General features: G+C 40.3%; 8 protein-coding genes, 1 long non-coding RNA gene, 1 pseudogene and 5 gene segments (V, D, J or C); 8 read left to right on the forward strand and 7 right to left on the reverse strand.

Moving 5' to 3' along the window:
- Positions 1-15659: 15659 nt before the first annotated feature.
- On the forward strand, positions 15660-45549 carry dnah3 (dynein axonemal heavy chain 3). 5 transcript variants are annotated; one of them, XM_056737920.1, is made up of 61 exons: positions 15660-15799; positions 16392-16481; positions 16617-16800; positions 17006-17069; positions 17170-17299; positions 17380-17569; positions 18514-18709; positions 18788-18913; positions 20462-20657; positions 20969-21148; positions 21419-21552; positions 21647-21743; positions 21879-22057; positions 22873-23057; positions 23121-23244; positions 23328-23484; positions 23560-23704; positions 23909-24120; positions 24215-24306; positions 24392-24506; positions 26183-26299; positions 26450-26629; positions 26754-26890; positions 26962-27163; positions 27251-27343; positions 27427-27537; positions 29109-29223; positions 29385-29583; positions 29684-29792; positions 29924-30037; positions 30116-30292; positions 30416-30507; positions 30593-30812; positions 31049-31183; positions 31276-31387; positions 31465-31706; positions 31799-31899; positions 32004-32109; positions 32277-32406; positions 33325-33561; positions 34164-34267; positions 34386-34680; positions 34871-35050; positions 35129-35252; positions 35519-35675; positions 36112-36255; positions 36468-37134; positions 37229-37394; positions 38690-38906; positions 39076-39258; positions 39334-39532; positions 39616-41757; positions 41886-42111; positions 42653-42897; positions 42980-43096; positions 43504-43661; positions 43790-43957; positions 44323-44465; positions 44537-44741; positions 44852-44989; positions 45069-45549. In XM_056737920.1, exons 2-61 carry the CDS (start codon positions 16392-16394, stop codon positions 45420-45422), a joined length of 12057 nt encoding a protein of 4018 aa, XP_056593898.1. In that variant the 5' UTR covers positions 15660-15799; the 3' UTR covers positions 45423-45549. The 5 variants fall into 5 exon arrangements, with proteins under 5 accessions (XP_056593898.1, XP_056593900.1, XP_056593901.1 ...); XM_056737922.1 differs by having other exon boundaries at positions 17188-17299; XM_056737923.1 differs by having other exon boundaries at positions 17209-17299.
- A 100-nt stretch (positions 45550-45649) lies between these two features.
- On the reverse strand, positions 45650-48225 carry lyrm1 (LYR motif containing 1). Of its 2 annotated transcripts, none has more exons than XM_056737997.1 (5): positions 48014-48225; positions 46480-46637; positions 46347-46407; positions 46241-46272; positions 45650-46123 (listed from the first exon to the last, which is right to left on the reverse strand). In XM_056737997.1, the coding sequence occupies exons 2-5, from the start codon at positions 46627-46629 to the stop codon at positions 46010-46012; spliced, it is 357 nt and encodes a 118-aa protein (XP_056593975.1). In that variant the 5' UTR covers positions 46630-46637; positions 48014-48225; the 3' UTR covers positions 45650-46009. The 2 variants fall into 2 exon arrangements, with proteins under 2 accessions (XP_056593975.1, XP_056593974.1); XM_056737996.1 differs by lacking the exon at positions 48014-48225 and adding an exon at positions 47173-47295.
- On the forward strand, positions 47323-54132 carry dcun1d3 (defective in cullin neddylation 1 domain containing 3). Its single transcript, XM_056737989.1, has 4 exons — positions 47323-47791; positions 49688-49759; positions 52201-52737; positions 52818-54132. Exons 3-4 carry the CDS (start codon positions 52319-52321, stop codon positions 53335-53337), a joined length of 939 nt encoding a protein of 312 aa, XP_056593967.1. The 5' UTR covers positions 47323-47791; positions 49688-49759; positions 52201-52318; the 3' UTR covers positions 53338-54132.
- Positions 54133-54818: 686 nt separating this feature from the next.
- LOC130413034 (katanin-interacting protein) lies at positions 54819-69457 on the forward strand. 8 transcript variants are annotated; one of them, XR_008905440.1, is made up of 28 exons: positions 54819-54918; positions 55883-55968; positions 56402-56571; positions 56644-56741; positions 56906-57007; positions 57605-57694; positions 57785-58004; positions 58091-58207; positions 58352-58506; positions 58608-58681; positions 58823-58925; positions 59576-59785; positions 59876-60013; positions 61072-61948; positions 62062-62778; positions 62856-63064; positions 63158-63236; positions 63336-63513; positions 63616-63781; positions 64210-64388; positions 64507-64571; positions 64740-64850; positions 65090-65220; positions 65363-65464; positions 65812-65972; positions 66331-66416; positions 66521-68310; positions 69326-69457. XR_008905440.1 is itself a non-coding variant. In XM_056737936.1 (28 exons), exons 3-28 carry the CDS (start codon positions 55993-55995, stop codon positions 66577-66579), a joined length of 4611 nt encoding a protein of 1536 aa, XP_056593914.1. In that variant the 5' UTR covers positions 54845-54918; positions 55530-55566; positions 55883-55992; the 3' UTR covers positions 66580-68596. The 8 variants fall into 8 exon arrangements, 5 of the variants coding, with proteins under 5 accessions (XP_056593910.1, XP_056593911.1, XP_056593912.1 ...); XR_008905441.1 differs by having other exon boundaries at positions 66521-66694; positions 69326-69387; XM_056737936.1 differs by lacking the exon at positions 69326-69457 and adding an exon at positions 55530-55566 and having other exon boundaries at positions 54845-54918; positions 55883-56006; positions 66521-68596.
- Positions 69242-72914, reverse strand: LOC130413067 (cytochrome c oxidase subunit 6B1). The gene is made up of 4 exons (XM_056737999.1): positions 72641-72914; positions 72031-72142; positions 69577-69677; positions 69242-69488 (listed from the first exon to the last, which is right to left on the reverse strand). The coding sequence occupies exons 2-4, from the start codon at positions 72134-72136 to the stop codon at positions 69435-69437; spliced, it is 261 nt and encodes an 86-aa protein (XP_056593977.1). The 5' UTR covers positions 72137-72142; positions 72641-72914; the 3' UTR covers positions 69242-69434.
- Positions 72915-75907: 2993 nt separating this feature from the next.
- fam234a (family with sequence similarity 234 member A) lies at positions 75908-86106 on the reverse strand. The gene is made up of 12 exons (XM_056737970.1): positions 86051-86106; positions 85033-85307; positions 84836-84943; positions 84104-84286; positions 83832-83977; positions 83309-83441; positions 82926-83058; positions 82675-82815; positions 82510-82591; positions 82264-82410; positions 77803-77890; positions 75908-77657 (listed from the first exon to the last, which is right to left on the reverse strand). The coding sequence occupies exons 2-12, from the start codon at positions 85280-85282 to the stop codon at positions 77422-77424; spliced, it is 1647 nt and encodes a 548-aa protein (XP_056593948.1). The 5' UTR covers positions 85283-85307; positions 86051-86106; the 3' UTR covers positions 75908-77421.
- Positions 86107-86467: 361 nt separating this feature from the next.
- Positions 86468-94013, forward strand: luc7l (LUC7-like (S. cerevisiae)). 4 transcript variants are annotated; one of them, XM_056737988.1, is made up of 12 exons: positions 86631-86673; positions 87696-87762; positions 88030-88110; positions 89029-89123; positions 89212-89310; positions 89452-89562; positions 89757-89900; positions 90045-90221; positions 90291-90379; positions 90497-90526; positions 93026-93190; positions 93306-94013. In XM_056737988.1, the coding sequence occupies exons 5-12, from the start codon at positions 89215-89217 to the stop codon at positions 93427-93429; spliced, it is 936 nt and encodes a 311-aa protein (XP_056593966.1). In that variant the 5' UTR covers positions 86631-86673; positions 87696-87762; positions 88030-88110; positions 89029-89123; positions 89212-89214; the 3' UTR covers positions 93430-94013. The 4 variants fall into 4 exon arrangements, with proteins under 4 accessions (XP_056593964.1, XP_056593962.1, XP_056593965.1 ...); XM_056737984.1 differs by lacking the exon at positions 88030-88110 and having other exon boundaries at positions 86536-86673; XM_056737987.1 differs by having other exon boundaries at positions 86592-86673; positions 87696-88110.
- A 711-nt stretch (positions 94014-94724) lies between these two features.
- On the forward strand, positions 94725-98590 carry stub1 (STIP1 homology and U-Box containing protein 1). The gene is made up of 8 exons (XM_056737990.1): positions 94725-94988; positions 95446-95680; positions 95766-95964; positions 96063-96228; positions 96318-96396; positions 96481-96537; positions 96784-96900; positions 97135-98590. Exons 2-8 carry the CDS (start codon positions 95567-95569, stop codon positions 97258-97260), a joined length of 858 nt encoding a protein of 285 aa, XP_056593968.1. The 5' UTR covers positions 94725-94988; positions 95446-95566; the 3' UTR covers positions 97261-98590.
- A 13861-nt stretch (positions 98591-112451) lies between these two features.
- LOC130412891 (immunoglobulin kappa variable 1-12-like) lies at positions 112452-113096 on the reverse strand (annotated as a pseudogene).
- A 2401-nt stretch (positions 113097-115497) lies between these two features.
- On the forward strand, positions 115498-116891 carry LOC130412892 (Ig lambda chain C region-like). The segment is given in 3 exon segments: positions 115498-115503; positions 115585-115636; positions 116450-116891. Coding segments are annotated over 3 exon segments (372 nt in total).
- Positions 116892-117912: 1021 nt separating this feature from the next.
- Positions 117913-118469, reverse strand: LOC130413063 (Ig kappa chain V region 4135-like). The segment is given in 2 exon segments: positions 117913-118250; positions 118343-118469. Coding segments are annotated over 2 exon segments (375 nt in total).
- Positions 118470-126937: 8468 nt separating this feature from the next.
- Positions 126938-131803, forward strand: LOC130413069 (uncharacterized). The gene is made up of 4 exons (XR_008905443.1): positions 126938-127264; positions 127632-127744; positions 131032-131283; positions 131439-131803. It is a non-coding gene; the product is annotated as an uncharacterized LOC130413069 (long non-coding RNA).
- A 332-nt stretch (positions 131804-132135) lies between these two features.
- On the reverse strand, positions 132136-132811 carry LOC130413062 (immunoglobulin kappa variable 1-12-like). The segment is given in 2 exon segments: positions 132136-132579; positions 132693-132811. Coding segments are annotated over 2 exon segments (385 nt in total).
- A 2091-nt stretch (positions 132812-134902) lies between these two features.
- LOC130412893 (Ig lambda chain C region-like) lies at positions 134903-136272 on the forward strand. The segment is given in 2 exon segments: positions 134903-134936; positions 135831-136272. Coding segments are annotated over 2 exon segments (348 nt in total).
- A 1035-nt stretch (positions 136273-137307) lies between these two features.
- LOC130413609 (Ig kappa chain V-III region VH-like) lies at positions 137308-137884 on the reverse strand. The segment is given in 2 exon segments: positions 137308-137665; positions 137758-137884. Coding segments are annotated over 2 exon segments (375 nt in total).
- Between the last annotated feature and the right edge of the window lie 4923 nt (positions 137885-142807).

Raw genomic sequence — 142807 nt, forward strand, 5'->3', positions numbered from 1 at the left:
GATGGCCGATAGATTTTCACACCCGCGGAGTCGTAATGACAGGCAGATAACAGCACTAAACACCCTCTGATTGACACAGACCCACACGAACACACGCACACACACACACACACGCACTTCTCTTGCTCTAAAGGTGAATCTCATTTCACCCTGAAATCAATAGAAAAACAGCTTTGTGCAAAAGAGATATTAAGCCTGTTTTAGGATCATGATATTGTACATTGTGAGATTTTTATGACAGTTAAGAAGTTTTTTTGTTTTTTTCTTGTTACGTACAATGCTTTGTATTGCAAAAAAAATATTTAATTGTTCTATATTTTTGTTTTGTGATGTCAAAACATTCTTACATTTGCAGTAGCCTACTTGAGAAGCAAAATTACTTTAGAGGTAAACTTTATTTATAAAACTTGGGTTTAGGCTGAATAGAGCCCGGACAATATCTTTAAAAAAATAAAGAATAATTATAAAGAATAATTTTTTAAAAACAAAGAAAAAACGTTGTTTATTTTTCTTATGGCCAATAAACTTGACTAATAAAACAAAACTTATTTGTTTAAGTCATTTTGCTTCTCAACTAAATAAATTCTGATTTAAGAATGATATTTGTAGTGAAACTATTTGTAAGAAATAGCGTAAAAAAACACTTTTTTATTATTATTGGTCAGCACAACAAACAGACTTTGTGCTTTCATCTTTTTATAACGGTAGCATTTCAGATCTCATTCTTTAAATGTATATATCCAATAAAGCCAATTCACACACACATGCACACACACACATGCTCGCACGCACGCTCACACACATGTCTGGTTTATTATCTCCGTAGGGACAAGTCCATAGGCGTAATGATTTTTATACTGTACAAACTGTGTATTTTATTCCCTACCCTTAAACCTAAGATCATAGAAAATGTTATACATTTTTTTTTAAATATTGTTTTGTACGATTCATAAGCTTTTTAGGTCAAATTTGGTCCCCACAGTGACACAAGTCCCCAAGTGTTGGTATGCATTCAGGTTTTGGTCCCCACTGGGATATCAAAACAAGGTCACGCACACACACACAGGTCAGTGTCTGGTATGCTAGTGTCGTGCCACTTTCACTGCCTCTGAGATGTGATGTGCCCCGACGGCTCCTGAGGGGTGGATCTTTCCTCTGATTGGACGTTTCTCAGCAGGGATCTCAGTGAGTGTGTGAGGCCTGTGACAGCCCCAGATCATCATGGGGAAATGTAAGCAAGAGAATGTCCTCTTTTACACTTTTACACCTGTTTGTCCTGTGTGTGTGCTGTAGTGCGCTCATGTGCCTCAGAAGGCTTTGCAAGCTAATTTTAGCCTCCTTAAAAATTGTTCACACTTATAAAGTGAGTGGTGTGTCAAAGTGATGGAGTGATTTGTGTATGTGAGTATATGTGTGCGACCGGTGCTATTTGTAGCTGGTTAGAGGCTCTCAGGGAGTTACTTCCATCTGCCAGCAGATCTTGAGATCCAAGTTTAGTCCTGAACTTTACCACACACTGCATTTCTTCATTTGTTTAGGTTAAAATTTTTCTTATAGAAAATCACTTCTTAAAAAAACTACATAAAAGGACTGTGTGTTTTAAAAGATCATACTCTTAAAAAGGGTATGTTAAATAACACATTTTTGTGTAATACAACTTCAACACATTGTTTGTATTTCTTAACACATAATAAGTCGTTTTTTGTTGATTTTGTGTTAAATAAATAAGACGGACAACACAAGGATGAGTTCAAAGTTACAAAATGTGTTGTACTTTATGTGAGACATCATCGCGCATATAAAGCTCACAAATTATGCAACATGGGCACAGATCTCTTCAAACGTAGATGCTGATTCATTCACGGAGTAATTACTTTTAAGGGAACACATTTTTAATAAAGTATGAAAGAGTTATCGGAGGCTTGGTGGTGGTGACGTTGATATCCAGCGACCTTAAGTGTAGTCTGTTAATAGTTATGTGTTAGCTTTGACCTTAAGTGTAGTCTGTTAATAGTTTTGTGTTAGCTTTTTACTTCTGACCATTGTAATTCGGCTTCAAATGTAACAAATGTTGTGTTCATTTGTAAAGATTATCTTGATAGACAAAACGTGTAAACATCCTAAACCTTTGTTAATCACAGAGCTTATTCTTTGAGATCTTCTAAAAGTCTATGGGGAAAATGCATTGGCTTTTGGTCCAGGGAACCAACGCTTACTGCCGGGTTAGCCTTCAAAAATACATCATCTTTGAGGCACTGGATTCTGTTGCATTCAGAAATGCTTCAGGATACAGAAGAAAAAACGATCGCAACTTCCTGTTCACGGGGACTTTAACAGACCAGGTATCAGTGGCCGTGAGTATGTGTGTGTGTGTGTGCATGTGTGTGTGTGTGTTTGTGTGTGTGTGTGGTAAATGGGTTGCTCAGGCATATGCCAAATGGTTGAAGCATATGGTAGAATGATAAGGCAGTTCTTCTTAACTTCAAGCTGTTCTGAACTTAGAGTTAGAAAGAGAATGATGTTACCAACTTCAATTGAATGTGTTCAAAACAACAAATACACGACAAACGTTAAACACATTCCCATCATAATTCGATAAACTGATGTTTAATTCTGTTCTTACATGAATGTATACAAAACACAAAACATATGCTAGCTGTTTTTTTTCTTGAGAGCCCAAAGATTTGCATTATTCTGAATTGCAGGTGATGTCAGGAGTGTTTGGGTATGTTTGTAGATGAGCAGAGCTACACTTGTGCATTGTTTCAGGGCTCTGTCTTAAATCATTTACATCATCGCTAAAGTTTGATTAACGGTATATTGATAAATGATCTGTTGGACTGTGTGTATGTGTATCTGGGATGTTGCATCAGTTTCATTCTTAAAGGCTTTGCTGTAATGCAGGGCTTCCGCTCCGTGTCCGGATCCCTCGTTCCCTCTTTGTTTCCATTAGCGCATGTGGATTTAGGGGAATAATTCAGTTCTGATCCGTCCTAGCACAGCATGGCTGGCAACAGCCACTGAACTTCAGAACACGGTGGGAAATCTCTCGCTTACGTAAATCATACAAAATAAAAATAATGCGTTGTTGTGATGAAAAGTTTATTGGCTGTAAGGATTGTGCACATTTCTACAGGTGTAAAGATGCTCATGTTTGTTAAAGACCAATTTAAACATAGAGGACCAACAGTTACCTCTGTCTCTCACTCTTTTTATCTTGGTTTCAGTCACATGGACATACTAAATCTATCACACCAACACACAGCTGATCTCCTTAGTAATTCTAGATTCTGTTGTCATGGATACTGTCTCATACGCCACCAGAAATAAAGTCTTTAATTTTTTTTATTCAAAAAGCTTCATTATATGAAGAAGCTGCTCAATCCATATTTCACTCTTACACGTTATACTTCATGTTATATTATTCATCATTTAATCCTGTTTTATAAGCGCATCCATGACCGGCCTAAGGTTGTTTGCTGGTCTTCGCTGGCACCCAAGATGGTTAGATCTGTTTTGATGTTTAATAATACCAGATGTGATGAGTAAACTGGCTGTTAACTCAGCCGTGAAGTATATACTAGTTTGCTTACTGGGTTGAGTTTTTAAATGTGATCAATGTGTCTGACATTTCCACCCTTTCTATTCATGTTGTTGCTTGTATTGTTTGTGTGTGTATGTGTCTTTAATACTGAAAAGTATCCTGTTTTATCCATTATTTGTCTACACTTTATTGTAACCTTCTCTGTTTAAAACACAAAATTGCAGGTTCCATTCCATTCCATTTTCTACCGCTTATCCGAACTACCTCGGGTCACGGGGAGCCTGCGCCTATCTCAGGAGTCAAAATTGCAGGTTACTCTACATATTTTACTCTTTATATTTTTCTCAATTAGTTATCATACATTTTTTTTAATGCATTTGGCAGAAGCTTTTATCCAAAGCGACTTGCATTGCATTATCCTATACATTCTATTTCTAAGTATGTGCAATCCCCTGGGATCGAATCCACAACCTTGCGTTGTTAATGCAATGCTCTTACCACAGAGCTACAGGACTGCTTTGCTTCCCTGGAAGCAAAATTCAAATCAGTCCAAGTTTATGGATTTATGTAGAGTCTACAGTTTGCTGAGGTTTGTTTGTTTGTTCTCTTCATCTGATTGAATAGTCTGATACTGTAAAGTTGATCTGGGGTCACATCAGGTCACGTCAAAGCTGTTGACATAAAACCCTTAGAAGGTGGACGGTGTATCTGTTTGGCCCCATGCGGGGTGTGATCGTGGGGTGCCAGGTGTTCGGACGATCCCTCGCGGGGGTGATATTCCCATCAGCGCCCCTGCGTGTGTGTATGTCAGAAGACATATCAAACTGCGGCCAAAAACACACAATAGCATCAAGATAGCGAGTAACAGATATCCAAGCATTAGTGAATTAATCCCCATCCCATCCATGACTTTAATAGAGGAAATATAAATTAGAAAGCTAATGTAATTAGAAAGGTCTTTATAGGGTTACACGTGTGTGTGATTGTGTAAGATCATCTTTCTGAAATAGACAGTACATTTTGTGTTATGTCAGCCCGCTCCATCATTACTGTAATGTGGAAAAAGATGTTGTGTTGGTTTTTTGGCCAAACACCAGATTTTAGATTTGTTGCCCCACGTTGTTCTACCCGCTACACAAAGGCTCTCCTGTTTTTGCCAAGTGGTTGATGACCTTAGGGCAACATCATGTTGACCCTGGAACAACATTTAAATCAACCAATCAGATTTTAGAAATAAGTTTACAGTTTATTCTTAGTTTAAACTTCCAACCAGGATTAGGTGCTTCTAGACCATTGTTTTTCACTTATCATTTCCCTCTGATTTTAGAGGTAAGTTAAGGTTAGGGTTGGGGTTTGGTGTGTGTTTAGGTTTTATTTATAAAAATGTTGTCCTTAGGTCAATAAAATATGGACATCAACTACTTGGCAAAATCAGGTGGAACCTACATAAACAGCTAGATTCACTCGTGAATAAGTCATCCATAATTTTGGTCTTTATTTCTGAAAAAGTCATTTTTTTGTGAGATTTCCAGTAATTTTTGATGAGAAAACAGGAACATCTATTTAATAAAAAAAATCTATTTTATTTATATAGCGTTTTTCACAATTTTCATTGTTGCAAAGCAGCTTTACATGCATCAAATAAAAAAGGAATATAATTAATACTAGGGTAAAAATTAAAGAGAATTAAAATACATGGTATTATTGCAAGTTCACTATGCAATGTACACTACATTTACATTTACATTATTTTTAGGCATTTGGCATACAAGCGACTTACATTGCTTTATCCTATACATTTTACATAGGTATTTGCAATCCCCTGGGATCGAACCCACAACCTTGCGTTGTTAATGCAATGCTCTTACCACTGAGCTACAGGAAAGTAATGTCAGTGGATTGTCAGAAACTTTAAAATATTCAATGGAACTATATTTAATTTAGTTATATTATTATTTAAAAAAAAAAAAAATTTTAAAAGCCTTAAATTACAATTTACCAGAATAATTTGCCATAATACCACAACGTGCGGAAAAAATATATTTGTTCAAATATGTTAAAATGCAAGTGTGTGAGAAAAAAAACCTTGGGAGAGACCAGACTCAACCGGGAGAGCCAGTTCTCCTCTGGCATATTATAATAGAACTGCTGCAACTACAGAGAGAAGTATTAATGAAAGTGAAAGTGACCTTTTTGTCAGATATGGTGACCCATTCCCGAAATGTGACCTTTGCATTTAACCCATCCAGTATTGTGAACACACGCACAGCAATCTTGAACAAATGTACACCCTGAGCAGTGGGCAGCTATCATGCGGCGCTGTAAACTGTGATCTCAGCGCTGACAGCACCACAAATCCAAATAAATACATAAGAAAAGTTTATTCACCTGCTCAGCAGTTACATCATTCTCTACATGTTTTAGCACATTTTTGCTGTTTCACTTAAATGTTGGGCTGGTTGTGGTGCAGGATGTTTTTAGGATGTCCAGAAATAAAACCCGGACACACACACACAAACAAACACACACCTGCTTCTCTCAGTACATGTCCCAGGTTAATGCCCAGGTGTCACACACACAGAAAACACAGAAAAACACATGCAGGAGGCTATGTTTGCTCATCCTTGTGTTGCTGGTTTTGAGTTATTTTAATCTGAAAAGTAGGCCTGTCCCATGGTGCTTCTCTCTCTCTGTGTTTTATCAAACCTGTAAATCTTCTGTTATATCAGCATGCACTCATCCTGCACCATTTGTCCTACAGACATGAACGAAACAAAACATCACTCCTATAGTGAACCTTCTTGAAAAATTCTAAATAAATTCCTACAACATAATATTTTAAACATTTTTATGATTCCTAAAACAAATATTGTAAACATAGGATTAGGGTTAGCATATAATCATTATTCGAGATATTAGTAGATAACAACAGAGGTCTATGAAGCGTGTTCGAAATCTTTGCTCTGCAATGAAAGTTTGTTCAAGTTGTTCTGAACTTCTAGTAATGTGCTGACAGATTTAAAGAAAGATGTCAGAAACGGTGTGTGTGAGGACATTTGAAGTGGTCCTCACTATTTGAAAGACTCCAAATACGTCATGTTTTGCTGCAAATCCAGTAAAATCCACAGGTTCAATGTCATATGCTATTGGGTACATATAGTTGGTATCAGGAAGAAAACTAAATTTTTCCCATAAATCATTACTTGTGGTCACCCTGTGTGGGCTTTGCAAATATTTGAGCTTTATAGTATGAGGTATGTATATGAGATATGAAGTTTTCACTCAACAGCAACAATATTTCACATAACATATGTAACATGGAGTACAGTATATCATTATCTTAGTATACAAACAATTATATACACTGTAAAAAATGTTCGGTAATTTTTACGGAAAAATACCGGCAGCTGTGGTTGCCAGTAAAATTCCGTAAAAAATACAGGAAAAGAACGTAAACAGTTTAAAACTTCAGGGCACAAACTTCAAGCTGTGAATGAACTTAATACATTTTAGTCTTTTATATCAACAGCATTTCTTTATATACAATGAAAACTTGGTCCAAATGCATAAAAGTGAAAACATAACATTTACTTAATTTATTTCTATGTAATTCTTTATTAAAACATCAAAGTCACATTTAAACAAAGCAACATGCAGCATGACATCTGCATCTCATTGCCTGACCTTGACTTAAACACAGACTCCACTCTTCAGCATAGTGGTGACTCACAAAACATTTAATATCCGAAAAGAAAAGAGAAAATACAAATTCCGTAGTTTTTACGAAAAAATACCGGCAGCTGTGGTTGCCAGTAAACTACCGTAACATTACGGGAACATCCTGTTTTTATTCATCCAATCAATTCACAGTAGAAAACATGAGCCACACCCACTATTCATCTTGTAAATACGTCAGAATACTGAAGACGATCATCACTTCTGCTTCACAGGGACTGCAGCATAACAGCCATGACTTGATGCTTTATTGGTGTATTTAAAGTCACCGTTTTTGTGATCAGGGTTTGCTTTAGTTGGCCTCTTTCAGCCGTCATACATAAGTTTACAGTTATCTTTGTGCTGCTATGACATTGTTTTATATAAAACATAGTTTTGTAGCAAATCACATCAAAGTGTGATTAGGTATTTACTAAATCTTTATCTGGGATGTTGTTTAATTACTTGTTGTATTTTTTGTTACAAACGCCTCAATGAATTTGCTTTTAAAATTCACATTTCATGCAACAATCAATCTAATTTTTGAACTGTTAAAAAGCTTGCATTTTTTATTTGACTCAGACATCAAGAATCAGTGTATGAATCTCAACAGGGGTGACTAACAAATGAAAAGCTTACAGCCGCAATGCATGCTGGGAGTCATTGATGAGTTTTGTGCTTTGATGATACCCAGAATGCATTGCGTTTATCTTTAGAGCGTTTATCTTTTTTCTGTTGTCACCATTGTTGAGACAAACTGTTATAGTCTAGATATCTGCTAGAACATTTATCATGTGTTTGATGTGCTGTTAAAGACATTCAGTATATTAATTAATTTCATTCAATATCATAAATGAGGACAATAAGTAACTTTAAAGCACTACCTAAACTCTTGAACATGTACTTACTATCCAACCCAAATAATTTAATGCGTTGGCTTTATATGAGCTTTCCACCCACATGAGTCAGTGTGTTTCAACTCATAGATGTCAAAACTGGGCAAAGACTTCTTCACATGGAAAGCAAATGGTCAAGACCACAACTAAAGGAAACACTCTTCACCATAATGGTGACTCAACAAAACCATCGACATGTAAACTTGTGTTAATTTTCAATTAGAACTTTTGTAGACGTGCAACAGAAATAAAGTGACAGTGGTGTCTGTAAGTGAAGGTGATAAAAGTGTTTGTGGCGTTGAAAAAAACTCCTTGTGAAAACTTTGGAATTTCACTGTTCATTTCCCAGAGAATTTGACAATGTTATCCGTATTTTTATGGACGTTTTTTGACAACAGTTTTCTCTATGAAAACTACAGAATTTCACTGTTAATTTCACAGCATTTTTTACAGGGTTTTTCCGTAAAAACTATGGAATTTTTGCTGTTAATTTTACAGACAATTTTACAGTGTTTTTCTGTATTTTTTACAGACACTTTCTGATAACAGGTTTTTTGTGTGAAAACAACAGAATTTTACTGTTAATTTCACAGGCATTTTTTACAGTGTATGTTTACAAATATTTATGAGTGTTGTGTGTTTCTGTTATCAGCTCATGGTTTGCACATGCTGGAGATGTTCAGCGCTGTGTGTGGAGGACAGAAGCAGTCATGTGACAGAGGAAGAGGACATATGTAGGCTACCAGAGGTTTTCAGGTGCAGGGGATATTTTGGGTGAGTCTGCGGTGCTGTAAGACAGTGGGTTGTGTGTAAGTGATTGCAGAAATAGAGTGTGATCGCGCAGCTGAGGTCAAGAAAACCAAACAAAAAAAGAAACAGAGATAATAACTGGAAAGCCAGAGCAGAGTACAGTACAAAATAACTATATATTGAACGATATATATCAATCCACCGCCATCCAATAATTACACTCAACCTCACAATAGTACTGTTCTGTGAGAATCTCTGCATATGTGTGTTAGGACCACATCACAAGACACAAGAAAGCTGTTCTGTGTCTTGCACAACATTGTCTTCTCAAAACACAAATATCAAAACAGGCTGTGACAGTCCTTACACACACACACACTGACCCTTCTCTTCGACTTTTACCCTGTCATAATGTATAAATCTGAAAGTTTGCAGATGATGAGACCATCAGGAATCACCTTTACTGTCAGAGCATCTCAATCTCTCCTGTCACTCAGAAACACATTCACACAACACCAGACCACACAAGTGCCTTTACCAGTTCAGTCATTTAATATATACCATTTTATTCAAGTAATGTATTTATTTTAAGTCAGTCTGAAAGTCACTCTGTCCAGTAAGTGAAGAAAACAAGCATTTATTTTAACTTCGGTGGCCAGAAAACTAAAACTGTGATATTAAAAACGATAACTGTTTCATCTGAAAGGCAAATTACGATGAGTGCTTTAGGATCAGACATACAAACACTGAGATCATATCATATCACAGTCTTTCATCTTCAGGTGTGTTAGTGGCAGACTTGTGCGAAATTCTCATTGTGAAGAATTTCCGAACATCTGTTGAACACCTGTAATATATTCATTAAATAGTTAAGTCCAGTCAAGTTTATTTTTGTAACGCCTTTTACAGTGTTGCATGTTTCAAAGCATCTTTACATATAAAAAATGTGTGTATAGAGTACAAACAGAGGACCATCCTAATAAAAGCAATGTAAAGGGCATGTGCAGAAATTTATCTTATATCAGCAGTCTCCTGGTGAGCAAGTCAACACAGCAACGGTGGCAAGGAACCAAAACTCCAATGATGAATAAATGGAGAAAAAACTTAAGTCCCAGCCAGGAGGACCAGTTCTCCTCTGACACATCACATCTGCAGTCACTCATATTTTGAGTAATAGTTTCTGAGTAAATTAGTGGATAGCTAAATTTTTATGATTTACAGGGAAAGCCTAATAGTTGTGAATCTGTTTAGGGAGTATTTTGTCGAGTCTCATTTTGTGATATCAGACAACAAAGGAAGATTCAGGCAGCTTTTACTTAATAAAAATAAATATATACTAGTGTAATACTGTTTAGCCTTCAAATAGTGAATAGAGTCCAAATTAATAATGACATAATGACGTCGACTGAATGTAATGTTTGCAATTTCTAGTTTTGTTCCTTTTTACCAGTCTGAATTGTATTTTATTTTATGTTTCATAGTTTTGTACAGTCTTGTTGGCTCCTAACTTCTACAGTAACAAATGCATTTTCGTAAAAATACCATTAGGTTTAATTGGATTTTCTACATGAACAACACTAAATATGAGAAGTGTTTCCTCCACTTCATAAAGTTTATTTTTGTGACAGTATAAATGTGTATTTGTTGCATTTTAACACTGCATAGCTCCCAAATAAAAACAAAATCGGATGTGTTACAGACTGTTCTCTCATTACAATCTCTTGGTTACACGTCTGATCCACGTTCACCAGGGGAACTAATGACAGCTGCTACATCCCACAGTTCACACACCTGATGCTCACAAACACACTTTCACATCACAATATATACATGTACTACACAACTGCTGTACCAATAAGTATTTCAAGTATATTAAATTAAGGAATTGATCCACTTTTACTAAAAGCATGTAACACTTCCGTTCAACCATATTACCCTCTTCAGTTTATTACGTAACTTATTTCACTTATTTTTCAGTCCTTTTCAGGAGTCTGTGTAAGTCAGCGTCAAGCGACTGGATGTCTCATTCAGCGCTCGTGTCATTTCTTCACAGAGAGAGAGTGCATGTCATTCTGCATTAGGACTGTCGTTCCCGAGAGGAAACCGGGAGCGCTGCGAGCTTTTAAAGACCTTTATCTCTCTCTTTTCATCTCTCTCTTACTTTCTTTTATTATCAATGTAGAGTTTTACGGGCTTGACAGCTCTTAAAGTGTTTGTGTTGTTTGAGGTGAAGGGCTGAGAGATTCTTGGATTTCGGGCTGTATGGGGACAGGTCTGCCTGCAGAGGTCACGGTACGTGTAAGGAGACCCTTCAGTTTTCTTTTAGTGTTAATGACTGTGATGACCTTTGACCTTGAATGAGTTTGTGTTTCAGGAGGGAACGTCAGCAGACGGAGGAGAGCCGATGTGATGTTTCTTTTGGGATGGAAAAACCTTAATTAACAAATCGAATGTGGATGGTACAGTACTAAGTTGTTTTTAGAAACTAGGCTGAACGACTTAATGAAGGTGAAGTTATGTACTAGTAATCAATAGTGGTTCAAAGACAGAATTGAATTGCTATGTCATATTATAAAAACATGTAGGATGATGATGTCATGCCAACAAAATCTCACAGTTATTTGTAACTATTTCATGAAGTGAGTAATCTATACGAAATTATACGAGTTATTGGAGTTACGGGAGGGAACGAGGGGAGTGGCTTCAATATGGCTTTTTTGCTAATAATTGTGTTTTTGTTGGATTCACTAATTTGTACAAATTTATACAAATAAGCCACCTTGTAAAATAGTTTTTAGGAATTTCTGTGAGATCAGGCTGGTCATCCTGCTACTTTAAATGGGTTGTAGTCAAGCAGTTTGCAAGTGACAACAGTGAGAAAAAAAGTTATTAATCTTATGGAGGCAATAATACAAGAAGTGCTATACAAAGTTAGAACATTTCAGCAGTTTTCAGAAACAACACCTGTATATTTTAAAACATAACCAATTTTAATTGTGTAATGTGACATATTGACTGAAACAGGAGTTTTTGGGATAGAAAATGTATTTTAGGACTTGATGCGTAAAAATCATAAAAAAACTTTGACACTTGTTTTATTATTCCTTCCACATTTTTGAAAACGTTTTTATCAAGGTAATCCTGTTTTTTCTGGCGAGGGAAAGAATACTAAAGATCTTTTTTATTATTATATTTTTATTATTAAACATGACTTTCGTCATAAACATAGCCATAGGAGATATTGTGTCAACAAAGAAAAATCTTTGGGCTGGAATAAGACTATGTTTCTGATGACCCATATTGCAACACGCTCCACATACTGTACAGATACAAACACGCACACACACACACAAACTATAAGACTATATCAGGCATCATTGGACTTTATTCTCTTCCTTAGCATTCCTTTATCATCAACATTTTGTATAAAAAAATGTTTTCAATTCATGTACACAACACACACATGTTTGAGGTTTCTGGCTTTGGCAAACTTTTTCCATTTCTTTTTTAATGAAAGCGCTGGTCTCCTTTAGGTCACCTCTCTCACTTTCACTGGGCGACCACGGCGACGGCTTCCTATTCCTCACTCTCCTCATCACCACAACGACCCACTCAACTCGTAAACTAAACCAGCAGAACAGGCATCAAATATTAACTGACCCATTAATGAGTTTTCCATCGCTCGTACACACACACACACAACCGTAATTAACAAAAAAGCACTTACGATCTGTCGCTACTTTAATTTACACCACTACTGCAGGTGATATTACAGACAGGCGAGTTTTAAACCTCTAAGAGAAGAGCAGCCCATCTCTGCAGTGATGATCATGTGTCATACACCACACACGCATGTTTACATCCAATCCACAAGAAAAGCATGATGCATTAATATTCAATGCGCATGTGTGTGTGTGTGTGTGTTGGGGGAGACGAGGAATGTGAGCATGTTCATATTTCATGTCATTATCAGGTTACATGAATGTTCACGTTGTGTGTAAAACTACAGACGGAGCGCTTGTCACACACCCCTGCGCCCACTGATCTCAGGTGTAGTGTAATTGGGGGCTTGTCTGCGGTTTGAACCCTGTGGCTCTTATAGATGACGTGAGATTCACAGCAACTAAATCAACATTTCAAGAAGCATTTAAAATAGAATTTTGGCATGATAGGTTCCCTTAAAGTGAAGTTAAAATGAAGCCACCTTAAGGTTTGCTAGGTCTTGGAATATAATAAAACTCAGAAGGATTCATTAATTTTTTTGAAGAATGCTCAGAAATAATCTGGATTTTGGTACATTTGATAAGAAATGTTTGCGCTCATATTGAGATCTTCAATATATTGTCTTTTGATTGCAGATTTAACAAATCTGAGCTCAGTTTGACACATTGTTGACATCTCTTCTGAAACTCTAATGACAGACACATTTGAAAGATTTCTGACCCTTTTTTTCTCAGGAGTAACATCTGAGACACTTGCTTTCCATATAATCTCATTGATATCTAGGAGAAAAAATTAGATTTTTACTTTCTAATATCATACATACAATTATTAATATTAATACGTAAAAAGTAAATGCTGACACGGAATTGCTTTCTGTGTGAACTTTCTGTTCTGGATCTCTAGAGATGAAGGTGTACTTCTTAAATAAAGAGATTAAATACAATCCTTGCGGAACTCAAACACACAGAAACATTTGGTTTGAAAGCCCCTTTAGTTTAATAGCCCTGGAGGGATCTGTTTAAGAAATCAGTTAAAGTTATTAGTGTATCACAGTAACAAAGAGTGTCTGACTCTCTCACTGTATAAAGAGAGCGAGAGAGGGAGGGAGCGAGCGGAGGAATGTGTCTTTTTGTATTTGCATGCTGAAACAGCAGTGTGTTCTAAATGTCTTCAGAGATGAAAGACAATTAAGTCTTTAGTCATCTAATTACATACTGCTCTCTCTCTCTCTCTCTCTCTCTCTCTCCCACTCATACAATTTCTATTTCAAGAACTGATGTGTTATCATGCTATATAACACAGTTTAACATTTTATTGTGTTATGTGATCTGGCAAGCATCTTTGGGGATCAAACCCATAACCTTTGCAATGCTCTTTACTAGTTGAACATCTGAGACATGTTCCAGGTCTCGCTGCATGATTTGACGGTGCGTGGCGGCGGTCAGTGTCGTCTTGACAGGCGTGTGTGATCCAGTGTAATCTATGGTGTAATCTAGTCCTATCTCTAGTTGTGAAGCTCGACTGAGAGAAATCCAAAGTCTTTGTTTAGACATGTGGAAGGAGTAAACACAGAAGCCATCCTTATTTGATGTTGACAGCGCTGAAGTTAGTTGATCTGGGTCTCCTGGATTACTTACAAGTGTCTGATCACTTCTACTGATAACCTTTTGTGTTAGTGAAAGTAGGTGAATAAGAAATCTGTGAATAATCAATAGTGTCTTTAAGTTCTCTTCAGCGGCATGCAGGTGGTTACAGTGAGAAATCAATGCTGAGCGGACAAAACCTGGAACATCGGAGAGGAAAGTTAGGATTTACCAGAAACAAATAGTCTCTCTCTCTCTCTTCTGTTTAAATAATGCAATCGTTACTATAGGTGATTGATCTGTAGAGGAATGGTGATAAATTACACTAGTCTCTTCTTGTTTCTTCCACCAGTTCTGAGGTGTTTATTTCGAGAGTTTAGCAGCGTGACCTCAAAACACACACACATGTTCAGTTACAGTTTGTTATATATATATATAAATAATACACATTGCTAAAAACAGTGCATTGTATCTGCTTGTCACTAGTGTCTATAATTAGATCTAAATCAGGGCAGGGAGAGAGGGCACTCGGAGAGACTTTTATTATGTAAGGAATTGCAGGCGCCCAGTGACCATTATGTGGGACAAGGATTCTGCATTACTTTACGAACAAAGATGAACTTGTTCTGTTAAGTTGATATATGAGGCAAAGTTGATTTCTGATAAAAGTAAATGTTATCACAAACATTGCTTTTAGGAGGATGGTCCTCTCTGTTTGTACTCTTTTCGCTAAATTTTCCTCTTTTGTGTTTTCTTTTTATATGTTAAGTTGCTTTGAAACAATGTGATGCAATGTAATACGTGTATTGAACATAGAAATACACAAGCATATAGATGGCATCCAAACACTCACTTTTTTTCATACTCTATTCACTGGGCTTTTTGTTCAGGGCTTTATAGTTGGGTTTTTGTAGATAATATTTAGACATATAAATTGTTATGTAAGTGATGAGAACATAATGCTGGGAAAGCAAAGCTATTGGTAGTTAGCTGGACCTTCAGCCTGGCCCACTTATCATGGGATCAACATTTGAATGAATATTCAGTATACAGCTTAGCACTATGAACCATGTGTATCCAAAATAAAAATGAATAATATTTGAGCAATTTGAACATAGACATAAGTAGACACGTCTCTCTGAATTATTCAGAAACTGTCAAGACAATCTCATCTAATGTTACTTAAAGATTTCAGTGAAACAGCGACGCTGTGTGCCCACTGTATGGCATTACAACAGAAATTACAACTATTTTTACTATTTAATTATTGTAATACTTATGATTGTTTTCGATCATTGAACGTTTGGTTTAATATACATATTCTTGTGTTTATAAGTAAACTATTTATGTATGTATGTATGTATGTATGTCAGGCAGCTCAACAAAGAGCTGATGTGTAGGTAACCATGTAAAGTAAAGCGCGTGAAGAAACTGTTTATATTGACGACGCGGGACGTTACGATGGTGCGCGATTTGAAACGTCAAAACCAACGGCTGTCGCGGTAATACTGCGCCTAATGTGTGGTAAATAAATCCGTTTATGATTTATTTGTTCAGGAAAATTGATCGGATATGAAGAGTAATTAAAGGTAAGACTGTTTAAGCAGTTTCTGTATATTATATAGTTTTTTTTTAAATACCAAAGCCATTTCGCCTGTACGATACTGTAAACACGAATATAATATAACAGGTGTTTATTGAATGAGCTGCTTGTCCAGACAGCATTATTTTCAACTTTCAATATGTGTATAAAAGTGAGGTTGATTTTTAGATAGAATAGTGAGATGATCTACATAGTGAGCTTACCTGTTTGAGATTCAAAGTCAACTGACTGGGAGGAAGAATCTTTGGGCATCACGAGCCTCACAGTTACCTAGACTTTATTTTGGACATAGGGATCTGTCAGAGGAAGCTTGTCTACTTAGGGAAGACACTGGGCTGCCTGAATAGACAGTACATCTTAACAATCAAAAATTGTGTGTATTCATCTGTAATAACTTAAAATGTGAATCAAATGTATTTTTACAGTTTAAAGTGTCATTTTAACAGTAACTATTTTTATTTCCCCCTAATTTTTAAAATAAATGATTATCAATCACTGCAAATATTCTAGATATAGATAGTGTGGAATTAGCACAGAAAATAAAATGTTCAATTGCTTAACAATGTGTTTTTTCATAGATGAATAAAGATGCAGATACACCTGTTTTTGGGGTGTTCCCTAGACTCCGCCCCCAACCTTCATCCCAGGAGCCCTCTAAACTCTATCAGGTGTGTGTCTGGGGGGGGGGGTCTCAGTATTTACATGAGCAAAAGTGCAGCTTGTCAAGATTTCTCATTTAGAGCATGTAAGTTCATCTTGTTCACCTTGGATGTTTTCTGATCTTGCTTTCCGTGGTGTTTCAGATGTCTGTACGTAACAGTGAATATCCGCCCATCCTGCAGAGTCACTCACGGACTCTAGCGGTGCCGTATAAAGAGCTGCGCTTCCACAGAAATCCCTGCGATTCTATCGGGAACAACTACAGACTCAAAGCCCAACACTTAAAAATAGAACATCTTCATCGCAAGAGTCACTGGCAGACGCCTCGTATCCTAAAACTCAAAGATTATCTCAAATGTGTCAAAAGTACATTCACTTTAGTTTCAAAATGTACGAAAAGTCAAAACATACGCTCTAAACTTAAGATTGTTGGTTTTACTACAGTTTGTGTAGAATCTTACTGACACAGTAATACCGACTGTGACCACAAACACAAACTCTTTCAATGTGTCCCACTTTAACTTTCTGTCAGTGCACTGTGATGTCTCTGGTGTGGGGAGGGCCGTCAGGAGACTAACTACAGCCCGAACGCAAAGGTAAATGTGATGTCTCATGCACGCACTCACGTGCACGCACACAAACACACACAAATAAATATTTGTCAATGTATGCATATTTGTTTATTAAATCCTACAGCAGAGACATTGTCCATAGATTTTCTGACATTTCTAAAAGGCCACCTCTGTCACCATGTCAGCAACTTGACATTATGCGGCATCAAGAGGGACTACAAAATAAGGGAGAGCCCACAGAGAGAGAGTTAGAGGTCAGTGTCAGTTACACCCACCCGTCTCCCATCCGTCCATCCAAACTAATTTAGTCTCTTGTCCTTTTGATTTCTCTTAGAGGTACATGTACTATATTCATGAGGGTATTTATGGTCACATGTTGGCCCCCCAACCACAAGAGCAAATCAGCAACATCCTGCAGTTGGTGCCCAGCCATTTCCACGGCGACGAGAGGAAGATGCAGAGGATGCGGAAACATCTGGAGGAGGTCCAGAGCGATTATGATTTCAGCCTCCGCAAGAGCATCGGTATGACACAGAACACTATCTAGAATGGATAGTGCAGCTTTCAAACCGTGATTTGTGAATAAATGCTTTAAAGTGATACTTCACCCAAAAATGAAAATTCTGTCACTGTTTACTCACCCACTGATTGTTCCAAACCTGTATCGTTGTACTTTTAATCACAAAGGAAGATATGTGGAAGAATGTCAGCAACAGAGCAGATCTCGTCCCCCATTGACTCCCTTAGTATTTGCCGCAAACATGTGTTTTTCTGTGTCTTTGGTGTGTTGCCCATGCATGTATCAGACTTGTAAAACTGCAAAATTAAAGTCAGGATACAAAAGATGCGTTCTATCTAAAAGCGAATGCTGCGAATGCTGCCTGAAACACCTTGTGCAACCACACCCCCACAAATCTACGTCAGTTGATGGTCTGATTTGACTAAGACCGCCCAAATGTAAATGCAAGTAAGGTGTGTGTACCTGTCAGTACTATTGAAGAGGAACCTGATGTTCCAAAAATGGTAAGAAGCGCTACATTTCCATCACACGCTTGCAGTATTCACTACGCACCGGTTAACTGGCCAATCATAGCACACCTCGCTTTTCAGAGCCATGAGCTTTGTAAAAAATCTGTGTGTTTCAGAGAGGCGGGGCAAAGAGGAAATACAAACATGCACGGTGTGTGGAAAATACAGCGTTTTTGAACCTTAAATCGTGTATACACATTACATTACATCTAAAACAAAACAATAATATTCGTTTTATCCGAGACATATGACCCCTTTAATAGTTTATTCAGTAGAAATGACCTGGCGTTACAAGTAATGCTCATAAAATGGCATCATCTCCTATAAATGGTTGGTTCCAAACATTCAGTGTTTGAAACTGTCATCTAATTCATGATACTGTATTATGTAGGACTGCTGTGATCAGTGAGTGAATTCATTCTGCTTGCTTGTATTACAGTCGATTATATCCTGCTAGATCCGGAGGAGAAAGTGCGTCTGTCAATATCCGCCGTTCCCAAACTCTTTCCAACGTTTGTCATCCATGCGCCTGTTCCCTGGTCTGAGAGCTATCAGCAGACTCACAGCTGGCTGAAGGAGAACCTCCACACCCTGAACCCAATGCTGCGTCATCTACAGAAGCTCTGGATGAGCAGGTCAGGATCACTCATCCCATCATGTTATACATCACACTCGATTTCATAATCATCTTCTGTCTGTCTGCTTCTCTGCAGCTTCTCCTCTTTGAGGTTTGTGCGCCTGGAGGATCTTCTCTCCACTGATCTTCCTCTCCTGCCGGCTGAATTTGAGACGTTGGTGTGCAATAAGTGCCAATGCACCCGAGATGCACTGCTTAACAAGTAAGAGCCGTTCTGTTCATGTATGTTGTATAAAGGGACAAAAAGTCAGTGTGTGTTGTTTTATTTGTTGATTTGTGTGGTGTAAATAACATGAGTGTGGTGCGGTGAGAGAATCAGGAAAGATTGAATGGTGGTACAGTGAGACACATGACATATGAGCTGTGACTGTACTGTATGTTCCATTCTCATGTTCTGTGTGAACTCTCTAAACCTTCCACTGTAGTCACCTGAATCTTGCTCTGTAATTACAACTTTCCACACATTCAATAGAAGAGCAGCGCTGTCACAAAACTATAAATATAGATCTGCAGAAAACAGCAGCGGTGTTATGAAAAGACTGCAGGTCACAAAAACAAATTCACTCGTTAATGATGTATCCGCTTGTATTTTTTGTGCATTTTTTATTGCAGTCAATAGTGCTAATGCTGTCACACACAGTGTAGCGTGTCTCTTCTGGAGTGTTGATGTGTTTGAATACGTGTGTGCGTGTGAGTGTGGTTTTGTTTGAATCGTTCTCTTCACCCTGGAGACCTTTGTTCCTCGTTCTGTATCCATGGTCTTCTCAAGCTACCCAGACACATGCACACAATAGAAGCCTTTAAACTCTTGAATGAAGAAGGAAGTTAAGCGAAACTTTAACAAGCTCGGCGTCAATGGAACTGCCACAACAAACAATGTGCTTGTATTTAGAAAATATTTACATTAGAAAGAAATCGAAACAAATTCAAATTCAAATGTTCAAATGTTATATCCCAGTTTTATTAAGAGACAACAGTCTGACATATTTTGCCTCATTTGTAAGTCGCTTTGGCTGAAAGTTTCTGCTTAATGACTTAATTTAAATGAAATGGTAAGTTTAGGGTGAGATCGGATGGGATCTGTTTGTTTGTGCAATAAATAATAAAAGGGAGAATTTGGGAAAGAATTTTCTTGCAGTTCTGTTGGGTGAAGGTAATGACACAGAAGTTGCTCCTTTTTTGCTGAAGGGACCACATAAAGTATTTGAAAGAGAAGTGTTTAAGATGGTTTTTAAAAAGAAAATGTTGTTAAAAAATCTTAAATGGTGTTTTAAGAACTAATTACTTTTAAAGGTACAGTGCGGGTTTTTTTAATGATCTATTGACAAAAATGCAATATCATATGCAAAACTATGTGGTCAGAGATGTATAAAGAAATACATAAAGATGCCGTATGTTTTTATTATCTTAGAATCAGCTACTCCTAACTACACCGTGGATCCCTTTACAATCACCATGTTGTTTCTACAGTAGCCTTAAACGGACAAACTGTTTTTAACAACACGCTTTATAAATACGTTATCTCCTTCAGCAAAGGGGCGAAAACATTATGACATCATAGTCCTGTGTCAGCCACCACATCAGAAGGAAGGGGGGGATGGAGTGAGCTGTTGGTTGCAATTCACAACATCACCACTAGATGCCACTAAAATCTCCACATTGCTCCTGTAAATTTCTACCAATCAGTAAAAGAAAAAAGCAGAATGTGATATTATAATAAAGGGACATTGTTACTGTTGTGTTTGTGCAGTTGGTTGCCGCACTGTGTTTCTCTCTTCGAGAAGTTTGCAGACGCATGGCTGCCACTGGTGCCAAAGAAAGCAAGTCTTGCTCCTGTAAAGATCTGTGAGCTCTTGAACTGTGTGGCTGCGCTGATGTCACTGCAGCTGCGAAGTCTGGTTATTGCATCACTGCATGACCTGCTGCAGTTTCTCCAGCTGCATCAGGTATGAGGTCCAGTAACATCTGATACTCTCTGCGTTCCAGACTGTAAATACTGTAAACAACATTGTGTGTTTGAGAACTGCATACAGATATATACAGGCTTAAAATGACTGTACCCTAATAGTCAATGAATAATGTTCTTTCACCATTTGTTCATCTACAGTAATTATGAACAAAGTATTATTGTCAGATCCAAATTAATCTGATATTCAAATCTGTTTGTCTTTATAAATCATCCAATCCGATGTAAAAGCAAGATCTTCTTTGATATTTAAATGTTTGTGTTTTTATTCTGTGTTTGTGTTTCTGGCAGAATGGAAATGATTTTGGCGAGTGTTTTGATGAACTCCAGTACACACAGCGTCCGGTGTTACTGGTGAAGTTAAGATTCGAGGAGCCTAGAATCATATTTGAACCTTCACTGCAGAGCTGCTGGGAGCTCATAGAGCAAGCGTTTACAAAGATCATCACCAGCGCACATGACATACCACGGGTATATAAACATAAAAAATATACAAAGCTTTCCAATGATTTCTCTTGTTTTTGAAGCCCACACTTTCATGCTTTTTGCTTGTCCTGTAGTTTAAGTTTGTGGGCACATGATCCAAAATAAATAAAAACCACTAGAAACATAGTGTTCGAAAAAAGATTCATTCACAACCAAAACACCACTAGCTGCCATAATAATCAGTGAATCTGTGCATTTAGACTGGGTCAGAAAAAGTGTGTGTGAATACACATGTGTGTTTGTGTTTCTCTACAGGTGGAGTGTAAGCTGTTCCCAGATATTGGAGACTCTATCATGTTGTGGTCAGTGAGACCCGACGAGACATTTGTACTGGACATCATGAACAGAGCAAGAGAGATCTTTGAGAGGAACACCATCGGACCTCAGAGGTTCAGTATTTTTTGGAGAATCACAACTCATGAGTCATGTGCCAAATGACACTGTAGTGTCTGTAGTGAATGTGTGATGTGTTGTGCACTGTAGGTATGTGGATGTATACAAGACCTACAGTGAAGCACTGGATGTACAAGACATAATGGAGTTCCTCAATGCTAAACACTCACTGCAGGCATTTACTAAGGTACCGTACACACACACACACACACGTTTCAAACCAAAGATTTGAACAGTTTGTATATACCTGTATAAACCTTTTAGGCAACACAGGGGTGAAAGCAAAGACTTTGACAATAGTTTTTTCTTCTGTGTCTTGTAGAAAATATCAGTTGTGCAGAACCTAAGGAAGGACATCGCGTCTCTGCATGTGACCGTTCCGCTGTCACTGTTCTGCCTGGACGCGGTGAACCTCAACCAAGACCTGTGTGACAAAGCAGGGCATCTCATAGATGTCCTCATCACATTCATTATGGAGGAGAACCGAGGACTTAACAAGAGGTGAGACTAAACTTTCTTCACAACCTTAAAGGAAAATTATTATGATATGATATCATGATATGATTTTCATATTACAGTCAATTCCTAATTCATCGAATCAAGTTTAACTCTAAATTTTGTTTTCACTAAACATTGTAGTTTTAGACATGTATCCCATTGCAACTGTAACATGGGTGTGAATGTTGACTTATGTTGCCTTTAAAGCAACAGCAGAGAACTTTTGCGTATGGTTCCACCATGTTGTTGATAAGCGGAATTGTCTGTTACCAATGTCGTAAAAATACTGCCGCTGTATAAGCATCCACGTGGGCAGCGCAATAAAGTGAATTTGTTGACTGAGCAGAAACCGTCATGTCACCTCCTAAACTGTGCATGTACCAACTCATGGTTGTTAGCCGCTACGCATAGTGTGCTAGTTACACAGCAGCTAACGTTAACTACATAACACATTTGCAGTCACCCAAAACACAACACATGGACCTGAATGTGTTAAGTAACCAACGGCAATCATTTTCTGTAGTTATATTTTTGGAAAGGCGTTGTGCTATGTGTAACAGGTGCAATCACTTACTTACACTCAACTTGCTATGGGAATAATAGTGCCATAATAGTGCCTAGCATAGTAACTATAGATAACGATAACATTAGTCCATGTGCATGAACTAAGGAATCAGCAACTTTTGACCATAAAACATTTATTGTTTTTAGAGAGATTATTTTAAGGTCGAAGAACTTTCTGTTGTTGCTTTAAGTAAGAAAAAGAGAGATCAGAATCAATCAATGATCAATGTGATTTCTCTGTCATCGTGAACTAGAATCTGCCATCGATACGATGAGATAGTGGACAGAATCCTGAGCAGGCCGAGCTGCACAGAGGAGCTGGTGGCATTAATTCAGTACATGAAACACACCAGTGATGTGATGGTGTACAAACTGGGTCATGAGACCGAGGAGGCCGCCAGACGACTATTCTTCCTCCTGGACTATGTAACTCTGACAGGTACAAACTTCTTTTTCATCAGATAATAATAAATGCACACATGACATAAATGCATCTTGACAGCGGAGGATATAAAGCTGTTCAGCACTGTGATCAACTGGCCCAGAGAGATTCTGTCTTCACTTCAGCTCAATAAAACACAACTGGAAGATCAGAGACACAAAGCTGGATTGAATCTGACCAACAGGTGCTCGCACTCTGACACGCACGCCAAACACAACATAAACATGTGACACTAACCTGACAACAAGCGCACGTTTCTATTGTCAGATTGACCCAGTTGACGGACAGGACACTGAAGGATATAGAAAAGGAGGTTGACATCTTTAAGGTGAAAGAGAAGATGACTTTAGAGGAGATGAAGAACAACGTTGAGAAGCTCAATGAGATCAGCATTAATTTGGCGACTGTCGCTAAGGAGCTCGAGGTTTGTGAATGAAATTACATTGATGTTGTGAAGTGTTGGTGAAGTGTAACACATGTGTTTATGTGTGTTTGTCAGGATGTAAATAGAGAGCAGGGGCTGCTGGACATGCAACAGAGCGACTTTCCTGTTATACAGACACTGATGGAGAGGAAACAGCCATATGAGCAGCTCTGGACCACAGTACTTGAGTTTCACACCAAATCTGATGTGTGGATGAATGGTACAACATGTACTTGCACAAACACTCATGTTATTATGGACTCAGAAGAGATTCAGAAGAGACAAAAGTCAATATTATTGAAGATCTCAATACAAACTCAAAAGTTTCTCATTAAATGTACTCAAATCCATGGCTTCCAAATGGTGATCTACAAATGTCTTACAAAAAATTCCTGTGTTTTTGTGTCCCGTGGGTTTTGTTCAGGTCCATTGCTGGGTCTGAATGCGGAGACTATATCAGAGGAGTTAGGAAACATGTGGCGCAGCATGTACAAACTCACAAAGCTCTTCTCAGATCGGACGGGACCCGGACGCGTGGCTGAGAACTTCAAGAAAAAGATTGATAAATTTAAACAGCATCTGCACGTTCTGACGGCCGTCTGCAATCCTGGATTAAAGGACAGACACTGGGAGATGGTACATCAGTAATACACGTGTCTGTGTTATATCTCATGTGTGAATCAGCTGGGTTTTTTCGTTGTGTTCTGAATGTATGATTTGTTTGTCACAGATCAGTGCTGTTGTGGGTGTTGATGTTAAACCGGACAGGGAATCATCTCTGCATCAGATGGTGGAGCTCGGACTGGCCAAGTACAACGATAAGTAAGTCTGACCCTTGACCTGGTGATGTTACTGTTGGTTATGTTTCTGTGAGAGGTCGTGTTATCGCTCTCTCTCTCTTCTGCAGGATGGAAGAAATCGGCGCTACAGCCAGTAAAGAATATTCTCTAGAAAACTCCCTGGACAAAATGAAACGAGAGTGGGCGGAGCTACGCTTAATGCTTTCTCCCTATAAAGACACGGTAAAGCAGAGTACACGCCATAGACATTTATTTTCATGTTGGGTTTGATTCTCACGGGTCAGCTGAAGTGTGTCCAATGTACCAATGAATAGCTTTTATTTTTTTAGCACTTTTGAGACCTTTTTAGTAATGCTGAGAAGACAAAATAAGTACAAATATTTTTTTTATTTTTTAATAAATGTGCATAATAATGTAGAGTTACAGATGTTATATTTTATATTATTGTTTTTGAATACATTATTTTACATTTGAAGAAGTAATAGTTTACCAAAAACAAAGTCAGGGTTTTTACTGGCTCAAAATGAGACGGAGGTGGTGCCATCCTTATGTTGTACACACACACACGTGTAAGTCTACCGTACCTTTAAGTGTCCTAACCAAACACATTACATATTAAAACATAAAAATTTATCTTGAAAATGACAATTATTAAGTTAAATAAAACATTACTTTTATTTAACCAAACAGAAAGCTTTTTATCTTTTTTATCTAACTTTTCTGCCCACAGTAGCTAACTAAAATAACCGCTCTTACTAAATGAGCGAAGCTCATTCACACCCTGCGTTCTCTTGAGGTTCATTGAGCTTTGAATGATTCACAACAGTCCAATCGAATCGGTTCAAAGGAGTCATTTGTGGCGAGTCGTTCTGAACGCAATGTGTGTTCATACTTACTTACTCACTGTGTTCAGTACTGTGAATAACGCTGATTCAAGGAGCCAACTGCACAGTTATTAAAACTACACAATGATGTCCGCCATGTTAATTTAAGAAACCTTTTAAGAAATTGTACGTACTTCGAGTTCGATGCAAAGCAAACTACATTCATGTGAAAAGCCTTGAAACAGCTAATACAGCTCCTCTTAGCTCTTGCACTACAAGTCTTCAACGCCTCACTGGGCTGATAACGAAACAGCGCCTCATTGGAGTGCAACTGCAGTTACAAATGACAGTCTGTTGAATAGACACAGTGTTTTTTGTGAAGAAACACAACATAATTTTGCTGAGAGACTGGGGTAGCACAAAATTTGTCTGAGGCGGTCACCTCAAATTTTTCTATGCTTGAAAATCGCTCCAAGTAGGGATGCACGATAAATTATAAGCCATATCATAAAATGTATATTTTAAATACATTACTATTTTTGTGTTGTGATCATTCATTTTCTATTATTAGCAAAACATTGTTGATGTAGGTACAGTTTGTAGAGACAATATTTATGAATGTGTAAATTATAGCAACAAATGCATATTGTTTGAAGCCGACTGCTGTCTGAAAGCTTTCTGTCTTGAAAGCAGTTAGACTATTAATAATTTTTTTCTGGGTTGATATGGAAGAACATCATTTGTTTATTAGAAAAAAAATATATCAGAAGAGTTTGAAGGTTATAGAATCGCTAACTAGTGTAAAATAGGCTTGGTTACCTTGTTTTCTGCAGTCAATGTTTTCAAATCAAAGAAGTTGTCCACTTTTATAGCTTGGGTGAACTATTCCTTTAATAATAGAAAAATATTAACATAAATATATTAAATAAACCTTATAGAATGATGCCTTATATTGTTTTTTTTTATTTATTAAAATATTTTTCAATATTTTTCATGCCCTCACTAGCCTGACCTGAAGATAAAACAATGTAATATACTAAAATGTTGATTTATGTTATGTGCTTGTGTGTGAAGGGTACAAGTGTTTTATCTGCTGTGGATGATATTCAGCTTCTGTTGGACGATCACATCATTAAGACTCAGACTATGAGAGGATCTCCGTTCATCAAACCCATCGAGTCTGACACAAAGGTGTCATCACACAGCACACACAAGCAAAAACACATCACTGATTCATGTTGAGACAACTTCTAGTTTATTTCCATGAAATGTTCTCTGTCTGTTGTATGATGATTATGGTCATTTGTGAATGTTTCTCTGTCTCGTTCTGTCTGTCTGTAGCTGTGGGAGGAGAAGCTGCAGAACATGCAAGAGATCATAGATGCCATGCTGCAGTGTCAGGCCATGTGGATGTATCTCGAATCCATTTTCAGCTCTGAAGACATCATCGCTCAGATGCCAGAGAACGGACGCAAGTTCTCCATTGTGGACAGTTACTGGAGGACCATCATCACCGAGACGGTCTGTTGGGATTATTACTGATCGCAGAAAGTTGTGTCGGAAGTTTTTTTTATGGAGATTTCTTTAACCAGAATGTGTGTGAGAATCTGACATTACTAGGCACGTTGTGTCACATGTGTTACAGTTAAAAGACACGCATGTGCTGGTGGCGACAGAGCAGCCCAACATGCTGCGTCGCCTTCAGGAGTCCAACACCTTCCTTGAGGAGATCCAGCATGGCTTGAACTCTTACCTAGAGAAAAAGAGACTCTTCTTCCCACGGTGAGAGAACAATCAGTCTGATGATTGAAATGATTTCAACACAATGTCTCTAAACTTTCTCCCCTGTCTAGGTTTTTCTTCCTGTCTAACGATGAGATGTTGGAGATCTTGTCAGAGACGAAGGATCCTCTGCGCGTTCAGCCTCATCTTAAGAAGTGTTTTGAGGGTATCGCTAAACTAGAGTTCACAGCAGACATGGAGATCACAGGAATGATCAGCTCAGAGAAAGAGACCGTTCCCTTAATACAGACCATCTACCCAGTCAAAGCCAATGTACAGAGAGAGAAAGACATATGAAATGTGTGATATGATTACCTAGATGTCAGATTATGTTTTAGACACGTGTGTTTTGTGTTTAAGGGAATGGTTGAAAAGTGGCTTCTGGAGGTTGAAAACATGATGATGAGCAGCATTAGAGACGTCATCAAACAGGGAATGGAGCAGTACCCGGAGGTACACAAACACACACACACACACGTTCAGTAAAACATGATGAGTGTGTCATATGTGTATATGTGTGCTAACACGTGTTTCAGGTGCCCAGGATAAAGTGGGTGCTGCAGTGGCCGGGTCAGGTCGTGATCTGTGCATCCTGTATTTTCTGGACCAGTGAAGTGTCTGAAGCTATAAAGACCAACACTCTTCATGTGAGCAACACACACATGCATGCACACACACGCGCACACACACAGACAACCCCCCCCCCCCCACACACACACACACATACAGATGATTTTAAATGTGATACTGCACCTTATATTATAAATAGGACTGTCAAATGATTAATCGCATTCAGAATGGTAGTTTGTGTTTACATATTGTCTGTGTACTGTGCATATTAATTTTGTATTTATAAACACATACACATACATTTTTACATATTTAGGATTTGTATTTATTTATATTAACCAATAATCAAATTATGTATATTTGTTTATAAATATGAAATTAATATGCACAGTAAACACAAATTTATTCTAGATGCGATTAATGGTGATCATTTGACAGCTCTTATTATAAACAAAGGGTGGGTTGCAGCAACAAGGATTAGGTCTAAATCTAGATTAAATCAAGGATTATTTATAATTGTGTTGCACCAAACTGTAAACTTTGTTTAAAAAATGATCAGGTTTATATTTAAGATATCATTTGATCCAGGTTTTAATTTGACTATTATTTTAAACTCTGATTTGGGGATTAACTTTAAAGTTTATACTGAGGAGGTTTAAATAATTAAAAACATATCTATAATACAATGTGCGGAAAACTGATCGGAAACAGACACATAATTAAGAATGTGCTTAAGTGTAATGTTTTTTAGTAGATAAAATGGAAATAAATATAACAACTCAGCACAGAGTGAGGGCACGGCGGTTTTATAAACTGGGTAGTCGGCTGTGAAGCGTCAAGTTTAAGATGCCCTGCTTATTAATCCAAAACACACAAGCACAACGTCTGTGATTAAACAGGATATGACTGACATCCTGAGAGAAAATTGAGAGGTTTTAAATAGCAAAATTACATTTCTATTAAATGCACAAGCTGTTTATTACCTTTTACACTGGCAAACCCATCATGGCGGATAAAATGAATCGCAGATGACATTTTAAATATCCATGATTGTTTATCTTTGTTTAAATTTCAGTGGTTCAACACAACTCGAATTTAAATAAAACTACGATCAACAAACCCTGGATGAGCTCCAACCTCTGTTTACTTTAAATGATGTTTAATTTACAAAGTTCGGGGGGAGCCGGAGCATATAATCAGCCGTCTGGTCTATAATCAGCAATCACAGCGTATACACAATCAGCTCTATAGCGAGCTCGCTAATAAATAGGGAAACCATCTTACCTGCTCTATCTCCTAAGATTAAACATCCCTCCTCCACCCCGGCTCTCTCCCAAGCTCACTGTCCCACAGGAACCCCGGGGGGTTTGCTCTGGGCTCAGACCGGTTCCAAGCTCGGCGCACTCGCCCGTACCAAGGTAGAGTGTTTCGGGTTCGGATAGATCTGGTGAGCTCGGAGCCCGCAGCACGCCAAATACGCATAACCTTCATAACCAAGCTCAATCATTATCCCTATCAACATCACTGTTATCTGCGCAGGTGAACTCGTGAATCCTTGTTGGTACAACGCACCCTATGAGCAACAAAAATACTATTGGCAATGCTGTAACAGTGTATTCTACAAATTCAGTGTGTGCTTGTGTTATAGGCATATGTCGAGAAAAGTAACACTCAGATCACTGACATAGTCGAGCTGGTTCGGGGAAAGTTGTCCAGTGGTTCGAGGATGACACTCGGAGCTCTGATTGTGATTGATGTCCATGGTATGTTTCATTTTCATCACTGATATACAGTAGGCACGCACAGGTTTAAATTATTCGATACCTTTTGGATTGAATATGATCAGTTTGGAAAAACTTTGGAAAAATCTTTCAGTGATGTAAACTCTCCAGAGGTCACGACTCTTGCTCTTTCCCCCATGCAGCACGTGACGTGGTGAGTAAACTGGCTCAGGATGGAGTTTCGTCTCTGAATGATTTCCAGTGGATTTCCCAGCTGAGGTATTTCTGGGAGGATGGGGAGGTCATGCTAAGAATGATCACCACCACCATCAGATACGGCTACGAGTATCTCGGGAACTCGCCGCGTCTCGTCATCACACCTCTGACCGACCGCTGCTACAGGTGACCGCTGCTATTCCGTTAACCTGCAACGGTTCTATTTTAAACCGTTGAAATATTTAAAGTTCCTTGGATGTCATGTTAAATGCCGATTGCTCCACAGGACGCTGATGGGCGCTCTGAAGCTGAATCTGGGTGGAGCTCCAGAGGGTCCAGCGGGAACGGGAAAAACAGAGACTACTAAAGATCTGGCTAAAGCATTAGCCAAACAGGTGCACAGACACACACAAACACACACACACAAACATAGTCTGGCGATAATTTGAACATATTTAAATATATATTTATAGATTGAGCACTGAATACATGATTTAAATGAGTTTGAATGCATGTTTGTGTTTAGTGTGTGGTCTTCAACTGCTCTGATGGTCTGGACTACAAAGCCATGAGTAAATTTTTCAAGGGTCTGGCACAGTCTGGGGCCTGGGCGTGTTTCGATGAGTTCAACCGCATCGAGGTCAGCGCATACTGATCGCTGAATTATTCAATGATGTTTTCAGCAGATAACAGTTCTCTGTCTTTCTGCCGTTGTCAGGTGGAGGTGTTGTCTGTGGTCGCTCAGCAGATTCTGAGTATTCAACAGGCCATAATGCGTAACATGCAGACGTTTATGTTTGAAGGGACCGAGCTCTCTCTCAACCCCACCTGCTGTGTGTTTATCACCATGAATCCAGGATACGCAGGACGAGCCGAACTCCCAGATAACCTGAAGGTAAACAAACACACACGCTATTATCACAAGAGCGTTTGAGAGAAACATCGTAGGCTTTATATATTGTAGCAAATTCCATAATATGAGATGGAATGGATAATAATTGGAATCTCTTGTGTGGAGGCTCTCTTCCGCACAGTTGCCATGATGGTTCCAGATTATGGATTGATCGGAGAGATATCGCTGTATTCGATGGGGTTCACAGCATCCCGCAGGTAAAACCTGCTCAGAATCATCATTACTCACAGATCCAGATGTTTTGTTGAAATTCTCCTGTGTTCCTCGTGGCGTCCACTGTAGTTTGGCCCAGAAGATCGTGGCGACATACCGTCTGTGTTCAGAGCAGCTCTCATCTCAACCTCACTATGATTACGGGATGCGTGCGGTGAAATCCGTCCTCACTGCTGCAGGAAACCTGAAGCTGAAATATCCACAGGAGGATGAAAGGGTGTTGCTGCTTAGAGCGCTCATGGATGTCAACATGGCCAAGTTCCTTGCGCAGGATTTACCGCTGTTTCAGGTGTGCAAAGACAGGCTCAGTTCCACTCTGAATAAAGTAGATAATCACTTCCATATTATCAATGCGACATTTTTTAACTTGAAGTGATTTGTTGGTACACACATGATGTCTACTGAAACGCTTTCATGCTGTCTAATTCAATCAAACTCTTGATGTTGAGTAGATGTGGGTGTTACAGGCCGAAGTCACAGTATGGTGTAGTTCACGTGAATGTGTACATGATGGTGTGTTTTTAGGGCATCATCACTGATCTGTTTCCTGGAGTTCTGCTGCCCAAACCTGATTATGAGTTACTGTTGAAAGGTTTGCATGAAAACATCGCTAAGATGAAACTGCAGCCCGTGCCGTGGTTCATCAGCAAAATTATACAAGTACAATAAACTCTTTCCATGATTTATCTTGATTTATTTAAATGCTTCAAGTGGCATGCATATCTCATGCTTCTTCCTGTGTGCGTGCGCAGGTGTATGACATGATGTTGGTCAGACATGGCTTCATGATCGTTGGAGAGCCGATGGGAGGAAAAACCTCCGCTTATAAAGTTCTGGCTGGAGCGTTACGTGATCTTTATAAAGGTAATCAAGTCCTGAATTTAAATCATCAAGCAAATATGTTGTCATTCATGCCACATGCTTACACTATGTTCATCCAGAGGGACTGATGGAGGAGTTTGCCGTAGATTTCCGCATCATCAATCCGAAGGCTATCACTATGGGTCAGCTGTACGGATGCTTTGATCCCGCCAGTCACGAGTGGTCGGACGGCGTATTGGCCACATCATTCAGACAGCAGGCTCAGTCCACCGCAGACGACCGTCAGTGGATCGTATTTGACGGGCCTATTGATGCCGTCTGGATTGAAAACATGAACACGGTTTTAGATGATAACAAGAAGGTTCTGCGTTGCTCCTAACAAAATGTTTGATTTACGGAAGGAAATTATCCTGTGAGATCATCTGCCATCTGATGTGTTTGTGTTGTTTACAGCTGTGTCTGATGAGTGGAGAGATCATTCAGATGAGTCCTAAGATGAGTCTGATCTTTGAGCCTGCCGATCTTGAGCAGGCATCACCAGCTACTGTCAGCAGGTGACCAATAAACCAATAGTCATTTTAATCAAGACACAATAGGTTTTATGATTTGTGTCGATATAAAAACCTCAGATACACTTTTAAACATGACTCTTCCTTAGGTGTGGTATGATCTATATGGAGCCGCATCAGTTGGGTTGGACACCCCTCAGAGACTCTTACATGGACACATTACCCGAGAACCTGTCAGATGAACACAGAACGCTGGTGAGAGACACTTATACATAGAGTGAACAGATGTTTTACTGGTTGAATGACTATTAATGAATAAATCGCTAAAAGCGATATTTTTCGAAAATCTAGGTTTAGGGGTAGGGAATATAAGAGAGGTCTTTGTGCACAGTATAAAAATGTGTGTGTGTGTTGTGTTGTAGATTTTGGATCTGTTTAACTGGCTGGTTCAACCCTGTTTGGACTTCATTTATCATGAGTGTGGTTTCTTAGTCCAAACCTCACCAATTCACCTGACCTACAGTCTGATGCGCCTCTACACCTGCCTACTGGGTACATACAAAATATTTTTATATTATACATTATACATGAATGATTTATATATATTGATGATATTTATGACTAAATGGACCTGGATCACTAAACCAGTATTAAGTAGCACGGGATTTTTTTTTTAGGAAAATAAATTTGGTCAAAATTATCGATTATCTTTTGTGTCAAAAATCAGTAGGGTATTAAATAAAGATCATGTTCCATGAAGATCTTTTGTAAATTTCCGACCTTAATTATATAAAAACTTTATTTTTGTGAATGGTTGGTTGAACTATAGTTCAAAGGCAATTTTCTCAACAAATTTTTTTTGTTGCACACTAAGATTCCAGAGCTTTGAACGGTTGTATCTCAACCAGATATTGTCATTTTCTAACAACTCATACATCAATAGAAATTATTCATGTAATGTAAAAAAATCTCAATTTTGAAAAATTGACCCGTAAGAGTTGTGTTTCCGCAAAGAGAGAACTTTGCGTTAACAACACAAGGTTGTGGGTTTGATCCCAGGGGATTTCACATAACTAAGCATAAATGCATAGGATAATGCAATGTAAGTCTCTTTGGATAAAAGCATTTGCCAAATGCGTAAATGTAAATGTTTGTTGTCCAGGGTCACAAATGCCTTGTAAAATGTGTTGAAATACATAAACACAAGATTTAAACTGAATATGCTTTACCTTATTTGACCCATCTGTGTTTATATTTGGGGTATCTTCATTTACACTTTAATTATGTGTGAAGCTTGTTATCAAGATGAATTTAATATATTATTAACTGTCAAAATCACCAGCGTGTTTTTCAGAAAAAGATCATGTCCCACCTGTATCTTAAGACTGGACTCACAACGAAAGCTATTTGTGTAAAAAATGGAACATTCAAACAATTCTTGATTTGAGATGTTTGTGTTCACATGTACAGATGAGATCGTTCAGTCCGGACAGGACGGAGCAGAACCAATGAGCAGTCAGCAGGTGACGCTATGGCTTCAGGCTCTTTTCCTCTTCTCTGTGGTCTGGAGTTTGGGCGGAACCGTCAACGGCCACAGCAGAAAGAAGTTTGATGCGTTCTATCGAAACCTCATCATGGGTGCGATCCCCAGTCACCCTCGACCCCAGAGCGTGAAACTCACTAAGAACAATGTCTTTCCAGAGAGAGGTCAGCTGATTCATCTGCATAATCTATTTAATCCGGTAGTTCCCTTTGTCATGGAACACATGGAAATGCCCAGAAATTGACATTTGCAGGCCTGAAATATTTATATATATATTTTTTTTAAGCCATTAAAATGAAGTGAATGTGTATATGTTATGATCAATAATATTTCCTACACTAGAATTTTTTGAATCCATGATAGCACACATACATCTGGGAGACATTTACATCTGCAAGATGTATTTTTTGATTGTTTGTTCATCTGCAATACGGCTCCTGTCAGATGTCATATAGACATCTAGAAGATGTTTATGATTTAAAACTGCTCTTCCTACGCCGTTTATCAAATGTCTTTACACACCAAAGGTTTTCCAAATCTCTAGATCTTTAGCAGACATCTTACAGACGCACATGTGCTATCTAGGGTCTATTTTTTCATCTTTAATAATGAATGAAACAGAACAAATTGAATCTTTTGGTCATCTTTAAACATAAGGTGGATGTTTTAAGAAAGTCACTTAAAATTAGAAGAAGCATCAATTTATAGCGTCACATTTTTTTGATTGATGTGTTAATGAATGTTGTCGTCTCTGTTCTTCACACAGGCACTGTTTATGATTATTATTTTCATAAACAGGGCAGCGGTCAGTGGAACAGCTGGACTGAATCTATCAGTACAGAGGACAGAGTCATTCCTGCTGCTGCAAAAGTACAAGATATGATATGCACCACATTTACATCAGAAACTTTATTATATGTTGGGCAACATGATGAAGTGAAGATGTATACGCGCATTCTCTCTGTCTCTCTCTCTCTCTCTCTCTCAGGTGTCTGATCTCATCATACCCACAGCAGAAACATCCCGCCAGCTCTTCTTCCTCAGGATGTATCTGTCACACGAGGTGCCCGCGCTGATTGTGGGACCCACAGGAACAGGCAAATCAGTGATCAACAACAACTTCCTGATGTCTCTACCTAAAGAGAGATACACACCCAACTGCATCAACTTCTCCGCCCGGACCTCAGCCAATCAGACGCAAGATATCATCATGTCCAAACTGGACCGCCGGCGCAAAGGTGTGTTTGGACCACCGGTGGGCAAGAAATGCATCATCTATGTGGGTAAGAAAAAGTTTAGTACAAACCCTGTGTAAGATACAGCCCCCTTTAGACATTTAGCGAGCACCTTCATGCAAAGGTAAATGTTTTCCTGTTTTTGTAACTGTTTATTATTAATGTTAGTATAAAAGTGAACGAGACCAAAAAAACGGTGTGTGTGACCCAGTGTGTCTCCTCCGCTGCTTGTCTGCAGATGATCTGAACATGCCTGCTAAAGAGGTGTATGGAGCTCAACCTCCCATCGAACTCCTGCGGCAGTGGATCGATCACCATCACTGGTATGACAAAAAAGACACGTCCAGACTGGACATCGAGGATGTGCTCTTTATGTCGGCTATGGGGCCACCTGGTGGAGGGAGAAATGACATTACAGGTAAACATCTGATTTTAAATGATCACAAGAAAGGTGTTTTATATGTTGTCATTGTTTTGTGTTCCGTGTCCCTCGCAGGACGATTCACACGACACTTGAATATTTTATCTATCGATTCGTTTGATGACGAGACGCTTGGTAACATCTTCACTTCCATCAGCGACTGGCACTTCAGTAACGGGTTTGACGCTTCATTCTGCAGGTGTGTGGATGTACAGTGCTCGTTTGTGTTATCTATTTGAAAACAGTGAGGAAATATGTGTAATAATATAATATTATTTGAAAAACTCAATAAAAAAAAATTTAAGATCCAAAATATTAATCAAACTGCAGACAGGTTGTTTTGATTACGTAATAATAACTCTTGCTGACTTACACAATGAAAACATGATAACATAAAACATTTTTTTGTTGCAAAGTTTTAGCAAACAAACTCATCATATGTCTGTCTGGGTGTGTGTGTTTCAGGTTGGGTAGAATCATGGTTCAGGCCACTATGGCCGTGTATAAGGACGCCATAGAGAGTTTCCTGCCCACTCCATCCAAATCTCACTATATCTTCAACCTGCGAGACTTTGCCAGAGTCATTCGGGGTGTAATGCTGTGCCCATCAACACACATGCAGGTGAACTGTCACACACACAGACACACACACACACGGGGTCTTTTATTAGACATAATGATTTTTATAGTGTTCAAACTGTATTTTGTATCTCGTAAACCTACCTCTAAACATAACCTTCACAGAAGACCATCTCCATTCTTACATTTTCAAATAAACATCATTTTGTTTGATTTATAAGATTTCTTCATCTCCTCTTGGTCCCCATACTGTAGAGTTTACCAGGACCATACACACACTGCAGACACTCACAGACAAACTCACACACAAAAGACACACAAAGACGCATCCAAACACATACACAGACACATACAGTGAAACACTCACAAAACACAGAAAAACACAAACTCTTTCATACTCACCTATAAAGGCACAGCAGACAATTCTGTTGCTTTGTGTTCAGAAAGATTCTGTGAGTTTTGTATTTCTGTTTCTGCAGGAAGGTGATAAATTAATAAGATTATGGATTCATGAGGTGTATCGTGTGTTTTACGATAGACTGGTTGATAATGATGACAGAGAGAATTTTTTTAGCCTCATTAAAGAGAAGACATCAGCATATTTCAAGCAGAGCATTGACAAGGTGAGAGAAACATTCAGCAACTATTTTCATGACATATTGTCCTCTTTTACTTTCATGTGAAATTAGACTCCAACATTTCATGAAGGTGAAATATCATTAAATTAAAATAATATGATTTTTAAAAAAGAATTAATCCGGTTATGGATATTTTCGATTGGTTAATTTCTAATTGTAATAATATAGATTGACCGTTTTCTCTTCACACTGTTCAGCTCCTCGGGCATCTCACTCTGTCTGGTAAAGTTGAAGATGATAGCATTCGCAGCTTGTTTTTTGGCGACTTCGCCAAACCAGACTCTGCCAGTAAACCGTACGATGAGATCACAGACCTGCGTGCGCTCACAGAGGTGATGGACGTCTACCTGCGAGAGTTTAATAACATCAGCAAAGCACCCATGAACCTCGTCATGTTTCAGTTCGCCATTGAACATATCTCCAGAATTTGTCGCGTGCTGAAACAAGACAACGGACACCTTCTCCTGGTCGGCATCGGCGGCTCGGGAAGGCAGAGCACTACTAGACTCGCCACCTTTATCAACGACTATGAGCTGTTTCAGATCGAACTCACCAAGAACTACAGCATGTCTGACTGGCGCGACAGCCTGAAACACCTGATGCTGAAAGCTGGGGTCGAAGGGAAGAAAACAACGTTTCTGTTTAGCGACAACCAGATTAAAGATGAAGCCTTTGTTGAAGACATCAACATGCTGCTGAACACGGGAGACGTGCCGAACATCTTTCCTGCAGACGAGCGCGGTGACATCATCGAAAAAGTTCAGGGAATTACACAAATGGAAGGAAGAAAGATTGACATCACACCACTGTCCATGTACAACTACTTCATTGACCGAGTCAAAGCCAACCTTCATATTGTTCTTGGTACGCTAGACTCTTGGATCTAAATAGATCTATTGTATTTTACACAAATAATTTTGTTTTAATACATCAAACTGTGTCCATGTGTGTCTGATAGCGATGAGCCCGATTGGGGAAGGTTTCCGCAACCGTCTGAGGATGTTTCCATCCCTGATCAACTGCTGCACCATAGACTGGTTTCAGGCCTGGCCCAAAGACGCACTGGAGATGGTCGCCAACAAGTTCCTTGAGGATCTTGACCTGGAGGAGAACATCATGACAGAGTGAGCTCATAAACAAGACTTCCTTCCATAATCCCATACTTCACATTTACAGTAATCCACCGAGGCAATTTTATGCGGCTGAACACGGCGGTTGCAGGCGTTTAAATGGCGTTTTTGTTTTGCAAGCTGAGGTGTGTTGGCTACTATGATAGAACCCCAGCTGCTGCTGTTTCCGTTGGAAACAATTAAAAAAACCACTGTACGCCGGCAGAAACGCCTTGGTGGCCACAGCCCCTTAATGAAGCTCATCTATATCAACTTGTCGTTTTTCTACAAAAAGATACTAAGATTCCAGTTCACCAGATTAATCTACAGAGACAGATGCAAGTACACAGTTCATTGGTTGATTTTCCCAAAAGTGTTTGGTTCAACAAAACACAAAAAAGTTCCTGCTCATATGTTGATCGTTCATAGTTCAGGAGATTTGAAGGAACAAGTTTTCAGTTGTGTCATTTAAAGGGGGATTCACATTTCGCATCTTTGCACGGTCAAGTTCCTTATTTTAAATGTAGACACACGGCAGGCGCACACACATCGGGTCATTTGACTAGAGAAAGCTCACGTTTTCCGCTCGGTTTTAGTCGCGAAATGTGAAGTGGTTAGATGTGGTTAGATGTAACAACTGACACTGTTGAAAAACACTCATATTGAGATCTTCCATAATATTTGACCCTGGACCACAAAACCAGTCTTAAATAGCACAGGAATATAAAAAAGCCAACAAACATTGTATGGGTCAAAATGATCAATTTTATTTTATGTAAAAAATCAGTAGGAAATTAAGGAAAGATCATGTTCCATGTAAATATTTTGGAAATTTCCTACCGTAAATATATGGAAACATGGAGATATATGAGTGGATGCAGCAAAATCGTTAACAAAAACAGCCAGAAACATGCCTATAAACTTCACTCGCTGCTGTCTACTCACGTTTGGGATCTATGTAAAGCTTAGAATTTCATATACTCTCCATAAAGTCATTACAGTGGTAAGCTAATAGAGAGCGCTTAAACAATCCTGTTTCTTCTTAGCAACGGCCTGCTACACTGCCTCAGATGGACAACTTTAAAATTGATTTTCTCAATGTTTTGATTTTTTTGCACCCTCAGTTTCCAGAGTTTTAAATAGTTGTATTTCGACCAAATATTGTCCTATCCCAACAAACCATACATCTCAATCTCGAAACATTGACCCAACCAAGACTGGTTTTGTTGTCCAGGGTCACATATTGACTTTTGATTGTAGACTTGACAAATCTGAGCTCACCCCAATCTTCTCTCTCTCTTTACTCTCAGGGTGGTTGACATGTGTAAAACCTTCCAGGAGAGCGTGAGAGAGTTGTCCGAGCGATACTACTCGCAGCTGTGCAGACATAATTACGTCACTCCAACCTCTTATCTGGAACTCATCCAGACCTACAAAACCCTGCTGAGCTCCAAACGCAGCGAGGTGAATGACCTCAGGAGCCGCTACATAGTTGGCTTGCAGAAACTTGACTTCGCTGCCTCTCAGGTGAGACTGAGACACGTCACCGGTCACTTCGGTCCATCTGCTCCTCCAATCTATGTCTGATAGATGATGAGACATACAGTTCTATAATTATACACAATTCAGCTGCGAATGAATTATGTGTATTATAAGTTAACAATAGTGATTGACTGAATGAACATGGGATGTGCAGGTAGCGGTCATGCAGCAGGAGCTCACAGCACTGCAGCCGGAACTGATCGAGACAGCAAAACAAACCGATCAGATGATGGTAAAGATTGAAAAAGAGACGGTAGAAGTGGATGCTAAGAAAGAGCTAGTCAGTGCTGATGAGAAAGTTGCTAACGATGCGGCAGCTGCTGCTAAATCCATCAAGGTAACTGAATGTAAAATCAAAAAAATGGAAGGTTTGTGAGAATGCGAATTGAAACTGATGCTTTTTCACGGAAAGGATGAGTGTGAGGGGGACCTCGCAGAGGCGATGCCCGCACTGGAAGCGGCTCTTGCCGCTCTGGACACACTGAAGCCGGCTGACATCACTGTCCTGAAGAGCATGCAGAATCCTCCCGGTCCTGTCAAACTCGTCATGGAGTCCATCTGTGTCATGAAGGGCATCAAACCAGAAAGAAAACAAGACCCTGGAGGATCAGGTGTGAGAACTGCTGAGCATGTGCTTAGAGTCACATTATCTTGGTTCCGTCTTTTTAATTGCTTTGCTCTTTTTACCTTGCAGGAAAGATGATTGATGACTTCTGGGGCCCTTCTAAAAAGCTTCTGGGTGACTTAAAATTTCTTGAGAGCCTTAAGACATTCAACAGGGATAATATACCTGCTGCTAACATCAAGAAAATCCGAGAGAAGTTTATAGAACACCCAGACTTTCAGCCCTCATTGATCAAGAGCGTGTCCTCTGCCTGCGAGGGCCTCTGCAAATGGGTGCGTGCCATGGAAGTGTACGAGCGCGTGGCAAAGGTCGTCGCCCCCAAGAAGGAGAGGTTGCAGGCAGCAGAGGCAGAGTTGTCCGTTCAGATGAAGAAGCTGGACGTGAAACGCGCCGAGCTTAAGGAAGTAGAGGATCGACTTCAGGCTCTGAACGACACATTTGAGCAGATGATACAAAAGAAGAAAGACCTGGAGGAAAACATAAACATCTGTTCACAGAAACTCATACGGGCTGAGAAACTGATCGGAGGCCTGGGTGGAGAGAAGGACAGGTGGACGGAGGCGGCACGCGCGCTCGGTGTCAAATACACCAACCTGACGGGTGACGTGTTGTTGTCCTCCGCTACTGTGTCGTACCTCGGAGCGTTCACCGTGGATTACCGCGTGGCATGTCAGCGAGAGTGGCACGAGCTCTGTGGTGAGAAGAAAGTGCCCTGTTCTAAAGACTTCACGCTTAGCAACACTCTAGGTAACCAGGTGCTCATCCGGACGTGGCAGATCGCCGGATTACCCGTGGACTCTTTCTCCACCGATAACGGAATCATCGTCTCCAACTCTCGCCGATGGCCGCTCATGATCGACCCGCAGGGACAAGCCAACAAATGGATCAAGAACATGAACAAATCCAACAAACTCTCAGTCATTAAACTCTCAGACAGCAACTACATCCGCACCCTCGAGAACGCCATCCAGTTTGGCACGCCTGTCCTCCTGGAGAACGTGGGTGAGGAGCTGGACGCGGTTTTGGAGCCGGTTCTTCTGAAGCAGACCTTTAAACAACAGGGCGTGGAATACATGAGACTGGGCGAGAACACAGTGGAATATTCCAGCGACTTTCGCTTCTACATAACCACAGGATTGAGGAACCCGCATTTCCTGCCGGAGGTGGCCGTAAAAGTTTGCCTATTGAACTTCATGATCACGCCGCTGGGACTTGAAGATCAGCTGCTGGGGATTGTGGCTGCAAAAGAGAAACCAGAACTGGAGGAGAAGAAGAATCAACTCATCGTCGAAAGCGCACACAACAACAAGCAGTTAAAAGAGATTGAGGATAAAATCCTCAAGGTTCTGTCGGCTTCAGAAGGGAACATTCTAGAAGATGAGATCGCCATCCAGGTTCTCTCATCGTCTAAAGTGCTGTCAGAAGAAATCTCGAAGAAGCAGAAAATCGCAAGTGTGACTGAAACCGAGATCGATGAGACACGTCTGGGATACCGAGCGGTTGCAGAGCACTCATCTATTTTGTTCTTCTGTATCTCAGATCTGGCAAACATCGATCCCATGTATCAGTATTCTCTCACATGGTTTATCAATCTATACTTGCAGTCCATCGCTCACAGTTCTCCCAGCGATGACCTTCGGATCCGTACAAACAACATCTTAAATCACTTCACCATGCGGGTTTATCATAACGTGTGTCGCTCTCTGTTTGAGAAGGACAAGGTCCTGTTCTCTCTTCTTCTGACCGTTGGCATCATGCAGGGCAAAGGTCAGGTGGATGACCTCATCTGGCGCTTCCTGCTCACAGGAGGTGTTGCTCTTGAAAACCCACACCCAAACCCAGCTCCAGAGTGGCTTTCAGACAAATCGTGGTCAGAGGTCGTCCGCGCTTCCGAACTTCCTCGTCTAGAGGGATTCTTTGAACAGGTACGGGAGAACATCACATCATGGAAACAGATTTACGACTCGAGTCACCCACAAGAAGAGCCGTTCCCGGAGAAGTGGAACACATTGGTGGGTATGGAGCGCATGGTGGTGCTGCGCTGCTTCAGACCTGATAAACTGGTGCTGGCGGTGCAACAGTTCATCGTAGATAATATGGGCCGCGCGTACATCGAGCCTCCCACTTTTGACCTGGCGGAAAGCTACAATGACTCAAACTGCTGTTCGCCTCTCATCTTCGTTCTTTCTCCGGGATCAGACCCGACTGCAGGTAACATCTTCTCTCCAACATTTGACATTTCAAATAAAAATGCATCAACATAAAATAGTTACTTCTCCAAGAAACTCTGATATAAAGCTAGACTTTCGATCGTCTCTTGTACCTTGTGTTGTGTTCAGGACTGCTGAAGTTTGCTGACGATTTAGGAATGGGCGGCAGTAAGAGACAGACGATCTCTCTGGGTCAGGGTCAGGGTCCCGTCGCTGAGCAGCTGATCATAGAAGCACTGACGAGCGGCACCTGGGTCGTTCTGCAGAACTGTCACCTCGCGACCAGCTGGATGCCAACTTTAGAAAAGATCTGCGATGAGCTCATCACACCGGAAAACACACACACCAGCTTCAGGTCACAATCACTGTCCTGTTTTATATCAATTCATACGACGAAAAACTCATCTGCATCTCAGATATTTGTCTTGAGAAAAATACTCTCACAAATGTGTCTGTCATTAGAGTTTCAGAAGAGATGTCAACAATGTGTCAAACTGAGCTCAGATTTGTCTGCAATCAAAAGTTAATATTAGTGAATATCTCAATATGAACTCAAACATTTCTCATCCAATTTACCCAAATCCAAATTATTTCGCCTCAACATCTAATTTCATGTTATACCTTCATAGTCTCATGGATTTTAACCATTGTCATATTTTTTTCTAGTTTTATTTTAGGCAGACACAATGCCATTTTTCTTTGGGAATTATGCACTTTTTTACAAATATTTATTATTTACATTTATGCATTTGGCAGCCACTGTTTTCTAAACGACTTATGAAATTCAGGTTATTCTTTTTTTAACATGGGTTTGGGTTAGGTTTTGCTGATAACGCAATGCTTTACTACTTCATGTAATCGTGTAACCTTAACCAATGTTTTTGTGTGTGTTGTAGGCTGTGGTTGACCAGTCAACCGTCTGATAAGTTTCCAGTGAGTATTTTACAAAATGGTGTGAAAATGACAAACGAACCTCCCAAAGGACTAAGGGCAAACTTACTGCGATCTTACCTCAGCGACCCCATCTCAGACCCCGGCTTCTTCAACAGCTCCGCTAAAGCCGACGTCTGGCAGAAACTGCTCTTCGGTCTGTGCTTCTTTCACGGCCTTGTGCAGGAGAGGAGAACCTTCGGCCCACTCGGTCAGATATTACTCCGTGACATCGAGAGATTATGTTTATTGTTTATCTTTATTGTCTGTTTATTCTTTGGGTTTTCCTGCAGGTTGGAATATTCCCTATGAGTTTAATGAGTCTGATTTGCGAATCAGCGTTCGACAGATTCAGATGTTTCTGGATGAGTATGAGGAGGTTCCGCTGGAGGCGCTCACGTACCTGACAGGTGACGTCAGCTAGCGTGTCGTGTGTCATGTTTCTAAGTTGTCAGTGATTGTACTCATGTTCTCTGCAGTAATTATAGTTTTGTTCATATTTTAAATTAGCTTTTAATTTTAAATCTTTAGTTTTATGTAAATTTTAGTTATTAAGTTTTAGGAATTTTGGGACATGCTTTTGTCTTTTTATAATTTGTTTGTTTATTTTCAATGTTGCTATATAATATTAATTAAATTCTATTTTAGTTTTTGTTTATTATAACAATTTTAGTGCTTTAAACTTATTTCAATACATTTTGAGGCAACATTTCACTTTTCACATAATATTTAGGTCAATATTTGGTTTGATTTTAATGAACAAAGACTTTTCAAAGTTTTCATTTTAGTAAACTAAAGTAACATTGGTTCTCTGTAGGCGAGTGTAATTACGGTGGACGGGTGACTGATGATAAAGACCGGAGACTGCTGATGTCCCTCCTCTCCATCTTCTACAGCCGGAAACTTATAGAACAGAACAACTATCACGTGTGTGAGGGAGATCTGTATTATGTGCCGTCACACGGTCTCTACCAGGTACACACACGCAACATACAGGGACCGTGTGCATTATTATAAAGTACCTTTAAAGGTGTTGAATATAAAACTCTTTGAGTAGAGTGTCAGATTATAAGAAAACAACTCGTAATCAATCTTCTGTCTAGAGCTATGTCGACTATATCCGTAACCTGCCAATCACTGATGAGCCCGAAGTCTTTGGCCTTCACAGCAATGCTAATATCACCAAGGACAACCAGGAGACCAATCAGCTCTTAGATGGAGTGCTGCTGACTCTACCACGACAAACAAGAGGCGGAGCCAAGTCACCGCAGGTGAGAGCAGCCGTAAATAAATGTTGATTGGCAGGTCTGTGTCGATGATGCATCAGTATTGCACCTTTTGGAGTTCAACAAATTGTACATCAACTTCATGAAGCCTCTGTTTCAAAGACACTAGAAGAGCAAAGAATGTGCCTGCACATCTCACAAAACATTCAGTCAGTTATTATCAGGGAAATTAAACACAGAAATGGAAACTAGAGGTAATATGTAACAAAACATGTAGCATTTTTTGCAGGTACTACATAACAAAACAATGCAGTTCTAATGATCACCCTTTTTTTAAGATAAACATCAAGGTATAATTTTAAGAAGATGAGTAAATGGTTTTCTGATGGCAGCGTTTTTTGTGTCTCTAGGAGGTTGTAGATGAGCTGGCCGAGGGACTGTTGGCCAAACTCCCCCCTGAGTTTGACATTGAAGTGGTTACAGCTAAATATCCGCTCCTTTATGAAGAGTCGATGAACACGGTCTTACGTCAAGAGCTCATTCGATTCAACAGGTACTTGTGACCCCTGACAGACGATTCTCTGAGATGACTCTTGTTGAGCGCTCGTTTATTTGGATTTTCAGGCTGTCAAAAGTGGTGCGCGGCAGCCTGCTTAACACCCAGAAGGCACTGAGGGGGCAGGTTGTGATGTCTGCTGAGTTAGAGAATGTTTTTAACAGTCTGCTCGTGGGGAAAGTTCCAGCCACGTGGGCCGCAAAGTCCTACCCGTCTCTCAAACCGCTCGGGAGCTACATGTCTGATTTCCTTGCCAGACTGCAGTTTCTACAGGTGAGCAACAGTCTGATGCATACTACAGGATTTTCATTGCTGAAGCAGTGTGGGTTACTAACCAGTCTGTGTCTTTTTCTCTTTTGGTTGTTTGTATTTGTGTGTGTTAGGACTGGATTGATAAGGGTCCTCCAGCAGTCTTCTGGATATCTGCTTTTTATTTTACTCAATCTTTCCTTACTGGTGTGTCTCAGAATTTTGCTCGCAAATACACCATCCCCATCGACTACATCGGCTTTGAATTTGAGGTCTGTGTGTTCGCGAGGTGATGTATTGTGATGTATTGCAATATCTTGCTTTTTCTCTCATATGCATTGGCTCTTTTAGGTGTGTAAACAGGAAACTCATATGGAGCAGAAGCCAGATGACGGAGCTTACGTCCGTGGGTTTTTTCTAGAGGGAGCGTGCTGGGATCGTGAACGCATGGTCATCAGCGAGTCTGTTCCTAAAGTTCTGTTTGATCCACTGCCCGTAATCTGGCTGAAACCTGGAGAGAGTGCCACGTTCCTGCATGAGAAGGTTTACGTCTGCCCGGTTTACAAGACCAGCGCCAGACGTGGAACGCTCTCCACTACCGGCCATTCCACAAACTACGTGCTCTCCATCGAGCTGCCCTCTGACATGCCCCAGAAACACTGGATCAACCGAGGGGTCGCCTGCCTTTGCCAACTAGACAACTGACCGTCAGCAAGACATCATGAGAATGCAATTGTGTTTACTTTTGCCAAACAAATATGAAGCAAGCCACTAAAGCACTGCTTAGCATATGATGTTGATTTATAATAGAATAATAAACAAATGAAGCAAAGCATCTGTGTCATTTTATGGAAGTCAAAATACTTTTTTATAGTATGAAGGAAACAAACTAAAAAGTCATGATTGTCTTATTTAAAAAGAGAAAGCTTGAACCTGATAGCAGTGAAGAAATGACACGCTTTATTCAGTTCAGCGTCATTTTAGTTGAACAGCTGGTTATTTCTGATGTGCGTAAATAATAAATAATAATAATAATAGCAATGATCTTTACTTAGTATGCAGGTTAGAAACAAAATAGTCAATAAAATACAACACTTTTATCATTAACCAAACATTAATAATTCACATCAACATTCTGCTCTTACACCTGCACTGTAAGAATGATCTGTTTAAACAATATAGCCACTATAGTTACAAGTAACAGACAGACGTTGTGTTGTTCCCTGCTTGTAAACAGTTGTATATCTGCATTGTGCATGTGTGTTTATGTATGTGTATGTACTGTAGGTATGTCAGGTCTCATCATGAGACTGTAGATACAAAGGTTTTGCTTGTTTCCTCAGTCTCTCCTGAGCTCGAAGCTTTCTGCCCTTCTGTGTGGCCAGACCCATCGGAGGAAGATACGACTGAAGAAGAATAAAATACAATTCTGAGTGAATCTTGGAAACTGTCAGGAATGTCATAAGTTTCATCCACATGTTAAAAACACAAATCTGCCGCAGTGTTATTGTGATGACACTCACCGGTTTGGGATAAGGGTTTCTATAATGAAGTCCTGCAACGAAAAACAAAACAACAGTTACATGCTTCCTTTGCTTTCAAAATGTGAGCAGTTTAAATAATACACACCAATCTCTATCCGTGCGTCACATTCTTCAATGTATCTCTTGACTGATTCTGGATCTGTGATCTGCAACAGACGGAACACAAACATCTATAACAGCTCATACATGTCATCAGCTGATATCAGATCAGTCCATACCTTTAGGTTTTGTCTGAAAAGGGTTCGAGCCTCCTGGACTATATATTTCCTCTCTGTATCAGTGTCCTGTGGTAAAGCGGACTGTGACTGCCAGCTGCGGGCGATGCGCAACACCCTCCTGTAGAGAGACAGCACGTCTGAACGAGACATCCCCGGACCTGTGAACATGACCAATCATACTTTCAGCAAGTTTGTCAGAAACACACTCTGTTAATCCCTCACTTTACAATACCTCATACAGTATTAATTCTGGATTATTGTGAGTCTTTGTTCAGTTGAACGCAAAAGAAGATATTTTGAGAAATGTCTCAGTGGTTTTATGTTTATGAAATGGAAGTGAATGGGGTTCAGTGATGTTTTACTATCTAGAGTCGTCAAAATTTCTGCACAAGAAAGAAACCCATACAAGTTTGTGATGACAGCAAATGATGATAAAATCTATTATAGTTTTATATGTTTCCCCTCACTTGTTAATTATTCTAAACATTCATTATTTTCCAGTATATAATACAATACATATAAATCTGGTTCATTCACTGTGTCCTTGTGTGAGGTTTTACAAGACCTTTATGTAACTGTTAGATAAACAAACATAATTTATGTCAACTTTAACAGACCCCGTAATTCAGCCTTTTATTTATTCGACATTTATCTTTTTATTAGCTCCACCTCGCGATGAATTATAAATATTACCTATATGAATCTGTCTTGCAGCACAGGCTCAACACTCATATTTGTTTCAGCTCATGTGAACAACACTTCCGCTTTCTGGCGTCGAAGTGTTCGCTAATGATGACGTCTTCCTGTCCTCATGGTTCGACACAGTCAATGGTACGTACGCGTTGCGCAGCCTTATAAATCTGAAATGTTTATGCCAGCTACATCTGCGCTGCTTTTACGCATACACAATCGAACCCAAACAAAAAGAGAAACTGCGATCAATCAGTTGCCGATCCGCGTTTCTCCGGTTCCGTACACCCGTATCAAGCCCATCAGATCGGCGCACAACACACAAACGGCGGTGTGTGAGAGCCGACTCGAGCGGTGAGTGTCACCGGAGCCGCTCCGAATCAGGGCGAGTTCGGTTCGGGTTCGGGTCTGTAGGAAGCGATGCAGAGGGGGATAGCCACCATGATCATCTGAAGACCCAAAGAGCATAAGAAGTACACGAAGAGGAGCACCTTTCCCCTGCTTGTAACGGGAGAAACGGAACCGATCCGGTTCGGCTGGAGGTTGGGATTAGCATTAGCATTAGCGTTAGCACGACAGCAGGGATGCGCTGATTCTGACCCGTTTCGTCATCTTTTCACAGGTAAACCAACAAAAACACCATGTTTACGTGTCTCTGTCGTATTTGTGGATACCATATACACATAGTAGCGTTAGTGTTTAAATGAAGTTCATGTATATGAATGAGCCGCACTCACATCTGAAGCTAACCAGCTAAGATGCTAACATGAGATCAGCTCTTTAAAAGACTTTAAATGTCAGATTCAGTCTTCTTTGGCTCAAACAATGCCTCGGATCAACATACCGTGACTGTTAGTGTGCTTTCAGATATTGTCGGTGTTTGTGTTGAGTGCATTTGCTGTACTTGATGGCCGGGAAAAGTTTTTCATTTAAACAGATAGAGGGTTGTGTCCGAACATGCTGAGCTGCCTAACAGGACAGCATCTCTGACCATTATATTATACACAGTTATCTACAACATAGATGGTCAGAAACGGCTGTTTAGCTAGCCACAAAATAGACTGGGTTATTAAGATTAAATAAAAGGTTAATAAAACCAGCATGGTTCATTAACCCGAGTATATCTTTACTAACAATAACACATTTTTAATATTATTATGATATTTTAGGGCACGTACCATTGTAGTACTGTAGTTTTCTTGTAGTGACATGTAAAAACAGACATGACTATCCATTTATTCTATGTAGGCTCTCAGTTATGATGTACCAATTAGCTAATCATTTAATAGCAAGTTATAATAATCATATATCACATGTACAAATCATTTAATTAGGGATGCACCAATATGTACATTTTGCCCGATAACCGATAATTTTTTAACATTGGAAACTGATAACTGATATATTGGCTGATATACAGTACCTAAATATACATTTACTGAGACTGGACTTTATTTACTCCCCAGGAAATCATGTACAAAGCCCACTTTACTCTAATTCAAGATTCTTTAATTTATAAACTTTTCTGGTATAATGTTTATTTTATAAAAAATTGAAGATGTTCTCCGAGAGCAACCCAGAAAGGTGTTCTCAATAGCCACAAGTCTAACATGTCTCAAGACAGAAAGCATTCAGATAGCAGTTGGCTTCAAACAATATTCTTTTGTAACCATAATTAACACATTCATAAATATCTAAATACTACTTCACTAATGTTTTGCTACCAACAGTAAGTGAATGATCATGACAGAATGACGTGCACATGAAAAGATTCAGCCAGAGGAAATTATTCATCATTTATCAGCTATTATATATCAGCCTAAATTTTATTATCGATGCCGGTGTGTATTACCAAAACTGTGTCATGCTACCAACACAGTATGTTTTTTAAATAAAGAAACATGTCTCAAAAGTCACTGAAATTACTTTTATATTTGTTGACGTCATAGAGCTTTCTTATTTTTCACTTATTTTCTGTAACATCTTTTCACAGCCCCGTCAAATCCTGATGGATAATGTCAGATCCCTTCTCACTTTCTCCCTGTTAAATATTGTATTTCATTTTGGAATATGCATGTAGATTCCACATGTGAAAAAAAATGTACATTCAAAAGCAAATCGCGATTACCTTAAACCCCAAAATGCCGGACCCTTTGGGTGTGTGTTGCTATGCCGGTGACCCTTGTCGGGTTGTATGTCATTTAATCATGGCTCTGGTCACAATAGCAATCCAACACCTCGAATGTAACCCAGCTCCAACAAACCCTAGCCCTAACCCTTTTATTTAGGATTGCTCATCATCGGTATTGCGTTGTGAGTTAATTTCCGCTCGTGTGATCAGGTGTGTGAAAATGTCTCGCAGGTTTAATGTGTGGTTTGGAACAGTGAGAGCTCGTTGTACGGTGTGTTGTGTGTTTGTGTGAATTCTAATCACTCTCTCACTTTTGCTCTTCTTGTGCCCCCTCTCTCTCTCTCTCTCTCTCTCTCTCTCTCTCTCTCTCTCTCACTCACACACAAGGCTAGCGGATGTTACGGCCATCTCCATGGAGTTTTCTCAGATGACACGTCTGTTCAGGGCTCAAGGACTTGGGTGAGTGTGTCCTGTACTGTGTGTGTTCTCGCGCCGAGTAGGTTCTAATGCCGATGAACACTGGAAGTTCTGATCTGAGCTCTAGGAAATACATAATGTTTCTCCTGGATGCTGATTGGTTAATAGTGATCTTAAATACACAATATTACAGTGTACAGCTGTGGTGGCCACACAACTGTTAATCAGGTACTGTGTGTGTATCACAGTGACAGCACTCATATAGACTGTTAACATCCGTTTACATATCAGGAACTGTGTTTTCGGATTAGCACTGCATTGAATAAACGTGTAAATTTGGATTCAAATTAGATATTTCCATGACATATTTTTTAAGGCAATAATGCTTTCACAGCCACAGAAAAATTAAGAGACCCTTTCAATATTATTTTCAGTTTTTCGGAATGTACTGTTTACAGGTATGCATTTAAGTAAAATGATCGTTTAGTTTTATTCTGTAAACTAGTATATTTCACCCAAATTTTAAATCAAAATATTGTTTTATATGCATTTGTTTGCAGAAAATGAAAATGGGAGAAACAGGTGAAAGTAACAGAAAAGAGGCTCTGTATTTTTTAGACCTCGAACACTGCAAAGAATACAAATTCAGATTCAATTTTAAGCAATACAACAGTCACATTTCAACATGTATTTAGGAAAAGTTCAAACATAAGTTTTTATGTGATAACCTGGATTTTTCTCACTTTTCTTGTGTCTTGTCATGCTGTCAGTCTTCTACTTTTTCACCCCTGAGGTTTGATTTCGTTGAAATTCAACAGATACTGGACTGGAAGGAGCACAATACATCTAGCATTGATGATTAAAATAAAATTTGGAATGGTCTCTTATTTTTTTCCACGGCATAATCAAAGATGATTTTAAAAATACAGAGCATCTGAAGGAAAAGTAAATGAAAATTAAGCATCACCTCTCCACCAGAAGCTGTTGTGCCTTACGTATAAAACTTTACATGTCACCTTTAAACACAGTCTAGGACCTTGTACTATTCACACACATTTATGTGCCTGATAATTAAAAAAAAAATCCAGAAATTTGAAGGAGGAAGTATGTGTTATAATCCATCCATCCATTTTCCATCCATTTTCTACCGCTTATCCGAACTACCTCGGGTCACGGGGAGCCATGTGTTATAATATTTATTTAAAATATTTGTTTCCGAGTAGAAAAAAAGGCGTTTTAAAACATAGCTGTTATTACATAATGTATTTTTGTATGAGAGGTCGATCAGCATCCAGGACCAGAGCTCTGATAATAACACACTGGCTCTGCTTCTGATTCTGTAACTATGTGTGTTTTGTTATGTGGGTTGTAATAGGTTGTTTATGAAACGTCACTATCACTATTGCTCTGATGGTTTAGAATCTGACCAGTAAGCAACTAGCATGAATCGTATTAAACGTGCTCACAACCGCACAGAATGCACCAACCATGTTCTCATTAAAAATCATATTCCAAAAACTTCCAAAAAAGTGAGTGTCTAGACATGTGACCCGTCCTGCGTGGCTCTGTTTTGGTAACATGGTTTTCTGGTCATTTATGATGTAAAGTCAGAGTACTTAGCAATACCTGGATCATGTGACCAATCAGAATGCAGGAGGAGCTGTAGCTCCGCCCTGTGACTCGGAGAATAAGTGTGTCTGAATTCCAGCTCTTTATATTCTTTCTGATACTGATGACTACTTTAACAAACACAGTGAATAGATTTCACCACACCGGTAAGATAATGTCTGTTATTTAGCAGATACTGTTCAACTGGTTTTCTTTGTTAGATCACTTCTGGATTCTTTGATAATGCCTTAATATTTTCGTCTTTTTCCTTCAATGAGCACGAAGACATGAGAGACGTCTCTTTAATTTACAGTCAAAGAATGACAGAAGTTATGAGAAAGACCACAGTGAGGTTTTTCTGCATCTGGACGTTTAACAGTTGAAATGAGGAACAATGAATGTGCAATATTGTTTCATATCCTCATCATGCTTCTTTGGAAATATGACAAGGTTGTCGCAGGGTTTTTTACATTAACGGAAACAGAGCGATTAAAATATATGGATTTCATGCTGAAGTGTTTAATTTTTTTCAGATAATGCAAACGTTATTTATAATAAGGGTGTGGCATGAACTATACAAGGTATAGTTCACTTTCCATAAAGATTTTCATCATTTATTCCCCCTCATGTGGGTGTAAATCTGTATGTGACTCTTTCTTCTTAGGAACACAAAAGAAGATATTTTGAGAAATGTTTTAGTGGTTTTGTGTCCATACAATGGAGGTCAATGGGTCTAAGTGTTGTTTGATTATCAACATTCTTCAATATGTCTTCTTTTGAGCTCTACAGAAGAAAGAAAGGAGTAATTGATAGTTTTTCATTCTCAGTGTTGGTTTGGATTTGAACTTGCTGACGTTGTGATTTTGAATCTTCAGGGCATGTTGACTGCTGTTCGTCATCCAGCACAGCGGCGTCTAGCAGGAGCCGTCTGGACCTGAAGGAAGACCTTCAGGAGAGGAAACACGAAAACAAGATAGAGTGTGCGTGAAAGACATGGGTCAATGTGTGACTAAATGTAAGAACCCCACATCCTCTCTAGGCAGCAAAAGTGGTGAAAAGGATGCTGGGAAAAAGAAAGGCGGAGGCATGCACAAGGAGGAAGTGTGTGGCAAATCATCGGCTGACGTCATATTCAACGGCACCAAAGTGTCAGAGGTTACCGTGGAGAGCGCCGTGGCTCCACCCACATCAGCGGGAGACGTACGGCGGGAGTCGTCGGCGCAGGACGGGGATGGCGTGTCCCTCGCTCGGATCGAGGAGATGTTCCTGCATTATAAGGACGAGCACGAAGACGCCATCTTGGAGGAGGGGATGGAACGGTTCTGCAATGATCTTTGTGTCGACCCGGCCGAGTTTAAAGTTCTGGTGCTGGCATGGAAGTTCCAGGCTGCTACCATGTGCAAGTTTACAAGGTGAGAAAGAACAGTTTTTTTTGTGTCACTTACAACACATCTGTTGCGTATTCATGATTTTTTCCTTCGTCTCGATCTAGGAGGGAGTTTGTGGACGGCTGTCGGGCGATTCATGCCGACAGTATACAGGGGATCCGCTCGCGTTTCTCCGTGCTGCTAGAGGAGCCCCGTGGAGAGGAGAGCTTCAAAGATCTTTACCGTTTCACTTTCCAGTTCGGTCTTGATGCCGAGGAGGGCCAGCGCTCTCTCCAGCGCTCCATCGCCATAGCTCTGTGGCGGCTCGTCTTCACGCTGGACATGCCCCCGGTGCTGGAGCGCTGGCTGGACTTCCTGTCGGAGAACCCGTGCAGTGTGCGCGGCATCTCTCGCGACACCTGGAACATGTTTCTGAACTTCACGCAGAGCATCGGCCAGGATCTCAGCAACTACAGCGAGGATGAGGCGTGGCCTAGTCTGTTTGACTCCTTTGTGGAGTGGGAAACGGAGAGACGCAGACGAGAACGACCGGATGGCGTAGACGCTGGGAGTGGAGAGGGCGACGTCCGGGAGACGGGGTGCAACACGGACTGTGTGGGCTCGTCGATGTGGACGGGACCTTGAGCGTGTTGTTTTTGGGGGGTATGGTGGTGAATTCTGGACTATGACGTGCGGAGATGTTTCTGAGCCTGTCATTCTCCATCCTAATTTGTGACTGTTATAATAATTATTATTGCATTGGGTATCCCAGTGCATTCTTGGACTTTTGTTTTAATGAAAGGGCTCCAAATTAATTATTTTTTAAGCACTTTTAAGTTATTGGTTTGTTTTTTTGCCATTGTTTTTTATTTGTTTTAACGTTCACATTTCTTGCACCACACCTCCAGAGTGGATTTTATGGCGATTCGCCCTCATGATCGCATTGCTCATATTTTGGGAGACGCCAAAGAAAAGGGAACCCTGTCAGCTGCCTGCAAGCTTGAATACACACACAACAAAACGCAACATCTGACACACACAGACACCAGCATAAACGCTGTACGGGACGCTCAGTTTTAGGTGTATTTGAACGGTTATATTCAGTTCTCATGTTGTTTGGGGGTGTGTGATGATTCTGTACTGACGCCCCTTAAAACATAATTTCTCATGTGCTTCCTGCTCAGTTAAATTTCATTTTAATCCTTAACATTCATGTGTCCCTTGCATTGATCTTCTCGGATATTCCCATCAGTCATGTTTGTGTTTGTTTTTGTGTGTGTGTGTGTGAGTGTGTGTGTGTGGGTGAAATACAGTTGTATTTGCACTCGGAGGTTTGCTTTTTCTTTGTTTTTTAATTCAAAATGATTTCATTTCAGTCTTTTGTGTCTGGTTTTATATAAATGAAACAATTTATAATGAATAAAAAATGTGTTCAACATTGCAGTTGGATTTTGTCATGTCTTCTCTGAGCGCATCATCTTTTTGCTGAATTATGAAAGTAATGAAATTTAGCTTTCTGTTTAATGACCATAACAACATTGGTGAATGACTTTTTTCACTTTATTATTGCTGTCTTCTTAAAAGAACTGAAATAATTAACCAACAGTGACTAAACATTAAAGATCATAGTAGATCATTTTCTTTCATCACAAAATGAAGAGAATATTGGGTTGATTTTTAAATAATATTTTTATATTAAATAATGTATGATTTAGCCTATCATTCTGTGTACTGATTTAAAAACATTCAAGTGCAATTTGACCTTAAAATATATTGTTTATCTTAATGTTAATGTTAGATTACATTATTGTATTATTTTATAAGGTATATTGTTGTAATATTTTCTGTAACTTTCTATATTATTCTACACATTTTTATATTATAAATGATTTTATTCTCATTATTATATTTATATTATTTCTTACGATGTATTACGTTTGTTGACCGTTATATTCTACGTCACTCGCAGGGGTCGAATCTCGCCGTGATTTGTCAGCATCCTCCTCTCGCAGCTTCTGCCTGGGCGGGGCTTATTGGTAGAGGTGCGATGTGATTGGCCATCTTCTCCGTTACGTTCCGCCGTTGCTGTGTGGGCAGAGGCTTTAGTTTGACAACACGTTGTGATTGGTCGACGTCGTACCTGGTTACCAGCCGTCACTGAGCGCAACAACACAGAGAGACCGGAGTAAGCAGAAGAGCGATTTGAGCACAGAAATGTCATGGACTGTGAGTCTAAAGCTTTTATTATCCAGCACGTTTATTTGATCTGTTTATAAAGAATACTGATGCGGATAGAGTGATTGTGTGTTAAGAGTTCAGTAGCGGAGCGAGCTAATGTGCTGTTAGCAGAGAGGCTAGTTTCAGCATGTGAACATCTGATTAAATTAATAACGTTACGTCATTCTAATCTAAACTATAACATGTTTGATTGCTTTAGTCACTTGTTTTCAGTTATTGTTTTCTAAGTATGTATAAGTGTAATAAATCTCAGTGTGTAGAATGGAAGTTTTGTTGAATACGATTGTTGCCCTTTTTCCAATAAGCATTGAGTTGAATAGCTAAAGCTGTGAATGTGTTAATATCTGGTTGCCTGTGTTAAATGCAAATTGTTTTTAGGGCATTTTCAAGTTTGGCAAGTTATTTATTAATATTATACGTCAGTTTGTTGCTACGTGTGATAAACTGTCATACTGTTATCACCTGACAGAAACACATGCCATGTGTTTTGAAATGTTGCCCTTTACATCCAGATTTGATCCATAATGAAGTTTGTCGCTTACACACTAGCAATTTCTTTTATTTCTGCTCTTTTTTTCCTTTTCTAATCTCGTCTCTAGTGTCCAGGTGCTGGGATTGAAAAACATCTCAGAATCTGTAAGACTTGACCTGTCTGCTTCATGTCTGTCTGACTCTCTCTCTCTCTCTCTCTCTCTCTCTCTCTCTCTCTCTCTCTCCCTCTCTCTCTCCCTCTCTCTCTGTCTCTGTCTCTCTCTCTCTCTCTCTCTCTCTCTCTCACATAACTGTATATCATCTGTCCCTTTGATATTTAACGTTGTTCTGTCGTCTCACATCTTATCACATCTGTCTCCCTCCTGTAACACTTGTCTATCTGTGCAATTTTGTGTATCATAATCATCCCAGTCATTCTTGTGATATGGAGGTCACTGAGTTTGCGTTCTCTCTGTGGCAGGAGCTCAGGAGGAGCAGGGGGGGGAAATGCTCCTCCACCGAGGAAAAACTGGATGAATATTTAATCAGCCTGCAGCAGAAAAACAGGTTGGATGAGACACCCCGACACAAATGTACAAACACAGGTCAGATAACACAAAAATAGGTTAAGTGTGCCTGAGCTCAGGCTGAATCTCAGGCTACTGTTACAGACGTGTGCAGACGCTCCCCGTCCATGTGACGTTCTGTAATATTGAAGACACTAATGAGATGCTCTGATTGGCTGAAAATACAGTGGAGTGAAATTCTAACGGTGCGCTTTAATTGGACAGAGGAATTGAGTGACATTAAGTGGCGTGTACCCTTTAAACCCAGCGGCTGTTAATGGCTTCATATGAGACAGCGTGTGATCTCTCTAGGGTGTTGGTTACGGTTTTGGAAAGCCGAACTATGCATTGAGGCACATGTAAGGCACAAGATGTTTGTTTGGAGAAAACCGAAGAAATCTGTTCAGTTTTTATGTATGTTCATCTCATGTCAGGGCTCTGAGGCGACTGCAGAAGAAAGACCCCCGGCAGGAGGAGCTGGAGCTCCTGGAGCAGGGCTTTAATCTCTACATCAACGGCGCTCACGTGAGCAGCTCCAGCAGAAGAACTCTTCGGCCCACCGCAGCGCCCCCTCCAAACACACACAGGAGCACACGGACCGCAGGTAAACAGCCGACACATACCCATAAACTGACGGGGACCTGCTGCTAGAGATAAATTCCTTGTGTTCCTCTAGATTCCTCCAGATTGAGCAGAGAGAACTGTGAGTCGGATCCACAGAAACAAAGGAGTCACACAGCACCTGAGAAAACGCACAGACGACAATGGTTGCAGGTACACGCATATCACAATACTCTTGATGGCGTTATAAAATTAAAGACCAGAGCATCATGGATGTGAAGGCAACCTCATGGATCATCCTAGCAACCAGATTCTGGGAGTAATTTGAGTTAATTATAAATCTTGTTTTCTCCTCTTCTGTTTGCGCACACCTGTAGGAATCAATGTACATACGCACTGAGACTGGAAATAAAGTGAAGATTTCACCAGAACACAAATATTCAGATGACTTTGAGCCGTTTGAGAGTGTGGATATGGAGGTGAGCACCTGCACAATTCCAGATGGGCAATTCCATGAAAATGTCAACCTGACCTTGAAAAAAATGTTTTTGCCAGTGGTTTTTACTTTGGTAACAGCAGCGATTTTAACATTTGGTGGTTCAAATACCCATTTGAGGTCTCTCTTCAAATTTCTAAAGCATTATTTTTATTGCATGATTTTTCATAGTCAGGTAAGAGCCATTTTCAGGATTGTCACATCCATAACGCTTCATATTCCTCATAAATGGACACTTGAAAATGAATATAAAGGACTGTTTTATGTTGTATAAAGAGACATCCCTTCTCCATTCATTGAAGTATTATTGCTTCATGATTGTGTATTTTATTTTACAGAAATCCTACAAAGTTTGTTGTCTCCCAAAAAATGAGTCTTTTTTTAAATATATATTTTTTTCTTAGAAGGACATTTTTTGATGTTTAGACTCTTAAAGGGTTCAGTAAATATAAACAGATGGTTGAATATAATCGTAACAAATTCATTCTCTGAACATTTTTATGTCACGTCCATAACGCTGGAATTGCCCAGATGTGTTTTACATGTTTAATGATAATGCTTCCGTGTTTCTCGGTGTCAGTCTCCTCATGAAAGACGCTCGATGGGTCTGAAGTCATACAATGAACCGGAGACTGTCGACAGAGTTCTTCTGAATCCTGACCAGGTCAAAGTAAGTCAGAGATACTGTCACAAAACACAAGCACACACGCTGGGTTAGTTCACCTGGAAGTAAATGATTAAAGCCGTGCGTGTGTGTTAGGCTTTACGGAGAAGCCTGGAGGTGAGTGTCGGCCGAAGCAGCCGAGACTCGGCTGGAGAAGAGTCAGAGGAGGAATGGGTCGAGGAACAGATCGAACGAGAAGAGAGCAGTGACAGCCTCCCTGACATCACACTTCCTGTCCAACCCACAAATCAGCCAATCAACAAACAGCTCAGTCACGGTGACCTCATCATGCTGGAGTTTAGTCGCTCGACTCAAGGTAAGCAAACTCACGGTACCTCGGTACTGCCAGCATCAATCTTGTCATTATTTCGTTCCTTTTCAAACCGTGTTTTGTGTGAATAGGTGAGCGTTCTCTCTCGGCTAAAAGAAAAGAAAACTTTGAGCCGTACATCCCCACCAAAGCCGTCCCTGTGAGGAGACAGACAGAGAGTGCGTCTGAGACTACACACGACACTTCACGTGAGCTTGACACCCACTATAAATGAATACATACCTCCTGACACAACAACGTTCAACAAAGCATTCAAAGTCTGTTGTCACACACACACACACACACACACACATACATTTTAAAAAGCACAAATGATTTATATTCTCTTGTAGGGTCATGGAGTCGTATAGATCGCCCCCTGTCTGCAGCTCGTAAAGTGCAGGAGGAGAGAGATTCAGAAGAGACAGCCTGCGGTGTGTTTCAGGCCCTGCAGAGAGAAAACACACACACGGACGGAAGAGACAGCAGACTACGTCATCACACAACGGTACAGCTTTAATGTATAAATGACATAACAGTAAAGCTAGAATGATTGTGAAGTGGATGATTTATGCTAAAATCTGTTGAATCCGTCCATCTGTTTATGAGGAGCAGGATGAGGACAATGAAGGTCACAATCATGTCATCAGAGCTATGAAGAGAATCGCTCTCATGGAACCCAGGTAACACACACACACATACACACACATACAGAGTGGTTGACATCTGTACATTTTCTCCACCAATAACATTGAACTGTCTCTCTCTCTCTCTCTCTCTCTCTCTCTCTCTCCCCGTCTGTCTTTCTCGCCGTGATGTTTCAGACAGCAGAAGTGTTTGTTAAACGCTCTGGAGAGGATTGATGTTGAGGATCAGTCCGGTCTCACTAGCGCACACACCACTGATGAGAGCTTTACTCTGAGTAACGTGAGGAACACTTTTTGTAATCTTATCTTTCTCAGACTTTTCTTTTTCAGGATGATGTCACAAAGGCACTAAGTTGTGTTGTTCAAAGGGGTTCTATGACTCGGCTAGAACTAATATTATCGTTTGTTTTAGATGTAAGACAAAGTGTATAGACGATTTAAGCTTCAAAAACGCTGTATTTTCCACACACCGTGCATGTTTGTATCTTCTCTTTGCTCCGCCTCTTTGAAACGCACGGATTTTTTACAAAGCTCATGGATCAGAAAAACGAGGTGTGCTATGATTACCATATTAGGAACATCAGGTTCCTCTTCAATTGTACTGACAGGTGCGCCCACCTTACTTGCTAGTCAATTCATACCACCACTGACGTAGATTTGTGGGGGTGTGGTTACACAAGGCTTTTCAGGCAGGTCTGGGCGAGCATTCGCTTTTAGATTGAATGCATCTTTTGTTCCGACACTTTCATTTTTGCAATTTAATGTGTCTAATACATGCAGTGGCAACATATCACAAAGTCACAGAAAAACACATATTCGCGCCATATGACCCCTTTAATGTTATCCAATAGTGATTCCTGGTGTCTTTACAGAGTCATGTGACCTGATGCTCTTTATTGATGAAACATATATTCTCTGTTTTATTGACAGCAGAGAGAAGCACCCATTCCGGTTATGACAACCCTTTACGTTACCATGGAGATCTTGTCAAACTGGGGTCACTCGAGTCAGGTGGGGCTCACCGAAATTCAGTTCTTCTGTCCACAAAATCAAAAACTCTTCGTCTCTCCACACGACCTGGACATCCGAAACACAGACCAGCCTGGAAATCTCGCCGCACTCGTCAATGGAAAAACTAAAGTACGCATTTTGTAAACGTCATTATTCTTAGGAGAAGACGGTAAAGTACACGGTTAGTTCATAATAATCAAGTTTTTTTTGTGTGTTTAGACAACAAAAGAGCGTCACATGTGGACGTGTCCGTTTCACCCGCCCGTCCAGCTGTATTTCATCATCAGGAATGTCGATCGCTCTCCAGATTTCACCATTTCTAGAATAAAAATCTGGAATTATAACCGAAGTCTCAGTGTGAGTACATCAGGGCCAGATTCAGCTCAAAACAATTAAATCATTCAGACAAATGTAACTATAGTCTGGTTTGTCCTCAGTTAAATACCTACATAAATGTACGCATATGCGTGTGTGTGCATGTTTGCGTGTACTTTTGTTTGTGTGTGCCTTTGTGTATGTACAGTATGCGTGTGTACAGTATGTCTGTATGTGTGTGCTTGAGTATGCATCTTTGCACGTATGCATATGTGTGTGTAAACACGCATGTGTTTATGAGTGCGTGTGTGTGTGTGTGTGTAGAACAGTTGGAGATTAGCGTTAGGGATTAGTTGAGTTTATCTGCGGTCTCCGGCACACACAGTCTGTTCACAGCACACTGTCTACAGAACTACAGCAGTAAGCCTGAATGATCACGTCTCTACTTCTCTTTACACAAAATTCACTGATGTACAGATGTAACGGTAGGGTGTGACTCGTACAGTGTGTTTGTGTGTGTCGTTGATGTCAAAAGAACAGTCAGATAATGCTGATATAACACCACCTCTCATGTTCTCACAGTCTGTGTTGTTGGCTGTGTTGCTAATGCCAGGATCGCTGTACCGTTCAGATATAAATCACATGTAACTCAAAAAGCAGAGGTGTTTTATTATATGTGACCAATCTTACAGTTGTATCAGACAATAATATTTGTACATTTTTGCAGACACAAAATATATCCAAAAATTTATTAGTATGCTTTTATCTGTTATTGTATCTGTTTAGCAACTTGCAGTGCATTCAGGATAAAGATTTGTTTCTGTATGTTTGCGATTTGGGAATCAACCCCAGGACCAATGTAGTGCTCTACAAGAAGACTATAAAATGATGAAAACATGTTACTTTTCTTCAGAACAAAACAATCTAGTTTACACATTGGAACAACAATTGTGTCAGCACGATTGTTTCTTCTTGAACTGTTTGTGGATGTTTTTTGAAACAATCTCTGACTAGGCTTACAGAAGTAACCAGATGGTTTTGTACTTCTCTATCACATATCTGTGTTATTTGTGAATGTCTTTGTGTTTGTCGTCCGGCAGGATCTGGACGTGGGGGCTCGTGATGTGCGTGTCTATGTAAACAGCACTCTTGTGTTTGAGGGGGAGCTGGAGAAGGGTTGTGGGAATCAGGTCTTTGACTACAGCAACTGCGTCGAACTCCAGGAATCACATCCCCCAGAGTGCACCTCTCCAAGCCCTGTGTCGTCAAGACACACCCTGCAAGACCCCCATAACTATGACGACATATCTCAAGAGTCCATTGCTGGCCAATCACTTTCCCCTACAGTAGAAACAAGTCCGAATCAAGACAACCAATCAGAAAGAAGTGCCGCTCGACCGGTTAACCCTCCGACCAACATGCAGAGAGACTCATTGGATAGAGACTCGCCCCCTTTGGACCTCACTTTGTCGTCGCAGCGGACAGCAGAGGAGTTTCCAGGACGACAGCTGAAGACCGTTACTACGCAGCCGTCCTCCAGTCAGATTCCACATTGGCTTCAGCCGATGAATCGGAGCGTGCCGGACGGAGCTGACGGGGGTCAGGAGCGGGAGCTTCCACCCTGGCTCCAACCTCAGAATACAGAACCCAAACATTCAGTGCTACCCGATATATCCTGTAACCCTGTGCGTGTCTGCAAACAGGCGTCAGGTCACAGGGCAGTCGCGCCCATCGATAGGACGAAATCCGGTGAATTCAGCTCAGACTCATTGGATTTAGACCCCGATTTGGGGTTGAACTTAGCGGCCAAACATGAAACACAGTTGGAACAAGACTTCAGAGAGAGGCATCGAGATTTAGATCTGTGGGATGAGCAGGTCACGAGGGCGGAGCGACCCGTCAGTGGCAGAAGAAGTTCTGCAAACAAAAGACAAGTAAACTACAGCGGTGACCTCAGCAGTGACATCACGACAACAGGTGCACAAACATCCCCAATCCTCATACTGTCCAAGTAGTAACCCTTGCGTAAATGTAGAAGTACGAAAGTATATTCAAATATTGTGTTGTTCTCTTTCTGTTTGTCACTGTAGAGAAAAGTGTTCCAGCGTCCGGCCGTAACAGAAGACTGAACCCTCACTGGTGTGAACCGGACGATCCCTTAATGGAATCTTGGGACTCACTAACCAAATTTAACCAGTGTCAGCGAGGCCGAATCTCAAACTTGGCTCTGGAGGGAGATATTCTCGATGAGTTCGTCCAGCGGCAGTCCCGCCTGACACCCGTCGCCACCCGTCGGCTCTCTGCACCTGTTCTGGATTCTGACCCTGAAGATGACCCCCGTGATCCTGACGAAGACTTTGAAATCCCGGTTCTACCTCAAGGACGTCATCTCGTTATCAACATCACATCTACGTGGGGCGACCGACACTACGTCGGGCTCAACGGTATAGAGATTTTCTCCTCCAGCGGCGAGCCGGTCGCGCCCGTCCACATCACGGCCGACCCGCCGGATATTAACATTCTCCCGGCCTACGGGAAAGACCCGCGCGTCATTACCAACCTGATAGACGGCGTTCATCGGACGCAAGACGACATGCACCTCTGGCTAGCTCCGTTCACCCCAGGACGCAAACACGTCATCTCAATGGATCTGGGTGTTAAGTGTAACCTAGCGATGATCCGTGTTTGGAATTACAACAAGTCCAGGATTCACTCATTCAGAGGAGCACGAGAGATGGAGATTCTTCTGGACGGAAGCTTTATCTTCAAAGGAGAGATTGCCAAAGCTTCTGGAACTCTCTCAGGAGGTAGGACCACGGGATGATCGAGCTCCAGATGTTTGCCTACATGAATGTTGATTTCAGTAACATCCTGTTTTTTGCAGCGTTGGATCAATTCGGCGACACTATTCTCTTCACGACTGACGATCAAATCCTGGAGGCAATGGCTCAGTTTGACGACACGTTTGGGGGTGACATGGACGTGGGCGGTCCGGGTATGGATGAAGAAGAACTACAGCGCCCACAGACAGCTGATGGTGAAGGAGAAGAGAGACCCTTCACACGGGCAGGATTCAGACAGAACAGTCCTCTGGTGTGTGTGTGTGTGTGTGTGTGTGTGTGTTAAAAAGGCAATGAAAAAAAAACTCATGAAAGGTTTGATTTTGTGGGATGTGTTTTGTGTCAGATGAGAGCGGATCAGAATCCTGCAGAAGAATCGTGTGCTGATACTACAGAGGAGATATCTGGAGTTCATACAGGCAGCAGTAAGTACCAATAAACCACAAACCCAAAAATCATAATAACTTCATTAATACATCACACAAACTTAATTCTGATATGTGTGTGTGTGTGTGTGTGTGTAGACCTGCAGCTGAATCTGGTGATGTCATGGGGTGACACTCACTATATAGGTTTGACAGGGTTGGAGGTTGTTGATAAAGGGGGTGAGTGTATTCCTGTTGATGTCTCCATGGTAACAGCATCACCCCGTGACCTTAACGAACTCCCTGAATATAGCAATGACCTTCGAACTCTGGACAAGTCAGTAACCCCAGTCTCTCTCTGTCTCTCATATACAAACTATATATAAGATTAAAACAGGTTTGGGGGTGTTTATGAAGCATCTCTCTCTCTCTGTCTCAGGCTGTTTGATGGGGTGAATATCACAGCGGATGATAAGCACATGTGGATGATACCGTACACATCTGGTTATGATCACACACTCACGGTGCGGTTCCATCAGCCTCACACGATCGCTGGACTCCGAATATGGAACTACAATAAATCTCCTGAAGACTCTTACAGGGGCGTGAGTATTAAATCTCGTCTCCATGTGTAGATGTGATATCGTTGCTGTCCTTCCGAGACCCCAAATTCACAGTTTTTCAGGAAATGGAAAAAAGATCCTTTGTTTGATATTGCTTGTTTGAAAACGCAGTGACACGCAGAAAGGGTGACTAATAATAATGATTTATTGCAAAAACATGAAAATCACGAAATAAGGAGATAGGAGATTCAGAAGGACAGCAGAATGAGGTGTTGCGTGTTGGTCACCAAATAACGCAAAGTGTGGACAACTTTTTTTAGAGCTGGAACCTCCACTGTGAGTGGACATACAAACTGGCTAGTTTTTGTTATTATATGTATTTATATTGGCTTTAAAAAATAAATATGATTTATGCACAATACATCATATTGATTTTAGCGACTTTATAACCCCCTCGTGTGTTCTCGCAGGTGAAGGTTCTTCAGGTGTTTCTAGATGGGGTGTGTGTTTCTCCTGTCGAGGGATTTCTCATTCGGAAGGGTCCCGGGAACTGTCACTTTGATTTCGCACAGGAGATTCTGTTCATAGATTATCTGAAGTCTGACAGTCATAACAGAACATTAATCGAGACCGACACACACACTCACCGGTACACAATCATTCTGGACTGTATTTCCATTCAGAACGTGCCTGTGAAAACACTGAATAAAATATTAAATACACAACTTCTACAGAGATTTTATAGTGAGACGTGTGTGTGTTTTCAGGGCTGGTGTCAGGAGAGATGAATTGGCCAGTATGGATTATGAAGCTCCATTAATGCCCTGTGGATGTATCCTCACTGACATCTGACGACACATGTTTGGTGCGATTATTAGCATGAGGTTCAGTTCAGTTGATCCCCTGAGGTTGAGACTTACAAATGTATTACTCAATTATAAATACACTGCAGTAGAGATACACCTGTATGTGTTGTTTTCTTTAACTGAAAGTGCGTTAGTCATATTTCAGCTGCAGTTGTTGACCACGTGGGGTGACCCGTACTACATCGGTCTCAATGGCCTGGAATTCTACGACCAGAATGACCAGAAGATTGTACTGAGTGACAACAGTATCCTTCTAAAAAACACGCATGGAATAGTGCTTACTGGACTAGTTCACCTTACCCTCAATTCACTCCAAACCCAAACGGCATATATCAAAATTTTGATTTTTTTAAGGCCGACCTACTCATTCATTCAACTTTACAGTTAGTTTGTATGACCAGTATAAATTAGCTTTTATAAATTCTTTTTAGCATTTCTGCTGTACGCTTGTCTGTGTTATGTTCTTTGATGGTTTGTCTCTCAGACATCGCCGCGTTCCCAGACAGTGTGAATGTTTTAGATAATGTGTGTGGTGACGTGCGCACACCTGACAAACTGATCAGTAACGCACATGATGGACGACACATGTGGCTCGCTCCTGTGCTGCCCGGACTGGTGAGGACAAACCGTTTTGTCATGTCATGTCTTATCATTTCTTTCCAAAACGCTCTATTTCTTTGTTTTTCAATTTAAAAGAATCTCTTCATTGTCATTTTGCATAAAAGCCTGTGTTCTCTCATACTGTCTGTCCTTTCAGGTGAACTGTGTCTATGTCATCTTTGACAAGCCTATGACTGTTTCCATGATTAAATTGTGGAACTACTCCAAAACACCACAGCGAGGAGTCAAAGAATTTGGGGTAAAATATCTTCATTCACGTGTCCATCCATCCATTTTCTACCGCTTATCCGAACTACCTCGGGTCACGGGGAGCCTGCGCCTATCTCAGGAGTCTTTGGGCATCAAGGCAGGATACACCCTGGATGGAGTTCATTCACGTGTCAATTAATTAAATTAAATGGTTTGACGCAGTGGAAGTAAAGCGTTCTGAACGGAAGGAATGCGTTGTGTTACAACTCTCCGTGTGGGCATGTGGACTCATGGGAACGTTGGCTCTCTCTCACTGACTTTCTTCTCATGAAATACATCAGACCTTTTGACCTGAATGTGCATTGCTATGTTATTTTTGTGCGTGTGTGTTTTTAGCTTCTCGTTGACGATCTGTTGGTGTATAATGGGATTTTGGAGTGCGTGAAGCACGTTTCACAAGGGATTCTGCCAACGCTGGATCCTGTTGTGCCGTATCACACCATATTGTTCACAGACAACATGAACGTCACACACAGGGAGAAGAGCAGAATTATCAGGTACATGCAAACCAGACGACTGTAACGCACATTCAGTTCATGCTGTCAGAAACACACACATATCTGAAGATCTCTCAATACACAAACACAACACAAACAGCTGGTGTTGACAGACCCATGGAAAGATAATTCCATTCTCAAAAAATGAAATAAATCCCAATACAAACAGAATCGAGCAGTCTGGTAACCTGCAAAGTTAAAATCCTTGTTTAAGTGAAGCGATTGATTGACAGATCCTTAGTTGTTGTCCTCATCAGGACCATCATCCATATGGACCTTCCAGGTTTACTTTGGTATTCATGTACACAGACATGTCTGTGTCTCTTTAGTAAAACTCACCTTTTTTCTGTTGCTATAGCAAGCATGTCGAGGACCAGGATGTGAAATTGACCAATGAAAATCAAATCATTCACCAGCACAAGAAGAAACAAACAGCTGACCCAGGTGCACAACAAACTCCACACGTTTACATGGAAAAATATTTTAAGAAGTAATTGTTATAAATATAATTTTGTCTCCAAATAAATGTGTAAATTCTTGTATTTCAGCTCTGCGGCCCAAAACCTGCATGACCGACGCACGAAAACATGGAAAGCGGCGATACTGAAAGAACCCGGCAGACGGACGCTGCACAGATCGCAAAAGATTTTAAATATTTTTCATTTCTCCCTTTTGAGAATTATTAAGGAGATTGAGTGACCTCAACACACTCCAGTTCGTATGTAAGTTTTGTATGATATTTCTGTATATATGCTGATGATTTTTTTATGTTTTCGAGTCACTGTACAATACTGGACTACTTTAGAGTGTCTTTTTACTCGCATTATTTCAGTATAAAGGGAGAAAATACCATGCATAGTAATAATCTTCTTTCAATAATACTATTTCAGGACACATTTTACTGGTTATAATGGTTTACATTTGTCATTTGTGTTTTGTACAGCCACTTCTGAATATTTTAAATAGACATCATCATAACCATCGTTATAACATATTAACAATATTTCAACAGTTATGTTTCCTTTGCCAGTTTAATTCAAGACACTGCATATTCCAAATATTATGCAACTACTGCCAATTTACCTCATATTAAAACAACTGATATTATTCTTCAATAAATATCAAAGATCCTTTTAAAAATGGTCACTGTTTTGTTATACAATAATGACATTTTTTATTCTGTTTGGACAAATCTTTCCTTTTATTAAAAAACCTCATCAGGACTAAAGCATAAATTATGACTGGAGAATTAATGCCAGAGCCGGACAGTAAAGGAGTAAATTTACTTGAGTACAGTACTTAAGTACAATTTTGAGGGATCTGTACTTTACTCGAGTATCATTTTTGGGGAATACTCATGACTTTACTCAAGTACATTTGAGAGGTATATATTGTACTCTTTACTCCGCTACATTTCTATCCATAACAGTAAGTACCCTTTACTTCTTTAAAAAAAAAAAAAGGAAACATTTTTTTTTTCAAATTGTTGTTTCCGTCTCAAACGTAATTGGATTGTGCAGGCACCACTGATTGGGACAGCCTATCAGCAATCACCTACAGCTTTCCGCCAAAGTCAACTCCATGGTCAGATTTAGATAAGAGACGATGGATTAAGAAGACGCAGCAGGTCCATCCCGGTAATGTGCCAACCGGTAAGGTGGCCCCACCTCGACAGACTATTGAATTTTTCTGAACAAGTTAATGATAGTTTTCGTTTTAAGTGTTTGCTCTATTTACCAAAACATAACTTCATCACCGCCTACAAAAATTCATCCTCCAACTTGTGGAAGCATATCAAGGTACGTACATTGAAATAAGTCAAGAATGTCGTTTTTTAAAGCTCAAATCTGTGGTTTATTTATAAAGATAGCACCTATTTTATATTTTGATCTGACGTTTTTGGTTTGTGAGATCTATACATTGAGATCCAACGATCACCGGGCGCTCAGCGCTCATGTCACCCGCCTGGAACAGCCTTACCTCGGCTAGTCCTCATGACGTTTGCCGCTGGTAAACGAGAAATGTTTAAATTCACAATCTATAGCTTCGGTTCTATTATATGAAACATATAAATTAAAAGACATTAATGACTCGTTATAATGTAGGTCAAACGACTTCATCCAACAATGATTCTATGCAGTTGTTTACTTACAGAGTAATAATAACAACAATATGTGTTTGTTTGTGTGATTCTGTGTTTCTAATCAAGGCCTTAGTTAAAAAAAGGAACATCTGCCAGAACACGATGAAGGTCTTTGGTCTCCTGATACCACATCAACCTCTTCTGATGAAGATGACTTCTTCTCCAATGTAAAGCAGACGCATTCCCATGAGATAAGTAAGCAACTTGATGGATACCTAGTCTCGACAGCTGAAGGAGTGAATACACTGGCCCCCTATCCAGCTGTGCATAACCTCTCACTAAAGCTCAACACAGCCCTGCCAGCTTCAGCAGCGTGTGAAAGGCTTTTTAGCATAGCAGGTTTGCTTTTCACCCCAAGGAGGGGATCAATTCATTCACAGAATTTTGAGAACCAACTTCACCTCAAGTTGAACAAGGACTTCATGACATTTGATTGAATTGAAGTACAGTACGCACACACACACACACACACACACACAGAGTTGTCACACATGTTTTATAAATGTTAAATAAAGCAACATGGTAAAAGATGAAAATGACTTGATTTTACTTTCAATTCCTTTTACATTCTCCAAGGTATTAACATTAAAAAAATGTATAACTCCATGTAGGATGTTTCTGTACATAAATGTAAGCAGTGTGGCAGTAGTAATGCAATATTTAGAAAATGTACTCTTGTACTCTTGATACTCAATTACTTTTAAAAACAAGTACTTCAGTACTTTTACTTAAGTAGACATCTGACTGTAGTACTTTTACTTGTTCTTGAGTAAAATTTAGCAAGGGGTATCTGTACTTTTACTCAAGTAATGAAGCTGTGTACTCTGTCCGCCTCTGATTAATGCTGAATTGCAGCGCACTAACAGTCATTTTTTTTATTATTATTATCTAGTTTTTGTTGCATCACTGCAAACTCATAAACACACACTTGAACTTCTAAAATTCTTCAATTTATGTGTTCAGATATTAGGTATATATATATATAGGTATTTCAGGTATTTATTGAACTTTGGTTACCCTGTGAATGTGATTTGTGTTAGTCAAACTGGAAGTGCTGGTTTGAGACGATAAATGAAGAACCTGCGACACGTAATTACTGTTGACAATGAAAGACAACACATCTGAATCACATTACCATGCCTGAGTTTAATGCAGACTCTGCAACACTTTTTTATAAGGAATGACAGTAATCATGTCTCTCTTCCTCCAGCTGGATAGGTGCGTTTTTAAACAGACATTGGTCAGGCCCTGCTCAGCTGGAGATCACAGACACACGCGTTCCGGTCCCTCTGATGCAGGGGTTTTGGAGACGAGGATGTTCAGATCTTGCCGGGGAACGTTCCCTCATCCATCTGCGTGTCCCACTTCTCAATCTGAGCATCACAAAAAAATATTTTGTGTAATGACCATTTTCAAATTTCTGCTGCTTGGAAAGTAAATAGGAAAGAAGGAAATATTTACCCAGGAAATAGGGCAGAGAGACTTGTAGACTCGTCTGTACCATTCACAGGGGGCTGTGTCAACACCTTTGGCATCCAGAGCTTTTTGGCATCGATGAAGATCTGCAAAAGAATATTTTTCAAAAATGAAATATGGGTGCATGTGGAGCTGATGGCACACAAAGTATTATTTACTCTCTCTTATTTTATTTCTTTCTTCTGCAAAACACATTTTGAAGAATGTTGATAACCGAACAACACGGAACCCCATTGACTTCGATTGTATGAACAAGAAACCACAGAGACATTTTTCAAAATATATTCTTTTGTGTTGAAGAAAGAGTGACTGAAGAAAGAGTTGCATACAGGTTTTAAACCATATGAGGTGAAATAAACGATGACAGGATTTTGATTTTTGAATGAACTGGCCCATTAAGTGAGTCAGATTCTCAGATACATCAACAGATAGATCGGTCATCCTCAATTGGCGAACATTTGCTTCGTTTCATCAGAACCGCCAGACATAGCCTAAACCATTTAAAACTAGGGCTGTCAAAAGATTGTTTTCCTAATATTGTATTCTGTATTCTGTATTTATTCACCCTGTATATCCTGCACTTGCTAATTGCACTTCTGGTTAGACCTAAACTACATTTCGTTACACTGTACTTGTATATGTGTAATGACAATAAAGTTGAATCTAATCTAATCTAAAAAGATTAATCACGATTAATCGAATCCAGTATAAAATTTTGTGTTTACATAATAGGCCTTTATGTCTAGTACTCTGCATATTAATTATAATTTTATAAATACAAACACATACACATGTATACATATTTTGGAAATATTTACATGTATTTATTTATATTTACCAAAAATTTAAATTATATATAAATGTTTCATAGTTTTTGACTTTTCCTAAATATATGCATGGATGTGTATGTGTTAATAAATACAAAATAATAATGCATAGCACACCGATGTATATTATGGTAACACAAACTTTTATTCTGAATGCGATTAATCGCGATTAATCTTTTGACAGCCCTATTAAAAACATTTGACTATTTCGGTTGTTTAAATTGAGCCGCGCGTCTGCACAACGGAGAATCACATCACACGCGCTGTCAGGAACATTTATGTAATTGGTCTTTTGCCGCTATATACTCTAATATCTTTATCTAGAGCCAATCGCGCTTCATTTGAACCCTTTTCGCTCCGCGCGCGCTGCTTCTCTCTAGGCCGCATGAAGAGCAGCAGATCGTTTAACAGCGGTAGACCAGACACGCAGAGCAGGCACACACAACACACAACGGACACACAACAATAAAGAAAATGCCACTATTTTAAAGTTATTGTATCAGTCAGTCTGTTTACTGTTTGCTGTATGTCTCCAACCTATCGACCAGATTTGTGATATTTGTAATAACCATAACGTTTAGCATTAGCATTATTGATCAGTAAACATGTGTGACCCTGTATAATTTAGTAAGTAATTCGTTTTCTGTTTATAATGAGAGCATTTAAATTGTTATATTCCATTTGTTGTCTGTATGTTTTTTCTTTTTTCCAAAATATGAATTATCAGACTTCTATTAAGAGGGCATTTCCCTATAGCCCAGTGGTTCTCAAACCTTTTTTGCTTAAGTACCCCTTTTATGATTTTTTCAAGCCAAGTATCCCTTGACCAGACCGCAACATTTTGCATTAAAATACATTGAAATGAGAGTCAGACAGTTATTATATCTGATGCCCCCAAGCAGGTTTATTGCTGATAAACATTTCTGTATGTAGCTTTACGCAACTATGTAAATCTCTTAAGCATTATGCATAACAGTTAAAGGTTAATCAGTGTTTTTCAGTTCAGGAAAATCAACATTTCTTCAACATTTAACCGCAACCTCTCCTAACTTGCATTATTTCGCAACCAGACACTGCTCCTGATTCCGGGTCTGGGTCCCAAAAAATAACTCTTAAAAATTGAAATGCGTTTTAAATGTATGAATTAATTTTTTATGAATATTTGTGTAGTCCTCATTTCATATAACAATACTATTATCATAATTTATTGACTTATTGATTTTCATTATTTATTCCTAAATTTCATTTTCTTTAACGTACCCCTGCAGTACCCCCATTTGGGAACCACTGCCCTCTGGCCACAGACCCAACAATACATATAGGCCTACTGTGGATAATTTAAAATAGATGGCCTGATAAAATATGACCACATCATATATATATATATATATATATATATATATATATATATATATATATATATATATATATATATATATGTTTTATAAGAAAATATAAAGACCGGACCTCTTGGAGCTGTATTTGAATATCCCTGAGACAGACCAGATAAGGAAAGAGTTGACTCACTACACATTATTTTATATAACCCAATAGATCCACATGAATACTTGCTGAATTAATGATGTTTTTAAAGAATGCATATGGGACTGACCCAGGTAATTCTGCCAGCAGTTTCTGGTCTGGTTCTGGTTGGGGAAGCGCGCGTCAAACGGCGCTGTGCGGTACTTCTCCAGTTTCTGCTGGATGTCTTCGGCCATTGTTTCCTTTAATATACATCCACATACCCATGAAAACTTTTGTATACATTTAACACATAAACAACGCTCATATAGACACCAAACGATATGAAATAAATGCACCCTGAACTAAAACACTAGGCCTACAGGTGAATGATTTACACCTTATTAGGATATAGCATATACATTCTAAAAATCTACTCTAACATGTACATAATATTGTTCATTTTAGCACAAATTCATCTATTTATATTTGTAGAATATATCTATCTGAAGGATACGGAAGCTATGACAAATAAAGCGTTACACGTAGGCTATGTATTACAAAAATATTATTTTTTATAGATGCAACGAAAAACGTTTGTAATATTGTGTATAATACTGAAACATTGTATATGATGAGGTATATCCTCCTGTCGTTTTTCTAATTGATATCCGAAGTAACAATAATTGTATTAAACATTTCAATAAAGCCCTTTTACAATCGCGTGCATTCAAATAAATGCACTATAATGTGTGTTTTACCTCTCTGGGGTGACTGTCGGTTGAAAGTGACTTTGTTCAGTATCAGACCATCCACATCCACTTGGTCTGTGCTGAGGGCTGGCGTGCAGTTCTTTACGTACGGTATGGCGGACGCAGATCACATTGAAACGACCGAGATGCGATAAGATAGGGATGCGCCCATGTGCATATATGAATGTGTACACAAAGAATAAAATAATGGAGAAAATTATTAAATCTATAAAATCTGTTCAATGTGTTTTGTGCGTAAATGTAATGAATAAAACAGTGCAAATGATCATATCCGGAAAATCTAGGTGTGTTTTACAACAGCAGGTTAATATTTACCTATAGCAGATTGAAAAACAACTGGGAAAATGTTCTTTTAAAATTCAACATATCCTCCTCACAGACATTTTATTTCGGCATCTTATACTTTGAACGTAGGCATATATGGGATATGAAGTATGTTATATGAAGTATATGTAAACATGCATTTGTTTACATTTTTATTAATTCTAACATGATTTACGTGCCTTGATCTGTCTCAGCAGGTCCAGTGTACATTTTTCAAACAGACTGCGCAAAGTCGACATGGTCAAAAGAACATTCAGAGAATGCGCTCATTGTTTTTTTTTAGATGTGCATGCAAGTAAAGGAAAGTTTTGAAATGGAAAGTGACTGACATCTGCTCTTTACGGGGGAGGGGCTGGTGTCACATATTATTAATAAAATGTTACTAGTTATTTTAGCTTCATTGCCCTATACTATTATTGGCACCCTTGCTAAATATGTGCAAAGAAGGCTTTAAGAAAGAATTCTGCATTGTTCTGATCTTTTATTAAAAAAAATCAAACATTTCATTGAAGGAAAACAATTTGATGGTATATCTTGATCAGATGTCCAGAACCTCTGGTATAAAAGTAAGTTGTCCACAACAATGAAGATCTGGACATGGGGCACTTTTGTATCCCTGTCTGGAGCAAATCTTGTGTTATTGCTACCAAAAAACGTTTTCATTTCATATGGCCATGTAGACCCCAGTGCTATTTGAAGTTTCAGTATGGCAGATTAATATGGTGGAGCTTATTTTTGCATGAGAGCAGAAGATTTGTTTCTTGACAAGTGTCCCAAACAACTTGTGGTGATGGAGTGTTAGTTTTTTTGACACTACACTTCAACAAATTTCTGCAATTCTTCATCTGTGATAATTGAAAATTCTTTGGTCACTCAAAATATTATTACAATATAGACCATATGTGACCCTGGACAACAAAACCAGTTTTATGGGTCAATTTTTCGAAAGCAATGTATAAATAATCTGAAAGCTGAATAAATAAGCTTTCTATTGATGTAAGAGTTGTTAGAATATGACAATATCTGGTTGAGATACAACCGTTTAAAACTCAGGAATATTGAGAAAATTGCCTATGAAATTGTTCACTACTGGCACTGTGGGAGGCCATCCATTTACAAAAATCAAGTTTTTATATATTTAAGGTATAGGAAATGTACAAAATATATTCATGGAACATGATCTTTATATTCTGATGATTTTTGCCATAAAAGAAAAATCAATATATTTGACCCATACAATGTATTTTTGTCTTTTTCTAAAAATGTTTCTGTGCTACCTAAGACTGGTTTTGTGATCCAGGGTCACATATAGACACACATTGTCTTTCAGGCAGATTTGCAACATCTCCAGACCATTAAGACTTCTTAATTGTTGCCCTGTTGGAAATTGACATTTTTATTATTTCAACCATTTCCAAATGCAATTTCTAATTTATGTAACTCAACAATATTTTTCTGCAAATCAGAACTATAGTCGTTAGTTTTACCCATTGTGATGAATTATTAAGCGGGTTTGGGCTTTTTGTTACTTAATATTATTCTCCTGTGAAACAAGATGTCATAACTGACGATATTTTACTAGGTGCAAATAATAGAATCATAGAATTTCCCGGGTGCAAATAATTGTGGCAGGGTGTATTCGAGAAAAAAAAATCTATTTACCAAGGGTGCCAATAATAGTGCAGTGCTCTGTAAATAAATAAAAAGTAAAAGCTAAACAATTAAGCTTTGCAAGTGGGAAATTTGAAAATAATTACAACAGGACAGGGTTTTCATTGCTGAAACATTTGTAGAATCATGAGTTTTTCTATTGATTAAATTCAATGAGAAAAACCTCAAAGTTTGGTTTACAACTGGAGAATTTACATTTGGGTACATTCAATTTTACCAAAATAATTAAAAGGTTAATCATGTAAAACTGTCTATTTACCTTTTTTTATCCATGCAAACGAAGCCAAATAAGCAATTTTTCCAAAGTAAAGAAAATTGAGAGTAGCTGCTTGCTGGATTGAATCTGTGGAGAAGCTTTAAGGACACGTCTCTGACTTTATTCCCACCACATATTTATAAGGCCATAGCCAGATGTTCTTCCAATCTACATTAGTTGCTCCAGTAAGAAAACTTGGAAGGTGTCGAAATGATATCTTTCTGAAACAAGGCACGAATCTGTTTGCCAAAATAGTTATAGTTCATGTCAAGTGTGTTTTAGTTTAGTCCTGTTAGTTTATCGTATCCTGGTTATGATCATTCCAAAGTTAGACAGTCTGTCTTTAACAGTTATATTGCAGATTGAAAGAATGGTAATCTATAACAGATACTATTTCACATTTAGGTGTAAACCATGTTATGTCATCTGCCAATTGGCTGATGATTAGCTCCTTTTCTGCAATAGAAATGGCTTTTAAATTTATTTAACTTTGCTTAAGAAGATCATTGACAACATTGACTACTGTATGCCCCAATTAACCGCAAATCTATCTGAAGTTCCATACTCCAACTTGATTAAACTAAAATGGATCAAATCCAAAGATTTTAAGACTGAAAAAATAGTGTGCTCAAGTGTATCCAATACTTTATAAAAAACTAAAAATAACATTAAATGTTTTTCTGAGATCAAATGAGAATGGTCAAGGAAATCCAAAACCATTCAGGGCCAGGTTTCCCGATTGCGATATTTCTTAGCACTTAAGAGCGTTTTCTACTGGCCACTTTGCGAACGTTCGTCATCGTTTCACGTGCGTTTCCCAAAAAATGCACTTAACAGCATTAAGTGCTACTTACAAGTCGCTATCCATTTGTCAGGTGCTGAAATGTCAAGGCTAATAAAATAGTATTATATAGTATTTCTACATTATTCAAAAGACAGATTGGCCTCCATTTATTTTTATTGTTGTTTGTTTGGTTCTGGTATTAAGGATTCCAAAACAAGTGTACTGAACACGTTGCATTTATTTCAAAACATTCAAACAAAACATTATTTATTTATTTAAAATAAAATACTAAGTCAATTAATATAAAAAAATTGTCTCACTCCATTCATATATACAATGCAGAAAGTAACATTATTTATTTTCAACATAAATGTCTACATTTGCACATAGACCACAGTGTTATTTTTTAATTTTGGCTTTTTTTCTAGTCAAAGGCATGTGGTTTTGGTGTAGCTGATAGCTTATAGTAATCCTCAAAAACTCTTCTGTGGACGTAACAGATCTTAAATTCCACAACACCGCTGCTCAGACACCATGAGACGAGCTCTAATGATGCTATATAAACTGCAACGTTCTGATCATTGCTTCAACAACATCAGCTCCCCATTTTAAAACTAACCTCACAGCATTTATTTAGTATATAAAACAGCAGACGGATAAATAAAGAGATATACTGTAGCACATTATTACTGGTAACAGCATCTTCAGTGATTTTCAGGTCCTCTGATTGAAGGCACTAAATGTACAGCAATGTGATAACAGTACAGAACATGTCCAAGATTTTTGAAGGAACTAAAATAAACAATTGCAGCAGTACAGAAAGACACTTACAAACTAACACCCAGTCTCAAACTTTCAGAAGCACACGACTAAACCAGGCCTTGTTCTGTGATCGGGTTTGTGTGTATGTGAAAGGCAAGCAGATAATGGACATTTTGTTCTGCTCTATTCAAGTTAACCACTCACTTTAAAAGGGAATGTTAACCCGAAAATGAAAACTCTGCCATTTAAGCACCACCAGGTTGTTACAAAACTGTATAATTTTCTTTGTTCTGCTGTACGCAAAGGAAATTATTTGGAATAGTGTCAGTAAGGGAAAATCTAGCAGTGCAAATAAATGCTATGGGAGTCAATTGGGGATGAGATCTGTTTGGTTACTCACTTTCTTCCAAATACAGGTTTGGAACAATCTGAGGGTAAATCAAAGTAAATGATGACAGATTTTTCATTTTTGGGTGAACTATCCCTTTAAGGGCTTCACTACACTACAAACCGACAAAGGTTCAAGAATAAAATTACTGACACACTAACAAATAAACAACACTTCAAAAACATAAAGCTTACGAAAACCGTCATGAACAATGTGTCACTTTACCCTATAATCAAAGAAAGTTTAAAGAAAGAGTTTTGGGGTGAGTCAGACATAGTTTTGTGAAACTCATATGTGATGTTCCCTAATCCCTGCTCATTGTGAATATATATTACCACCTGATAACAACTGAATTTATCTAGAAGCCTGAAATACTTGACAGCAGTATATGATTGTCGTAACATAAAACAGCATAATTTAACTAAGACTAAAACCCTAAATGGTTTTATCAAATCAACTTATCCAGACACTCTAAATGAAACTGTCAAAACTTAATCTCCGTTTTGGCATTTGGATTTAAAAGTGCACGTTCTACATAGGGGGTGTTAGTGTTTAAATATAAAGAAAACATTTGTCTTTATGTTTCAATAGAGATCATCACTGAAGCGGAGCCGGTAAAATGCCTCCTTCACCGAGTCCTCCGTGTCTGAGATATGTTCATCAGCTATCACACTCAGAGCTTCACTCTTTGGTACATCGTCCTTTATCTTCCGTTTGGTAAGAATCACAGGCTCCATCCCAGTTGGTTCTGTGTGCTGCCGTCCATCCGGTCCAGTCAGGATGAAGTAAGAGGCGTGGCGACCTCGCTCCAACAGCGTCGCTACACACAAACACAGAAAGATTTTTGAGATTTACGATTTAAAGAGTTGCACATTTTTGAAAGCCAAAATCGTTTTGGACATCAAACTTGGTAGTCAAGAATATAACCAAAAAAAATATTAATTATTTTTAGACGACAGAGATACCTTTAAAGGAGATAATGTTCTGGACAGGATTTCTTCTTTCAAGCAGAATTTGGGGAAAGCGCGGATGAAGCAGAAAAGATGAATACATCTGAATAGAAACAAACACAAAGAAGTACATAATGTACTGTACATACAGCGGGGAAAATAAGTATTTATCAGCATTTTTATCAGTAAGGGGATTTCTAAGTCAAATATTGAATTCATACAAAGAAATCAGAACATTTAAGTATACAAGTTCAGTCATAATAAATAAAGTGAAATGACACAGGGAATAAGTATTGAACACATGAAGGTAACAAGGTGCAAAATGGCATAGAAAGCCAGGAGATCACCTAAAAGACTTCCCTCTCCCTAGACACTTCCTCCAGCTCTTCCGGGGGGACACCGAGGCGTTCCCAGGCCAGCCGGGAGAAACAGTCCCTCCAGCGTGTCCTAGGTCTTCCCCGGGGTCTTCTCCCGGTGGGACATGCCCAGAACACCTTCCCGGGAAGACGTCCAGGGGGCATCCGAAAAAGATGCCCGAGCCACCTCAGCTGACCCCCTCTCGATGTGGAGGAGCAGCGGCTCTACACTGAGCTCCTCCCAATTGACTGAGCTTCTCACCCTATCTATAAGGGATCGCCCAGCCACCCTGCGGAGAAAGCTCATTTCGGCCGCCTGTATCCCCGATCTTGTCCTTTCGGTCATGACCCACAGCTCATGACCATAGGTGAGAGTAGGAACGTAGATTGACAGGTAAATCGATACCTTCGCCTTGCGGCTCAGCTCCATCTTCACCACGACAGACCGGTACAGCGACTGCATTACTGCAGAAGCTGCACCGATGTCAATCTCCCGTTCCATCCTTCCCTCACTCGTGAACAAGACCCCCAGATACTTGAACTCCTCCACTTGAGGCAGGGACTCTGCACCCACCTGAAGTGGGCAAACCACCCTTTTCCGACTGAGAACCATGGCCTCAGATTTGGAGGTGCTGATTCTCATCCCAGCCGCTTCACACTCGGCTGCAAACTGTCCCAGTGCATCCTGAAGGTCCTGGTCTGATGGGGCCAGCACGACGACATCATTCGCAAAGAGCAGAAATGAAATCGTGTGGTCCCCAAACCCGACGCCCTCCAGCCCCTGGCTGCGCCTTGAAATTCTGTCCATAAAAATTATGAACAGAACGGGTGACAAACGGCAGCCCTGCCGGAGTCCAACATGCACCGGGAACAAGTCTGACTTACTGCCGGCAATGCGAATCAAGCTCCTGCTCCGGTCGTACAGGGACCGGATAGCCCTTAGCAAAGGGTCCCGAATCCCATACTCCCAGAGCACCCTCCACAAGATGCCGCGAGGGACACAGTCGAATGCCTTCTCCAAATCCACAAAACACATGTGGATTGGTTGGGCAAACTCCCATGCACCCTCCAGCACCCTGGAGAGGGTATAGAGCTGGTCCAGTGTTCAACGACCGGGACGAAAACCACACTGTTCCTCCTGAATCTGAGGTTCTACCATCGGCTGGATTCTCGTCTCCCGTACCCTGGCATAGAATTTCCTGGGGATGCTGAGAAGTGTGATCTCCGATAGTTGGAGCACACCCTCCGGTCCCCATTCTTAAAAAGAGGTACCACCACCCCGGTCTGCCAGCCCAAATGCACTGTCCCCGACCGCCACGCGGTGCTGCAGAGGCGTGTCAGCCAAGACAGCCCCACAACATCCAGAGACTTGAGGTACTCAGGGCGGATCTCATCCACCCCCCATGCCCTGCCACCGAGGAGTTTCTTGACTACCTCAGCGACCTCAGCCCGGGTGATGGACAAATCCGCCTCCGAGCCCTCAGTCTCTGCTTCCTCAATGGAAGACGTGACAGCGGGATTAAGGAGATCCTCAAAGTATTCCTTCCACCGCCCGATGATATCCCCGGTCGAGGTCAACAACTGCCCCCCTCCACTGTAAACAGCGTTGGTAGGGCACTGCTTCCCCTCCTGAGGCGCCGGACGGTTTGCCAGAATCTCTTCGAGGCCGACCGATAGTCCTTCTCCATGGTCTCACCGAACTCCTCCCAGGCCCGAGTTTCTGCCTCCCCAACCACCCGGGCTGCAGTCCTCTTGGCCTGTCGGTTCCCGTCAGCTGCCTCGGGAGTCCCACAAGCCAGCCAGGCCCGATAGGACTCCTTCTTCAGCTTGACGGCATCCCTTACTTCCGGTGTCCACCACCAGGTTCGGGGATTGCCGCCTCGATAGGCACCGGAGACCTTTCGGCCACAGCTCCGAGTGGCCGTGTTGACAATGGAGGTGGAGAGCATGGTCCACTCGGACTCAATATCTCTAGACTCCCTCGGGATCTGGTCGAAGCTCTGCCGGAGGTGGAAGTTGAAGATCTCTCTGACAGGGGATTCGGCCAAACGATCCCAACAGACCCTCACAGTATCCCCCCAGCAGAACAACGGAGTCCCCAGTCGGAGCGCCATTTGGCCCATAGACGCACATTTGGCTTATAGACGCACACGACATTGAGAGCCCTATCCCCGACCCAAAGGCGCAGGGAAGCGACCCTCTCGTTCACCGGGGTAAACTCCAACACATGGCGGCTGAGCTGGGGGGCAATAAGCAAACCCACACCAGCCCGCCGCCTCTCACCATGGGCAACTCCAGAGTCCATCCTCGAGCCCCAACCCCGGGCCTGGCTCCAGTGTGGGGCCCCGGCTGCTCCATACCGGGCGACGTCACAGTCCTCAAATTTTTTGTCAACATAAGGGTTTTTGAACCGCTCTTAGTCTGACCTGTCGCCTAGGACCGGTTTGCCTTGGGAGACGCACCAGGGGCATATAGCTCCTGACAACATAGCTCCTAGGGTCTTTCGGGTACTCAAACCCCTCCACCACGGTAAGGTGGCAGTTCAAGGAGGGGCCACCCTCCCCCAAGAACCCTGCCCCTATCAGTACTAATTGATATCAGCTGCTTTAGTCCTAATTGATGGCCTATAAAGGCTTCTCATTACCTAGGAGGCACACAGGAAAGACTTCATAATGGGTAAAAGCAAAGAACTCTCTGTAGATCTTCGTAATCTTATCATTGAAAAGCATTTTGATGGGAATGGTTATAGGCGCATTTCCAGAATGCTGAATGTTCCTGTGAGCACTGTGGGGGCCATTACCAGGAAAAGGAAATAGCATCAGTTCACCATAAACCGGCCACGATCAGGTGCTCCACGTAAGATCCCTGTCCGAGGAGTCCAAAGAATAATCAGGAGAGTTCTCCAAGAGCCAAGAACCACTCGGGCAGAACTTCAGGAAGACCTTGCATCAGCAGGTACTGTTGTTTCAAAGAAAACTATAAGCAATGCACTGAACTGCCATGGCATCCATGCACGCTCACCACGCAAGACTCCATTGCTGAACAAAAGGCATGTTGAGGCTCGGTTAAAGTTTACGAAAGAGCATTTAAAGAAGCCTGTGGATTATTGGGAGACTATAGTATGGTCAGATGAAAGCAAAATTGAATTTGGAGAAGAAATGGCACTGCCCACCACCCCATGAACACCATACCAACAGTTAAGTTCGGGGGTGGAAGCATCATGGTTTGGGGCTGCTTTTCAGCAAGGGGTACTGGCAGACTTCATATTATTGAAGGCAGGATGAATGGTGAAATGTACCGGGACATCCTGGATAAAAATCTGCAGCCATCTACCAGAAAGCTGAAAACTAACAGAGGGTGGACATTTCAGCAAGACAATGATCCCAAACACAAGGCCAAGGACACAATGAAGTGGTTTCAAAGAAAGAAAATCAAGCTGCGTGAATGGTCCAGTCAATCACCTGACCTAAATCACATAGAAAACCTATGGAGAGAACTGAAGATCAAAGTTCATAAAAGAGGCCCAAGGAACCTTCAAGATTTAAAGACCATTTGTGTGGAAGAATGGGCCAGAATCACTCCTGAGCAATGCAGAAGACTGGTCTCTCCATACAAGAGGCGTCTAGAAGCTGTAATCACCAACAAAGACTTTTCTACAATCTATTAAATAAAGTGTGTTCAATACTTATTCCCGGTGTCATTTCACTTTATTTATTATGACTGAACTTGTATACTTAAATGTTCTGATTTCTTTGTATGAATTAAAAATTTGGCTTGATGGCTACATCTGGTGGAAATTTTGTGTCAATAGCCCACTTAGAAATCCCATTACTGATAAAATTGCTGATGTGTCAAATACTTATTTTCCCCACTGTACATCCCAGAATGGACATTTTTTTGCAGCGTTTGAATGGGTTTGTGTATCACTGTGTGTTTGTGGATCTGTGGTTGCAAGTATATATTTGTGGATGTTTGTTTTGTGAAAGTGCTTGTGTATATGTATGTGTCGGCGTTTGCACGTGTGTGGATGTGTTTTTTTTGTGGAAGGGTTCGTGTGTTTACATATGTTTTTGTGTGGATGTGCTGGTGTATGTGCGCGCATTTGTATTTGTGAACTTACGGTCTGGTTGTTGTCACTTTGTCCCCAGAGCATAAACACAGAGATGCTGTTAAGCGTTAACACAGACGCTGGTCGAGGACTCGGTGTCCAGGACAACAGACTGATCTGCCACAGGACCTCACCAGTCTTACCATCAAGAACCATCACCTGAAACACACACACCAGTCAACAGCGATACAGCTCAAACAACACAATGCGTGTCTGCGTGAATTATTCCTTTTAGACCTATAGGAATCAAACACTCACTCTTTTGGTTTCATTGCCGAGATCATCTTCTACCATTATGTCCAGAATTTCATCTTTGTTGAAATGTCCAAATGTTGGCACGCTAGAAACACACACAGGAGCACATCAGTGTACATCATACAAACATCTCTCTCCGGTCCGGCTGGATCTGATTCTTCACTGCACCTGAGCAGATTGCTAGTGTTGGTGCTCCACAAGATCTCCAGTTTTTCTGTGTGTAGCAGTGACACGCTGGATCCCGTCTGGATGAGAAGCGATGGAGCAGAACCCCCACGAACGACCATCACACGCTTCAGAGAATCAGAGCTACATCAACCAATTGTCGTGGTTGTCAGGGAACACACGGAAGGAGAGTGAATGAGATTCAGCGTTTTAGGCAGTTTGATAATCCAATCTCATTACACAAATATATGTACTGGTAAAGAGGAATGAATCCAGTGTTCCTGTCGGCTTTCTTCTCCCAGTTGTCGTCTTTCTTCAGCACTGATTTCGAACCGGCTGTAACCCGTACAACCAAACGCTGCATGCTGACGGCATAAAGCCCAGAATCTAAGAGAAAGAGAGAGATGAGCTCAGAGGAGTTTAACACTGTGTCTACACTTGCCGTGACCGGCGCCACAGGACACGACACACAGCTTGTCCTTATGGGATTGTCGCGTCGCGCCACATCCAATGTGTAAAACATTTACAATTATGATAGGTTCTAATGCGCTCTTTTGTTGCGCTGCATCGCATCCGGTGTAGACACGGTGTAAAGGAGCTGAGGAGAGTACAGATGGTGTGATCATCAGACAAACACCTGTGAGTAAGAGCAGGTATGGAGCTCCAGTGGACGTGTGAAACTGCAGGTGAGCAAATACACCATTCACATCGACATCCACCCTCGAGCCAATCGGATCACCTGATTTACCCGAGAAAAACACCAGCTCAGTCTGAAAGAGAGAAGAGATGACAGGAAACAGAAAAGTCAGTGACAACACAACGGATTAATTATTCAGTTGGGTTAATTTTAATGTTTAAATCTAAGTGTTGTGTGTGTGTTTCTGTACTTCGGTTTATGTGTGTTCTGTATGTGATGTGAATCGTGTGTGTGTTGAAAACTAAATATATGTATATAGTTGTGTTGTGCAAAATGTGATTGTTTTGTGTGTTGATGTTTGCTGTGTTTGTGTTAAGCATGTTTGTGTACTTGTGTCTTTTTATGTGTATGTTTGTAATATTATGAATTAAATGTGTGTGAATGAATTTTTATGTGTGTGTGTTTTCTGTATTGAGTATGTATGAGTTGTGTGTGTTTGCATTATGTATTGTGTGTGCTGTACCGGTACAGGAGTGAGTATAGTTGCTTCAGGATCATATGAGAGGACAGCAAAGTCTTCGGCTCCATCAGCGTTGAGATCCCGAACACTGATCAGAGGAAGATTTGCATTCATCACAGTATCCCGTGGCTGCTGCCACATGATCAAACCTGATGGAACAAAAATAAATCACATCAAAAAAAAGTCACATTTAAAAAGTGTCCCGTAAACTGATATGAGTTTTCACCATTTTAGTCTTTGTTTTTATGATAGTGATGTACGTGTATGGTGAGTACCATTTTTTTTATCAACCGCTGTGAGATTGTCTGCATGAGCCACGAGACATCCCGGTCCCTTCTGGCCAATGCCCTTTACTCCACACTCCACCCAATCAAATTCAGGAACTAAAGGCAGTTCCCATAGTGTCTGCCCTTTAGTCCCATCCACAGCCGTCAACACCAGACATGGGGGGGATAAATCTGAAAAACAAACATTCAGTGTTATTTTTGAATTATTACAAAAACAGTATTCAGATGTGCATTGAGTAAACTAAGCTTTCATCTTTACATGATTTTTTTCACACAAAAATACAAAATTCTTCATCATTCCCTCACCCTCATGTATATATTTACCTGTATAAATTACTTTCTTCTGATGAACAAAAGAACGATATAGGGAAGAATGTTCGGGGACAGTTCGGGGACATCATTGACTACTATAGTGGGACAAATGAAATGGTAGTCAAAAGTGCCCCATAACTGTATGTTTTTCCCAAATTCTTAAAAATATCTCACTTCGTGTTCAGCAGAACAACAAAAATACAATATTTTTCTACTATGGTAGTGGATGATGTCCCAGAACTGAAAATTGCTAACATTCTTCCAAATATCATCTCTGTGTTCATCAGAACAAAGAAATGTATACAGGTTTGAAACAACCTGAGGGTGAGTAAATGATGACCGAATTTTCATTTTTGGCTGAACTATCCCTTTAAGCATCCTTGCATGTGCATTTGTGTCTAATCTCACCTGCACTCATGCATGTGTTGCGGCTGGCTTCAAAACCTTTATACATGAAGAAGACATCCAGGACTTTGTCTTCATTGGCATCCTCAAAAGCCAAGAAATCATACGTGACTATAGGAGAGAAACATATTCAGTAACAGAATGCCACAATCTTTTATTAAGCAGAGGTGGATTTAAAGTGCACTTGTAATCTCTCTCACCTGCAGCCGGTATTGTAGTGTTCCAGTTGGACAGGTACTGTGGCCGTACGGGGCACGGGAGGATGAACGAGAAAGCGAAGACGACGGCCAGACACAGGAAAAGAGAGAAAAGAAAAGCGGCCGTGCGCCATCCCAACAGGTGCGTTAAGCCCAGCTTACCTGCGCAGCCTTTCTCCTTAGACACGACCCCATCTATCTCTCCTCCCTTCAGAGGCTCCGCCTCAAAACTACGCCCTGATGCATCTGTCATCTCAGACCAGCAAAACGTCACACCACTGTGAAGCATATAGAATATGTTAGAAATAGGGATGTTAACGATTGACTGAATTCTACCTGAATTCAAACCTGTCACAGTCCTGAAGCCCTGACCATGACAACACACTCTACCGTATTCAACGGCCTACATAACAGCAAACACAAAACAAAGTCCTGCTTCTTTATGAATCCAGTGTGTTCTTTGTATGAACATCCTAACAAAAACACAACAACAAAAGTCATGCTGCAGCAAGGCCACTGCCAAACAAACACCCTCATTCTGGAATCATGTCGAACACATCTACACTACCACTTCACAAACTAAACACACCCACACATATACGCATACAGATGCACATTTAATGTTAAAGAAAGAATCTGTAAAGTGCTATGAAAACCTCTTTTAGACATATGGTCATGTTTAACCCTGTTATATAACATAATTCATAACACAACCAGACACACACACACACTTGAGAGAGAAGTCATTCTCAGACCCTTAACTTAATGCAGCTCATGCAATAGAGAACTAGCTGTTACTACATTTTTGAAAATATATTTTGTAACATACACGTTTGTTCCCAACAAAAAAAGAAATTACGAGTTGGTTTTGTATAGAGCGAATAATATTAGTTTTTCTTAATTATATATTGAAGTCAGGCAGCTGATCTCATTAAACTTGAACAAATCACCTTTACTTGTTCCGAAGACAGACAGCCAGGAATAAATTAATTGTTCGTCTTTTAGAAAAAAAGACACAAACCTGGTGAGTGACAGATCCTGCTGTGCCGTGGGATGTGCACTTCCGCATACGGCAGCCTGTCAGGGTCAAACAGACACTCGTTTCTCAAAATAAATGCATTCAATTGTTATTAACCTTTAATAAAACCTAATTACGCAATCAGGTAATTGCGTAGTATTTTTTGTGTTAGGCACTTGCCAAGCTCTATAAATAACTGTTTTAAATTAAATTAAATTACATTTAATGTAGATTGCAGATTAAAATCTCTTTGTAAATACCTTTTGTGTATTTATTTCTATAGTGCTTTTTAAAAAACAAGATAGTACTTATATTTACTTGGTTTGATTGCTATGGTTTATTTACTGATCTGTGTTTTTATTTTACAAAACATGCACCTTTTGCGATGACGAAGCGTCCTCTGATTGGTCGCTGCCCCATTTGACTTCGTTTTCTTTTTCGGTGATTGAAGAGACGGACGACGGCGATTGACACCGTGTGATACGTTTCCCAGATGATTTAAACTTTGTTTTTCATTGTAAACCAGCTATCGTCCTTACGGGAAAAGCAAGAAAATCGTGCCAGGATGTCGGCTCAGGCTCAGATGAGAGCTTTGCTTGATCAGCTGATGGGAACTTCGAGGGATGGTGAGTGTTAGCCGCGAGCTAACGGCTCTGACAGGATTTCTGAAGGCCGCGCGCTCAGATTTAACAGACACAACGTAAATTAAATTCAGATTTTGATGTGAAGTATCTTCAGAATAGCTAAACGCAGCATTTCTATCTCGAGAAATGCTTCAGTTTAATGTTTGTGTCCTTGCAAGGGGAACATTGGCGTTGGGGGGACGTTACGTTCTTGTATGCTAAGCTAATGCTAACGGGGCATCAGGGCCTTGTCATAATTTACATGCTGATTTGTAACTCGTTATTCATAATATTCTTGTCAAATTGTATGTGCGTAATGTCATAGAATAAATGATCAAGTCCAGGCACTGAAATGGTAACGTTAACTTAGAAGAAAATATCTTCCATTAAATCAAATTGGCACATTATTATTAATTGTAAATATCGTTAAGTTTGGGAATAGGTTTATTCGTAGAGGTTTGTTTTAAACGAAACAAAGACATACTTGAGGCTACTGCTATTAAAATAATCACTTGTAGTCGATCATTATCAAGCGCGATTAATTGTCTGATATTTGGTCATTTTAAGATGAACCGTATGGACAATGAAAAGTGGGGGGCATTTTTATCACTGTGACACTTCCAAAGTTCACTTATAGATTTGATCAATAGTTATATACTATTTTCTACAAAGTTACGTATTTTAGGCTTTTTAAAATAATTGATCACTAATCATTGTTAATATTGATTGTTTTATTATATACTGTTTCCCCAACATTGGATGCAAACATTAAACGTAGAGGAGCATTACAAAGAGGGAGGTAGACATCAGATTCTGAGATACATGTTCCAAACAAAGAGGATTTTTCTTAAGATGGGACTTGTGCCCATACACTTATATAAAATGTGTTACCGGCTGTAAGAAATCTCACCCTTCGTGTGAATGAAGAGACTGTCTGTGTGTATACTGAGATGAATTCATATGCTTCCCGTACATTTGTTTCATACAGACTGAACAATTGTGGCCCCTTTATTCTATTCATTAAGGTTCAGTGTATCTTTGCCAGCCTACATCTGCAAGGGAGTTGCAGAAAAGCCTCATGTTCATCGAGCCGTGAGTCACCAATGCTTTTTAAAGCTGTTATGAATATGAAAAGAACAATACTGTTTGCTTTCCAGCAGTAACTGTTTCACACAACACGCTAGTTGGTAACGTAAGAGTGAGCAGAGAGGATGCGAAGGTTCTGCCCAGATGGCTGTAGTACAATCTCTGCATGAGCATCTTTGCTCAAATCTCACAAAAAAAGGAAAGAAAAGCAAATTCCTCCGCCGACGTCTTCACTTTTGCTCTTGTGTATCATTCCAAACTTCCTCATTTCAGGTTGGGGCAAGAAAAGGTTTTCCCTTTAAACTTTTAGAGGCTTGGACCGCAGGAGGGGTACTGAATGGGAGAGATCTCGCAGTGTGTATAAATTAACCTTTTACTTTAGTTTTGGATTTGCTTCCTTTTTATCTTTTAATCTTGTCTTGGTTGTATTTATGTATGTTATAGCATTTCTCTTTGTGCTCCCCAGCACAACTGTTAAAATGACTCAACAAAACATGACATTCCCCTCTGATCTTAATCCATGTACATTTTTTGCTCCGTTGGTTTATAACTTATTATACAATGCATCAGGGCTGAACGATGCATATTTAAAAAAAAATTGACAACAAGTCCGTAGAATGTGTCAGTGGACAAGTTTCTTTAATGTTCATGATGTTTGTATTTTCATGTGGCTTTATTTATACATAAATGTTATATATAGGTAGAATAGGTTTAACTTGTCATGGCAAAGAGCCACTACAATTAGGTAGGTAGGAAGGTACATATTGCGTTTTTTACTATATATATTGTAATGTTACATATATGAATAAATATATTGTTAAAAAGTAAATAAATATTCAAATGTACTTCTTATGTAAAGTAATTTTAATGTTTATCTTCATATCCCCCAGCTCTAATGCACACACAACTCTGTAGAAATAAACACAACCACTTTATATGGAGACCAGTCAATTTCAGTAACAAGCCTCATTGGCTCGTCCAGAATCAGTTGTTGCCACCAATTTCAGTCAGTCTTATTCAAGTGGCAGTAAAAGAACAGGCCCTGTTTTTCCACAAAGAAGATCTTTCCTGTATAACTTGAAGACTGCTGAGATGAAATCAGACGTATTAATAAAAAAAGAATACACCTGAGAACTCATGATTTCACTACTGGCACAAACAGAACATTGACCCTTGGGTGCTAAGTTAGCCGTTTTAAGCGCCGCAGTGTGTGTCTCGTAGAAGTGTGCGTGCAGTCTCATTCAATGTCAATCATGTGCTCTGTCCTTGCAGGAGATGAATCGAGACAGCGAGTTAAATTCACAGATGAGCGTGTCTGCAAATCACACCTCCTTAACTGCTGCCCGCATGACATCCTCTCTGGAACGGTAAGTCATAAGCTAGCACTGATTATCTGTTTATTAAGACATCAGCTTGTTCGTATTGATGATTTTTCTTGTTTTGTCGTATTTCTAGCGCATGGACCTTGGGGAATGCTCCAAGATACATGACCTGGCACTGAGAGCAGATTATGAGATTGCCTCTAAAGAGAGAGACCTGTTCTTCGAGCTCGACGTAAGTGCCGTGGCATCTGTTTCAGTTTACTGCAATTAAATATGCTGTTGCCAAGATTTGAAGATATGCTAACAATAACACATTCCATTTCTTCAATGCTTGACTGAAGAATACATTTTTTTTTCTCTTTGTGTTCTTTAGGCGGTTGATCACCTGGAGTCGTTTATTGCCGATTGTGACCGCAGGACTGAGCTGGCCAAGAAGCGTCTCGCTGAGACACAAGAGGAGATCAGCGCTGAGGTTGCTGCAAAGGTGTGTGTTTGTGAGGCAGGGCAGCATGATGATATGAACCGTGGGGCAGTACAAAATGATTTTACAGAACTACTCTTAATTTGCTTTTGAAACAGATAATGAAGCCAAGATAAAGAGCTTTGCCGCAATTTGTGTGAGTTGCAGAGATTAGTTGTCGAGTTGTGTGTGTCATTAATTTTGTGTTTGTTTTTCAGGCGGAAAAGGTTCATGAGTTAAACGAGGAAATTGGGAAACTCCTGGCAAAGGCTGAGCAGCTTGGTGCTGAAGGAAATGTGGACGACGCCCAGAAAATTCTGCAGGAGGTGGAGAAAGTCCGAGCTAAAAAGAAAGATGCAGAGGTTAGAAGTGTAATGTTGTATCTCTGATTTAATATTGCAGTATTTTCTGGATGTTTACTTGACGTAGGACAGGCCCCGTTTTCCACTATTAAATTAAACTCATAGTTAGAAAACTCAGAACTGAAGAATGTGTTTGCTTTGCAGGAGGAGTACAGGAACTCTATGCCTGCCTCCAGTTTTCAGCAGCAGAAGTTACGTGTGTGTGAGGTGTGCTCCGCTTACCTGGGTCTACATGACAACGACCGGCGTCTCGCTGATCACTTTGGTGGCAAACTGCACCTGGGCTTCATCCAGATCAGAGAAAAGCTGGAGCAGTTAAAGGTAACCGGACGGTCCTTCCCAAATGAAAGCTGTAATTCGATAGAACTGTAATTGATAATTTCTCTACAGAAAACTGTGCAGGAAAAACAGGAGAAACGAAACCAGGAGCGACTTCGGAGAAGAGAAGAAAGGGAGAAGGAGGAGAAATTGAAAAAGAGGTGAACAAATTATACAGATTTTATGAAATCATGTAGGCTTCTGTCATGCTTCCAAGGTTATTTTTGTGAAAAATACTCTACGATCTAACTTTGTCTTGCCTGTCTTTATTTCTTTAGGACCAAGTCACGCAGTCGAGAGCGTAAGAGGTCAGTTTTTGTTTTATTTACAGACGTGCTCAAATTTTTTGGTACCCCTCAACAAAAAATTCACAATGCACATAACTTGAAACTGACAAAAGTAATTGGCATGCACCATTGTTTATTCCATTTTATAGAAATCAGACTTTGCTTTTGATTTTCTTTATTCAACATACTATTGTAAATAATAAAATAAATGAAAATGTCATGGCGTTTTCTATAGCTATCAATGAGACTTCTGCACCTCTTAACAGGTAGTTGGCTCACTTTTCCCGAGCAAACAGCTCCAGCTAATTCATGCTTGATGGGTGCCTTCTCCAGACTGCAAGTTTCAGATCTTAACATAGGTGTTCGTTAGGATTCAGACCAGGACTCATAGAAGGCTGCTTCAGAATAGTCACGTTTTGTTCTTATCCATTCTTGGGTGATTTTAACTGTGTGTTTTGGGGGTCATTATTCTGTTGGAGGACCCATGACCTGCGACTGAGACGGAGCTTTCTGACACTGGGCATTGTTTGTTTGGCTCCAGAATGCCTTGATAGTCTTGAAATCTCATTGAGCCCTGCACAGATTCAAGACACCCTGTGCCAGATGCAGCAAAGAAGCCCCAAAACATAACCCATCATCCTCCATGTTTCACTCTAGGTATGGTGTTCACTTATTTGAAATCTTTATTCTTTACCTCTGAGAACATGGAGCTTATGTGACTTGCCAAAAAGCTCAAGTTTTGACTCGTCGGTCCGAAGGACATTCTCCCAGAAGGATTGTGGCTTGTCAATATGAATATAAGCAAATTCCAGTCTGGCTTTTTATGTTTTCCTTTCAAAAGTGGAGTCCTCCTGGTTCTTCTTCCATTTGCTCAAAAACTGACTGATGGTGCGATAAGAAACTGATGTTGCTTCACCTTGAAGTTCAGCTTGTATCTCCTTGGCAGTTATCCTTGATCCTTTCTCTGCCATTCGCAGTATCCTTCAAATTCAATCTGGGCTGGATTTTCATCTTGCAGCCACGCCCAGGGAGGTTGGCTACAATTCATTGACCTTAAACTTCTTAATAATATTTGCACCTGTTGTTACAGCAACATTAAGCTGCTTTGAGAAGATATTGTAGCCTTTCCCATGCTTGTGTATTATTTTCTTTCTGAGCTCCTCAGACAACTCTATCCTTTGCTTCTCTGGTCCATGTTCGGTGTGCATAATGGGCCTCATGATTGGAACATTTGTATATTCAGAGTACTTTACAAATATCCTGATTACAACAGACAGATACCAAACGATAATTGATAATAATTGAAAATATGCTTTATAACATTATCATGTGTTGTAGGCTTTTGAGTGAACGTTAATGTTCATATGCCCAGGCAGTCAGTTACAGTGATAGAATTTTGGAAACGCAGTTTTGTTCGGTCCATTGAATATGCTGCTGATTTCTGCCTGTCGCTGCACAGATCAACCAAAAGAAAGATGAGCTGCTTCGGCAAAACCTCACAGTCGCGGGGCTGTACCTGTGTTCCAATTGTCCTATCCTATCAGATTTTCCTACAGCAGGACAAAACTTAATATATTCTAAACCACATCGACAAAATAAACGGGTAGGATGATTACACAATACCCTGTCAGATAGTTGTACCATCTTAAAATAAACATTAAAACAAATTTACAGCGTGAATACCCTGTGAGATTATCCTACCCGCATAAAAGAAACATGTAGGATTAATTTACAGCGCAAACACCAAATCGTACTTAAATAATATTTAGAACTTTTTAACAAAGATAACGACAGTCATATTCCTGTAGCAGTATAAAATAAACAGGTAGGATGATTTTATTGCGCTAAAAAATGACGTAACATTGATATGCACATGCCTGTTAGGATAATCTGACGGATGGGATGAAATTTCAGGAAAATTGCAAAAAAATTGTACTGCATAAAAGCTGTGGTTTATCTATGCGCTTTACCTGATGAAAGAAGTCACTGCTCCACTGGTTTTTGCGCGTGGCACGCGCGCGTTTGTGCATGTTTGGCACGGAATCCATGTTGCTTGAAGTCCAGTGTGAAGTTTCCACTGTCGGTGATGATTTGGACTGCCGTGTCATCTGCTGGTGTTGGTCCACTGTGTTTTCTGAAGTCCACGGTCAACGCAGCCATCTACCAGGAAATTTTAGAGCACTTCATGCTTCCTTCTGCTGACAAGCATTATGGAGATGCATTTTCATTACACAGTGAAGCATGTTTTTATTACCTTAGAATGAGCTATTTCTATCTACATGCACAGCGGGTCCACTTGCATGCCATATTCTGTCAGCCGTCGTATTGTTTCGAAAGGGAGGGGTGGAGAGATTTCACTGACTGGACCTTTAACATATGCTTTATCCAAAATCGCCATTTGCATGCAAGAGAGAAATATCCCACACTGCTGAGTTTCAAGAATAGACTCGGTATAGATGAAAGAATGCAGACCAACAGGATTCAACATTATTGAAAAGAATGTTCTGATGTCTATTCTAGGTCTCGTTCTCGTGAGCGCGATCGAGAGCGCAGACGCAGACGTTCCCGCTCCGCATCACGGGAGCGGCGCAAGTCCCGCTCTCGCTCAAGAGAGCGCGACAGACGCCGTAGACACAGATCTCGCTCCAATTCCCGATCACGTCAAAGCCGAGAGGATTCACACAAGTGAGTTTACATCTGACATCAGTTTTCAGACACATTATCCTCCATTTTCTTAAAGTCAACCTTAATGTGTGTGTGTGTGTGTGTGTGTGTGTGTGTGTGTGTGTGTGTGTGTTAGGTCTTCACGGGACCGAGATCGTGAGAGGGACAGCAAGCACAGTTCATCTGAGCGGAGATCAGACGGGCTAAATGGAAGGATAGATTCTCGCCGCCATGACGATAGAGAGGCTGGAGAAATCTGATTCATCTCATTCTATCACAAACACAATACATGCCGTTCTCCAACGTTAGACCCACTTTTATTTATCCCATTGACCTTTGTCTGTAGAAAACTGCCTGTTATGCTCCCTTAAAATCATTGTAGGTTTGTCTATGTCAGTCCAATGAGATTTGGTCTGTCTTATCCATTGTACAGCAAATTAAATGACTTTACAGGCCAGATTTTTTGTTATCTTTCTACAACCGTGTACATGACCACATCATCATTTTTTCTCTGCCTTTAATGTATCTCTAATGATTGTTTTTTATTTGTTTGGCTGTGTGTCCTGAGTGGATGTGGGCATGTTTTGCAGGAAGCTTGTTTTACGTTCAAACTGACCTCAGAACAGATTTCAACGCCCTTGTCTTTGAATATAGCTGCAATATTCCCCAAACAGAGAGAAACTGAGCCTGTTCACTCAGTAGCACACAAGTAGAAATGTAATACATTTAAAGGCATCTTTCACTGCATTTTGTTTCAGATTTTCCAATGTATATGATATTTTATAATGCTGTTTTGCGTCATGTTGTCCTTATCAAAGTGCATTAAATGGTTTTATGAATATCATTGGTATTTGTTTAGTCATCACTAAGGGCTGTGGCATAAATACATCTCTTAATAGTAAAAAGTAAAATATGTGCGCACAAAGCTTTTTTTAGTTTTGCTGCATGCATTTAGGGGCGGTTTCCTGGACAGAGATTTGGCCAGGACTAGGCGTTGGTTAGATTAGGACATTGAGTTTTTACAAACATGCATTACAGACACATTAGGAAATTTGGATAAAAAAAACAATGGGACTGATGTATTTTAAGATGTGCCAGTGCCAGCTGTATTCAGTTTGGACAGCTCTGGAAAACTGCCCCATATCTGTTAGTTTTGTGTAATTATATTATATAACTGGAAGACAACACAGTTTGTTACTGGAATAAAAAATAAATTCCACCTTGTTTATCTAAATATGACATCGTCCTCATCCTCGATACAATCCTGTTAGTTTAAACTTTACTTTTTAGTAATTATTTGCAAGGTTATTCTCTATGTGAGAGATTCATTACACTGTGCTATAGGGCCATGTTTTGGATCTTGACTAAAATATTTTTTAATTATTAATTGTTATCAACCTTTACATTACAAACTGAAAGGCTGTCAGTTACTTTACCTAAACTAATTTTTTTTTCATTATGAAATTTGCTTTTGAAGTTTTCATGTATGTAATATATTTTTATACTATGTACGTAACGTCACCGGAAAGAGGCGTCGTCACTGGGGCGGGTTTGATCGTCACCTCCGGTGACGTCTCTTACAGCCTAGTCAAAACAACTGAAACATGACGCTAGCGTCTCGCAAATGCGAATAAAATGTCGGATTTGTAACAATCGCCGATAAACACATGGCGCGTTATTCATTCTAAGGTCATGTTTGTTCAGGACTGTGAGTTTGACTGCGTTTTAATCGGGATAAAGGATTCAAAATCCGCTCTGAAAAGCATTGCTGTCGCTACCGGTTTGCTAACGGCAGGCGTCAGTCCAGCCATCAGACCCGGTGCGCGTGAATTCATGTGTAAATTTAACTAGAAATGTCACACCTAAGGTCTTATATGAACTGTTATTCTAGTCAAAATAACTAGTAGTTGTTGTAAAGTGACTGTCGACATATCTGTGATTCACAAATACATCCGTGAAGTTTCTCTTCTAGTCACCGTGACTTTACATTTAATGATTTATTTTCACTTTATATACGGTTGTGTTTGCATTATACCAGTTGTGTGTTTACTGTCTTGCTTATAGTCATTAATCATCTGACAGCTGTCAGATCTGTGTCACGTTATAACATGCCTTTCATTTGTGTTATTGTAGTTTAAAACTGTGTGTAGTATGTTTATCAGAAGTATACATGCTTCTGGAATGGGTCACTGTTGTCCCACACTTTGGTGTTGTGTGTTATTTGTGTCTGCTTGTGGTGTGGTGGGTAAGAGTGTAATATGTGTGTTTCCCTGCAGTGTGAGAGATTTCACTCCAGGCAGGTATTTGGATCCCCGGGAGAGGCCGGTGCTCACCGAAGAGACGGGGAACAGGATTGGTAAGCAGGGGGGAGCTGCCACCACGGAGCAAGTGGAAAAGATGGCGAGCAGCCCGGAGAAAAGCACCTCAGCGCAGGAGCTCAAGGAGCAGGGGAACCGACTGTTCCTCAGCCGAAAATACCAGGAGGCCGCCACCTGCTACAGTAAAGCCATTGTGAGTCTACATTATGACCTGCCTCTGATAATGATAGATAATCTGCCAAAAGTCAATAGATATGTTCCTGGTTTGATGTGTGCAGAATCGCAATCCCTCCGTGGCCGTGTACTACACTAACCGGGCACTGTGCTATGTGAAGCTACAGCAATCTGACAAGGCACTGGCCGACTGTAAACATGCCCTTGAACTTGACAGCCAATCGGTGAAGGCGCACTTTTTTCTGGGCCAGTGCCAGCTGGAACTGGAGAATTATGAAGAGGCCATTGGCAATCTACAGAGAGGTGCACACAAGATTTCAAAAAATCATTTCTATACACACAGAAGTACAGAATTGTTTAAATGAGTTTGACATTTTTAACTTTCCAACTGCTGCTTTCAGCTTATAACCTGGCAAAGGAACAGCGATTGAATTTCGGAGACGATATCCCAAGTGCCCTTCGCATTGCTAAGAAGAAACGCTGGAACAGTATAGAGGACAAGCGGATCAGTCAAGAGAACGAGCTGCACGCGTATCTCACTCAACTCATACTGGCAGAAAAAGCGAGGTGAGGCTCGCGTCATTTCTGTCTGTGTGGTTGGTGATGGTTTAAATATAGCTGCGTTTTAATATTCATCCTTTTTTGTGTGTTTTCAGAGAGATAGAAAACTGCAGAGAGAAGCAGACAGAAGACAGTCCGAACGGAAGTGAAATTAGCAAAATCAAATCCAAACATGTGAGACGTGTGCTTTTATTGTACAGGCATCTCTGAATTGTTTTGCGAATTCTGTAATGATGTCATTTCCTGTGCTCTGTGTAGGATAAATATTTGATGGATATGGAAGAGCTCTTCTCTCAAGTGGATGAAAAGAGGAAGGTAAGAAAATGTGATACGTGGTTGAATAGTTGCACTTAAACATGAATGAATGAATCGTATAACCAGGGTTCCCAATGATTTTCAACTATGCAGCTTGATTTGATATATTTCTATTTTATACATCTTATGTAGTGACATTCAGACCTTATAAACGTGTTTTGTGTCTTGAAGATTCATGATCAGTTTGCTTTACAATTATTTAAGGCGCATTATTAAAGTTGTATGATGTTATTTATCTGTGTGCAGAAGCGAGAGATTCCAGATTATTTGTGTGGGAAGATCAGTTTTGAGCTCATGAGAGAGCCTTGCATAACACCCAGCGGTATAACCTATGACCGCAAAGACATCGAGGAACATCTACAGGTACACAAACACACCAATGACATGAAATATGTACCGAACATGACATCACAGGAGACAAATATTCAGCATGTGATTCTCTTTTGAATTGTTTTGATTGATTCTCTGTGTTCATACCAAACATATTAAGATGGGCTGGTTTGGATTGATTAATGGGGTCATTAATGCTCTCTCTCTCTCTCTCTCTCTCTCGCGCGCTCTCTCGCACTCTCTCTCTCTCTCTCTCTCTCTCTGTAGCGTGTTGGTCATTTCGACCCGGTAACCCGCAGCTCACTGACCCAAGATCAGCTGATTCCCAATCTGGCCATGAAGGAGGTGATTGACGCTTTCATCCAGGAGAACGGTTGGGTGGAGGACTATTAAACACAAACACACACACACGAGCGGACAGACGCCTGAATGAAATCTCCTGTATATTCATGCACTTTAATCAGTGGAGCTTTGCTGTGGAATATCTCACCGACGGGAGTCAGCAGCACCCTCAGGAAGCCTCTGAAACCCTCCGCTCGATGGGTGCGAACACTGACACATACTAAAAAAGAAAACACGCAAGCGCTCTCGTCTTTCCCTAACAGACTCCGTCGATCTGGCCCTTCCCGCGGGTTCTGTTTCGGGCCTCAAACATTTATAAATGTTTGCGGTCACGAAAGTAGTCACGAGTCAACAGTTGAATAATCCTGCTGTTCAGTGCAAACCATGATGCTGTAATTTCCTTACACGAACTATAAAAAGCATAGACACATCACTAATATTCATTAAGCGAAGAGGAAACTGTACATGGTTAGCGTTACGCGGGCTGACGTGTGTTTCTTTGTTCTTTAGAGATCTATATGCAGAATGAATGGGATGTAAGCGAGTGTGAAAGGTTGTAACATGTAGAATGTTTCTAAGACTTCTCTTGCGCTTGGGTTCTAGCAGGATTATAGAGTTTTGTATGCATCGTGTAATCCACATGTATTTAGACATTCATGTATGACTGCCAATCATTCAAAATGAACTGAGAATCTGTCGCATTCAGACTACATCATCATTTCTTATGATGTACGAAACGTTTCGTCTCGTCGTGTGTCTGTGTATTAGAGAGAGGAGTAAATGAAATCTGTTCTAACAGTCACACAAACACGTTTCTTGTTTAGTATCAGTATTCTTTTTTCTTTGGTCCAGTGACCCTTGTTAGTAGCTGAATAATACAGATCCCAAACTATCCATTCGGTTCAGGTGAAACATCACTGAATCATAACATGTTGGATGCATGTTAAATAAATGTTTTGTTTTTTGTAAAAAAAAAACAGTTTGTTTTATTCAAGTGATCATGATTTGTAATTCTGATTTGATAAGAAGATTCCCAAGATGGGGCTGGTGAATTGAAAAGTTGTTGTTGAAGTGTTTGCAGTGAGTCACTAGAGGGCAGCATACAGCAGATAAACTCATCACTGCTGAATTAAACTGTGTTTTCATCATGTTGAAAGGATCATCATCACTTCACACTGCCAATGCAAATGTGATTTTAACACCTCACTATAACATTCAATGTTTGATTGGTTGAATGTTGTGAACTGGAACAGTTTCACTTCTACTCCATAGAGACGTTAAGAAGTTTCACATGATTTTCAAAGAGAATTTTCTGTGAACCGATGGCAAGAGGGCAGCTTTTGTCCTCTTTATAAAGAATAATAAACACACAAAAAGATAACTTGTCAATATTTGTCTATGATAACACATCTAACACGTGTATGAAATCTTTCAATAGAAGTGTTTAAATGGGATGCACACTATAGAATACAATAATAAAAGATTTGACAATGAACATATAATTAAAAACCAGCATCTTTTACATAATTCAGACAAACCGGGAAAAAAATCTAAAAGCTAGAATGAACTGTGTTCAGATGTGCAGATTTCATGAAAAATGTAGATGTTTACAATCGTTATGTATTTTGCTATGTATATGAGTTATGGATATTTATATTTGTCAGGTGTGTCAGTCTGACTGATGGATGTTTTTGTACGACTCTTTATCACTGTGTGAACACATTGCTACCATGATAACCACAACAGTAATAATGTCCTGCATCTTCAGTCTGAACTCCACTGATGCTCTGAGTGAAATCTGTTTTAGATCCACTGCCACTGAATCTAGATGGAGTATTTGTGTGTAACTCATTTCCTTTTATAATCAGAAGTTTAGGAGCTTCTCCAGGTTTCTGCTGATACCAGGACAGAGGCTGATAACCCCAACCCTGATAGACTTCAGGACTGGTTTTACAGGTGATAGTAACTGTGTCTCTTAGTTGAGCAGATTTCACTGCAATGACTTGACCTCTTGATTCTACATGAAGATGATAAATATTAGTAACATGAGTTGCATTTTATTCTAGAGTAATTGATATTTAACACAGAGGATCAGTAAAGCAGAATAAGTGTAAGGTTAACTTGTTCTCACCTCTTAAACAGAAGAAAGATAACATCCAGATGAAGACGCTGATGAAGGTACTGTTTGCTTTGAGTTTAGATGAATAATGAAGTTTTTAATCATTACTGTTATATAGGGTGACCACCTGCTAATAAGCCGAAGGGGGGACAAGGGGTATGTTTCTGAGGGACAATGTGGGACACTGCCTGGCGCGGCGGTGCCCCCACCCCCCGGACAGACTCACTAGTGGTTTCTAGCACATACCACCTTACATGGTATATTAATAATGCCCTATTCCCCTAAACATGTGTAATTGCTGATGTATGCTCTTGAATAGGCCAGCCAATGTATATTTTTTTAAATAAAGATTCACAATATTTTGAACATTCAATGAATTGACAAATGGACTTCCACTTACGATTTACTTTAGCTATTTTATTTTCCCAGTCTTTCTTGTACCCACACCTTCTCTTTTTAATTAATGGCTCAGACCAGTGGCGTTGCTAGGCCCTTTTTAGGGGAGCTAAAGCCCCCCTAAAGTTCTAGCTCAGCCCCCCTAAAATATTGTGTGTAATGTAATCTGTACAAGAATTCGAGATCGCTTTATAGCCCCCTTTAAAACTCTTATTATGAAAACGGCGTTAGGCTGCGTTATTTAGCGCATTCTTCAGTCCACACAGTAGCACATTGGAGTTAACGTCATTAGCAGAGTAACTTTACAAGGTGTGTTCATTAACATGACATCTGCATTTTTGCCATTCTTTGTTATAAATGCATCTTAATATGATGTGGAAGCGATACAAGACCCTTTCCCATCCACTGTTTAAAAGTTTTATGTGCGTTCACCTCTCGTTATTCATTTGTTAACGTTACCTCAAGCGAAATGAAAGCACCATAAGTTATTCTTACTAAATAATGATTCAGCAGTTGATTGTGACATTTATTTTATGGATTTGTGGCTGTTGTTGTCACTTTGAAATATAAATGTTGCAGATTGACCGATTAATGTGATATTCATTTGAATAACAATAACTTGTATTTATGCTTTTCTACATATTCTTTCTTAATTATTTATTTTAGTAACGTATACAATATGTGGTGATTAGAGTGTGGCTTTCTCTCTATATATATATATCCTCATTGGAGGCTGAGCCCCCCTAATATTGAAAACCTAGAATCGGCCCTGGCTCAGACTCTCTTTCTCCATTTTTCAAATTGGAGCGCGCATCTAAAAGTTCCTTCTTAGTGTGTGCATGTGCGCGCGCTGTCATGACAACAACAACGGAACAACCTAGTCAGCAGTTCAACTGAGGTGTGGGTGTGGCAACAGTAGCGTGCTGAACTGTCAAGTAATGTTCGTTTGGCTCGAGGATATAGAGCGACCAACTTTTTTTTGAGAAAGATTTGATTATGCGTGACACGGTCTCAATTTGCGGGACGCATGAATTGGGCTTCAAACGCTGTGCGCGCACGCGCTACGCGGGACGGGTGGTCACCCTACTGTTATATCTCCCACGAGTTATAAAAACTCCCTGATTACTGAGGCGTGTGCTTCTAATGCAAAGTTTCTTCATGTAAATGATCAGATACAGGGCCCCTTCTTCATACCTATCTTACTGAATTAGCTGGATTTGATTGTTGACGATTTGGAATTGTAGTGGAGTAAGTAGGCGGGGCAAGACCGTGGTTCGAGACCGGTGAGTAATTGTTAATGAGCGCCAGCTGTGCGCGCATCGGTCTCGAATCACGTAGGAGATTGGGAGCATATAAGAGAACGAGCGACCGGACCGTCGAAGAGGACCGGGCCCGGACACATGTTAAGTTTATATTTATGTTTGTCTTGCCGGCAGTCGTCCGTGAGGGGCTGTTGGCTGTTTATTTACGTTGTTTTTATTTAATTAAAGTCTGTTTAAATGTTTGCCGGTTCCCGCCTCCTTCCTCCCATATCTCGAATCTTGTTACAGGCATGATCTTGGATTGTTTGGTTCTTCGAAGCTCATCCTAGACTTGCTGTCATAGCATCACGTGCGCAATCTTAAACCAGCTCGCGAGCAGCCTTATTTCATGTTAACAGGATCAGATCCCAGCTTTATAAGCGGAGGTGAAGAATAATGAAGGTGCCAGAATAATTCAAAGAGCTTTTCGAATGAATCGCGTTTTGCGAGAGCGACAGGATCCTTTAGCGCAGCGCGATAATCTACTGATTGAGAGATATCGTTATTCTCGGGTGGGTGTAATCTACATTATCAACTTGTTGAAGCCACACGTTAAATGTTCGACTCGTCGGAGTCGGGCTTTAACAACTGCACAAACAGTTTGTATAGCTTTGTGACTCTTTGCGAGTGGCACTTTCCTTTACACTATTGGAGATGCAGAAAACGTGGGTAAAAGTGCTGCATGTCGTGCCATTCACAAAGTTTATCTGTCACTCAAACAGTTTTTAGGGGCTTTGTGGTATTTCCCTGCCACTTAAGACCACAGTCTGTGAAGCAGATTTTTTTTGCCATTGCAGGTACATTATAATTGTTAATGAAGATCATGCAATCATGCCAAAAAGTAGCCTAGGAATTACAGTATTTGTTCTTCAGGCTTTCCTAACGTTATTGGTGCCTTAGACTGCACACACATCTCCAAGGCCCCACCTGGCCCCAATGAAGGGGATTTTGTGAACCGAAAGGGATTTCACAGTGTAAATGTGCAGGTAAATTACTAATACGATTATTAATTTTCCAGATTAGCAATAAATAAAAAATAAAATAAAAGTAATGTAATCAAAAAGTATGCAGTTGACTGATGTGTGACTCCATGTTCACAAATGTGGAAGCCACATGGCCTGGTTCTGTGCATGACTCCAGGAATTTCAGAGAGTCACATTTATGCACATTATTTGAGCGTGGTAAGATTTTTTTTTTTAAACTCACTGTATTACATAATTTTATTCTGAGCCTAACAAAACTCCATTATTCTGGGTGCTTACGATGGGATCCTGCTTGGTGACAGGGGCTATGCCTGCAGGCAGTACTTCATGACACCATTCCATGACCCAAACCCTGGACCACAAACCCGTTACAATGCAGCTCTAGCCAGGACAAGGGCACGCATTGAAATGACCTTTGGCCAACTAAAGGGAAGATTTCAGTGTCTTAAGGGTCTGAGGGTTACACCTGTCAGGGCCTGTGACATTATTGTTGCATGTGCCATCCTCCACTATATTGCCACCGTCAGATAGAGAGGACCCCTGTGATGGAGGTGCAGCCTGATGATGACCTCCAGCCAGTGCACTTGGACCAACCTAGTGGCAGAGCCGCACGGGTCAGAATTGTGGAACACCATTTTTTAATTCTTTTTTTACACAAACCTTCATTAAATTAATAATAGAAGACAAGACAACATGCTTAGTTCATGGAGTTTTATTTCCATTATTGTTTCTCAAGAAAAGCCAGTGATGGTCATCTTTTGCCTGCAATAAGATATATTGTTATCTTAGGGCAGCAATAGTGCTCTTTGTGAAAAATAGTGTTTTAGCACTTACTCTGAAGTTCCTTTTGAAGCAACTCAATCTCTAGTGGCAGTTTTTTCTTCTTTAAGGTGTCAAGTTCAATTTCTCCCTTTAATGTTTGTTTTTTAAGAGCAAAATACTAAATTTTCTGTTGAACATTCCGTTTATATAGGGTACGCATAACCCCACTGAGCCATTAAAAAAAATACTCAACAAGCCTCATGCAACAGAAAAAGGAACAGTAGACTGCCCACCTCTGTATCACTTTGTGCTGTAGGCGTTTCCTCCTGCAACTCATATTGCAGTCAGAAATAATATGTACACACCTATAAATTCAATAAAGTTATTTGTGCACTTACAAGTACTTCCTCCAAAGGACAGTCATCTGAGAGGGTTTCTTCACTGTCCTGTGAAAAAGAAAAATGGGTATTACAAAGTGTTGCACTTTCTTTCCTTTTGATGTAAAGTTAGAAATGTCCACTTAATGCACATATTTCAGACACCACTTTCTTGGGAACAGGTAAAAGTGTTGGTGTATTATGTAAAACTACACAAAAGAGGAGAACTCAATGGCATTACAATACACTAGGAACAAATATGATCAATAACATATTGCAAAATATTTTTACATTTGTTATCCAGTTTTCACCTTCACAAGTCAAAGCAATTGACTCAATATTTATCTGTTGAAATGAATGTACCAGCCATTTGGATTATAGAAATAATTTAACGCAGCAACAAATTATTTACAGTGTAGCAAGATGATTTAAAACTCATTTAGCTGTAATTAAGGTGTTGCTGTTACTGGCCTCTGGCTTTAGGTCTAAGGAAGAGCTGCCCCAGGGATGCCCTTTACAATGGGTGGTTCTCATTTAGCCCAAGGGCAGCTCTTCTGTCGGGGTATAATGTGGGGGTGCAGGACCACCACCTGTTTTTTTCTGCTCCGCCTTTTTCTTGATTGCTGATTATAAACAGACAAACACATCATTTAAAATGTTTTTGGTAACAGATACTAAACAGTAGAAGTAGAAAGGATTACCAGTTTGAAGAATATTCTTGTTCTTCACTTTTACTTGTTCCCAGAGCTGGCTCTGACATAAAGTAATTAGAAAATTATTAAAATAAGAATATATACTGTAATAATAACTGATATAACCATAACATGGAACACTTACCTGGCTTTTGCACACTTTGAAGTGTTCCCTGGCGTTTTAATTATTTTTTCACACTCAGCAAACCCTTCCAGTAATAATTCTTGCTCTGCTGTGTTGAAAAACTGAGCACGCTCTTTTGCCATGATGAACAGCCAATAGCAGCGTTGCTGATCAATGTTTCTACTATCGATACATATCCCCTTTTAAACAAGCGCATGAACGCGCAATTATCTCACTAACTCAATCCAGCTATACTAATCATATCCGGCAGGTGTGTTAGAAGAACCTAATCAGCCAGATCATGATTAGCACGATTATATCATCTTGGATGTCTCATTTGATCTTGGATGTTTTAAGCAACGTACGAAGAACGGGCCCCTGGACTTGTTGTCTTAGAAACAGGTTTGTTAGCTTAAACCTGCTCAGGAGAAGGCTTACTTCATATAAACACGATTAGATCACAGCCATGACGCAGTAAAGTCGAATTCTTTCATACAAAAGCATCTTGTTGCGCTGGGTACAGGATTCATTGAGAGAGCTTTGCGAAGTTTACATGTAATTAACCCGATGTTTTGCTTTTAGAACAATATTTATTGTAATATCCAACAGTATCAACAGCACTAAGGCAAAATGACCTGAATCTGCACGAGTCAACAATCTTCAGTCACGTTTATGATGGGACTGTTTGAAGACACCATTGCCTGACCCAAACCTGTTACACTGCAGCTCAAGTCAAGACAGAATCGTGAAATGACCTTTGGGCAACTGATGGGAATGAAGGATTTCAGTGTATATAAGTCTAAGGCGTGAACCTCACAGGGCCTGCACACATCATCAGTAGAGAGAGGAGACCTGTGATGGTGATGCAGCCTGATGAGGATTTCCTAACCACTGCACTTAAACCACCAGACTGAGCTTCATAATTAGTATCTTTTGGATTTCTATTTTCTTCATTATTCTTAAAATAAAAACATCACAGACATGCTTATGCCCACGCGCATTTTAGTTTTTATCTCCATGGATAATAGGGAGGCGTCAGCGTCTTCTTTTACCAGGAATATGAAAGGTTATGTCAGTAAACAATAAATAGTTTTAAAATCTCCAATCTTTTCAAAACTACATCTCTAGGTTTGTTCTTTATATTGTCAAGGTCAATGCATTGAAGTTGTGGCTTTTTTGCATGTAGTCATCCTTTGAACTTTAAAAAGTTTCTGCATCTTGTGTCTTTTGTGGAGAGAAACGTCTTGGTTACGTATGTAACCTCAGTTCCCTGATGGAGGGAACGAGACGTTGTGTCGAGAACGACAGATGGGGGTTCGCCCTTGACAACAAATCAACTCTGACTACTATAGAAAAGTCAATGAAATTTGGCGAATGAAATTTGCATGCCGGGCTCCGCCCCCGGATATCCGGTATAAAAGGAAGCCGGCGTGCAGCATTCATTTACCTCTTGTTCTGAAGAGCCTGAGATCCTCTCACGACTGCAGCAGAATACGATACGTGTCTGTGGCATAAGGGACACAACGTCTCGTTCCCTCCATCAGGGAACTGAGGTTACATACGTAACCAAGACGTTCCCTTTCTGTCGGTCTCTCGACGTTGTGTCGAGAACGACAGATGGGGTTATCTATGGAAAACGCCACAAACGCTGTATCGCGTCACAATCTCAGCGAAGTGACGGTAACAAGCCTGGGCATGTCAGCTCGAAGCTTTCGTGAAACTTGTAACCTTCCAGTGTGGTGGTCGGGGGGTTCCAGAGCTTTCTAGGAGAAAGATGGGTACAGCCCTGACCGGTAACCTTTCACGGACGGGGCCTTAGCTCTCTACAGGCGAGATGCCGTCCGGCTCGGGTTTACACCGGGAAAAGCGCAACTCTTAATAGAGAAACGCTGCAGAGGCCACCTCCTACCCGTGGGGAGGAATATGGTGGAGATATGATATAGTACCGCGAGGTGGAGGTCCACCTGGGGAAGCTCATGGGTTACCATGTGTGGGAACCATTGTCATGAGGGTATAACAGACGGAACAGCCCACGGTGGGGGTGTTACTGCGTCCGATAGCACAGGTCCAGTTAGAACTATCTGTGATAGGTCATAAGGTTTCCCGGCCTAAGGGGGAAGGCTGCTCTGCCCAGCCAACCCCAAGGATTCTTAACCCCACTGGTTCTTAACCAGTTCTTAGGCCAACCCCACTGGTTCTTAACCAGTGTCTGTGTAAGAAGGAAGGTTGGTGAGGTACCAATTTTCTTAGCCATGTGTTTGGGTAAGAAGAAAAGGGTAGATAGCACACTGACCCAACCTCTTGGAGGGTGGGAAGGTGCTTTCGCAGGCATACGCCCCCCCGGATGCCAGTCTTACATGTCGCCACGCAGGACGTGGGCTGACACCGGGTTTATCCGAAGGTTGCTAACCCTTGCGAAGGTGTTTGGGCGTAGCTCTACAGATGTCTGCTAGAGAGGTGTTTCTGCCAGTGCCCAGGAGGTGGCTAAACTCCGGTGGAGTGAGCCCTCACTGCCAATGGGCATGGGAGATTCTGAGATCGAAATGCCGTCGTAACGGCATTCACGACCTAGTGCGCCAGACTCTGTTTGGAGACAGCCTTCCCCTTCTGCTGTCCTCCAACACAAACTAGGAGCTGGTCAGAGCTACTGAAGCTCTGCTTGCGGTCCAGGACACAACACGGATGGGGTTGGGTCTTCCTCCCCAGTGGGGAGCGCCTGCAAGTCCACCACTTGGTCCCCGAAGGGAGAAGTGGGAACTTTGGGCACGTATCCGGGCCTGGGTCTCAAGATAACGTGAGAGTTACCAGGGCCGAATTTAAGGCAATCCGGGGACACAGAGAATGCTTGGAGGTCCCCTACCCTCTTGACGGAAGCGAGCACCAACAGGAGGGCTGTCTTACTCAGGTGAGGAAGATCGGAACCTCTTAAGGGGCTCTCAAGAGGGTATGGAGCGGAGATGAGGCGGATTCCGCCCTCTCGCGCCCGTTAGGAACCTGGTGACCAGGTCGAGTTGCCCTATAAACTTTCCATCAACTGAGTCGTGATGAGTGGCGATAGCGACTACATACACTTCAGATTGGAGGGGAGATGTTAGTCTCCAGTCTCGTGAGAAGGGGAACACAATCCTGATCAAGCACCTCAGTGGGTCTTTTCTCGTTGAGAGAGAGAGACACCAGGACGAGAAGAGGCGCCGTCTAGAGGCGTGTGACCGCCTAGTAGATGGGGCCCTAGCCTGGGTGATGGTCTCAGCCATAGAGGGGGAGTAGCCATCTCAGGATTTTCTCGTCGGGTCTAGAGACCAGACATGGGTGTTCCAGAGGTCTGATCTGGGATGCCAGAACGTGTCCTTCCCCTGAGAGAGCAGGTCCTCTCTCAGGGGAATGGTTCAGGGGGAGTCGCTGTTCAGAGCATCAACTCTGAAGCCAAGTGCGGTTAGACAAGTGTGGTGTAACCAATACACTTGGTGCTCCTCTTCCCTGACCTTGCACAGTGTTTGTGCAAGGAGGCTCCTGGGGGGGGAAGGTGTGCTTCCGCCCGTCCCGTGGTCAGCTGTGCGCCAGGGCATCCGTGCCGAGGGGGGCCTCGGTCAGGGAGTACCAAAGCAGACAATGGGTGGTGTCATGGGAGGCAAAGAGGTCTATCTGTGCCTGTCCGAACAACACCCAAAATGAGCTGGACCGGGGGTGGAGTCGCCACTCTCCGCAAGGCGTATACTGACGAGAGAGCGTGTCGGCTGTCTGGTTCAGTTTGCCTGGGATGTGTGTGGCCCGCAGGGAGCGGATCACCTGCTAACTCCACAGGAGGAGGCGTCGGGCAAGTTGTGTTAGTTACCGTGAGCGTACACCACTCTAGGCAATTGCACAGCGCAGACGGGGGCCCGTCCAGCGCCCCGCTTCTGCGTGCCCGTTGCACACTGCACCCCACCCCTGCAGCGAGGCGTCCGTCGTCACCACGACGTGCCTCGTAACCTGCACGAGGGGAACCACCGCCCGGAGGAAGGTCATGGAAGACCAAGGGGTTAAGGTGCGTCGGCAGCAGGGCGTCATCACCATGCGCCTGCTGCCGGTGTTCCACGCTGTCCTCGGAACTTGACTCTGTGGCCAGTGTTGAAGCGGTCTCATGTGCATCAGCCCGAGGGGTATTACCCTCGCGGAGAATGCCATGTGTCCCAGGAGCCTCCAATCCCAACACTGGCTGGGCGCGTGCTGCGGACAGCTGTGCCGTCATGGTGACAGAGTTTGGTTCCATACCGAGAAAGAGGATGCTCTGCACTGGGGAGAGTTTGCTCTTTTCTCGGTTGACCTGAAACCCCAATCGATCTAGATGCCGGAGCACCAGGTCCCTCTGTGTACACAACAGATCTCACGAGTGTTTGCCAGTCGTCGAGAAAGTTCAGGGACAGACCGAAAGGGAGGACTCTGTACTGATATGCCCACCCCTCGAACTCGAACCATGGGAACGTGGCAGTGTCGAGGGGATCGAGACATTGGAGTAAGCGTCCTTCAGGTCGATTGCCACAAACCAATCCTGACACCTGATAGATGTCAGGATGCGCCTCTGCGTGAGCATCTGAACGGCAACTCGTGAAGGTGCTTGTTCAGGGTACGCAGACCTATGGCAACCCGCCGTCTTTCTTGGGAATGATGAAGTGCAGGTTGTGACCCACTGAACGTCTTGATTTTGGACGAACTCGATGCCTGTTTTGCCAGAAGTCTCTGGGAAACTGGATTGAGTAACCAAGACGGAACACCCGCATTAGCCAGCGAGACAGTGTGGGCAGCTCTTGAGCTCCCAGGGACTGTACAGGGTGACCAAGGGGGCAGTCTGCTTCATCATTTCCACGGGGGGTGGTTCGTCGGCTGGCGGAGCTAACCATCTGTCGCGGGGGGTCCCCGGAGGGAAGGATGGCTCCGCCTTTTTACCTGCCTGGCAGGACAACGGCACGCACTGTCGGTTTGAGAGTGGTGACAGCTGTCGTATGTGTACGACCTCACGCCTCGCCAGGGCGTGAGGTCGGTTCGCCGAGCACAGTCCAGTGGAGTGTGGGATCGGCTGCAAGTACACCCGGGGAGACCGAAAAACTCTGTGAGTAAGTGGGCGCCAGGCCCTGAAAAGGGCCCGGCTTTGGTGACTAGGCAGGAGTCGTCTCGTACCGACCGATCAGAGCCGTGGCTGTGATGGTTCGGGCCCGATGTTGTTCTTCCTGGAGTCTTCCCGTCAGTGTCCCTTCTCGTGAGAAGTTTGCTGACGGGGTGGAGGTTTCCCCCTCGACCTCTGCTTCCGGGGTGCCGCCTATGGGGGCACAGGAACCGGAATCGATGTCTAAGGGGTCCTGGGTTGCAGGGAAGCAGACGTCACGCGGGATCTCGGAGGCCTTCAGGCGGCCGAGTCGCGGTGAGAAAAATGTGGTTAATTGCCACTGTCTGCTTCACCGTCAAAAACTGCTGAGCGCAGTCCTCGACGGTCTTTACCAACAACCCACCCTGCGAGATGAGTGCATCAAGAAAGCGGACTTCCTTGGTATCACTCTTCTGCACAAGGTATAGCCGGGGGTGTCTCTCCTGGACCACTACCGTGGACATCGTCCGACCCAGGGCCCGTGCCGCCGCCTTAGTCGCCCGTAGAGTGCTGTCAGCGGCGGCACGGAGATCCTGCATTATACCCAGGTCGGCCTTACCCTCGTGGGGCTCTCTCAACGCCTTGGCCTGGCGGACCTGCAGGATGGCCATGGCGAAGAGAGAGGAGGCAGCCTGGTCCGCGGCATCGCAAAACCTCGACACCAGTGATGCCGAAGTCTTACGTGCTTTGGACCGTAGGCGTGGCCGATTCCCCCCAGGTGGTAGCCGTCCGCGGCACAGGTGCACCGCGGGCGGACGTTCCACTCGGGGGATCTAGACGCAGTCCTTGGCTGCCCCACCATCGAGGGAAGTAAGGGAGGTGGAGCTGGTTTTCACTGGAGCGGTCCGAGAGTGGAGCGCTCCAAGTTTTACACAGCTCCTCATGCACCTCCGGAAACCCGGGTTAGCATGAATGACATTTCTGCTTCCTCCTAACTCGACCGCTGGGGGTGGAGCTCGGATTCGTCAGAGTCGGATGTTAGTCTCCCTCCGATGCTGCGAGCGACATCTCATCTACGTCACACATCGTTCCCGATGTGTGTGCGTGAGAATCCGGACGGTATGCCACCGCCGTTTGGGGAACGTTCAGAAGAGCGAATCGGGGTGCGATCGGCCCGTGAGCACTTAGCTGGCGGGTTTACGTTCGCAGAGTTCCCCATATCACTAACGCTGCTAACGTGGGTGGTCATCGGGGCCGTAGCCACAGATGTCACCGCCCGGGTAGCAGACGAAATGGTGGCTGGTTCCCGTAGAAAGACAGCCACCCGTGACCGCAGCTTCTGAATGACAATCTGCCCGCAGTGCGTGCAGATGTGTCAACGAACGCTGCTTCAGTGTGCTGGACGCCCACACACCTAATGCAGCGATCGTGTCAGTCCCCTACCGCACCCAAGAGAACAGCGGGACATGTCGTTCTCGATGTGTGTGCGTGAGAATCCGGACGGTATGCCACCGCCGGTTGGGGAACGTTCAGAAAAGCGAATCGGGGTGCGATCGGCCCGTGAGCACTTAGCTGGCGGGTTTACGTTCGCAGAGTTCCCCATATCACTAACGCTGCTAATGTGGGTGGTCATCAGGGCCGTAGCCACAGATGTCACAGCCCGGGTAGCAGACGAAATGGTGGCTGGTTCCCGTAGGAAGACAGCCACCCGTGACCGCAACTTCTGAATGACAATCTACGCGCAGTGCGGGCAGATGTGTCAACAAACCCTGCTTCAGTGTGCAGGACGCCCACACACCTAATGCAGCGATCATATCCATTCCTTTCCGCACCAAAGAGAACAGCCGCGCTGGAGAATGCTCAGTCAGTCCTGAAAAGGACTTTTAGATAAATCTCACACACCTCGGAACTGCCGAGACGCCCAGGGGAAGGTCGCTGCAGGTAGGGACGATCCGCTGCTACACGTCGTAGATCCGGCAGTAGAAGAAGACGAAGAATTCATTGAATTCGTTCAGTTCGTAGTCATGAGCGAAGGCTCTGAAGAACAAAAGGTAAATGAATGCTGCACGCCGGCTTCCTTTTATACCGGATATCCGGCGGCGGAGCCCGGCATGCAAATTTCATTCGCCAAATTTCATTGGCCTTTTCTATAGTAGTCAGAGTTGATTGGTTCTCAAGGGCGAACCCCCATCTGTCGTTCTCGACACAACGTCGAGAGACCGACAGAAAGGGAACCAATAATTCACAATACATTAAAAGCAATAATATAGCACAATAACATCATATTTTCCTCATCTCTGTACCAGATGTCCTTTCTTACTCAGCAGATGAATGCCTTTCAAATGATGTGGACTCCTCCAACTGCTACTTATACTGTTTAAGAATGTTATTGAAATGGACAGTCTCTTACCTCAGTATCCTATGTAGTGAACACTAATGGGTATCCATCCATCCATTTTCTACCGCTTATCCGAACTACCTCGGGTCACGGGGAGCCTGCGCCTATCTCAGGAGTCATTGGGCATCAAGGCAGGATACACCCTGGATGGAGTGCCAACCCATCGCAGGGCACACTAATGGGTATAAAACACTTTATTTTGTTTATCTAAATATACAACTTCAGTTTACAACTAATTTAAAATGTTATAAATATCTCTGAAAGTAATCTGTCTGTGCAGCGTTTGAAGTGTTCCTCACAAGGTTTTAAATTTGTCATTATCTTTTGTCATTATCAGCGGGGAATAAACAGACGTAACTACGTCTTTAACAACCAGCCAATAGCAGTGTTGCTGATCACTAGTTCTTCTATCGATATATGCTGCAATGATCCCAGACAATTGAATCCAGATATTCTAATCATACACAACAGGTGCCTTCGAAGAACCCAAGTATCCAGATCCTGATTTGCAGGATTAGGTCATCTCGGATGTTTCATTTGATCTTGGATGTAAACGATGTACGAAGAACTGGACACTTCTCGGCTAAATAAAGCAGTCTGTAGTCTTTAAATGATTCACTATGTTTCAACCTCGTTTGAAAGGTTTTATTTTGAAAACGATTGATTTGTCTGACTCTGAAGGTTTTCTGGTCATGTAATGATAGACATGATAGTGTAAATACTTCTGTAACACATAAAATAAAGGCAGAAAATATGTGAAATCTTTATTTCATTTGGATGAGAACATAGATTTTTTAAATAAAATATATTTCTGTGATTTTCTATCTGAATATTATTGTGTGTTAAATATTGTTGGTGACTGTCTGACTTAAATCTTGTATTCTTCATGATTCTTCTTTCTCATTATTAATATTGCTCACCCTTTATGTTTGTGGGTTTTGTAAACGTTTAATCGATATCAAACAGAGTTTAATTCTTAGAAAAAGTAGCAGTTTTGGGAATACAATGTTTTAGTCTGACAATCATTGGTGTGGGTGTGAAGGGGTGTGTGTTAGTGAGTGTGAGTGTGTGTGCGAGTGTGAGTGTGTGTGCATGCGTGTCTGTCATTGTCTGACTGATGGAGGTTTTTGTACGACTCTTTATCACTGTGTGAACACATTGCTAGCAAAGCTGTGAAAACTCTGACAGTAATAATGTCGTGCATCTTCAGTCTGAACTCCACTGATGCTCAGAGTGAAATCTGTTTTAGATCCACTGCCACTGAATCTAGATGGAGTTCCAGACTGAAGGCTGTCGGTCAGATATATGAGGAGTTTAGGAGCTTCTCCAGGTTTCTGCTGATACCAGGACAGAGGCTGAACCCCCCAAACCCTGATAGACTTCAGGACTGGTTTTACAGGTGATAGTAACTGTGTCTCCTGGATCAACAGATTTCACTGCAGGTGTCTGAATGACCGTCACTTGACCTCTTGATTCTGAATAAAGAATAATAATATTAGTGACAAGATTTCATTTTATTCTAGAGTAATTGATATTTAACACAGAGGATCAGTAAAGCAGAATAAGTGTAAGGTTAAGTTGTTCTCACCTCTGAAACAGAAGAAAGATAACATCCAGATGAAGACGCTGATGAAGGTTTGCTTTGAGTTTAGATGAATAATGAAGTTCTTAATCATTACTGTTATATCTCCCAAGAGTTATAAAAACTCCCCGATTACTGAAGCGTGTGCTTCTAATGCAAAGTTTCTTCATGTAAATGATCAGATCTGCTCGGCTAAATTAAGCAGTCTGTAGTCTTCAAATGATTCACTATAATGTTTCAGCCTTGATTGAAAAGTTTTTATGTGAAAACGATTGATTTGTCTGAAGGTTTTCTGGTCATTTAATGATAGTTAGGAGAGAAATGATAGTGGAAACACAAATATGTTTCTATCTTAATTTCATTTGGATGAGAACATAAAATATTTGAATGAAATACATTTCTGTGAGTTTCGATTTGAATATTATTGTGTGTTAAATATTGGCGCTGTCTGACTAAAATCTTTTTTCATCATTAATATTGTTCACCCTTTATGTTCGTCTGTGGGTTTTGCAAATGTTTAATCAATAAAAGCAGCTTGTCAACACAGTGGTCAATTCTTTAAAATTAAAGATTTGTGGGGATACAATGTTTTGGTGTGACAGCGATGATGTTGAACACAGATGTGTGTGTGTCAGGTGTCTGAATGACTGATGGAGGTTTTTCACCAACATGTAGAAGTTCGAAGTGTTTCAACACTCAACATTCAGTAAATACGTTTTTGTGTCTTTAAATTAACGTTTATTGTTGTGCTACACGTGTTTACAGTTATTTACAAGTCTGTTAATCATGTCATGTCCATATCTGTTGTGATGTGATGTGTGTTTTTGTATAGTGACAGTGAAGCGCTCAGAGGTTTTTGTACAGCTGCTCCATTAGTTTCTATCACTGAGGTGGACGTTCGGCGACGGCCGAATAAGAACTTCTAAAAGTACTTTTTACTGGACACTTTGATTATGATAGAATAGCATTATTAGTCTTACTTTCTTTTACGCTTGGCTCCCTCTAGTTCTGGATCCATCTGTAGATCTGTAGTTACGTCAGCTTTCCTTAACTTTGTTCTGGCAGTAGAATAATCAGACAAAAATATGACTGGGATCAGAACCATACATTCAGAAATTCTATTCATTCAAAAACTTTTTCCACATTACAGATTCCAAGGGGCTATACACATGAAACAAAAATATTGGCTTCAATCAAGATAATTAAGTTTACACCACGTAATACATTCAGATTAATCACTCCGTGTTTATGTTGATGATTTCGTAGCATACGAACAAAAAAGCTTTGTGTCATCTTTTTTAACCCTCCACTGACTTCAGGATTTGGAAGGGGGAAGGGAGGCATGCACGCATGACTCTCGCGGTTTTTTGCACCGATCAATCAAGTTTTTATTTATGTGTTGCCAAATACACCAATCACGCCTGGTCCAGATCACATAAAAAATAAATACATACGAATCGATCAACGAGTTCCTTACTGAACAAATAAACTGAAAGCTAATTTGTGAATCAATTCAACCGGTTTATTGAAACGACTCACAAGAACTCGTTTATGCATGGGACGTCATCACCAATATTTAAAAATAGCTGTAAGTTACCTCACAAAACTTGTAAGAGAGAGCTCTATGGATATTTTATAGTTTTCTTTATTGAATACTGGCACTTGAAAGAGGCATTACGGCCTATAGAAGCCCAGCAACATGGGCAACATTTTCACTAATACATAAGAAGCGGTCGCACCTTTGAAAAAAACAAGACATGTCCCAGGACCCTTTAAGATGGCTGTTATTAAGCCTCTTATCAAAAAACCAAACTTAGACCCCAATGAACTTGGAAAACTATAGACTGAAACTTCAAATCTCCCGTACTTGTCTAAAATACAAGAAAAAGTAGTGTCCTCTCAGTTGTGCTCTTTCCTACAAAATAATGACATGAACGAAAAACCGCATCACAGCACTGAAACTGAGTTTGTGGTGTGGTCATCCTCCGTCTTTGGAGGATAAATGATTAGAAATCAATACATTGCATACTAACCATTCCTTGACATTATCAGAGAGGCATCTTTGTTGTGTGTCCCACTTTCAACACATCCATTATGAAAGATTCAACACATCTTTGGTGAAAGATGCCCTTTGTATGGTTCCCATCATTAATTTTTTCACTTTAAAATCTGAAGTTTGTATGAAATCATTCAACAGAAACATCTCAATGCGATACACGGTCTCTGACCAGAATGAACTACGTACATGTTTCTTGAATAATTGAGAATTGTTGTGCATTCATTTGTGATTTAATGTTATGTTTCCTGCTAAATGCTGATTTTGAACTTTTTGTGAATTTCAATACTAGTTTATTTATGTTTGTTTGCTGCTCTACTCTCTCAGTCTTTATTTCATGATTACAAGCCAAAATAAACTGGATTAAAAAATAAGAATGGTGTTATTTTTTCAAAAATGTACTTTAGTGTTAATAAAACAAAGCTGATTAGGCCTATGCATGAATGTCTGTTGTGTATAAATGTGTGATGTTGTAGAGAGACAGTTAGTGAAGCGCTCAGAGGTTTTTGTACAGCTGCTCTATTAGTTTCTATCACTGTGGTACACGTTCGGCAGCGGCACCAGACTGGAAGTTGGCAGTAAGTACAAAATTATATCAAAATGTTCTTGCTGTTACTTTTTCATACACATTCATTAAATTGAATTTTTTTGCAGTTGTTGCGCATTGAATATTTGAAAGTAGATATTATTTTGTTAACTGCTTGCTGTTGGGCTCTAAATGCGACATTTGAAATGCTCAAGAATGTCAAGATATATTGGGCACACGTTTTAATATAATGTAAAGTCTTAAACCTTCACGTCTCGATATTTAAAAAATTATCATGCAGAGTTTAAGAAAAAAGTTTGAACTACAGGATACTCACATACTCATGTCAAAAGTGTTTTATAACTAATAGGTTTGGATTTTATTGAATGCTGATCCTTTTAACTTTGGTAGTTTCTAAATCTTTATTTTTGTTTTCATAAAAACACATATTTTCACAACACATATTTTTGTGTTTTATTTTTTGTTTATAATATGTTTTGAGTATGTTTGAATAACAATTACAAAAAAAAACAATTAGCGATTTGTAATGATTATGAAGACTCAAGCATGTTTTCGGCAGTGGTTCAATTGTTTTATCAGACATGCCACGGTTAAACTAAAAATAATATGTAGAAACTATGGGGAATGAAAACATTATATAGAAGGTGTAAAGTAAAATTAAAAGCCTTCGTGTCTACACCAACACAGTTTTGATCCTCAGTTAATTTTTGCATCTATTCAGTTATTTCCTTGTAATTGACTGATTTAAAAAGAAACAGATTAAACAGTCAAAACAATATTTATTTAACATGGTTGTTTATATTAAATTTGGCAATAAAACTAGTTTTCTCCTGTGTTCTCTCAGGTGTAACTCGTCCTACAGTTACGGTTCTGCCGGCGTCCAGTGAAGAGATTTCCAGTAAGCAGACAGCAACACTGATGTGTGTGGTCAGCAAGGGCTTCCCTTCAGACTGGAGCTTGAGCTGGAAGGTGGATGGGAACATCAGGTCTCAGGAGAACAGCGCTGGACTCCTGCAGAAGGACGGTCTGTACAGCTGGAGCAGCAGTCTGACTCTCTCTGAACACGACTGGATCAAGAGCGTCTCAGTGAGCTGTGAGGCCACACGAGGAGACCAGACAGTCACTGGACAAGTGAAGAGAGATCAGTGTTCTCAATAGATCCTCTGTCTTCTGCTCTCTTCTTCTCATTCATGTCTCACAACAGTGGCTTTCTTTTCAGATGTGCTTCATTCATTCACTGATGAGTTTCTTTTTCTAAACTTCAATAAAAGAGAAATAAAACTTTATTTTGTTTGTTTCTTCAACCTCGTTTAATTTTGAAAATGTGTTGTGTCATTTGTTACTTCAATGGTTTCAATTCACATTTAGGGCCTATAAAAATAAACGTCAGTCAATGAAGCATGAACACACCTGCAGATAAACTGACACCAGACCAAACCAGCAGAAACCTGCTACATACAGTATGATAGTCTGTAATGAATTATAGTCATTTAAAAAAAAGAAATAAGGACAGATGAACAATGAAAGATAACTAAATAAAATGTGTAGAGAATATTGTACAGTTGTTGTGTGTTATTTAGTTGGAGGAGTGTTAGAGGAACATCAAACATCTGCTCTGGTGTGAGAGGAACAGAATCTCTCATCCTGATGATGCAAATCTGAGTTTCAGTTTCACTGTTTCTCACTTTATTCTCTCATCTGAGACGCTTCAGTTTGACTGACGGATGAGACGTGAGCTTTCTTCATATTCATCACTTCACAATCACTCTCATCTCATCACTCACATTCATTTATTGAATGTTTATGAAAGATCAAAATAATAAACGTTTCTCATTCTCCTCTTATCATATCAGCTAAAGCTTATTTAGAGCTGAGAAAGATGCCTAAAAATGCACATATTGTCATTTATTAAATATTACATATCCAACAAAAAATGTTGTTTAAAATGTTGTTGGATGTTGTTTAAAATCTTCTGAAGTCATGACACAGCAGCTGTGTGTGATTCTGTCTAGTTGTTTCTCAAACACATTTATCATCAAGTTTAGAATGAGTGAAGAAATGACAGAATTAATATTTTTAAGTGAATGAATGATTTAAAATGAAAAGCAAGAAATCTCCAAAATTCTGTGTACTGCCCGACATTAAGATCAGTTAAGTAATTTTTTATCATAAAAATGTCTAAATCTAATAATCTATCATCTAAATTTGGAAAAACATAGTTTTTTAATAAGAGACTGATGTGTATGTGTGTCTGTGTGTGTGTGTGTGTGTGTGTGTGTGTGTCAGGTGTCTGACTGATGGAGGTTTTTGTACGACTCTTTATCACTGTGTGAACACATAGCTACCACTGATGCTGTGTCTACTCATACAGTAATAATCTCCTGCATCTTCAGTCTGAACTCCACTGATGCTCAGAGTGAAATCTGTACCACCAGATGCTCCATCTCCACTGAATCTATCTGGAGTGTTTTCATAACGATCATTCACCTGATAAATGAGGAGTTTAGGAGCTTCTCCAGGTTTCTGCTGATACCAAGATAAACCCCAGCCATCTATTGCAGGATTAGTTGTACACTTTATATTCACATTTTGACCCTCAGAAACAGGTTCAACTTTACTCTGAGTTACAGTAACTCCTCTGGATTCTGTTGAGAAGAAAACAGATTGACTTAAAAATAACATTAAAAGTAATAAATAATGACTCAACAAATAAACATTAAAGATAATATTCTGTTACCTTGAATAAAAACAGCAAGAATCCACATGAAGGTGATGATGAAGAGATTCATTTTGTGTGTTTGTTGTGTGTTTTGTGTTGTAAAGTGAGAAACTCAGAGACAGTTAAACACACTGATGCGCTGAAGCATGAGCTGATCATGCAAAACACTCCACGTCATTTACAAAACACACCTACTAAACTTATAAAGTCCAAACTGTGATGAAGAGTTTTTTCAATACAAACATAAACAAAAAAACATTTATTTTCAACACTCATTTCATCAATGGATGAAAAATGGATTTTCATCCATTTCCTTTGGAGTGTAAAGAAAATGATCATTACAAATATAAACATCCTATTGATTATTTTACACTTACTGAATAAACTGAAATTCAACACTGAGAAATTATAATAATTTTAATTTTAATACATTTTCATCAAATAAACTCATCAATAATACAGCACAGATGAGAGACTGAGATCATGAAGGCTTACAGTAATGATGAGATTCATGAGATGAACTCAAACACTGGGTTTTCAAAGAGTCTGTATTCTCTCTCTCTGTTTTTGTCTCTCTCTCTCTCTCTCTCTCTCTCTCTCTCTCTCTGTCTCTCTCTCTCTCTTTGTCTCTGTCTCTCTCTCTCTCTCTCTGTCTCTCTCTCTTTAGATTTGAATCTGAAGTGTGTCATCAGTGTGTCACCTGTAGAGTCACATGTGACATGAGTTTGTGATGAGAAAGATCAGGTCACAGGTCTCGGGTCAGATATTACGATTATCAGGTGTGACTGACACTCAGGTGAATATGTTTGTAATTCTGTGACAAGAGCATCACAAACTGAATGAAAAACATCTCCTGTCTGAAGTCTAAAGATGCTTCTGTGATCTTCACCTCTCATCAGTCTACAGCTACACATCAGCTCAGTGGTTGCTGTAAGATTCAATACTGATTTTGAACATGTTACATGTGCTCAATTGCTTCATTTTTCAGAGTTATTAATCGAAAACTCTTTGATAAAGTTTAAACAATAACATGATAATGAGGTGGTTTAATAGTTTACAGTTTTTCTCAATTGCTAAAACACTAAAGCCTATTGTCTGAACCAAATGCTCAGTTGCCTGAACCCATTGATTGAATCAGGTAGTCGAGGTGGTCGAGGTGGGCGAGCTAGTCGAGGTGGTCGAGGTGGACGAGGTGGTCGAGGTAGTCGAGGTGGTCGAGGTGGTCGAGGTAGTCGAGGTGGTCGAGGTGGTCGAGGTGGACGAGGTGGTCGAGGTAGTCGAGGTGGTCGAGGTGGTCAGCGAAGACAAAGAACAGTAATATCTGATGAAATCAGAGCTACTGTGATTGAACATGTTCTTGTCCATGGTATGAGCATGAGGGAGGCTGGACAAAGGGTACAACCAAACATCAGTAGATTCACTGTGTCCACCATAATCCGAAGATTTAGAGAAGAGAACAGGTAATTACCTTTTTTGACATTATAGTACAGTATGTAAATGTACATCACTGTACCAATGTACTGTAGTATTGTAATGGAGGGTTGATCTAATTGTTTGTAGGCCTAGTATTCCATGTATATTTTTTGTAACTCCATGTTCTCTTTTTGTAGAATTGAAAGACTGCCACCTGGGGGTAGGAGGACAGGTATGTTCTCCCCACACCAAGAGACCCTAATTGTTGCTATGGTCCGTGAGAACAATGCCAATAAACTGAGTGAAATTCAGCAGAAGATCATTGAGGACCATGTAAATTTTGAGGGTATCAACAGTGTCAGCCTCTCTACTGTTGTTCGTGTCCTCAAGCGCAACAGACTGTGCATGAAACGGCTATACAGAGTGATCTTTGATCACAACTCAGACAGAGTCAAAGAGCAAAGATTCAAGTATGTGCAGGTAGGCATATATCCAGACACATTCAATGTTGATTACTCCAAGTAGTGATTTACTGTGGTGGCCTAAATCACTTTTTCCATATCATTTACAAAACTATATCTATTTCTACAGAGGGTTTTCCAACTGGATGCAATGGATAGACCCAATGAATGGATGGATGAAGCTGGGTTTAATCTCACTAAAAGGAGCAGGAGAGGCCGTAATGTGATTGGACATCGGGCCATTGTTTGTGTTCCTGGACAGCGTGGTGGCAATATCACATCAGCAATCATGGGGTTGTCCTTCATCATGCCAATCTGGGGCCCTACAACAGTCACCAGCTCCTCATTTTCCTCAATCACATGTGAGATGCTCTGTTAGGGCAGAAGGATGAGCATCCCATCTATGTTGTTTGGGACAATGTGAGTTTTCACAGAGCCCTCTAGGTTAGACAGCGGTCAATATGAACCAAGGTTTTATCAATCTTTGCCTTCCACCGTACTCCCCTTTCCTAAACACGTGTAAGGAATTCTTCTTATGGCGGTGGAAGGTATATGAACGCCAACCTTACACCAGGGTATATCTCCTGCAAGCCATGGGACTTGCCTGTGATGACATAGGTTTTGGAGGCATGCCAAGCCTGATGCCGGGTTTTTTCCCTGTTGCCTGGCCAGACAAAATGCGGCCTGTGATCTGGATGAAGTCCTGTTGCTTGACCCAGTACGGAGACATGATGCTGTGGCTGAGTAATGCACTTATTTGTATATTTTTGTACTTTATTTTTACATGTGCTTACTGTACACAAGTGTCAAAGGCAGAAGATTTCTGTTTGTTTTTACAAGTGCTACATGTAAATGCACAAGATTTCTGTTTTGTCTTTTTGTACAAGTGCTAAATGGACAGTTTTTGTTTTTTTTGCAACATGCATTTAGCCTACTGTGAACAATAAACATTTATTTCTCCAGCTTCATGTCCTGAGCATTGTGTTTTCTATTTTTCTACGTAGTGTTTTTAGCACAGATTGAACTGTTTTGAGGTGAAAGTTTGGTTTTGCAAGAAGAGTCTGAGGTTTTGTGAATGTAGCTTGAAAATTGGGTTTTGTGTTCACAGTTTAGCAGCTTTCAAGAAATGTGTCTTGGCAATCGAGAAAAACTGTAATGAAGTTTCAAACTGAGGGGTGTTGGCCAGATATATCCTGCAGCTACATATTTCAGGTTATATGGAAATGTAGGCAGAGGTACGTATTTGCAAGGAGCCTGTGTTGGTTTTCTGATGATACAAACAAGAGCAGATCTGATGATGTAACAACAATTCACATCTATGCTGGTTTTACAGTTCAGAGTGACCGTCTCTCCTACTGTAACAGGTTTCACTGATGGAGTCTGAATCACTGTGATCTCAGCTTGACAATCTGTAACTGATACAAACATCCACCACAGTTACAACTTCTTCATTAAACTTCTGACTAAATGACAATAATCACATGAAGTGATATGATGGAGTTTAGTGATAAGAATAAAAATGATGTACTTTGAATAAAAATGATCAGTGTCCAGATGAACATGTATGAGCTCATGTTGATTTCTGCTTGTGTGTAGAGCAGAAGTTCACATCAAATAGCCGTCCACACTTTAACAACAAAAACCTATCAACATTTCCTCTCTTTATTCAAAATCACTTCCTCTATCACATGACATCTCAATCATCAATCACTTCAATATGTTATTAATATGACTGATGATAGCATTATTAGTTTATATTGTATTATTTGGTTATTTCATTTATCATCATAGTTTTTGTTTTATGTGTTTTGAAGATAAACTAGACACACTGAACAGCTTGTTTTTATTTCCCTTTTCTAATACTTTACAAAACGACTATAATACTGACCTACTGATTTTCTTTTGCTGGTTTTGTTTCACAATTTATTTTGTTGATTCCTTTTGTTTATTTAGAACTTGAAAATGTGTTGGGTCAAACTACAGGGATTTAGTTTACATTTAAAAAAAGTGTTGATTCCTTTTGTTTATTTAGAACTTTAGTTGACATTTAAAAAAGTGTTGATTCCTTTTCTCGTTTATTTTTGAGAAATGTGTTGTCACTACAGGATTTTAATTTAATTTAATGAAACAAAATAACCATGAACACACCTGCAGATAAATAATGGAACATGTGTTTTATTTGATGTTGGTGGTGTGAAAGAGACGTGAAACTCATGAGAGTGTGTGAACATCTGCTGTGTTGTGAGAGGAACAGAATCTTTCATCCTGATGATGCAAATCTGAGTTTCACTATTTGATCCTTTAATCTCTGAAATGAAGCAGTTCAGTTTCATTTGACTATTAACACATTGAACATTTGATTTATTTAATGAACAGATGATACTTGTATGGTAAGCACTGTTTCTTCAGTGTGTCCATCACATCCCAAAGTTTTTCCTCTTTAACATCTGAAGTTTATTTTGTCTCTAGCAGCTCACTGGGACTTTAAGATACTGAAGCAATCATTTTCTGAAAAACTATTTAAAGATATGATCTGTCTGGAAAAATCATAAAAAGTAATTTACACGTACAGATAAATACGGTGGTACTTAAAAATTTGCATAGTGGACTTCTCTTGCTATTAAATTTAATATGTTAAGTTAGTTTGAGTCAGAAAATAAAAGTTTATTCAATACATGGTTTGAATTAAAAAAAAACATTTAACCATTTGTCCAACATTTACGAATAAATGTCCTTAAAATAATGTAAAATGGAAACACTTACTGTTTCGACTTCATTGGGTTCTTTGCTATCAGATGTACAACACGAAATAATGGCGATGAAGAAACAGTTACTATAGTCTCAGTCTGTTGCAGTCTCATGAGTTAAGCTTTGAAAAGTGGATGTGGGGGTGTTTGAGTTCCCCAAAAACTCTTCAACCTATTATCATAAACACATCCTTAGAGCTACAACTCTTTAACAAAAGCTACATTTACAGTTTTTTCCAATTGCTATAATTTTTTTCCAATACTTTTAACAATTTTTTGAAACTCTTAACGCAGTTGGGTGAGCACAACTTCCTTAATTAGGGATGCGCTGCAGAGGCCACTTCCTACCCAGGGGAAGGAATACAGTGGATAGAGATATGGTCTCGCCATTGGGGGAGATGGCATGGGACATGTGGACTGAGTAGTTAATCGCGAGGTGTAGGTCCACCTGGTGGAGGTCATGGGTTACCAGGAGTGGGAACCTTCTCATGAGGATACATCATACGGAACTGCCCACGGAGGGGGTATTACGGATGTCCGGTAGCCCCAGGTCCGGTTAGAGCTATCTGTGATAGTTTATGTGTTCTCAGCCCGTGGGATCTGGAGAGGGCATCTTTTCGATTGGCACATCAATTGCCTCAAATTGTCAACGCGGCCACTCGGAGCTGTGGCCGTAAGGTCTCCGGTGCCTGTGGAGGCGGCAATCCCCGAACCCGGTGGTGGACACCGGAAGTAAGGGATGCCGTCAAGCTGAAGAAGGAGTCCTATCGGGCCTGGCTGGCTTGTGGGACTCCCAAGGCAGCTGACTGGTATCGACAGGCCAAGCGGACTGCAGGCCGGGTGGTTGAGGAGGCAAAAACTCAGGCCTGGGAGGAGTTCGGTGAGGCCATGGAGAAGGACTATCGGTCAGCCTCGAAGAGATTCTTGCAAACCGTCCGGCGCCTCAGGAGGGGGAAGCAGTGCCCTACCAACGCTGTTTACAGTGGAGGGGGGCAGCTGTTGACCTCGACCAGGGATATCATGGGGCGGTGGAAGGAATACTTTGAGGATCTCCTCAATCCTGCAGTCACGTCTTCCATTGAGGAAGCAGATGCTGAGGGCTCGGAGGCGGACTCGTCCATCACCCGGGCTGAAGTCACAGAGGTAGTCAAGAAACTCCTCGGTGGTAGGGGAACCGGGGGTGGATGAGATCCGCCCTGAGTACCTCAAGTCTCTGGATGTTGTGGGGCTGTCTTGGCTGACACGCCTCTGCAGCACCGCGTGGCGGTCGGGACAGTGCCATTGGACTGGCAGACCGGGGTGGTGGTCCCTCTTTTTAAGAAGGGGGACCGGAAGGTGTGCTCCAACTATCGGGGATCACACTTCTCAGCCTCCCCAGGAAAGTCTATGCCAGGGTACTGGAGAGGAGAATCCGACCGATGGTAGAACCTCGGATTCAGGAGGAACAGTGTGGTTTTAGTCCCGGTCGTGGAAAACTGGACCAGCTCTATACCCTCTCCAGGGTGCTGGAGGGTTTCATTGGAGTTGCCCAACCAACAACCACATGTGTTTTGTAGATTTGGAGAAGGCATTCGACTGTGTCCCTCGCGGCATCTTTTGGAGGGTGTTCTGGGAGTATGGGATTTGGGACCCTATGCTTAGGGCTATCCGGTCCCTGTATGACCGGAGAAGGAGCTTGGTACGCATTGCCGGTGGTTAGTCAGACTTGTTCCTGGTGCATGTTGTACTCCGGCAGGGCTGCTCTTTGTCGCCGGTTCTGTTTATAATTTTTACGGACAGAATTTCTAGGCTCAGCCAGGGGCCAGAGGGTGTCGGGTTTAGGGACCACACGATTTCATCTCTGCTCTTTGCGGATGATGTTGTCGTGCTGGCCCCATCAGAGCAGGACCTTCAGCATGCACTGGGATGGTTTGCAGCCGAAGGGTGAAGTGGCTGGGATGAGAATCAGCACCTCCAAAACCGAGGCCATGGTTCTCAGTCGGAAAAGGGTGGCTTGCCCACTTCAGGTTGGTGGAGAGTTACTGCCTCAAGTGGAGGAGTTCAAGTATCTGGGGGTCTTGTTCACGAGTGAGGGAAGGATGGAACGGGAGATTGAGAGACGGATCGGTGCAGCTTTTGCAGTAATACGGTCGCCGTATCGGTCTGTCGTGGTGAAGAAGGAGCTGAGCCGCAAGGCGTAGGTATCGATTTACGGGTCAATCTACGTTCCTACACTCACCTATGGTCATGAGCTGTGGGTCATGACCGAAATGACAAGATCACTGATGCAGGGGGCCGAAATGAGCTTTCTCCGCAGGGTGGCTGGGCGATCCCTTAGAGATAGAGTGAGAAGCTCAGTCACTAGGGAGGAGCTCAGAGTAGAGCCACTGCTCCACCACATCAAGAGGGGCCAGCTGAGGTGGCTCGGGCATCTTTTCCGGATGCCCCCTGGACGCCTTCCAGGGAAGGTATTCCGGGCATGTCCCACCGGGAGGAGACCCCGGGGAAGACCTAGGACACGCTGGAGGGACTATGTCTCCCGGCTGGCCTGGGAACGCCTCGGTGCCCCCCCGGAAGAGCTGGAGGAAGTGTCTAGGGAGAGGGAAGTCTGGGCATCCCTACCATCCCGACCCAGGATGAAGCGGAAGAAGATGGATGGATTGAATTTAGCTCTGTATACTGTGGTAGGCTATATAAGACCAGCCCTTTTTTTGATTGCACTTATGCCTTTTGTTGTCCTTATGCTGTCCCAATTGCTTCCATGGTTTACCCCACCTGTACGTCGCTTCGGATAAAAGCACCTGCTAAATGACTAAATGTAAATGAAGACATTCTTGACATTAAACGTGTAAAAACAAAAAAAACCTCTTTCTTCATTTACTCCAATATATTTGTAACCTTAATCCTCTGAGCTGCCATATGTTATAAAGTTCTGGAGAATAGAATATATAATTCATAAACTTTTTAGGCATTTAGTGGAGTTGAAGTCACTAGTTTACAGAAAAAAATATTCAAAAGAGAAGTATGCCACTGGTGGTGGTTGAGGAGATTCCCCTTCCATGTAAATCACTTTGAATGTCCAGAAAAGCGCATTATAAATGTAAAGAATTATTATTATTATTTAAATATATTTAGTTACTGTCCATCTCTGCAGACGGCCTGCTGCCTGAAGTTCAGTGATTCGCAGTACGCACACCCAAGATTAAATGGGAAAAACTGTGAAATTTCTGAAAGGATGTGTTTGTGTTTCCACTGGTTTGTGTATGGCTGTAGAATCAGTCAAGTGTGTCAGTGTCTGACTGACTGATGGAGGTTTTTGTGCGACTCTTTACCACGGTGTGAACACAAAGCTACCACTGATGCTGTGTCTACTCATACAGTAATAATGTCCTGCATCTTCAGTCTGAACTCCACTGATGCTCAGAGTGAAATCCGTTTTAGATCCACTGCCACTGAATCTAGATGGTGTATTTGTGTATAACTCATTTGCCATTTTAATGAGGAGTTTAGGAGCTTCTCCAGGTTTCTGCTGATACCAGGACAGAGGCTGAAAACCCCAACCCTGATGGACTTCAGGACTGGTTTTACAGGTGATAGTAACTGTGTCTCTTAGTTGAGCAGATTTCACTGCAATGACTTGACCTCTTGATTCTACATGAAGATGATAAATATTAGAAACATGAGTTGCATTTTATTCTAGAGTAATTGATATTTAACACAGAGGATCAGTAAAGCAGAATAAGTGTAAGGTTAAGTTGTTCTCACCTCTGAAACAGAAGACAGATAACATCCAGATGAAGACGCTGATGAAGGTACTGTTTGCTTTGAGTTTAGATGAATAATGAAGTTTTTAATCATTACTGTTATATCTCCCAAGAGTTATAAAAACTCCCCGATTACTGAAGCGTGTGCTTCTAATGCAAAGTTTCTTCATGTAAATGATCAGATACAGGGCCCCTTCTTCATACCTATCTTACTGAATTAGCTGGATTTGATTGTTGACGATTTGGAATTGTAGTGGAGTAAGTAGGCGGGGCAAGACCGTGGTTCGAGAACGGTGAGTAATTGTTAATGAGCGCCAGCTGTGCGCGCATCGGTCTCGAATCACGTAGGAGATTGGGAGCATATAAGAGAACGAGCGACCGGACCGTTGAAGAGGACCGGGCCCGGACACATGTTAAGTTTATATTGTTATATTATTATTATTTATTATTTTTTATATTGTTATATTATTATGTTTTGTCTTGCCAGCTTTTCGAATGAATCGCGTTTTGCGAGATCGACAGGATCCTTTAGCGCAGCGCGATAATCTACTGATTGAGAGATATCGTTATTCTCGGGTGGGTGTAATCTTCATTATCAACTTGTTGAAGCCACATGTTAAATGTTCGACTCGTCGGAGTCGGGCTTTAACAACTGCACAAACAGTTTGTATAGCTTTGTGACTCTTTGCGAGTGGCACTTTCCTTTACACTATTGGAGATGCAGAAAAAGTGGGAAAAAGTGCTGCATGTCGTGCCATTCGCAAAGTTTATCTGTCACTCAAACAGTTTTTAGGGGCTTTGTGGTATTTCCCTGCCACTTAATACCACAGTCTGTGAAGCAGATTTTTTTTGCCATAGCAGGTACATTATAATTGTTAATGAAGATCATACAATCATGATCATGCCAAAAAGTAGCCTAGGAATTACAGTATTTGTTCTTCAGGCTTTCCTAACGTTATTGGTGCCAAAGACTGCACACACGTCTCCAAGGCCCCACCTGGCCCCAATGAAGGGGATTTTGTGAACCGAAAGGGATAACACAGTGTAAATGTGCAGGTAAATTACTAATACGATTATTAATTTTCCAGATTAGCAATAAATAAAAAATAAAATAAAAGTAATGTAATCAAAAAGTATGCAGTTGACTGATGTGTGACTCCATGTTCACAAATGTGGAAGCCACATGGCCTGGTTCTGTGCATGACTCCAGGAATTTCAGAGAGTCACATTTATGCACATTATTTGAGCGTGGTAAGATTTTTTTTTTTAAACTCACTGTATTACATAATTTTATTCTGAGCCTAACAAAACTCCATTATTCCGGGTGCTTACGATGGGATCCTGCTTGGTGACAGGGGCTATGCCTGCAGGCAGTACTTCATGACACCATTCCATGACCCAAACCCTGGACCACAAACCCGTTACAATGCAGCTCTAGCCAGGACAAGGGCACGCATTGAAATGACCTTTGGCCAACTAAAGGGAAGATTTCAGTGTCTTAAGGGTCTGAGGGTTACACCTGTCACGGCCTGTGACATTATTGTTGCATGATTCATCCTCCACAATATTGCAACCATCAGATAGAGAGGACCCCTGTGATGGAGGTGCAGCCTGATGATGACCTCCAGCCAGTGCACTTGGACCAACCTAGTGGCAGAGCCGCACGGGACAGAATTGTGGAACACCATTTTATAATTCTTTTTTTACACAAACCTTCATTAAATTAATAATAGAAGACAAGACAACATGCTTAGTTCATGGAGTTTTATTTCCATTAATGTTTCTCAAGAAAAGCCAGTGATGGTCATCTTTTGCCTGCAATAAGATATATTGTTATCTCAGGGCAGCAATAGTGCTCTTTGTGAAAAATAGTGTTTTAGCACTTACTCTGAAGTTCCTTTTGAAGCAACTCAATCTCTAGTGGCAGTTTTTTCTTCTTTAAGGTGTCAAGTTCAATTTCTCCCGTTAATTTTTGTTTTTTAAGAGCAAAATACTAAATTTGTAGTGTAAACCTGTTGAACATTCCGTTTATATAGGGTACGGATAACCCCACTGAGCCATTAAAAAAAATACTCAACAAGCCTCATGCAACAGAAAAAGGAACAGTAGACTGCCCACCTCTGTATCACTTTGTGCTGTAGGCGTTTCCTCCTGCAACTCATATTGCAGTCAGAAATAATATGTACACACCTATAAATTCAATAAAGTTATTTGTGCACTTACAAGTACTTCCTCCAAAGGACAGTCATCTGAGAGGGTTTCTTCACTGTCCTGTGCAAAAGAAAAATGGGTATTACAAAGTGTTGCACTTTCTTTCCTTTTGATGTAAAGTTAGAAATGTCCACTTAATGCACATATTTCAGACACCACTTTCTTGGGAACAGGTAAAAGTGTTGGTGTATTATGTAAAACTACACAAAAGAGGAGAACTCAATGGCATTACAATACACTAGGAACAAATATGATCAATAACATATTGCAAAATATTTTTACATTTGTTATCCAGTTTTCACCTTCACAAGTCAAAGCAATTGACTCAATATTTATCTGTTGAAATGAATGTACCAGCCATTTGGATTATAGAAATAATTTAACGCAGCAACAAATTATTTACAGTGTAGCAAGATGATTTAAAACTCATTTAGCTGTAATTAAGGTGTTGCTGTTACTGGCCTCTGGCTTTAGGTCTAAGGAAGAGCTGCCCCAGGGATGCCCTTTACAATGGGTGGTTCTCATTTAGCCCAAGGGCAGCTCTTCTGTCGGGGTATAATGTGGGGGTGCAGGACCACCACCTGTTTTTTTCTGCTCCGCCTTTTTCTTGATTGCTGATTATAAACAGACAAACACATCATTTAAAATGTTTTTGGTAACAGATACTAAACAGTAGAAGTAGAAAGGATTACCAGTTTGAAGAATATTCTTGTTCTTCACTTTTACTTGTTCCCAGAGCTGGCTCTGACATAAAGTAATTAGAAAATTATTAAAATAAGAATATATACTGTAATAATAACTGATATAACCATAACATGGAACACTTACCTGGCTTTTGCACACTTTGAAGTGTTCCCTTGCGTTTTAATTATTTTTTCACACTCAGCAAACCCTTCCAGTAATAATTCTTGCTCTGCTGTGTTGAAAAACTGAGCACGCTCTTTTGCCATGATGAACAGCCAATAGCAGCGTTGCTGATCAATGTTTCTACTATCGATACATATCCCCTTTTAAACAAGCGCATGAACGCGCAATTATCTCAGATAACTCAATCCAGCTATACTAATCATATCCGGCAGGTGTGTTCGAAGAACCTAATCAGCCAGATCATGATTAGCACGATTATATCATCTTGGATGTCTCATTTGATCTTGGATGTTTTAAGCAACGTACGAAGAACGGGCCCCTGGACTTGTTGTCTTAGAAACAGGTTTGTTAGCTTAAACCTGCTCAGGAGAAGGCTTACTTCATATAAACACGATTAGATCACAGCCATGACGCAGTAAAGTCGAATTCTTTCATACAAAAGCATCTTGTTGCGCTAGGTACAGGATTCATTGAGAGAGCTTTGCGAAGTTTACATGTAATTAACCCGATGTTTTGCTTTTAGAACAATATTTATTGTAATATCCAACAGTATCAACAGCACTAAGGCAAAATGACCTGAATCTGCACGAGTCAACAATCTTCAGTCACGTTTATGATGGGACTGTTTGAAGACACCATTGCCTGACCCAAACCTGTTACACTGCAGCTCAAGTCAAGACAGAATCGTGAAATGACCTTTGGGCAACTGATGGGAATGAAGGATTTCAGTGTATATAAGTCTAAGGCGTGAACCTCACAGGGCCTATACACATCATCAGTAGAGAGAGGAGACCTGTGATGGTGATGCAGCCTGATGAGGATTTCCTAACCACTGCACTTAAACCACCAGACTGAGCTTCATAATTAGTATCTTTTGGATTTCTGTTTTCTTCATTATTCTTAAAATAAAAACATCACAGACATGCTTATGCCCACGCGCATTTTAGTTTTTATCTCCATGGATAATAGGGAGGCGTCAGCGTCTTCTTTTACCAGGAATATGAAAGGTTATGTCAGTAAACAATAAATAGTTTTAAAATCTCCAATCTTTTCAAAACTAAATCTCTAGGTTTGTTCTTTATATTGTCAAGGTCAATGCATTGAAGTTTTTTTGCATGTAGTCATCCTTTGAACTTTAAAAAGTTTCTGCATCTTGTGTCTTTTGTGGAGAGAAACCAATAATTCACAATACATTAAAAGCAATAATATAGCACAATAACATCATATTTTCCTCATCTCTGTACCACATGTCCTTGCTTACTCAGCAGATGAATGCCTCCAGATGATGTGGACTCCTGCAACTGCTACTTATCCAGTTTAATGTTATTGAAATGGACAGTCTCTTACCTCAGTATCCTATGTAGTGAACACTAATGGGTATCCATCCATCCATTTTCTACCGCTTATCCGAACTACCTCGGGTCACGGGGAGCCTGCGCCTATCTCAGGAGTCATTGGGCATCAAGGCAGGATACACCCTGGATGGAGTGCCAACCCATCGCAGGGCACACTAATGGGTATAAAACACTTTATTTTGTTTATCTAAATATACAACTTCAGTTTACAACTAATTTAAAATGTTATAAATATCTCTGAAAGTAATCTGTCTGTGCAGCGTTTGAAGTGTTCCTCACAAGGTTTTAAATTTGTCATTATCTTTTGTCATTATCAGCGGGGAATAAACAGACGTAACTACGTCTTTAACAACCAGCCAATAGCAGTGTTGCTGATCACTAGTTCTTCTATCGATATATGCTGCAATGATCCCAGACAATTGAATCCAGATATTCTAATCATACACAACAGGTGCCTTCGAAGAACCCAAGTATCCAGATCCTGATTTGCAGGATTAGGTCATCTCGGATGTTTCATTTGATCTTGGATGTAGTAAACGAAGTACGAAGAACTGGACACTTCTCGGCTAAATAAAGCAGTCTGTAGTCTTTAAATGATTCACTATGTTTCAACCTCGTTTGAATGGTTTTATTTTGAAAACGATTGATTTGTCTGACTCTGAAGGTTTTCTGGTCATTTAATGATAGACGTGATAGTGTAAATACTTCTGTAACACATAAAATAAAGGCAGAAAATATGTGAAATCTTTATTTCATTTGGATGAGAACATAGATTTTTTAAATAAAATATATTTATGTGACTTTCTATTTGAATATTATTGTGTGTTAAATATTGTTGGTGACTGTCTGACTTAAATCTTGTATTCTTCATGATTCTTCTTTCTCATTATTAATATTGCTCACCCTTTATGTTTGTGGGTTTTGTAAACGTTTAATCGATATCAAACAGAGTTTAATTCTTAGAAAAAGTAGCAGTTTTGGGAATACAATGTTTTAGTCTGACAATCATTGGTGTGGGTGTGAAGGGGTGTGTGTTAGTGAGTGTGAGTGTGTGTGCGAGTGTGAGTGTGTGTGCATGCGTGTCTGTCATTGTCTGACTGATGGAGGTTTTTGTACGACTCTTTATCACTGTGTGAACACATTGCTAGCAAAGCTGTGAAAACTCTGACAGTAATAATGTCGTGCATCTTCAGTCTGAACTCCACTGATGCTCAGAGTGAAATCTGTTTTAGATCCACTGCCACTGAATCTAGATGGAGTTCCAGACTGAAGGCTGTCGGTCAGATATATGAGGAGTTTAGGAGCTTCTCCAGGTTTCTGCTGATACCAGGACAGAGGCTGAACCCCCCAAACCCTGATAGACTTCAGGACTGGTTTTACAGGTGATAGTAACTGTGTCTCCTGGATCAACAGATTTCACTGCAGGTGTCTGAATGACCGTCACTTGACCTCTTGATTCTGAATAAAGAATAATAATATTAGTGACAAGATTTCATTTTATTCTAGAGTAATTGATATTTAACACAGAGGATCAGTAAAGCAGAATAAGTGTTAGGTTAAGTTGTTCTCACCTCTGAAACAGAAGACAGATAACATCCAGATGAAGACGCTGATGAAGGTCATGTTTGCTTTGAGTTTAGATGAATAATGAAGTTCTTAATCATTACTGTTATATCTCCCAAGAGTTATAAAAACTCCCCGATTACTGAAGCGTGTGCTTCTAATGCAAAGTTTCTTCATGTAAATGATCAGATCTGCTCGGCTAAATTAAGCAGTCTGTAGTCTTCAAATGATTCACTATAATGTTTCAGCCTTGATTGAAAAGTTTTTATGTGAAAACGATTGATTTGTCTGAAGATTTCTGGTCCTGTTATGATAGTTAGGAGAGAAATGATAGTGGAAACACAAATATGTTTCTATCTTAATTTCATTTGGATGAGAACATAAAATATTTGAATGAAATACATTTCTGTGAGTTTCGATTTGAATATTATTGTGTGTTAAATATTGGCGCTGTCTGACTAAAATCTTGTGTTTTTTCATCATTAATATTGTTCACCCTTTATGTTCGTCTGTGGGTTTTGCAAATGTTTAATCAATAAAAGCAGCTTGTCAACACAGTGGTCAATTCTTTAAAATTAAAGATTTGTGGGGATACAATGTTTTGGTGTGACAGCAAAGATGTTGAACACAGATGTGTGTGTGTCAGGTGTCTGAATGACTGATGGAGGTTTTTCACCAACATGTAGAAGTTCGAAGTGTTTCAACACTCAACATTCAGTAAATACGTTTTTGTGTCTTTAAATTAACGTTTATTGTTGTGCTACACGTGTTTACAGATCTTTAGAAGTCTGTTAATCATGTCATGTCCATATCTGTTGTGATGTGATGTGTGTTTTTGTATAGTGACAGTGAAGCGCTCAGAGGTTTTTGTACAGCTGCTCCATTAGTTTCTATCACTGAGGTGGACGTTCGGCGACGGCCGAATAAGAACTTCTAAAAGTACTTTTTACTGGACACTTTGATTATGATAGAATAGCATTATTAGTCTTACTTTCTTTTACGCTTGGCTCCCTCTAGTTCTGGATCCGTCTGTAGATCTGAAGTCACGTCAGCTTTCCTTAACTTTGTTCTGGCAGTAGAATAATCAGACAAAAATATGACTGGGATCAGAACCATACATTCAGAAATTCTATTCATTCAAAAACTTTTTCCACATTACAGATTCCAAGGGGCTATACACATGAAACAAAAATATTGGCTTCAATCAAGATAATTAAGTTTACACCACGTAATACATTCAGATTAATCACTCCGTGTTTATGTTGATGATTTCGTAGCATACGAACAAAAAAGCTTTGTGTCATCTTTTTTAACCCTCCACTGACTTCAGGATTTGGAAGGGGGAAGGGAGGCATGCACGCATGACTCTCGCGGTTTTTTGCACCGATCAATCAAGTTTTTATTTATGTGTTGCCAAATACACCAATCACGCCTGGTCCAGATCACATAAAAAATAAATACATACGAATCGATCAACGAGTTCCTTACTGAACAAATAAACTGAAAGCTAATTTGTGAATCAATTCAACCGGTTTATTGAAACGACTCACAAGAACTCGTTTATGCATGGGACATCATCACCAATATTTAAAAATAGCTGTAAGTTACCTCACAAAACTTGTAAGAGAGAGCTCTATGGATATTTTATAGTTTTCTTTATTGAATACTGGCACTTGAAAGAGGCATTACGGCCTATAGAAGCCCAGCAACATGGGCAACATTTTCACTAATACATAAGAAGCGGTCGCACCTTTGAAAAAAACAAGACATGTCCCAGGACCCTTTAAGATGGCTGTTATTAAGCCTCTTATCAAAAAACCAAACTTAGACCCCAATGAACTTGGAAAACTATAGACTGAAACTTCAAATCTCCCGTACTTGTCTAAAATACAAGAAAAAGTAGTGTCCTCTCAGTTGTGCTCTTTCCTACAAAATAATGACATGAACGAAAAACCGCATCACAGCACTGAAACTAAGTTTGTGGTGTGGTCATCCTCCGTCTTTGGAGGATAAATTATTAGAAATCAATACATTGCATACTAACCATTCCTTGACATTATCAGAGAGGCATCTTTGTTGTGTGTCCCACTTTCAACACATCCATTATGAAAGATTCAACACATCTTTGGTGAAAGATGCCCTTTGTATGGTTCCCATCAATAATCTTTTCACTTTAAAATCTGAAGTTTGTATGAAATCATTCAACAGAAACATCTCAATGCGATACACGGTCTCTGACCAGAATGAACTACGTACATGTTTCTTGAATAATTGAGAATTGTTGTGCATTCACTTGTGATTTAATGTTGCGTTTCCTGCTAAATGCTGATTTTGAACTTTTTGTGAATTTCAATACTAGTTTATTTATGTTTGTTTGCTGCTCTACTCTCTCAGTCTTTACTTCATGATTACAAGACAAACATAAACTGGATTAAAAAATAAGAATGGTGTTATTTTTTCAAAAATGTACTTTAGTGTTAATAAAACAAAGCTGATTAGGCCTATGCATGAATGTCTGTTGTGTTTAAATGTGTGATGTTGTAGAACCTTCACGTCTCGATATTTAAAAAATTATCATGCAGAGTTTAAGAAAAAAGTTTGAACTACAGGATACTCACATACTCATGTCAAAAGTGTTTTATAACTAATAGGTCTGGATTATATTGAATGCTGATCCTTTTAACTTTGGTAGTTTCTAAATCTTTATTTTTGTGTTCATAAAAAACACATATTTTCACAACATATATTTTTGTGTTTTATTTTTTGTTTATAATATGTTTTGAGTATGTTTGTATACCAATTACAAAAAAAACAATTAGCGATTTGTAATGATTATGAAGACTCAAGCATGTTTTCGGCAGTGGTTCAATTGTTTTATCAGACATGCCACGGTTAAACTAAAAATAATATGTAGAAACTATGGGGAATGAAAACATTATATAGAAGGTGTAAAGTAAAATTAAAAGCCTTCGTGTCTACACCAACACAGTTTTGATCCTCAGTTAATTTTTGCATCTATTCAGTTATTTCCTTGTAATTGACTGATTTAAAAAGAAACAGATTAAACAGTCAAAACAATATTTATTTAACATGGTTGTTTATATTAAATTTGGCAATAAAACTAGTTTTCTCATTGGTTCTCTCAGGTGTAACTCGTCCTACAGTTACGGTTCTGCCGGCGTCCAGTGAAGAGATTTCCAGTAAGCAGACAGCAACACTGATGTGTGTGGTCAGCAAGGGCTTCCCTTCAGACTGGAGCTTGAGCTGGAAGGTGGATGGGAACATCAGGTCTCAGGAGAACAGCGCTGGACTCCTGCAGAAGGACGGTCTGTACAGCTGGAGCAGCAGTCTGACTCTCTCTGAACACGACTGGATCAAGAGCGTCTCAGTGAGCTGTGAGGCCACACGAGGAGACCAGACAGTCACTGGACAAGTGAAGAGAGATCAGTGTTCTCAATAGATCCTCTGTCTTCTGCTCTCTTCTTATCATTCATGTCTCACAAAAGTGGCTTTCTATTCAGATGTGCTTCATTCATTCACTGATGAGTTTCTTTTTCTAAACTTCAATAAAAGAGAAATAAAACTTTATTTTGTTTGTTTCTTCAACCTCGTTTAATTTTGAAAATGTGTTGTGTCATTTGTTACTTCAATGGTTTCAATTCACATTTAGGGCCTATAAAAATAAACGTCAGTCAATGAAGCATGAACACACCTGCAGATAAACTGACACCAGACCAAACCAGCAGAAACCTGCTACATACAGTATGATAGTCTGTAATGAATTATAATCATTTAAAAAAAAGAAATAAGGACAGATGAACAATGAAAGATAACTAAATAAAATGTGTAGAGAATATTGTACAGTTGTTGTGTGTTATTTAGTTGGAGGAGTGTTAGAGGAACATCAAACATCTGCTCTGGTGTGAGAGGAACAGAATCTCTCATCCTGATGATGCAAATCTGAGATTCAGTTTCACTGTTTCTCACTTTATTCTCTCATCTGAGACGCTTCAGTTTGACTGACGGATGAGACGTGAGCTTTCTTCATATTCATCACTTCACAATCACTCTAATCTCATCTCATCTCATCTCATCTCATCTCATCTCATCTCATCTCATCACTCACATTCATTTATTGAATGTTTATGAAAGATCAAAATAATAAACGTTTCTCATTCTCCTCTTATCATATCAGCTAAAGCTTATTTAGAGCTGAGAAAGATGCCTAAAAATGCACATATTGTCATTTATTAAATATTACATATCCAACAAAAAATGTTGTTTAAAATGTTGTTGGATGTTGTTTAAAATCTTCTGAAGTCATGACACAGCAGCTGTGTGTGATTCTATCTATTTGTTTCTCAAACACATTTATCATCAAGTTTAGAATGAGTGAAGAAATGACAGAATTAATATTTTTAAGTGAATGAATGCTTTAAAATGAAAAGCAAGAAATCTCCAAAATTCTGTGTACTGCCCGACATTAAGATCAGTTAAGTAATTTTTTATCATAAAAATGTCTAAATCTAATAATCTATCATCTAAATTTGGAAAAACATAGTTTTTTAATAAGAGACTGATGTGTATGTGTGTCTGTGTGTGTGTGTGTGTGTGTGTGTCAGGTGTCTGACTGATGGAGGTTTTTGTACGACTCTTTATCACTGTGTGAACACATAGCTACCACTGATGCTGTGAACACTCATACAGTAATAATCTCCTGCATCTTCAGTCTGAACTCCACTGATGCTCAGAGTGAAATCTGTACCATCTTGTTCTCCATCTCCACTGAATCTATCTGGAGTGTTTTCATAACGACTATCTACTCCAGTAATGAGGAGTTTAGGAGCTTCTCCAGGTTTCTGCTGATACCAAGATAAACCCCAGCCATCTATTGCAGGATTAGTTGTACACTTTATATTCACATTTTGACCCTCAGAAACAGGTTCAACTTTACTCTGAGTTACAGTAACTCCTCTGGATTCTGTTGAGAAGAAAACAGATTGACTTAAAAATAACATTAAAAGTAATAAATAATGACTCAACATATAAACATTAAAGAAAAAATTCTGTTACCTTGAATAAAAACAGCAAGAATCCACATGAAGGTGATGATGAAGAGATTCATTTTGTGTGTTTGTTGTGTGTTTTGTGTTGTAAAGTGAGAAACTCAGAGACAGTTAAACACACTGATGCGCTGAAGCATGAGCTGATCATGCAAAACACTCCACGTCATTTACAAAACACTCCTACTGAACTTATAAAGTCCAAACTGTGATGAAGAGTCTTTTCAATACAAACATAAACAAACAAACATTTATTTTCAACACTCATTTCATCAATGGATGAAAAATGGATTTTCATCCATTTCCTTTGGAGTGTAAAGAAAATGATCATTACAAATATAAACATCCTATTGATTATTTTACACTTACTGAATAAACTGAAATTCAACACTGAGAAATTATAATAATTTTAATTTTAATACATTTTCATCAAATAAACTCATCAATAAAACAGCACAGATGAGAGACTGAGATCATGAAGGCTTACAGTAATGATGAGATTCATGAGATGAACTCAAACACTGGGTTTTCAAAGAGTCTGTATTCTCTCTCTCTGTTTTTGTCTCTCTCTCTCTCTCTCTCTCTCTCTCTCTCTCTCTCTCTCTCTCTCTCTCTCTCTCTGTCTCTCTCTCTCTCTCTTTGTCTCTGTCTCTCTCTCTGTCTCTCTCTCTTTAGATTTGAATCTGAAGTGTGTCATCAGTGTGTCACCTGTAGAGTCACATGTGACATGAGTTTGGGATGAGAAGCATCAGGTCACAGGTCTCGGGTCAGATATTACGATTATCAGGTGTGACTGACACTCTACAGGTGAATATGTTTGTAATTCTGTGACAAGAGCATCACAGACTGAATGAAAAACATCTCCTGTCTGAAGTCTAAAGATGCTTCTGTGATCTTCACCTCTCATCAGTCTACAGCTACACATCAGCTCAGTGGTTGCTGTAAGATTCAATACTGATTTTGAACATGTTACATGTGCTCAATTGCTTCATTTATCAGAGTTATTAATCGAAAACATAATAATAACATGATAATGAGGTGGTTTAATAGTTTACAGTTTTTCTCAATTGCTAAAACACTAAAGCCTATTGTCTGAACCAAATGATCAGTTGCCTGAACCCATTGATTGAATCAGGTAGTCGAGGTGGTCGAGGTGGGCGAGCTAGTCGAGGTGGTCGAGGTGGACGAGGTGGTCGAGGTAGTCGAGGTGGTCGAGGTGGTCGAGGTAGTTGAGGTGGTCGAGGTGGTCGAGGTAGTCGAGGTGGTCGAGGTGGTCGAGGTGGACGAGGTGGTCGAGGTAGTCGAGGTGGTCGAGGTAGTCGAGGTGGTCGAGGTGGTCGAGGTGGTCGAGGTGGACGAGGTGGTCGAGGTAGTCGAGGTGGTCGAGGTGGTCAGCGAAGACAAAGAACAGTAATATCTGATGAAATCAGAGCTACTGTGATTGAACATGTTCTTGTCCATGGTATGAGCATGAGGGAGGCTGGACAAAGGGTACAACCAAACATCAGTAGATTCACTGTGTCCACCATAATCCGAAGATTTAGAGAAGAGAACAGGTAATTACCTTTTTTGACATTATAGTACAGTATGTAAATGTACATCACTGTACCAATGTACTGTAGTATTGTAATGGAGGGTTGATCTAATTGTTTGTAGGCCTAGTATTCCATGTATATTTTTTGTAACTCCATGTTCTCTTTTTGTAGAATTGAAAGACTGCCACCTGGGGCACCTATGTTCTCCTACACCAAGAGACCCTAATTGTTGCTATGGTCCGTGAGAACAATGCCAATAAACTGAATGAAATTCAGCAGAAGATCATTGAGGACCATGTAAATTTTGAGGGTATCAACAGTGTCAGCCTCTCTACTGTTGTTCGTGTCCTCAAGCGCAACAGACTGTGCATGAAACGGCTATACAGAGTGATCTTTGATCACAACTCAGACAGAGTCAAAGAGCAAAGATTCCAGTATGTGCAGGTAGGCATATATCCAGACACATTCAATGTTGATTACTCCAAGTAGTGATTTACTGTGGTGGCCTAAATCACTTTTTCCATATCATTTACAAAACTATATCTATTTCTACAGAGGGTTTTCCAACTGGATGCAATGGATAGACCCAATGAATGGATGGATGAAGCTGGGTTTAATCTCACTAAAAGGAGCAGGAGAGGCCGTAATGTGATTGGACATCGGGCCATTGTTTGTGTTCCTGGACAGCGTGGTGGCAATATCACATCAGCAATCATGGGGTTGTCCTTCATCATGCCAATCTGGGGCCCTACAACAGTCACCAGCTCCTCATTTTCCTCAATCACATGTGAGATACTCTGTTAGGGCAGAAGGATGAGCATCCCATCTATGTTGTTTGGGACAATGTGAATTTTCACAGAGCCCTCTAGGTTAGACAGCGGTCAATATGAACCAAGGTTTTATCAATCTTTGCCTTCCACCGTACTCCCCTTTCCTAAACACGTGTGAGGAATTCTTCTTCTCATGGCGGTGGAAGGTATATGAACGCCAACCTTACACCAGGGTATATCTCCTGCAAGCCATGGGACTTGCCTGTGGTGACAGGTTTTGCAGGCATGCCAAGCCTGATGCCGGGTTTTTTCCCTGTTGCCTGGCCAGACAAAATGCGGCCTGTGATCTGGATGAAGTCCTGTTGCTTGACCCAGTACGGAGACATGATGCTGTGGCTGAGTAATGCACTTATTTGTATATTTTTTGTACTTTATTTTTACATGTGCTTACTGTACACAAGTGTCAAAGGCAGAAGATTTCTGTTTGTTTTTACAAGTGCTACATGTAAATGCACAAGATTTCTGTTTTGTCTTTTTGTACAAGTGCTAAATGGACAGTTTTTGTTTTTTTTGCAACATGCATTTAGCCTACTGTGAACAATAAACATTTATTTCTCCAGCTTCATGTCCTGAGCATTGTGTTTTCTATTTTTCTACGTAGTGTTTTTAGCACAGATTGAACTGTTTTGAGGTGAAAGTTTGGTTTTGCAAGAAGAGTCTGAGGTTTTGTGAATGTAGCTTGAAAATTGGGTTTTGTGTTCACAGTTTAGCAGCTTTCAAGAAATGTGTCTTGGCAATCGAGAAAAACTGTAATGAAGTTTCAAACTGAGGGGTGTTGGCCAGATATATCCTGCAGCTACATATTTCAGGTTATATCGAAATGTAGGCAGAGGTACGTATTTGCAAGGAGCCTGTGTTGGTTTTCTGATGATACAAACAAGAGCAGATCTGATGATGTAACAACAATTCACATCTATGCTGGTTTTACAGTTCAGAGTGACCGTCTCTCCTACTGTAACAGGTTTCACTGATGGAGTCTGAATCACTGTGATCTCAGCTTGACAATCTGTAACTGATACAAACATCCACCACAGTTACAACTTCATCATTAAACTTCTGACTAAATGACAATAATCACATGAAGTGATATGATGGAGTTTAGTGATAAGAATAAAAATGATGTACCTTGAATAAAAATGATCAGTGTCCAGATGAACATGTATGAGCTCATGTTGATTTCTGCTTGTGTGTAGAGCAGAAGTTCACATCACAGAGCCGTCCACACTTTAACAATACAAACCTGTCAACATTTCCTCTCTTTATTCAAAATCACTTCCTCTATCACATGACATCTCAATCATCAATCACTTCAATATGTTATTAATATGACTGATGATAGCATTATTAGTTTATATTGTATTATTTGGTTATTTCATTTATCATCATAGTTTTTGTTTTATGTGTTTTGAAGATAAACTAGACACACTGAACAGCTTGTTTTTATTTCCCTTTTCTAATACTTTACAAAACGACTATAATACTGACCTACTGATTTTCTTTTGCTGGTTTTGTCTAACAATTTATTTTGTTGATTCCTTTTGTTTATTTAGAACTTGAAAATGTGTTGGGTCAAACTACAGGGATTTAGTTTACATTTAAAAAAAGTGTTGATTCCTTTTGTTTATTTAGAACTTTAGTTGACATTTAAAAAAGTGTTGATTCCTTTTCTCGTTTATTTTTGAGAAATGTGTTGTCACTACAGGATTTTAATTTAATTTAATGAAACAAAATAACCATGAACACACCTGCAGATAAATAATGGAACATGTGTTTTATTTGATGTTGGTGGTGTGAAAGAGACGTGAAACTCATGAGAGTGTGTGAACATCTGCTGTGTTGTGAGAGGAACAGAATCTTTCATCCTGATGATGCAAATCTGAGTTTCACTATTTGATCCTTTAATCTCTGAAATGAAGCAGTTCAGTTTCATTTGACTATTAACACATTGAACATTTGATTTATTTAATGAACAGATGATACTTGTATGGTAAGCACTGTTACTTCAGTGTGTCCATCACATCCCAAAGTTTTTCCTCTTTAACATCTGAAGTTTATTTTGTCTCTGGCAGCTCACTGGGACTTTAAGATACTGAAGCAATCATTTTCTGAAAAACTATTTAAAGATATGATCTGTCTGGAAAAATCATAAAAAGTAATTTACACGTACAGATAAATACGGTGGTACTTAAAAATTTGCATAGTGGACTTCTCTTGCTATTAAATTTAATATGTTAAGTTAGTTTGAGTCAGAAAATAAAAGTTTATTCAATACATGGTTTGAATTAAAAAAAAACATTTAACCATTTGTCCAACATTTACGAATAAATGTCCTTAAAATAATGTAAAATGGAAACACTTACTGTTTCGACTTCATTGGGTTCTTTGCTATCAGATGTACAACACGAAATAATGGCGATGAAGAAACAGTTACTATAGTCTCAGTCTGTTGCAGTCTCATGAGTTAAGCTTTGAAAAGTGGATGTGGGGGTGTTTGAGTTCCCCAAAAAACTCTTCAACCTATTATCATAAACACATCCTTAGAGCTACAACTCTTTAACAAAAGCTACATTTACAGTTTTTTCCAATTGCTATAATTTTTTTCCAATACTTTTAACAATTTTTTGAAACTCTTAACGCAGTTGGGTGAGCGCAACTTCCTTAATTAGGGATGCGCTGCAGAGGCCACTTCCTACCC

The sequence above is a fragment of the Triplophysa dalaica genome, chromosome 23 (genome assembly GCF_015846415.1).
Source record: "Triplophysa dalaica isolate WHDGS20190420 chromosome 23, ASM1584641v1, whole genome shotgun sequence".
NCBI lineage: Eukaryota > Metazoa > Chordata > Actinopteri > Cypriniformes > Nemacheilidae > Triplophysa > Triplophysa dalaica.

Excerpts from the sequence above, each read along its gene's own strand:
- stub1 (XM_056737990.1), top strand. The coding sequence starts at position 95,567 with ATGGCGAGCAGCCCGGAGAAAAGCACCTCAGCGCAGGAGCTCAAGGAG. Across the intron at positions 95,681-95,765 it reads CCTGCTACAGTAAAGCCATT|AATCGCAATCCCTCCGTGGC; the intron begins GTGAGTCTACAT and ends TGATGTGTGCAG. Across the intron at positions 96,901-97,134 it reads ACATCGAGGAACATCTACAG|CGTGTTGGTCATTTCGACCC; the intron begins GTACACAAACAC and ends CTCTCTCTGTAG.
- luc7l (XM_056737984.1), top strand. Across the intron at positions 89,311-89,451 it reads ACCTGTTCTTCGAGCTCGAC|GCGGTTGATCACCTGGAGTC; the intron begins GTAAGTGCCGTG and ends TGTGTTCTTTAG. Across the intron at positions 93,191-93,305 it reads AGCCGAGAGGATTCACACAA|GTCTTCACGGGACCGAGATC; the intron begins GTGAGTTTACAT and ends TGTGTGTGTTAG.
- fam234a (XM_056737970.1), bottom strand. The coding sequence starts at position 85,282 with ATGACAGATGCATCAGGGCGTAGTTTTGAGGCGGAGCCTCTGAAGGGA. Across the intron at positions 84,944-85,032 it reads CACTACAATACCGGCTGCAG|TCACGTATGATTTCTTGGCT; the intron begins GTGAGAGAGATT and ends TCTCTCCTATAG. Across the intron at positions 83,978-84,103 it reads AGCGGTTGATAAAAAAAATG|GTTTGATCATGTGGCAGCAG; the intron begins GTACTCACCATA and ends TTGTTCCATCAG.
- lyrm1 (XM_056737997.1), bottom strand. The coding sequence starts at position 46,629 with ATGTCTCGTTCAGACGTGCTGTCTCTCTACAGGAGGGTGTTGCGCATC. Across the intron at positions 46,408-46,479 it reads TTTTCAGACAAAACCTAAAG|ATCACAGATCCAGAATCAGT; the intron begins GTATGGACTGAT and ends CGTCTGTTGCAG. Across the intron at positions 46,124-46,240 it reads GAAACCCTTATCCCAAACCG|TCGTATCTTCCTCCGATGGG; the intron begins GTGAGTGTCATC and ends ATTCTTCTTCAG.
- dcun1d3 (XM_056737989.1), top strand. The coding sequence starts at position 52,319 with ATGGGTCAATGTGTGACTAAATGTAAGAACCCCACATCCTCTCTAGGC. Across the intron at positions 52,738-52,817 it reads ACCATGTGCAAGTTTACAAG|GAGGGAGTTTGTGGACGGCT; the intron begins GTGAGAAAGAAC and ends GTCTCGATCTAG.
- dnah3 (XM_056737920.1), top strand. The coding sequence starts at position 16,392 with ATGAATAAAGATGCAGATACACCTGTTTTTGGGGTGTTCCCTAGACTC. Across the intron at positions 35,676-36,111 it reads GCCCATCAACACACATGCAG|GAAGGTGATAAATTAATAAG; the intron begins GTGAACTGTCAC and ends CTGTTTCTGCAG. Across the intron at positions 43,662-43,789 it reads CGTCACACGGTCTCTACCAG|AGCTATGTCGACTATATCCG; the intron begins GTACACACACGC and ends TCTTCTGTCTAG.
- LOC130413034 (XM_056737932.1), top strand. Across the intron at positions 61,949-62,061 it reads CAGTGACATCACGACAACAG|AGAAAAGTGTTCCAGCGTCC; the intron begins GTGCACAAACAT and ends TTGTCACTGTAG. Across the intron at positions 66,417-66,520 it reads GAAACAAACAGCTGACCCAG|CTCTGCGGCCCAAAACCTGC; the intron begins GTGCACAACAAA and ends CTTGTATTTCAG.
- LOC130413067 (XM_056737999.1), bottom strand. The coding sequence starts at position 72,136 with ATGGCCGAAGACATCCAGCAGAAACTGGAGAAGTACCGCACAGCGCCG. Across the intron at positions 69,678-72,030 it reads CTGCTGGCAGAATTACCTGG|ATCTTCATCGATGCCAAAAA; the intron begins GTCAGTCCCATA and ends ATTCTTTTGCAG. Across the intron at positions 69,489-69,576 it reads CTCTCTGCCCTATTTCCTGG|ATTGAGAAGTGGGACACGCA; the intron begins GTAAATATTTCC and ends TGTGATGCTCAG.